Raw genomic sequence first — 144,179 nt, forward strand, 5'->3', positions numbered from 1 at the left:
GATTTTGAATCAGCAAAATAATGACAGACATGAGGAAGGCTAAATGATACCAAAGTTTTATAAACTGTATGAAAGCAAGACAGAACTGTATTCCAATTTAAAGATCCCTGAATCCTTTACCAAGTCCTGGATAGCTGTCATCTGACAATTACAAAGAAAACAGACCAGTCTTGGACTTGTGGTAACATTATAGTAATGGAACTAACCAGGCTGAATCAAAGGGGCCTCCACTCCCTTAAAAAGGGGCCTCAACTAACTTGTGGCACCTGATTTGTGTAATTTATGGCACACTGCCTGTTTCATATACAAATTTAATTTCTATATCCCAGAGGTATTTGTTTGACTTTTTTCTTTTATTGCAACCATGCAATGCTTCTCACCCTGTTTTCTTTATTCAGTAGCTTTATTAGTCACTGGGCTGAGACCTGGCAGATGAAATTTAATGTAGACAAATGTAACGTAGTCCATGCAGGGAGCAGAAATATAAAGTACAGATATTTTATGGGCTTCACTTAAATAAAGGTAGCTGATTATGAGAAAGACCTCGGTGTGTATGTTGATGCTTCCATGTCTCACTCTCGCCAGTGTGGGGAAGCAATTAAAAAGGCCAATAGGATGTTGGGTTACATCTCTAGGTGTGTGGAGTTTAAGTCAAGGGAGGTGATGCTACGATTAAAAAGGACATTGCTGCCTTAGAAAGGGTTCATCATAGGGCTACAAGAATGATTCCTGGTCTTAGAGGACTATCTTATGAGGAGAGGTTAACTCAGCTGAATCTGTTCAGCCTCGAGCAAATCAGTGTGTAGTTAAAGTATGGAATAGTTTTATAGTATTATAGTGTAGTGCAAAAAAAAAACCCATTATTTCCTTTAAATCAGAGCTAGATAAGGTTTCAACAGCTCTGAGCTATTAGTTGAGTTCCACCTAATGAGCTTGATGGGCCAAATGGCCTCCTCTGATTTGTAAATTTCTTATGCTCTTATGTAGTAGAGCCTTTAGTTTAAAGAATGTCTTTGGTCAATTTCCAATCTGTATTATGACAAATTTGCGGATGACTACGTTGCCTAGAATTAATCATTGTCCTCCTGTTACAGACATACATATGAGGTGATTAAGGTGTGGATTGATTCTGATAATGTATGGACTGATCATCCTGAGATTCAGATACGTCGTCCATGATTCACCTATAATATTATTGTTTTAAGGTTAAACTGCATAAACATGTTTTTTCCCCTCTCTGATCACTTATATAACTTGTTTTTCACAAATGACTGTTTTCAGAGTATCTTTATCTTATGTGAAAGAATCCTTGTTCTTATGTGAAAGAATTCTTGTTCTAGGATGCTTACCCTATTCCAGGACGCTTACCATGTTTCCCCAGGGTTTTGGAAGGGCTTGCTAAAGACATGGAAAGGTGTTGATCAATATGTTTTGTACGCCACTGGTCAGTGTATGAGACACCAGCCTTAACTTCATGGGAAGGGAAAGCACTGCTCAAGGATATTTGTTTAATTATTTTGGGATCTGTACCTAGTTAGTCAGTGTCTGTAGAATGCTTACATACTCCCATCCTTAGGAGGAGGGGATACATTGATTATAGAAACTTTCCAATTGAAACTGCAGGCAGCATTGCTCGGACAAAATTGGAAATTTGAGAATGCATTGCCTGGGGAGGGGGGTGAGCCTGGCCAGCTCGTCCCCTGCCCACATGTAATGCCCAAAATTTTGTATAAAGGAAAGGGGAGATCTCAGTGTTGCTTGGAGTTCAGCCGTGGGATAGAGCGCGCATCGCCGGGCACTTTCTCTGGACTTACATGTTGGTCTCTTGCCAGGACTGAAAAGGGCTCCCCAGTCTAAGAGTGAAGGTAGGTGATGATGGCACATCCAAGTGTGAATAACATTACCACAGAACCTAAGTGTGCCTGTTTGTTCCTTCAAGAGCCCTATACCCCCCTCACATCATCTTAAAACGCAATCCCTCTTCAAGTTCAAAGATAGTTGCCAGGCTAGTGCCTACTTGGAAATATGGTCTTCATGAAGTCTCTTCTTACTACTGAAACAACATTGGAGCCATTGTGAAAATGTGCAGGTACATCAGGTCTTCTGATTAAAGTTGCCCAAACTTCTCCAAGGGTTTTGTTCCCTACGATTTAACACCAGTTTAATCTTGTAGTTTACTCCCTCAGGCAGCAACAATGTGGGGTTAAAGGAATCTGGCAGCTGTGATGCTTGATTGATACCTTATTGTGTCAGTAAAGCATAGGTAACTCCATGAACACGATCACATATCATTCAAGTGTCACATCTGTCTGGGCCATACAGCACTACAATCAACAGTGATTTAAGCATCTGAGAGTGTGTTCTGTGCCTCTCTAGGGCCAGGACAGAGAAAGCTAAAGCTTTTGCCATATGCCATTAGTTATGGCTGAACAACTTTGCTGACATTTTATATTGTGTACTGCAATAAATCTCAGTTATATGTACACTGTGGGCTGTGGCTGCAGATTTAGCAAAAAAGGATGGTATAGTATAGAGTCATGTGATATGTCTGAGAAGCAGATTTCTGATGCAGTTTAGGTAACCACGACAATTCACATACACAGAGACACACACACAGGTTTGTAATTATGTCTTTGTGGGGACTTTCTTCATTTCTGTAGGAAAATTCATCACAACATGACAACCTTAACCCCTATCCAGTGCTATCCTTAACTATAAGTAACCAAACAAAATACAAGACTTTTGGCCTTTTTGACTTTTTTTATTTCATTCACAGATGTTTGTGGGGACCTGAAAAATGGTCCCTACAATATCAAAACAGGTTTTATTACATTGTGAGGGACATTTGGCCTAATCCACACACATGCACACACACACACACACACACACACACACACACACACACATTAAGAGACCACTCTATATTTTTAAACAAATGTGCATTTTAAAATCCTGGTTTAATCGTGATTCCGGTGGCAGAAGGTTATGCTGAACAGCTTGTTGCGTTCATGTTCAAAATTTCGAAGACAGCAGTACCCAAAAATAAGGTGATGCAGGAAACACTGGGAATGATTAGAAATCAGCCAGGTAAAGGGTGTAAGTGACATTCAAATGCCAGAAATGACCGTTAATTTATCCAACAGTTACTCATTAATCATAGGATGATATCAAGTGACCTTCAAAAGGAATGGGAAGCATTAAGTGCAGGTATGAAGTGCACAGCTAGGACAGTTCATATCAGGCTCCTAGAAACAGGACTGAAGCCCCATAAAGCAAAGAAGAGACCTTTCATTAATGAGAAAGGGGACTGAACCAGGCTGCAGTTTGCAAAAAAGAAAAAAATAAATAAAATTAAAAAAAAAAAAAATATATATATATATATATATATATATATATATATAAGCACAGACGCACACCCATAATTGAGAAATGAGTGAAATAAAAAATCGTGCTACGGTCCCTTAGTTTTTTTCATGCCTGTATATGGAGTGTTAATAATCCATTGGATAAGGTATAAGGTTGTTTATTTACAAAATTAAGTGCTAGTCCAGGTGTGTGGCTGTGCTGCAGAAATAACAGGCTCTCGGCACTGATGTACCCAGTATTAGTAGCTCCCATGGGCATGGACTTGTACAGAGGTGCAGATAATGCTGTTTTATATTATAAAACTGTCTTTCTATTAGCTCATTCCTAAGGGGCAGACAACTTCAAAAGTAGATATTACCTAAGCATTTATTACCTTAAGGGAAACTCAAACACACATTGTCCTGGATTGCAGCCCACTCCCAGCTAAACCTTATCTACTTTTTCCGTTAATTAAGCTGCTGTCCTTTGAGCATTCATGCTTTTAAAATTCTGCATGATTGATAGGAAATGATGGGATTGATGAGAAGAAATTAAGTCAAAAATGAATGAACAGCGCTCACCAGTTTCCTGCTTTGCATTGCCATTATTCACACTTCTGTCATAGATGTAATAGAGCCCTTTGTTCCAGTGGAGGTAGGGAACCCAAAGTAAATATTTAGCAGTATTCCTAGGAAGCCATGTTGCCATTTTAATAATTTTTTTGGCAGATGTCTAAATCAATTGTATTGTCATATATCATATGGACAACACAAAACAAGCTTAGTATTTTGTTTTTTTTCCATCTATATACAGAGAACATAATACAAGAAAGCATCGTTATTTCAAACAGCACAGATAACATTAACATTCAGATACCATTTCTTTTCTTAAAGTACACCCATTTGCATTTGTCTTTATTTTTACATTAATAATATTTTCTTACACTTCTGGCATGGGCAGTTATTTTCTTTTAGGTAACTGGTATGGGAAAACATATTTAACCACATTTTGATTTTGCTGCTAACCAGACAACATATTGTCAGGCTTCACAGATTTTTATTTGTAATTGTGCAAGTGAGATTACACAAGAACATTGATATATATAGTAGCTACCTTTGTAATCACATAAAGAACATATATTGTTATGTACATATTGTGATGAGATTCTGAACGTACTTAAGTACTTAAATAAAATAAATGAAGACGTGTGGGTGATTCCATTTTTATAAAAATCTATGAATGCACTAAAAGAAACTGAAGATGCCAAAAATTGTATTTTCTTTGGGTACTTATGTTAAAGTTAAAGCTTGGTAGGGGTGCAGGTTGTCAGATTAGGCTTATGCCCATAGCAATGAAAGGAAATTGCCCACAAAAATATGAATTAAGGTCCGTATGTGTGTGCATGTCTATCTGTGTCTCAACAGTCTACACTTCATTCTTTGGAATAAGTTTTTGTTTGTGTCCTTTCAAAGTAATTTTTTAAACACCGGCTAAACGTTTAGAATACATTTTCATTTGTAATTTTCCCTTTTGTCCATTATCCGTCCTTGCAAGCCAATTATTACATAGTAATCAATTTTGTACACTTAGCAACAACATCTCATGAATTTTATAATATCAGTCTACATGCGAGGCTCTACAGTATTTGCAGCTGCACTGGACAAGCAGATAAGGGCCTCTCAACTGTCAAAAATGTCAAAAATTACATGCAGAAAGTAAGGTTGAGATTAGATACTACAGTAATTTCAGTTAATTGTAGTTTCTTTATAAGCAAATTTCTTAGCTGTTCTGCATGCTATGGATTTAGGAGCACTGAAATGTACTCTAACATGGAATATTCTTTTAATGTGTTATAGCACCAACTTCATTTTGTGTTTTTCCTGCCCTTGGGATGCCCTAAATATTTTCATATGAAGCAACCATTTTGTAAGACCAAGATTTCAGTTTTTCCAGATCTGCACTGAATAATAAAGAACAGATGATACAGCATCATTTCCATTACCACTGGCTTTAGCACAGCCAGGACTGGAAGGAAATTAAAAGATAAGCTTGCTGGCTATTACCGAACTGCCTCAGATTCAGTAGGTCCTGCTGTTAGCCATTGGTCAATTTATCTCTGCTGGAAAATAACTTGGGTGATGAATTGGGTCCTCATATGGGCTTTTATTTATTTGGTTGTGTGTCTGTGTCTGTGTGTGTATACTTAAATGCTTTATATATGTACATGTCTGTTTGTGCTTTTGCATATATATTTGCATAAGTGCATATCTATGTCTGTAGGTATGTGCACATACATGAGCGTGTGTTTGCATGTCTGTATTCATCAAAAGAGGCATTCTTCATCAAATTAAACCAATATATGTATATTACAATATTTCCGATAATCCTAGAAATTGTGCTGCAGCATCTCTGGGCATTAGCTTCTCTGTCTGGAAATGGGATCATATTAAAAATATTGGGCTGTTTTGAAAACATTTAGCAGATGGGTCTTAGATGAAGGCACTGGGTCTTACGAGTTACAGAGTAACTCAAAAACAGATGTTTTCATGAATGAATGGATCAACTATGAAAAATTAATACAGAGCGCACATAAAAAGATAAAGCCAGAGGGCAGTGTTAATATGATTATGTCTTTCATATTGCTGATTCCTCTTTCCAGTTGCATGTGCTCTGCCGCACCCATCCCCTTACTCACTACTAACCAGTGAATACAACACAGAGGTGCTGTTTTAAGAGGATGAGAATATATTGTCTCTTGAAAGCCACTATTGACCATTTAAATAATGATACCTCAACCTCAAATTGAATATTTCTAACTGCACCTTATAATATATGTTTTGTTGCATAAGCACATACTAATGTATGTGGGTATATGTACATACATAAGAGTAGGCTTATAACCACAGTAATGTAAGGACATAAAACTTATAGGTCCTGCAGGCCCCAACTCTGACCAGCCTGCATCAGTCTATTTCAGAGCTCCACGAAAATGATCCGCTGGCCCAGGCAAGACTGGACTCCACTCACCAGACCACCCCTTTTAAGGAAGTCAAAGGCCTCCTGAGAGACTGGATAGGAATAACTGGAGCAACACAGAAAAAGCAAGACCTTTCACCCCCAGAGTGACTGGAGTGCCACAGTCAATCCACAGCAACAACAGCTCTCAGTCTCCAGACACAGACACCTTTTCCACTATAAACAGGATAACTCACCACACCTTTGGGAAATTATATAGGTCGAGGGACCCGAATAATCAGAGGCTGACATTGTCTTAAATGGTGACGATTTCCGTACCTTTAAGACAAACCCTGTGGAACGAGCCCACGGAACCCCCTTGCGGCCGAGGCGAATCTGGCGGACTCCTTCGTCAGGGGTAAACTAGAGTTGGTAATCTAAAGGAGAGTCCCGAAGTAATCCGAACAACATAAACGTCATGACTACAATACACTGAAATAAAATCTTTAATAAAATGGAGTCAGATATGTGCATAAAACAATATTTTGTATATTAAAAAGGGTAAGTAATTCCCAGGAGCGCTTGGAAGGACCAACACACATTCACAGCCTTCGGCTGCGCCATTGGATTCCACCATTGGGCCAGTGGGCGGCTCCCTACAGTAACTAAACAGTTTTGGTGCCAGTCCTTCCTGTAATGACTATAGCACCCAACAGCACCCCCAAAGAACATGTTTCTTTTTTATTTTTTGAAATGTCTGTAAAAACTGTAAGATAAAGAATATCATATTTTTATACCATTTTCTCATGATAATGGAATAATTTTCATGTGATCTTGAGGGTATGTGTTTAAAAAGGACCGTACACTCTATTGAGTTACATTTAAGAAATTTAAGAAATAAAGTTAACCTTTGGTCCTTTAACATCATAGCCATTATTGTATTTTTATGCTGCTTCTATTGATTTATTTACATTATAAAGGTTTCAGGAAAGCCATTTGGTACTGTTTTTTTCCATCTTGTTTTTTTACTCTCACACATAAGTGCACATGTTACCATCTTTATGAAATTCTTCCTTACATTGAATTTCAAAATTTTTATTTACAATTTTTTTAATTTATACTTAGCAAATATATTCTTTTAACTGTCTTTATGAAATGATATATTGGCCTTTGGGGTTAAGGTTTGCTGTTTTTATATGTGTACGATGCTGCAAATAGTCTAGCTCCCTATAGCACCTGCAACATTAAATTATGGATGCCACCACTGAACCAAAGCAGCAGGATTTATATTAGTGGGGCCAATTAGAATTTATTAGGCGTAAGAACCAAATTTGTGGGGGAAACCAAATCCTTGGAAATTAGGAGGCAGAAGGGAATGAGGGACACCGCAACATTTACTACTACTAGAAGCTTGGAGAATGTACAAGATTCTTCTGGTTGTACATCAAATGCAACTTATAAATTACAGAAAAACAGTTTTCTCTGGCCTATTGGGTTTCGGCAGGTTCTAAAATGTAACAGTTATGGTGAGTAGTTTATTCACAAGAGCTATTTTAATTGCAGGTTATGTACTCCTATATAACTAGAAGAGATGCTGACATAATAGCATTGTATTCCCCAGACTGCCCTGTCACCTTCTTCACCCATGTAATCTATACTTCTACAAATGCTGGATGGATCAACTATAAATATGAAAGCCAATAAATGTGTTTTTACTTGAATATTCTGAGACCTAGTTTCCAATTTGATTCCAATTGTCTTTCCCCACCAATGAGATGGATACTGCCTTTCTTTGTGAATGTCTTAATGTGTATATTTTAAAATGTCATATATATTATTGTTTTTTACATATCTCATTATTTATATTCTATTTGTTTCTCATTTGCGGGATCAATATTTTCCGTGATATAGCAAAAATAACCTTAACAGAATCACTAATGGTAACTTCCAATCAGGCATCTCCATGTGGGCCCCCCTCATGCTCCCAAAACAGCTCTGACCTGTGAAGACATGGATTCCACAAGCCCTCTGAAGGTATCCTGTGGTATCTGGCACCAAGATATTAGCAGAAGATCCTTGCGAGATGGGGCCTCCTTGGATTGAATTTGTTCGTCCAGTACATCTATCTGATTGGATTGAGATTTGGAGAATTTGGAGGCCAGGTAAACACCTTTTTCTTGTTCCTCAAACCATTCCCAAGCATTTTGAGTATGACAATGTGCATCCCCCTGCTGAAAGATGCTATTGCCATTGGGGAATACCGTTGCCACGATGGGGTGAACTTGGTCTGCAACAATGTTTAGGTAGGTGGTATGTGTCAAAGTTACATCCACATGCATGCCAGGACCTAAGGATTTCCAGCACAACATGGCCCAGAGCATCATACTGCCTCCTTCGGCTTGTCTTCTTCCATTTGTGCATCCCAATGTCATCTCTTCCCCAGGTAAACGATGCAGAAAAGACCACCTTCTGCCATTGCCCCATGCTCCGGTTCTGATTCTCATGTGCTTATTGTACAGTACACACTTTCGTCGGTTGACTGGGGGACGCGGCGAAGTCCTGCAAGAAGAGGCCTGCTTCGTCACCTGAGCCCTTGCCAGTGTATACCTCGCCTCACCGGACTCTGTAACTGTGCTCACCATGAGGCTACTGGCGGCCGGCCAGACCCCCACCTAGCCATCGCCACCTGGTGGCTATTGGCAGCTCTGAAATATTTTGTTTGCTTTTGTGTGTTTTTTTAATAGATTTTCTAATTAGTTTCTATATATTTTAACATGGGGCTGCATGGTGGTGCAGTGGTTAACACTGTTGCCTCACACTTCTGTGACCCAGGTTTGAGTCTCCGCCTTGATCACATGTGTGTGGAGTTTGCATATTCTCCCCATGCTGTCATGGGGTTTCCTCCGGGTACTCCGGTTTCCCCCCACAGTCCAAAAACATGCTGAGGCTGATTGGACTTGCTAAATTGCCCGCAGGAGTGCACGTGTGTATGAATGGTGTGTGAGTGTGCCCTGCGATGGGCTGGCCCCCCATCCTGCCTTGTGCCCATTGCTACCAGGATAGGCTCCAGACCCCCCGCAACCCAGTAGGATAAGCGGTTTGGAAAACAGATGGATGGATGGATATTTTTACATTTGCATATGTCTGGTGTGACAATAATATATTTCACCATTGAAATATGTTGATGTTCAATAGATTTTCCTGTTACTGACAGTCTGTGCTTTTATCATGCAGAAGCTGGGGAGGAATGAACAGAGTACTACTTAAAGTTTGTTCGTTAATTCTGGAATAACAAAGGGTTTCTGGAAATGCACAGAGACCTCATTTGTTCTTTACTTACACTGTTTGTTATCTTGTTCATTATTTGCTGAGATCGATTGCTTTCTAGAAACACACTGCTGTACAATACTATTAGAATTTCTGTGTTCACAATATCAGGTCCCTTCTGTAGCTGCTGTTTCCTCGTTTTGTGGCTACATAAGGCTGCTGCTTTTTGAGTTATTGTCTTTATGGGTTCAAGTGTCAAAATTATCCTTTTTTTAAGCTATAATTATGTGGCACTGCTTCAGTTTTGAGGTGATCTGTCTCAAAATTTACCCAGTTTTAATTCCTCACTCATAAAATAACTGTGTGGTGCTGGACCGGTCCAGTTAGTACAATAATCATGTTTTCACAGTGTATAGATAGATGGATGAATACACACACTACACCTTGACAATGGCTCCATCCTCAAAGGGTTAAGATTTTTTTACATTATAAGTTTGATCAACCAATTTGCACCATTCAGTGACATTAATCTGAAGTACATTTTCTTGTTGTTATGCCCTGATTGTGCCACACCCCCTCATTTACCTCATGTGGAATCCTCCTGGTTACCAGCTGTACCTAGTCTTGCTAGTTAAGAACATGAGAATATATGAAATTTACAAACGAAAGGCCCATCAGGCTTGTTTGGGGAGAACTTAACTAATAGCTCAGAGTTGTTAAAATCCCTACGTTGAACCCTGTCCAAGGCAGCAATGTCCTTTTTAAGGTATGGTGACCAAATGTGTATTTAAGTGCTTTTTTGTGAGTCTTTGCCTAGTCCGGTCATTAGCATCTAAACGTAGTAAGCTTTTCTGTGTTCCTGAGTGTGTTGACCCTAATAGATCCTGTATTTTACCTATACTTCTGGAATCCAGCGCCTGTTTCCCTGCCCTGCCCCGTTGTCACATGACACTTGTTACGTAGTCCGAATGGTAATTGTACATGAGAATGTTACCGACTGAGACATTTTTCAGAATTTATAAACAAAAAGTTACTTTCTAACTAAATTTCTAATTATATCTGTTGGGTACTGTTGATGCTGGGAAATAGTATTCCCATTCTAGACAATTTTTGAATTTCTGAATCATCTTTAACATTGAAATATTTATACTAGTTTTAGTAGTGCTTGAAGGGTAAAACATTTATGTAATTTTTCTTTCATTCTCTTGTTGTGCAGGATAATGAAATCATACTTGATGATAATGTAATTGACCTCAAGCCAATTCAACATAATTAAAGGCATAATTAAAGGTGTAAAGTAAGCTTGAATTCTTTGGTAAACAATTAGGTCTGATTTTGATTGTATAATAAAGCTCATTTTTGCCACTTATAAAGGGTAGTAACTCATTAATAATAATAAAAAAAACTGTTAACTTGTGTACTGTATAATCTAATAATGATTTACAAAATGTTACAACCTAATTCATAACCTGATTAGACATTATTCATACACCCCCATAAAAGATTCACAACCCCGAAATACCAATTTTGCTGACTAAAATCCTTACCCTCAAGTTGACAAATCAGAGGTCATTCCATACTCACCAGAAATTTATGAAGACCTCCGCTGAAAAGCTGACGTGTACCAGTCTGGAAAGCATTACACAGGCACTTCTGAGGTACTCACAAATATGGACTTGTAGGTAACATGATGTAGATTCTGTTTTGATGCCTCAGAGCCTGGTTGACTGGTCTTCATTGAAGGACCCGTGATTTATGCACAAAAACAAACATTTTTGAATGTCAAGCAACCATTTCAGTATATTTATAATTATTCTCTAGTCTCAAATTTGACTCACTGTTGGTTGCTCTGCCCCAATGAGTGCAACAGACTGTTTGTCAGTTGTTTTCTCCAATTTCAAGTAGAGTCGCTAATTATCTGAGACTTTAAAGAATTTTCTTATTAAGTGGGTTTCTGAGTGGAGTAAATAATTAAACAGAGAAATGAGTGGGCTCTGGGAGGATTCTTACAATTATACATCCCACCAGCAGTGACAAATTCAAATTGAGAAGGTTCCACCTACACTAAGGGAGAAGAGGGAAGATCATTTTGTGCATCTGGATTAACTGTCCTCCATTTGTTCTTTAAATTAAATTATGTTCTCTGAATTATGAACCTGGTGGTGGATACCAGTGGTAAAGGGAGCTGTTAAGCTGAAGAAGCAGGTCATCTGAGCTTGGTTTTCATGTAGGACTCCGGAAGCAGCGGATAGGTAATGGCAAGCTAAGCGGGAAGTGGCTGTGACAGTTGCTGAAGCAAAAACTCACATGTGGGGCAAGTTTGGTGTGGTATTTTACTTATTTTCAGTCGGCTTCGAAAAGGTTCCGGCAATGGTGACTCGGGGGAAGCAGCGCTTCACCAATGCTATTTATGGCATTTTTTGACCTTGACTGGGGATACAGTTGGGTGGTGGAAAGAATATTTTGAGGATCCCCTAAATCCAACTGATATGCCTTCCTCGGAGGAAGCAGAGCTGGAAGACTCAGAGGAGGACTTACTCATCTCTGGGGCTGAGGTCAATGAAGTAGTCAAAAAAACACTTACATGGTAAGGCACTGGGTGTGGATGAGATTTGCCCTGAGTTCTTGAAAGCTCTTGATGTTGTTGGGCTGTCTTGGCTGGCACGCCTCTTCAAAACTGCATGTACATCTGGGGCATTGTCTTTGGATTGGTAGACTGTGGTGGTGGAGGCCAGAGGATGCGTTCCAACTTCAGGGGATAATTCTGCTCAGCCTCCCTGGGAAGGTCTGTACTGTTGTACTGGAGTGGAGAGTCCATCTATTGGTCAAACCTCAGATCAAATGTGGATTCCATCCTGGTCGTAGAACATTGAACCATCTCTTCACCCTCACAAGAATGCTGGAGGGTTCTTGGCAGTCTTCATGTGTTTTGTGGACCTAGAAAAGGCATACAACTGTGTCCTTTGGGGCTTCCTGTGAGGGGTTCTCCAGGAGTATGGGGTATGGGGTCCATTGGTGTGGGCCATCAGGTCCCTGTGCAAATGGAGTTAGAGTTTAATTTGCATTGCCAGCAGTAAGCCAGACTCATTCCTGGTGGGTGTTAGACTCTGCCAGGGCTGCCCTTTGTCAGCAATTCTGGACTTTTATGGATAGAATTTGTAGGTGTAGCTAAGAGGCAGAGGGTGTCCAGTTTGGGGGCCTCAGGATCGCATCTTTGCTTTTTAGGGATGATGTGGTCCAGTTGGTGAAATCACACTGTGACATGCAGCATGGAAGAGGGTGGATTGCCCTCTCCTGGTGGCTGATGAGTTGCTGCCTCAAGCAGAGGAGTTTAAGTACCTCAGGGATTAGTTCATGAGTGAGGGGAAAGGGAGTGGGGGATTGACAGACAGATTGGTGCAGTATCGGCAGTAATGAGGACACTGTACCATTCTACTTTAGTGAAAAGGGAGCTGAGCCAGAAGGCAAAATTCTCACTTTACCAGTTGATCAACGGTCTGACCCTCACCTATGGTCCTGAGGATTGTGTAGTGACCAAAAGAGTGAGATCATGAATACAAGTGCAATGATGCTACCCAGATGACTCACTCTCATCATGAAATATTTATTGGTTCATTACAAAAGAAAACATCTGAAAGAATATATGTTAAACAAATTTAAGTCAAGCTGAAACCATTTTTTATTTCTAATAAGCCGATTTTAGCAGCCATTGACATAAATAGTGTAAACATCCATCTAAAAACCACATCGCAACTTCACCAGGGAGTCTGGACTGGACGCTAGTACTGAAAGGCTTCAAATATTCTGATTGGAATATTAAAAAGATTGCAATTTAAAAGCTGTCCTTTTGTTTAACTACAGTTCCTGAAAGTCTGAGTAAAATAATTCCAAAGTTTCACATCCCAGAGAGTGTAAACTATTGCTGGTTGTTGAGTTACTGTTGAATCTGTTTTTCATACAATAAATTCTCATGTGTGCATGTCATGGTCTCAGATGCTAAGATACTGTGCTCAGACCTCCCTGCGGATTGTTATTTTACCATTTTATCACCATGCAGAGAAATGGTAAGATAGGCACAGTGATTCTGTTTTGATTTTTTTTTTTTTTTAAAGAATATGTGATCTATGCTGGAAGTCCTCTGGCATATTTTTCCAGTTCCCTTATTTTGTTTTTGATGGAAAAGTTTGCATCTACCCCAACCTTTATGAATAGCCATCTACTGAGAAATATCATAAACAGTGAGTCTACGTACGTAATTATCATTTCATAACCATTATCAGTGGTGTTGTGTTCATTGTCAGAGAATCATATTGGGACACTGGTTCCCCTGGTTCTCTGAAATGCCAACAGGAGGCATGTCATTGTAATTGTTGAAGACAGTACTTCCCCTATGAGTGTAGAATTGATGCTTGTTTCATATTCCCAGTGGGACCATATGAACAGTGATGACGGGCAGCAGAGATCATCTATCAGAAAGGCAAATTACAGACCTCTGCCTCACATCAACGGAATGTCAAATTATAACACCCTTCAGCTCTGCAGGATAGCCCATGCTTGATCAAACCTATAATGTAAATTAAGCTATAAAATTCATATCTAAATGATATAAAAACATTTACCAAAGTCCATAATAGGTTTTTATTTTTTTTTCTGTGTTTGGAGTCATTGAAACTTTCTGTAATGGCACAGAAAACTGAGAATCTCTTTTCTAAGCTCCTCTGCACAAATGAGTATGGCTCATGAACAACTAAGGAAATTCATAATGTACTTTATGCTACAATGAAAAGGTTAGGTGTTGACTATGCTCTTTGTATCATTATATCATGACCTTTTAAAAACTGAGCTCACTTCTCCAGATAAATGTTACATTGCTGTTAACCTCCATCAATACAAAACGAGCAAAAAAGCAGAATTCATAGTTGAAATGCATGAAAAAACTATATACCTCACTATATATAATATTTCCTTCATCCATCTTCTAGCCTCTTGTAGGGAATAGCCTCAAGTGTGATTAGCATACTCACCATGTGTACTGTTTACTTTTGGATAACCGAAGCCTCTGAACATGAATGCGTGTAGGTCCTTCCAAGTACACCTGGAGAACCCTAGAATCACTTACATTTTAAAGTAAAATCTAAGCAAATCTGACTCCAATTTAATTAAAGACTTATTTAGAATCTTTTAGTCTTTCCTTACTAATGCTTCGCTTTCATTCGTCCCAGGTCCAGCCGGGCCCAGCAATTGAAATAATGCATCAGTGGCTCAGTTGGTATTTACCATAACTCAGCTTGAGCAGTCAGAGTTGACAAGCCCCTAGTAGGAAACCTTGACAGCTCTGCTCATTGCTTATTGTTGTTGGTTTGCTTTTTTTGGATTGGTATTACTGTGTATGATTTGGTTAAGATCATTCTGTAAGAACATAAGAAATTTACAAACGAGAGGAGGCCATTCGGCCCATCAAGCTCGTTTGGGTAGAGCATAAAAAATAGCTCAGAGTTGTTAAAATCTTATCTAGCTCTGATTTAAAGGAACCCAGGGTTTCAACTTGCACTACACTAGCAGGTAGACAGTTCCATACTCCATCTACTGTACATGCTGTGTAAAGAAATGCTTCCTCAAATTCATTTTAAAATGTTCTCCTGCTAATTTACACTTATGGCCACGAGTGCAAGTATTTAAACTAATATTGAAATAACCATTTGGCTGAACAGCATCCCGACCTATTAGAATCTTATACACCTGAATCATGTCCTCCCATAGGTTCCTTTGCTCGAGGCTAAACAGCTGACCTCTCCTCATAAGACATTCCTCTAAGTTCAGGAATCATTCTTATTGCCTTGGAAGAAACTTTTATTGTCATCCTTAGTCTCCAATGCAATCTTTCTTTCTATATTACTCTTGGAGTACCTAATGTTATTTTTTAACTTGACCTGTAGACTTAGATACTCCTGCTTTATTTTGAAATCAATAGTTATTTTCCATTTGTGTAACAGAGCCCTTTTCCTCCTGACTTCTTAATTTCCTTAGTAAACCACCTTGGTCATAGTTTCCTAGATTTAGTTTTGCTGAAAACAGGTATGAAGTCCTCTTCAACTTACAACAATGAGCTTTTAAAAAAATCCTATGCCTCTTCAACCATTTTGCTATCTAACTCCATCCAGTTTACAGTTTCTAGTTCATACCATGAAAGTTAGCCTTCCTAACATTGTATACTTTTGTTTTGTACTTTACTTTTCGGACATTAAAATTGACCTCAAATTTAACCATGTTATGATCACTAGTCATGTCGTCAGACTTCTGGCCACATGTCTTGGACATTCGGGTGAAGAGAGGGGCGGAGCTGTCAACTGATCACTACCTGGTGGTGGGTTGGCTCTGCTGGTGGGGGAGGAAGCCGGCCAGGCCTGGCAGGCCCAATCGTATAGTGAGGGTCTGCTGGGAATGTCTGGCGGAATCCCCTGTCAGGAGGAATTTCAACTCCTACCTCCGGCAGAACTTCTCCCATATCCCGGGGGAGGCGGGGGACATTGAGTTCGAATTGGGCCATGTTCCGTGCCTCCATTGTGGAGGCAGCTGACCGGAGCTGCAGCCATAAGGTGGTCGGTGCCTGTCGTGGCGGCAATCCCCGAACCCACTGGTGGACACTGGTGGTGAGGGATGCCTTCAAGCTGAAGAAGGAGTCCTATCGGGCCTTTTTAGCCTGTGGGACTCCGGAGGCAGCTGATAGGTACCGGCAGGCCAAGTGGGATGCGGCTTTGGCGGTTGCTGAGGCAAAAACTCGGGTGTGGGAGGAGTTTGGCAAGGCCATGGCAAACGACTTCCGGATGGCTTCAAGGAGATTCTGGTCCACCATCCGGCAGCTCACGGCGGGAAAGTCCTGCAATATCAACACTGTTTATGGTGGGGATGGTGCACTGCTGACCTCAACTCGGAACATTTTGGGTAGGTGGAAGGAATACTTCGAAGACCTCCTCAATCCCACTGACACGCCTTCCAATGTGGAAGCAGAGGGTGGGGACTTGGGGGTGGACTCACCTACCTCTGGGGCGGAGGTCGCTGAGGTGGTTAAAAAGCTCCTCGGTGGCCGGGCCCCAGGGGTGGAAGAGATTCGCCCGGAGTTCCTCAAGGCTCTGGATGTTGCAGGACTGTCCTGGTTGACACGCATCTGCGGCATCGGGGGCAGTGCCTCTGGACTGGCAAACCGGGGTGGTGGTCCCCCTCTTTAAGAAAGGGGACCAGAAGGTGTGCTCTAACTATAGGGGGATCACACTCCTCAGCCTCCCTGGTAAGGTCTATTCAGGGGTCCTGGAGAAGAGGGTCTGCCGGATTGTCGAACCTCGGATTCAGGAGGAGCAGTGTGGTTTTCACCCTGGCTGTGGAACAGTGGACCAGCTCTATACTCTCAGCAGGGTTTTGGAGGGTTCATGGGAGTTTGCCCAACCAGTCTACATGTGTTTTGTGGACTTGGAGAAGGCATTCGACTGTGTCCCTCAGGGGGTCCTGTGGGGGTTGCTCCGGGAGTATGGGGTGCCGGGCTTCCTTTTAAGGGCGGTTCAGTCCCTGTATGACCAGTGCCAGAGCCTGGTCGGCATGGGCGGCAATAAGTCTGACTCGTTTCCGGTGAGGGTTGGACTCTGTCAGGACTGCCCTGTGTCACTGATTCTGTTCATAGTTTTTATGGACAGAATTTCTAGGTGCAGCCAGAGCGTTGAGGGTGTCCGGTTTGGTGACCTCAGGATTAGGTCTCTGCTTTTTGCAGATGATGTGGTTCTGTTGGCTTCATCGGACCATGACCTTCAACTCTCACTGGTACAATTTGCAGCCGAGTGTGAAGAGGCTTGGATGAGAATCAGCACCTCCAAATCAGAGACCATGGTTCTCAGCCAAAAAAGTGTAGAATGCTCTCTCCGGGTTGGGGATGGGGTCCTCCCCCAAGTGGAGGAGTTTAAGTATCTCTGGGTCTTGTTCACGAGTGGGGGAACGATGGAACAGGAGATCGACAGGCGGATCGGTGCGGCGTCAGCAGTGATGCGGGCACTGCATCGGTCTGTCATGGTGAAGAGAGAGCTGAGCCAAAAGGGGAAGCTCTCGATTTACCAGTCAATCTATGTTCCTACCCTCACCTATGTTCATGAGCTATGAGTAGTGACCGAAAGTACGAGATGCACTTCTGGACACCATCACCGATTGCCCGACCTAAGCCCAGCTCACCGACTCTGATTTCTGCCTCTGCCCTCTGAGCTACTTCGCTGATCACCTGTCTCCCTGTGTTGAGTCTTCCTTTCCCGTCTCCGGGTCCGCAGAGTTTATTAGGAAGCCAAATTCCATGCTGGTTATTTCCTTAAGGCTTATTCTACAATAAAACCGCTTACCTGAACTCAGTCTGTGTCAGCGTCCATCCTGTGTATCTGTCACAGGAGAGAGTATGTAACAGTGCACGTCTGGCATCCAATTAACTGGTTGAGTGGTGATGGCATAGTCAAATTCTATGCTGTCCTTTAACTTTAAATGCAGTAGCTGACCGTTTCTTCTCATGAAACAGAGCAATACTTAATCTCCCTTGTAGAATGAATGGCTTGAATTTTCTCTGCTGTTATAACTACTAGAGGAGGTTACTTTGATGAATTAAAGATTACATCTGAACATGCTATAAATTTATTTGTTAACAAAGGATATTGAGTGTATATTTAGTAAATGTTAAGTTAGTATCATACAAATGTAGAAAATCTTGGTTTGTGAAAAACTTTTGACTGGTAGTGTAGCCTGCTACATATCTGACGGGCATCTGTGATGCATTGGCGACTCTGTTGGGTCACGTCTTTGAACAGTTCAATCATTGTGATTGAGCGTCAATTTGCCATCACTGACCAAAGACCAATTTGTCTCCAATCTAGGTTTTTTTGGGAGATCTCCAAAAACTGTCAGTGAGCAATAAATCGCACCTAAAATTGTGTAATGTGAACTTACCTTAAATGAAAGTTACTTGTGGTGAGTATGCTAATTACCTTGTGGAGAGTTCTGGCTACAAAATATCCCACAACTGTCTCATTTGCCCTTCCTTAAATATCAAACTAAGCAATGGGGTGTCTTTGAAGATGGTGATACACCACTCTCTGACCAGATGTTATAGTTATTGTTTTACTTTAATTGTGATATCTTTGCGATCTCCTCCAGGGTATACTGGTATTTCATTGGACATATAAGTCCTCAAATCAATGGTCAGTCGAATTTTAATGGTGGGGTCATTAAGGTCTTTTATTCACTGACAGGCAGAACCTTCCAACAAGGCAAGATCTCTCTAATTCTCTAGATCTTCATAATATGCTGCATAGTATGATGCATTGGTTTAATACTGAGACCATTATATCAGTCACACTGAGCCCATTCAGAAGAGACCAAGTATGAGTATGTACATTTATTACATTAACATCAGACAATGCTTTGCCCATTTTGGCTTGCTTTGTAAACATTTGGGACCTGGAACAGGATCACTGGAGGAGGAAGGTAGGGGAAGAGGGCAGGATGTGTTTATGATCAGTGAGTCTGCCTGTGGGTTCTTTCTCGTTCATTAAGGGTTGACATAACATTGCTGATAAGTTGGTTTGAAGGCCTTTCCCTGACCTTATTTTAGCCAAGTTGATGGTATCCCCCTGAGTGAAACTCAATACGGGCCCAAAGAAGTCCAGGGTCACAGAGACCTATGTGACCAGCAGTCTTGGAGCCTATCCCAGGCAGCTTAGGGCAAAACCTAGATGAGATACCAGTCCTTCACAGTTCACAGACATACAAATGTATTCAGTATGGCAATTTAGAATTGTCAGTTAGCCTAACTCCATGTGTTTGGGCTGTGAGAATAAACCCACAAGACCAAATGAGAACATGCAAACACCGTACACAGAGCAGAAGTGAAATTCATCCTTTAACCCTGGAGGTATGAGGCAACAGCAATTAAAATACCTCTGCCATGAATCAGTTTTAATTAAATACTGCCAGTGGAACAACTTTGAATTATAGGTACTGTAAATGCCTGCACAGTTACTTGTGAACAATCACACACAAACACACACATGCACACACAATAACCTAAAACAATTGCATCTGAACTTTTTAATTCAGACAGGGGAGGCCAAAGAGCTCCTCGACCTTGAGAAATGTCCAATATTTCTCAGTCTTTCCCTTTTTTCTCTTGTCATTTACTTTAACATTTAGCCTGGAGGTATCTGGCTTGCGTGAAAACATTATGTGCTGTGCAAAATAAAATATCCAATTGAGTGTTCTGTGTAATTTTCAGAGCATTCAAAGCTGAAAAAAACACCTGTAACTTAACCAACAAAAAGTAAGACCTGCATGTTATGTATGTCTCCCACGTTTCTTTCTTTCTTTCTCTGATGGCTGCATCTTGAATCTTTTGAGAATAATTCTGCGGTCACAAAAAACATCTCCCCTGATCCACAGGAAACTGCACCACTTTGCCTGAACTAAGGCTGTATTTTATCAGCAAACAGAAGGGGCATGTTGACGTCTCATAATAACATTCCTGACATTTATTTTCCTGCAAAATCTATGATCAGTTAAACCTTTTTAACTGATTAGGTGGTCTTTTAAATTGAATTTCTGCTCATGAGGTGCAAGTAAATCCTTTTTCCATTAAAACTGCTCATTTATCACTGCACTCTGGCACTCTGAGAAATTTAGTTCTCACTATCTCCTTGGAAATCATCTAAGTGCCTAGTATAAAGGCAACATTACCAGACTCCAGATGCCTGGCCTATACAACCTTTGTAATAATAATTTTAACTATATTAATAGTTTACTAATAGTTTACTAATGACTAATTTTTCCTATGTCTTTAAAAAAGGTTTAAAATTGAGTATTTCAGGTGTGATGGTTTGTTTGTTATATTTGTACGAAAATTTTGGAGTGTTGCTTTAATAAATTAATCTCTTTCTAGCACTTTATACCTTTGAAAAGATGCATTCAGATGCAGGACATGAAGTGCCTATCCATTATATTAGGCACTGAACAATATTAACATTATATGGAGGTTCTTGCTTGGAACATAACTCAAGTATGGATTCTGCATATAATCAAACTGCAAGCATGTCCGGTGGCTTCCTACGCCTTTCTCTCGTGATAGTATGTCACCATCTACCAACATCAAATCCCCATTCCCAACATGAAGCCATTTTTAGTTCATAATATAGATATATCTTTTATTAGAAATGAGACACATTCATGTTGTGCTCTGAAACTGTACATTAACAAAGAGTTGAAACCAACAAAATAAAGGAGACAAAACAAAAGTCTATTTCAGAGAAGACTGGGGCCTGAGGCTGGGTTGGGGGGAAAGTGGCTAAGGTACAGACAATGATATTAAAACACACACCATTACATTAGTTACAGAACACTATTATAGTCCAGTAACCCAACAAAGTGGGGGGTGGGCAAAACAAGAACAAAAGAAACATGAAAATCCTAAAGCACAGTAGAAAGATATGTATAGGCTAAAATTCATTCTTTGTTATTCTGTTTAAATAATTACAGTACTGTACAGCAGGACTCTCTCTATAAAGAGCTTTGTGCTTTCTCTGAGTGCAACCAAAAAAAATTGAATTACTGTCACAGTTTCTGCAGTTTCAAATGTATATATTTATAAATGTTCATTTTAACAAATAAGTATTTATATATACTTTTTCAAACATTTAGTCCTTTAAATCTTTTTCCTGTGATCCAACCCTCTCACAGGGCACTCCACATCTGTGTACATGTGAGGCAGCTGCAAATGCCTGCCAGCACTGCGCCGCTGTGAGGGCCACCATCACTGCACCCACTGTAGGGGGCCCTGCAGAGGGTGGCCGGTGCAGCAACTGCTGCTGCGTAGCAGTCTTGCTGAGGCAGTGGTCCATTTTTCCTCTCATTCCACAGGACAGTGCATCAGGCTCTTTGCATGGACAGCTAACATGCTCGCTGGGGTGAGTTGGCAGGAGCGGCACATTTTCCCAGTCCACCTGCTCTTGTCCACTGTCTGGCCTGAATGATAGTTTTGAGCTTAAATTGCTTGATTGTTAGAATTTTAGTATTACTAGTTCACATATTTCTAAGAGACCAAAAGGTGGAACTGGTGTATCAGTAAAGATGAGGAGAGGGTGCAAATTTGTCTTGTTATAATAATTTTAAAGATAATATGATACAAAACAGTGAAACAGTAACAATTAGGGGCATTGATTTTTTTCATCGTAATAATGACTGATGAAATCCACTGTAATTGACTGCAGACTGCTTATTATACCCTATATTCTTTATAGTCTTCAGCTGACTCATTACATTAAGCAGAAAAAATAACAGTATGTGAATCAAGAAGAATGAAAAAGAAGAATAATGGAAGCAGACCAGAGTTTAGTTTTCCCCCCATACGGGGGGATGGAGGTGGGGGGTCCCTCTGTGTCTCACCTGCCTGACCACAACCAACCAATGAAAGAGATGTTGCAAGGGAATCCTACTCGTGACAGAATGCTGAAGTCTTTCTCTACAGAAACACATGGAACCTGTATGTTTCTTTCTTGGCGTCAGTTCATACTCCTTTCCATAGCTTTTTCATAGAAAAAAAAGTCACTTTTCGATGTTCTGTCCTTTTGTCAGTATAAGGAAAAGGCGATTCTGGTATCAAAGTAAAAAAAAAATATATATAAATAAATAAAGAAAGGATAAGTAATTTCCCCTCTTTCTAAAAATGGAGTTGAGGGTCCTCTGCATCCTGTAATTATCTTTCTTTTGGTCCTCTCTCCCCTGTAAGTCTGTTAGTTTCAACCTCAAATGAAATGAAGAGAAGATGGGACTCTACTGGATGTTGTCAAGCTCTGGTCAGACTTCTGTCTGCAGATCGATGATCTCCTGGCCCACCAGAGGTATGGTGGCACTGGCCTTTTCCCACTCCACACTCTTCAGCTCTAATGGAGAGGCCTGCACAGGCTCCAGGTCCTTGCGCACCCAAGAGGGGGGAGAGTGTGTCTTGCGAATTCCCTCCCAGGCCCGTTTGCTGGGGGTCTGCTGTTTGTCCTGTGTATAGGAGTGGTCGCAGTGTCAGGTTAAGCATGTGTCCAAATAGATGTAAAAATACATACAAAAAAGCAGCTGAAGACAATGTGATTTTCACTGCCACATTTTCAGGAGACATTTCATGGGGCATTAATTACATCCTGTAATTGCATACACACATTTCCAAAATTTAAAAATAAACAGCTAGAGATAATGACAAGTAGCACACAATGCAGAAACACATTAAAGAGCATTACATAATAAAGAATGGAGGAGGAACACTATTTAGACACTCACACTGAGATTGGTTTTGTCACTGCCGCCAGAGGAAACACTCCATCGCTTACCAGGCTGCAGGGAAAACAGCAAGTCAGTGTCACTGATTGCATAATCGTTACATTTTTATTTCATTTTATGTGACTGAGAATATTTAGTCTCACTGATGGATTGCTCTTTTAGTGTGAGAGTAGAAATGTAATCCTGACTGACAAGCATAAAATGCATATTATTCGTTTTACAAATTAATTAGATACTTAACCTGTTCGCAGAGAATTCAAAACTGATTTTAAATTCTAATCTGATAACAAATCTACAATAAATATGTTACACTACACTAAAATAAAATGTTTTACCCTACAGAAAAAATATGTCTCTGTTTCCATAAATTAGCAGTTTTTAAAAAAACTGTACTTCCATGGCTGTCGTCAGTGTGTGTGTAGCTGTCTAGATGAGCAGAGAGTCTCACCTTTCCATCAATGGGTGGGGATTCTCGGTCTTTCTCAGCATGTTGCAGCTTCCGATTTAGGTCCTGAAACATGTCTTGATGTCGTTTCCGTGTGTGCATGATCTTCTACGTGTGAAAGAAAATAATTATAACACACAACGATATTCTTAAGTCACATGTAACAGTATACAAACAGCCACTACAGTATGTCTTTACTTTTCTGAGTGTTATTCATCCATCTGTTTTCCACCTGCTGATCTAATACAGAACTGCAGTAGACCTAGAGCCAAACCCCAGGAATGATGTGGGGGGAACACTCTGAACTGGATGCCAGTCCATTGAAGAACACTCGGAGACACAATCACATGGGCAATTTAGATTCTTCACTTGCCTTAACTGGACTTGATCCACTAAGCCACTGTGCCATCTGTTAGTGTCACATGACTAGGAAATTGACTAAATTCATAAGCATGGATTTTGGAGGGCATACAGACATGTGCACAAAGGACAAAATATATTACCTCAAAGTCTAGTTCAGCGTAGCGTGATTTCCGTCTCTGCAAAGGAACAGATAAGGCCTTCAGAGTGTGCTATTGTGGGCGAGTTCAAGCCCACATGGCACAAGGTCTTGGCCAAGAGTGAGAGACACCACTCAGTGAAAAACACTCTGCTAAAGAAAGACTCTTCTGCTAAACTTTAATACGCTTGAAACTATTTAAAATACTTTATCAAAATAAATGGTTTAATACCCAGTTCTCACAAAATACTACAAATACCATTAATTTTCAATGGGCCGTGCTCCTAACATATAAGTAGCATAAAGACAAAAGTTAAACAAATGATATATTTTCCCGATTCAGAATTAAATAAATGTACAGAAAAAATATCTAGAATTTACTTCAGATGAGTTAGAACACTTTTTAGTAATTTTAAAATGAAAACTCCATTGTGATTGTGAATACTGTAACTCTTCTTGCATTACTGCATAGCATTTAGCAAAGAGTTTTCCAGAATAAATCTCCCTGCTTTTTAGATGTCAGCACAGCTGTTTGGATGATGCCGCCCCCACTTCCCATCTCCCTCAAAGAGAAACATCAAGCGCTGGGGTGGCGCCTGCTGTGACCTTGAGAGATAGTGGGGGAGGAGATGGAGGAGCATAAAGCATGGTGGTGGGTGGACAGCAAATCAATTTTCACCAAACACAGGCCAGTTCTTAGTGCCACGGAGGACGCCATGTAGCATACGCAGCATGCTTTCTCTTTGTGTTTTATGCACATGATTACAGAGATGCCACCCATTTCTTGCAAACCCAACTCTCCTGCCGAAGCTGTCGTTAAGTCTAATACCCTATCGCCATTGTAATAAAAAGATAATTTGCACTGTCAGGCTGCAGGTCCCTCACTCTCACACAAATTACCCTGGCAGTGGTCCACTGCGCCAATCATATGCAGTTGGAAGTAACTGAATGTACTTCATATGGTCAGTGTTACTTCTGTTAGCAAAGCTTAAACAAAAACCCAGGTGACACACAGTATGTGGTACTCATCCTTGTGGTGAAAGACACACCCATGGTAGCTGGTAAACCTTTAAAATTAAATCAATCCAGCACCAGGATACAACATATTAATGATTAACGCAAAGCATTTAATAATATACCTCATTCTTATAAGGTAAAAAAAATCTAAAAGAACACTGATTGGTTAGATAAAATAATAGTAACAAAGGCAAAGATGTCAAGCTGACATATCAAGACAGTATGAGACGACAATAACTATAAAAAAACATGAGGTTTCATTATCCTGCATTTTAAAATGAATGTGGGGCCCTGACACATTTTCCTGAGTAAAATTTAGCTTGTAATTTCTCTCTTAATTGTTGTTGATTTACTTCATTAATCAACAAAACGGAAATATACAAACCCCAAAGAGAAGAATAAGATATGAATGAATGACACAGAAACCCCCCTCCTGCTAACTCAGATACCTCATGGAGCGTCTCACCTCCAAGGAGCTCATGGAGAGTGTTGACACAGTCTCACTCTTGGACATCATACCGGAGTTCCCTGAGTCACCAGCCTCACCAAGGCTGTTAGTCATCTGTGACTCACTGGAGATGTTCTGTGCATTTTGTGCAGGTGCCTCCTTCTCAGAGCAGGATACACTGACATGGTCAGCAGGCAGGGCCTTGAGGCTGAAGCCCGGTGCCGGCTCTGCAGCAGGGTTGCTCAGGTGGATGAGTCGGGTCTGGGGCAGTTGCTCGATATTGATGTTATATTTTCCAGGGTCCTCTTTGGGCTTGACCCGCAATGTGGATGTGTTATTGGGCAGCAGCACATAGCTGCTGTTTTCGGGGGCTGCGGGAGCTTCAGCAGGCCCACGAGTCAGGTCTGCATCCATCTGCTTGAAGAGCTCCCCATCACAGATGTAGATGGACTTAGCGCCAGGCAACTCCCGGGCACCAGTGCCTTTGTCTCTCTTCAGAGTGAGTGTGTGACTGGCGTAGTCAGCCACATTCTGTAGATGCACCTTAGCCATGCTGGCGGGCAGAGTATTGAAGTTCGAACCCTTCTGAAGTGTGAGCTGTTGGGGTACTGTTTTCTCATCACCCTGTAGAGAAGGCCGCTTCAGAGTACCTGGTGAAATGATGATTAGATCGAGAGATCAGCTTGGAGATGAAACAATACAACAATGTTGGTAATGCTCATCTAATCCATACTCCTCCCACACTCACCAACCTCACCAACAATTTCTAGTATTGGATAGATCAACTGGAAATGTGAAAGTTTTTACCTGAATTCAATTCAATTTATTTTATATAGCACCTTTCACAACAGAGTTGCCCTCAGGCACTTTACATGGGCGTGTTGTGATACATTACAGCATCATTAAGACAGAATGCATTAGTCCTAGTTGTAACTCTGAAACTACACCTAGTTATTTATTGCACTTTCCACTTACATTCAAATTTGCAGAATCTTTCTGCACCAACCAGGTGGTTACCTGTATATTCTGTTGTATATAAATCAAATCAAATCAAATCAAAATATGCCCTAATGTCCATGGGCCCTATTTTCCAGTTGAACAAAGCACGACACAAAGTGGTTTTGCTAGTTTTGTACCAGGGCATTGTTCTTTTTCACGGCATGCACATGTCATCAAAACAGCGAATGATTTTGTGCCCACTTTCCACTCATAGGAGTAGTGTTTTTTATATGAGGTGTGGCCGGGCGCATTGTCAGCATGTTACTATTTTAAGGCAGCAAAAAGACATTGTAGGAAATTTATTTGCTAAACTCATTTTAATAACACGTCTCCCAATCCAACTTAGTCTTATTCTGTTAGACCTGACAATTGTCCAATAAAAGCTTTAACTAATTCTATGGCAGAAACTTGGTGTTATAGTTATCTACTTCTAAATATTGCGGAGGGTGAAAACCAATATATGTACAAGCAATCCTACTACAATGTGTGATATCACACCGCTAATCTGTTCTAACACTACTGATATGTTAGTATCCAAGCTCAGAATCACATTTATATTTGCGTGGTTTTCAGTCAGAGAGAAAAACACTACGTTGACTACAATGCCATATAGTCCAAGGGAGAAACAATACTGAAAGCAAAAACACCTATTCAAGTAAATGATAGTGGACATCTGGAATTTAGAATAAAAAACACGGCATGATTCGCCGACCAGCTGCCAATAAATTTATTATCGTATATTTAAAAAATAATCTCAAGCCCCACAGTTTGAGAATCAATGACTTGTTCACTGTTCGAGGTAAGTTCCCAAAAATGATCCATGGAATATGTTTTGAGGGTAAATGGCTATGTTTTAAAGATGGAGGCTGCTCTCTGCTGCTCTCTGTCTTGCAGTTCTAAATTTGGGTAAATTGAGGGTCTTGCATGGGGAAGATATGAACGCAGATCCATATATTTTTGTAAAGTGGGGAAAAAGATCCATCAAAGATCAAATATAGTACTTATCGTAATAATCACAAATAGAGTTATCATGTTCACAAGGTTAAACCTAAGTTATTGCAATCAATTATGAGTTACGCTTTTTTCTGTTATCACTATATTTTCTACGCCCGGTCTCAAACAACTGGTCTCAAAATTTGACCACTTCCAAGTTCTCACCCCTAAAATGTGTCCGCAAAGTATACCTGTCACGATTACTAAGTAAACTTTAGACTGATTTTCATATACTAGATAATGTTGAAAAGGATCCATCATTAAAACTGCAAAGCTGAACTAAGTTTTGTTTTGTATGATGGAGTAAAACTGTTTTAGCGCAAATTATTGCAAACTTGCAAAGTGTTGATTTGAAGACTTTTTGAATTATCATTTCAACAGGATAAATTGTCAAAACTGTCTTTTTCCCTTTCACTCTGTGATGTTGCTTAAGTTTCGGGGAGATCTGTCTCAAAATCTATTCACTTTCAGTTCCTCAGCCATACAATGCTTGTGAAAAGTTTGAGGAGAGATCTTCAAATAGTTATTGTTGAGTTATCATCCTAACAAAAAAAGCATCTGCGGCAGTGGAGTGCGAAGTCTGGGGAATACAATTAATTGTACAGTTTAAATCTTGTATATCATACATTCCTTGATCTACTACATAGAAGTGAGGAAAGGGAGATTTTATGAAAGAAGAAATGCAAAAATGGTCCAACATTTATCTGTCAGTTATTTTTAAAATTAAAATGCAATGTATTACAGTTATTCTGATATAATATTGGCATGACAAGGACCGCCAGGACTTCTGCTATTTTCAGACAGAAAAATGAGCAGAATTATTTTACAATACTGACTGATGCTATATTATATACCTTCAAACAAAATCATGTTGAAAAGCCGATACATCCTCTTCCAGCAGCTGATAAGATATGTCTACGTTTTGGCATTGTGATATCATGCCTGAGATGATAATCAAAATCTTTTCCTAAAGGATATCAAAGATCATGTCTGCTCGCAGAAAAAAATGACTTAATTAAATTCAGTGTGAAGCTTTGAGTCTCAAAAACTGTGAATGGAGCTGCGTTTATTTACATTAGAGCATTACAGCATAAGATCACATTTTTGGTCTTGTAAAAATAAATTGTGTTATACTCTAATTCACCACACTTACTCCTCCATGTCTAAACAATGTATTTAGGTGAACCATTCTGGTATTATTTTGTAAATAACACCAGAATAGATAGATAGATAACTCCATAACTTAATAAATAACAAAAATGTTTTTAAAAACCGTTAGGAGGGTCCTTTGCCCATAGCTGACATAATTAATAATAATTAAGTTAATTTACTGAACTCTGTAACCACATCCCACTACAGTATATGAATTAGATCCTCCTACTCTGATTTCGAATCACTATGTACATTCACAAACAAGCACACCCACACACATATAGGCAAAGCACCTGGCTGCAAGGCCTACCTGATCTGCAGGCCATGTCAACATCTTTCTCAAAGTCAGTCTGAGAATGGGAACAGCAACAGCAAAATGTGTAAATCACACTGGGATCATTACATAGTTATTTGACTACGTAACACTCAGAGACAAACGGGTGGCATTACCATGAGCTGTGCATGGCCATTCTGGAAGGAGCCCCCAGAATCACCATTTCCATCCTCCTGACGGTCTACTACTCTGCATTTAACCGCCTCCTGAACCTGTAACATAACAGTCATCAGTATTCTTTAAAAGCTCTTCTGCCTCATGCCAAATGGGCTGATTACCATTTAATGTGAGGATCATGTACTTCGCAAACTAGTATGCACACTAATAAACATGTTCTGTTTAGGTACATCTCCTTATGCTGTACCTCTCTACGAAGGATACAGTGGACCATGACAATGACGAAACCCTCCAGGGAGTCGAAGACTGCAAAGAGAATCTGAAAAAGGGCAGAGCGGCGGTCGGTGATGGCCAGCACAGCTGACATCCAGGTGAGGGCAAGCAAGGGCAAGACCACACACGAGCTCCACAGCGATGCCCTACAGGACAAAAGGGGAGGAAGCACATGAGTCAGAGCTGGTGTTAGATGAAGTCATTCCAAACAAAGAGGGCAAGATTACACTGCCACCACAGCCTACATTAAATGTGACTGTCACTGTTCATTGCAATGCCTACAAAAAATTATTGGTAATTCTGCACATGAACTACATTTTCATAATGCCTTTATAATGCATTCACAGAAGATTCAGTGTCCCTTCATAATGCTTTCATAGAGCATTCATTAGGGGCATATAAATAAACCATAACACCCAAACATACCTTAACAACTTTTATATACATTGATAACAAACATTATACAATATCTTATTATGTTATTATCATATAATATTTGTTATTAAGGTATATTAAAGCTCTTGAGGTTTGATAGGATGTTATGTATACTTACATACAATTTATGAATGATCTATGAATGCATTATGAAGGTGCACTGCATATTATGAAAGTTAATGTTAAGTGTTAACCACTAATCTTTATTTTTATTTATTTATTTTCATTTTAACATTGAATTTATCATTATAAGAATTTGCATCTAAGAGGTAAAAAGGAGCTTATATTTTAAGCTTGATTAGTAGTAGACATCTAATTAACATTCCAACACTAATTGAGTCTCCAGCAGAGTATACTTGCCCTTTCTGCTGACAGCAATTATACACAGGATTATAAATATGCACATTTATAATTCACATTTACAAGTATGCATGTATATAAGCATGTCACATATCAATCAAATAATGCAAAAAACAAAATGAGAACAGAAGCAACAGGGGGAAGAGGAGTGAGGGTGATAGATTAGAGGTGAGTGAGGAAGGTCTGAGGAGGCAAAGATAGTGACTGAGGCCTCCTACCCTGATCTGGAAGTTTCTACAGGGAAACAATTGGTAAAAAGGCCTTCTCTCTGATTTTCACTCATCGAGGTAAAAGCAGAGAAAGGTTGGGGTTTCCAAGCTTTATTCTGTGCAAACGCTCACACTCGTAAGTATACTGTAACTGCCGACAAAGACACTTTTAAATGACTCTCCTAACACATTAGCAGACAATAACACAAAACAAACTCAATTTCTATATTATACATATTGGTGCAATGCACTAAGGAAACAGTACTCCCTTATACTAAATCCCTCCAAAAAGGCACAGTAATGACCTAGAAAAAATGCAGGCACCTTTCTGTCTACCGACTTTGAGGATAAATCAAAGTACATATAAATCACTGTTAATCCTTTACGTCTTACTCAAGAAGTAACCATTGCGGCATGAAATATGGATGAATAATGCCTATCATTAATAAAACCAAATCCTCCTTCCATAGCCCCAATGAAAGTAAAATGGAGAAACATCGCATTTTTTAGTAACCAAATGAACAATTTTAAAATTTGAAAATTTAGCCTCGTGGGGAATGCGCTGAATCTCCGAAAGTCCCCTTTTTATTGTTTGCAGACCTCACTTAGTTTTCTTGCTCTTTATCATTTCCTCTGTCACACATTAGGCTACATTCAAACAGCATGTGGCTTGAAATTCACAACAGCATTTCAGCACTCCTATCCGTGCTTGTGCTCTGTTAAACACCATCCTTCTACCTGCATGAATTTAGTCTTTATGTGCTATTAGCTACAAATTTTCCAGTTTATAAAATACCAAAATGTGTTAAACATTCCAACAATTTCTGCATCTCCTATAAAAAATTGCAATAAAACAATTTACTGCCTCTAAATTTATTTTTTTCAATAACAAACGGTATGTAGGAGGATAATTATTCTGTTTGTGTGTTGAGGTAATAGTCTTTCACAAAGGAGACCAAATAGTACTAAATGAAACCCATTCCATTTACAGGAGTAATAAATTAGCAGTAACTGCTGGCCATCCAACGCTAATCCTAAAAGAACAAGGTTTTATGGTGCTGAGCTAAGAGGTATTACATTAGCAAGCATTTAATGGCTCTATGCCATGCTGCTTTGTCACATGGAGGCTGTGTGTAAGGTCGAGAAGCTATGAAGGTTAAACTAATGACAGGAAAATTCAAACTTGATGAATTTTTTTTGTTTTGAGCCAATGTAATTAGCCATTACCAACAGCAGGCAGGTACTACTGTACACTACATATATGAAAGCACAATATTAGTACATTTTACAGACCAGGCCACCCAGGGTTCTATGGAGTAGTGGGGTAATACATGCACCACTCTCTGGAATAGTACCCCTTTCTAACAAAGGGTCTACATGCTAACAAGGGGTACCTCATGCTAACAAAGAGTCCCCAAGCTAACAAAGGGTGCTGATGATTTTAGAGATATAAGGATGTGGTGGAGAGTAAATATAATTTTTGGTACTTTCTCTGTCAGGAATCTTGTGTCTTTCCATGTACATTATGTCAGTGTGTCCTTGGTCTACTCTGAGGTCTCCACCCAGTTGGACTTTCCCAAAACACTTCCCCAAGAAGCCATCCAGGACGCATCCTACATAGATGCCCAAACCAACTCAACTGACTCCTTTTCATGCAGAGGAGCAGCAGCTCTATTTTGAGCCCCTCCCGAATGTCTGAATCTCTAAGGCTTAACCCAGACACCCTGCAGAAGATAACTCATATCTACTGCGTATCTACAATCTCATTCTTTCATCAAAATCAGCACTCTCTTTACCATGACAGGATGCACTGATCTGTGCCCCAGTGCAAGCTGCAGGTCACAGAGTGATAATGCCACCTGGACCACTTCATCCGCAAAAAGCAAAGATGCGATCCTGAGGCCCCCAAACTGGATCCCCTTCCGCCCACTGGTTACGCCTAGAAATTCTGTTAAAAAAAGTTGTGAACAGAATTCGTGCCAAAGGGCAGCCCTGGCGGAGTCCAACACCTACCATGAACGAGTCTACTGGCAATGCAAACCAAAGTCTCGCTCCATTTATACAGGGACCTGATGGCCCACAACAGCAGACCCCCTCACCCCATATTCCTGAAGCAACCCCCACAGGACCCCTTGAAAGACATGATCACATGCCTTTTCCAAGTTCACAAAACACATGTAGACTGGTTGTGAAAGCTCCAACAAACCCTCCAATATCCTTCTGAGGGTGAAACACTGGTCCAGCATTCCACGGCCAGGATGGAATCAACCTCTGTTCCTTCTGGATACGAGGTTCTATCAACGGATGGACCCTCCTTTGTACTACCCTGACATAGACCTTCCTGGGGAGGCTGAGGAGTGCGATCCCCCTGAAGTAGGATCACATCCTCTGGTCCCCTTTCTTAAAGATTGGCACCATTACCCCAGTCTGCCAATCCAAAGGTCTCCAACCTCCACGGAATGTTGAAGAGGCGTGTCACTTAAGACAGCCCAACAACATCAAGATCTTTGAAGAACTCAGGGCAAATTTCATTCAAACCCAGAGCCTTACCACGCAAGACCTTTTTTGAGTGCTTCAGTCCCTGTATGGGTAAGTCCTCCTCTGAGTCTTCCAGATCTACTTCCTCTAAGAAAGGCGTATCAGTATGATTCAGGAGATCCTCAAAATACTCTTTCCACCACCGAACTATAACCTTATTTGAGGTCAATAGGTCTCCATGGGTAAAGCCTTGCTTCTCCCTCCTAAGTCGCCTGACAGTTTGTCTTTTTGAAGCCAGCCAAATGTCTTTCCACATGACCTCACCAAACTCCTCCCACACCCAACTTTTTACTTCAGTAACTGCCAAGGCCTACTAGTACGAGTCAGATGTTTCCAGAGTACCACAAGCTAACCAAGCTTGGAAGGCCTCATTCAATAGTGTGACAGCTCCCTTTACCACTAGTGTCCAGCACCGTGTTTGGGGATTTCCACTGCGACAGGCACCAGCAACCTTATGGCCACAGTTCCGCACAGCTGCTTTTGCAATGGAGTCCTGGCACATTGCCCATTCAGGCTAAATGTCCCCTCGCTCCTTCGGGATACAGGAGAAATTCTGCCGGAGGTGCGAGTTGAAGATTTATTGGACAGAAAACTCTGCCAGATGCTCCCAGCACAACCTCACTATAGGTTTCGGTCTGTCACTTCTGTATGGCTGCCACCATCTGATCCAACTCACCACCTGGTGGTGATCAGTTGAGAGCTCAGCTCCTCTCTTTGTTCTAGTGTCCAAAACATGGAGGCAGATCCAACGATACGATTACAAAATCGATCATCAAACTGCAGCCTAGAGTGCTCTGGTGCCAGGTGCACTTAGGAACTCCCTTATGTTTCAACATGGTGTTCATTGTGGTTTAGCACAGAAATCCAATAATAGAGCATCGCCCAGATTCTTATTGGGCAGGCCATTTCTCCCAATTATATCCTTCCAGGTTTCACTGTCGCTACCCATGAGAGCGTTAAAGCAACAGAACTAGGGAGTGCCCAGAGGGGACACCTTAAAGGCATCCTGTCCAAGGTCAGAACCTGTCCCCCAAGATGAAGTTAAAGGGATGTATTCCTCCACCTCCTGCACCAGCTCAGGCTCCTTTCCCACTAGAGAGGTCACATTCCATGTAACTATTGTCAGATTTGGTTACTGAAGATCAGTCAGCCGAGGCTTCTGCCTTCGAATGGCACCAAATTTACACTGCACCTGACCCTCACAGTACCTTCCGCAGGTGATGGGCCCACAGGAGGGTGGACCCATGTAACACTCTCGGGCTATGCCAGGCCGGGCCCATGGGTAGCGACCTGGCCACCAGGTGCTTGCCCATGAGCTACCTCTCCAGGCCTGGCTCCAGGGAAGGGCCCCAGTCTTCTCAGTCTGGGCGGTGTCACAACTCCCTCTAATGTACTTGTCATGGGGGTCTATGTGAATCACTTAGTTTGACTGCTCACCTAGGACCAATTTCTCTTGGGAAACCCTTCCAGGGGCAATTGCCGCCTAACAACACACAGTAGCTCCTCTCAGATCTAGATCACAGAGCCACACAACAGACCCCTCCACCACAATAAGGTGGTGATTAACTGGGTGTTGTGTGTGTGTGTGTGAGAGAGAGAGAGAGTATGCATGTTTATGCGTGTGTGTATATATATTTATATTTGTTCTTTATTTAGCAAAATTTGTAAGTAGTGCACAGGTGACCACTTAAAACAGCCATCCATTTTCTATAATCCTTTTTCCAATGCAGGACTGCAGTTTAAGCCCAGAAAACACTCTGAACAGCGTGTCAATCCATAAGTGCACTAAGGGTAGCTTAGAGACACCTGCCAAAATGTTGGTAGGAAATCCATTCAAATACAGTAAGAATATGCAAACTCCACCCACACAAAACTACAGAGGGAATCATACCCAGAGCCCAGGCAGTAAGAGACAACACTGCTACCCACAGAGTAAACACAACACCCCATGCAAACACATCATCAGCAACAGAGATGTCTTCATTCTGTTCTTCATTATATGCTTTCTCAGTCCCCCTTCTGCTGTTTCTCTGTCTAATCATCAAGGAGTGACTATAATTAAGTGCTTAATTTAAATGTCAAGAACAACAGAAAGAAGTATAGAAACAGTACAATTAACTCATTTTTAGGTCATGCATTTCTTGAAAAATTTTGGTACTGTAGTGGTCAACACTCAATAAAAAATAGCAGTCTGAGAGCTCTGAAAGACATTAAATTACTAAATATAGCCCAGAACCAGTAGGAGTATAGGATATTCAAAATACTGCATAAGTATCAAATCTTTATGCTACATTGTATGCTCATAGGGCACCTTAGCAGCCATTTCAATGCTGAACCTCATATTAATGCCAACCTGTCCTAGGAAGTACATGCAACCCCATGAATGAACCTTTCCCAGGAAGTACATGCAACCCCATGAATGAACCTATCCCTGGAAGCACAGGCAACCCCTTAAATGAAACTCTCCCAGGATGCACAGGCGACCCCTGAATGAAACTATCCCAGGAAGCACAGTCGACCCCTGTGAACCTATCCTGGGAAGCACAGGCGACCCCCTGAATGAACCTATCCCGGGAAGCACAGGCGACCCCCTGAATGAACCTATCCCAGGAAGCACAGGGGACCCCTGAATGAACCTATCCCAGGAAGCACAGGCGACCCCTGAATGAACCTATCCCAGGAAACACAGGGAACCCCCTGAATGAACCTATCCCAGGAAGCACAGGCAACCCCCTGAATGAACCTATCCCAGGAAGCACAGGCAACCCCCTGAATGATCCTATCCCAGGAAGCACAGGCGACCCCTGAATGAACCTATCCTGGGAAGCACAGGCGACCCCCTGAATGAACCTATCCCGGGAAGCACAGGCAACCCCCTGAATGAACCTATCCCAGGAAGCACAGGCGACCCCTGAATGAACCTATCCTGGGAAGCACAGGCGACCCCCTGAATGAACCTATCCCAGGAAGCACAGGCAACCCCCTGAATGAACCTATCCCAGGAAGCACAGGTGACCCCTGAATGAACCTATCCTGGGAAGCACAGGCGACCCCCTGAATGAACCTATCCCAGGAAGCACAGGCGACCCCTGAATGAACCTATCCCAGGAAGCACAGGCGACTCCCTGAATGAACCTATCCCAGGAAGCACAGGCGACCCCCTGAATGAACCTATCCTAGGAAACACAAGGAGCCTTCCTACCGTAAGAGATAAATAATTATTCTCAGCTTGCCTTGCAAGAATAAGAGGAAGATAAGGGGACAAAATCAAACAGAGGTGTAGGAGAAAAGAGAAGAGAGGGTACAACAAGAAAGGAAACAGAACCAGAGGAAATAATTAGTGGGACTAACATGGCGTTACTGGTAGCTGTGGTGGACACATCAGCCGACGAGATTACTCCGCACTTGGCACATTTGAGCGTCATACTGTACAGAGGGACTGTCACCTGACTGCGGAAGTCAAATCAACACACTGAAACACACACACAAACTACGAGCCACTAGACACAACAGCTGCAGTATCCCCTTCCACTGTACCTTCTCTTGAGACAGGGAGATTGTTAATGGGGTGGGTGGGCATGGGGTATTGCTGATAGCACTGTTTTATGATTACCCAAATTCCTCCTTGTTTCAATTGACAAAGCTCAGATTATAAACAAACAGGCAGGCAGGTACATACCATAAATAAATTAACCAGACTGCATGTTTTTGCACTGTGAGCCTATCCCAGCCAGTACCGGAGGTGTAACGAAGTGCAAGTAGGTTTTCCTGAGTAATATTCTACTTGAGTATTTTAAGTAGTTACAACTTTTACTTTCACATTTTTGAGTCAGATAACGACATTACTCCGAGACATTCTGCATGACTATTGTATGCAGAACACTTGAGTAGGGCTACATGATTTTGGATATTTTTTTTCACTCAAAATTGAGATTGAGATTTTCTCTAATGATTTCTGAGCAATATATTTTTCTTTCTTTCTTTCTTTCTTTCTTTCTTTCTTTCTTTCTTTCTTTCTTTCTTTCTTTCTTTCTTTCTTATTTTACATTGCACATTATCTTCATGAAGATCGAAAAACAATATATTGTGATGCACAATACAATGGTAACCATACCAAAATTCTCGACCAATATTTAAACTTTATCAATATTCAATGTTAGCTGCACTAGCTATTACTGAAATAATGGAGGTGATCCCATTTCCCGTAGTGGAGAACACAGGTTTTCATCGGCTCATTCACCACTTATATGAGGTCTCAAAATTCCACAAAATATTTATAATTCATTATTAAATTTGGCCGGTATATTTATCTTTTGTTTACTACAGAATAAAAGTTCAGCAAGTTCCAAAACTTTTTCCGAATAAAAGGAAAATTTGTGACTTGGTTTTCCTTATTGTGATGCACTGTAACTGTTAGTGCCATATTCAAACCTGTCTGGAGTCATGTTAATCAGATACGGTGCTCATTGCAAGAACAATAGATTTGAATGTATATTACTTTTTATTCCTAAATGCTTTTAAATCCCCATAGTTTTTCCTTTTACTTATGTATCATTTCACTGCAAAACTTTTACTTTTGCTATCATTTTGGTGTGGTATCTGTACTCTTATGTAAGTATGAAAATTTTGAAACTTTTTCTACCATTGACCAGTACAGGGCAAAAGGCTGGGATACCCCGCAGATGCAATGTCAGTCTATCGCAGGGCACATGCGCAATCATAATTTATGGGCAATTTAGAGACAGATTACATGGACTGCATGCCTTTGGACTATAGGAGAAAAGCAGAGCTCTAAAGGAAGCCTGCATAACACAGGGAGAGCATGCTGGCTGCTGGCAAAGAGAGCAGAGGCAAATTTCAAACCCCCGACACTGCAAGCCACTGACCAGCTGTCATCAGAACCATCCTCATCCTACACAGGTAAAAAACACACAAGCACAGTTCTTATATTCCTATCAATGTAGCGACTTTCCTCTCATTTCTACAAGCATAACCATAATCCTAACTATGACAACCTTACCCCCTACCCAGCCTTAACGTTAATCATAAGAAAGCAAACAAAATACTAGACTCGTGATTTTTTTTTTTTAAATATAAAATTGTAGTTTATATTGTGAGGAGCTGAAAAATGTCCCCACAAGCAAAACAGTAACATGTTTTACCACATTATGGGGACCTTTGGTGGCCACAATGTAGTAAACTCACTCTCTCTCTCTCTCTCTCTCTCTCTCTCTCACACACACACACACACGCATAGGTTTGTAATTATATTTTTGTGGGGACTTCATATCTATGGGAAAAACTCTAATCCCAACATGATGACTGTAACACCTACTCAGCCCTAACCTTAACCGTAGGGTTCATGTTCTAGAACACAGGACAGAGGGACGTCAGTCGCAAAGAGATACTAGGCCAAAATATAACGAAATATGAGACTTTTGGAATTTCCACTTTTTTGATTGCATTCACAGATGTTTGTGGGGACCTGAAAAATGGTCCCCACAACATCAAAATAATAGGTTTTATCATTGTGGGGGACATTTGGTCCCCACATTGTAATATAAACCTAATCCACACACACACAAACACACACAGATCTGGAAAAAATGTATGTGTATGGATGTATATATGTGTGTGTATGTATTTTTATATGCGTATATAAAGCATTATAAGTAAGCGTTTCTCTGCTAGGTCTGAATGCTGCTTCTCTATATGTGTCCCAGTTTTCGGGGTAATATCAGCCTCATTCTGCTGCCCATTCATCAGTACATAGTTACTAATCATTCCAATAATCCTGATAAAGTACTGTGTGTCAGTATACGTGTGTGTCTATCTGTGTTGGCCAGGGGTGTATACCGAGACACCCTGAATGAGTGATTTAGAATGATGGGAGATACAATGAGCCACCTAAAGAAAATGAAATATGGCAGTTCTTCCTCCTTATTTTCATTTGATAGCTACAAAGGGTCCCTCATTAATTCACAGATACCTGATCCTGTATGCTGAGCACATAGAGCATTCTATACAATGTTGGCCAGATACTGCAGAGCCTATGTAAAGGTTTGCTCCTTAAGAGTTTCGCAATGGTCGTTTAAGATTTAACAAAACATTTCAAGCACTGGAAAAGTAGAAATTTGAAAAGCATAATGGGATGCAAAGATGTGCTTAGTTCAGTGTTACACTTCAATGTAATTACTCTGCAGTCTCTGGTGTTGCACATGCCCGTTGCATGTATTAGAAAAAAAAAACATACTACTGCTTCTCTCATAGTGGCCAAATGTCTGAAAAAGTCACATCACCATACAGAAAGAAGAAATCTCTAAATGGGGAACCACACACGGTATATACTATAGACTGCTAGCCAATGGTGTGTGTTCATTCAAGGATTTCTTTTCGATTTATATATTACAATTAATAAGCAGCATATAGACATTAATATGAACATGCACTTAATGTTCTGTGAATGCATAATAGATGCATTTTGAATGTGCACTTAATGTAACTTTTTACCATTGTTTGTTATTAATATAAATAGTTGTCATGCCTTATTCATTGGAATTGTTATGAATGCAATGCTTTAAGACAATAAGATATTAATCTTATATGAATGCATTATAAATGCATTATGAAGGTGCACTGAATGTTCTATGAATTCATTCTGGAGCTGCATTTAATGTAAATCGTCACCAATACGGTGATGATTTTCTCAGTGCTTCAGATTACAGTCAGCCCCATTAGTGTCCTTTTCTTTCACCAGACTCTCCCCAAAATGTTCGCATCAATAAATCTATTTCAATACTTCCCATTCCTTGCAGTGGTTGAGTGAACACTACAATTGACCCACTGTGGCTACTTATGGATGTATTCTCTTTTAAGCGGTGGCAATTTTCTCCTCTTAATTAGAGGCCCAAATACACAGATGGGGGCTTTATTATACTGTTAAATAAATACCCCCACTCCATTTTCAGTATAATAACGAAGATAAGCAGTAGATTCTCCCTATAGACTTTCTTGTGGATCCTAAAATCCTGTCCAATGAGACAGTAACCTTATGAGTATTATAGTGCAGACTTGTCATTTTCAAGCTAATTTTGTTATTGTGTGATGTCTACTGACTATATTTCCTGACACAAATGTCATACATGGGTAGGGTCATTATTTGTGAAAACAAAAAGTATTTCAAAAAGAGTAATAAAAATTATAAACATTAACAGTATAATTAAACATAATTTCTGAAATAATTTTCCACAGCCGATTTATACTTATCAGAAAACAAGCAATAAAATCGGCTCATCCATTAAAGACACTGCTTATTTCTTAATCTTATGCAGCCTACATTAAGCTTAAATGAAATATGAGTGCAAAATGAGCAAGACAACTTCTGCTGGCCTGTATCTCATATGCATGCAATTTTGTTTTTTTTTCACATATCTGCCTTTTGGTTCTGCGCACACAAATGAGTAGACAGGTCATCACACAACTACTGCAAAATGAAAAGACCATCGTTGAGTGTAGAAAAACAGCAAGGCTGAATAAGCCTTACAAGTGTCATTAAAATTCAAGTAAAGCTAATCGTTAATTATTTGGGCAATATAGTTGTCTTCTCCATGGTTCTGATTTATATTCAGTTTAAAAGTCCTGATACTACTATTAGTTAGGGGAGAATTTATGATTTAAATCATTTTGAAGTTGTGTCACTATGACCAGTAAGAAGTGTCACTTATACTGGAGCAGGGAGATAATGGGAGGAACTTGGGCTTGTCCAATCCAGTTAAAGGGGCTCAGCCCCCACATACTGGGACCCTTGAACGATAGAGATTGTCGAGTGGATAAAGGGGATGCTGCAGACCTCCAACATAATGCTTCAGACAACATAGTTGGTAAGTAAGAGGAAGCACTGAGTGCTGAACATGTTGTTTACAGAAAACGACAGCAGAACAATATGATCTCATAATAACACTAATGCAAGAATGCCAGTCTGCAGGTGAAAGGGGCAAGAAAGTCAGGAAGAGAAAACATTTCCCAAAATTTATAACCAAAACTCAGGAGTGTTACACTTAGTAGTAACTAGAAATTATGGTTTTACCATGATTAAATGCAAACGTTCTCTTGAAAAATGTTGCTAATACGGTGCTGATAGATTTCAAAATGGCTGTCAATTTCGCTTCACGTTGTTCCTAGCCCCTTTCAACTAATAATACAAAAACTAAACAAAAGTCTAAAATAAAAACTGGTTTAAGAATTCACTTAGAATGAATAACAATTGCATCCATGGAAATGTGAAGCTTCGGCAGTACACAGAAACAGCATACACAGTAGAACATCAGCTGTGTAGCGTGAATGCAAATGAAGAACATGATGTAATGATGTGGCGTGCCTGGCTGGAACAATAAGCAGTGATCATTCTAACCTCGCCTGCATCTGTGTCTCTCTCAGATCCCAGCCCTCCCCCTGAATCCTGTCCTGCTCTTCGTAAAGCTTAGTTAATACTCTCGCTGTTGTATGAATGAAAAATGATCAGTTTAAAAGCCAATCCATATAAAGAAATATGGATATAGACCTAAGTTATACATATATATATATTTATATATATATATATATATATATATATATATATATATATATATTATATACTATATATATGTTGGGCCGAATGGCCTCCTCTCGTTGGTAAATACATACTGTACATGTAGTAAAGCCATGTAAAAGTATTATAAATAAATCTATCCAACATCAATAAAAAATATGTGAGGGAAAATAAAACTGCTTTGCTAAGTTAAATAAGCCAAGATGTCTCTGCCAAAATAATGAAGCAATGTCTATGTCGATGAATCCACCAATGGATGTATCTATTGATGCGGCATACCCTGCCCGCTCCTTCAGTTTCATATCAGTGATGCCATCTTTGGACACAAGTTTGTTAAAAACCAGAATCCCAATAACCATGTTAACCTGTTAAAGAGAAGAACAATAGTTTGAAGAAACAGGAAAAAACACAGATATAAATTTGTGCCTGTGATAGTTTTCCATGCTCTGTCACTTCTCAGACCAAACAATGTGGTGCAAAAAATTTTCTCATAACACAAGAAATTACTGGTATGTAATGACCTGCAGTTTACTTATAGTTTGTCTGGTGATGATTTAAGGGATGCCAAAATGGCATGTGCTCAGACACAGTATCTGCAGAGGTATTTTGACATGTATGTTACACACAGTAAGTCAGAGCAACAAGCACTATCAAATTATCAAATCAGGGCAGGTCTATACCTCAAAGACACTACCTTATCTTCTGCCAGTTTTTAAAACTAGAAAATTGGTATAAAATGAAGTAAAGAAAAAAATACCAGGACTACAGCAGCTGCTGGTCCCACAAACGCATAGAGGAGCCCTCCTTCCAGAGAAAGCCAGCAGCTGTGATAAACAGAGAGAAAACAGGGAAAAGCAGAACAGGTATTTGTAATTGTACCTTTTAAGATACAGAAATGGACATCCCAAAGGTTCAAACAGCATTAGTGTACCATGTATGGTATATAAATGTTCCTCAGAGTCAATTTCTGTACCTCAAAAGGTATAATTACCTACAACTTAGGGTACAATTGGCAGACCCTTGAGGGTACAGCCCCAGTGACAAGCAAAGGTACAAATTTTTACCCTTTTTTTCTGATAGTGTATTTTACTTCTGAGATTCTTTTCTTAGAGTCACAGAGGTTGGCAAAAATAGTTCAGGTTTGACACTTACTAGTTGAGTGTGCCATATCCCTTGGCCTTAGTGAAGCCCACAGACACAGCAACTACCAAAGCAGGCAAACCTGTGGATGGGGGAGATATCAACACTAGGGCTGGCAGCAAAACTAAGCAAAGGGAGAGTAGGAGGGGGGAGACTTGCTCAATTTAAAAAAAAAAAACAAAAGCAAAAAAGTTACGCAAGACAGCCAAGAAGAGAGGCAAGATCTGTCCAGAAAGAACACAGGTTTGTGCCTAGATCCAAGCAGGCATATGAAATAGATGAAGGGTGAGCTCAGCACTAAAGAGTGTGGAAGAAAGAAAGTTGGAAGAATCGCAAGGAGAATCACTCACCCCAGCCCAAGCACAGGAAACGCTTCCGGATTATTCTGTTTCGAAGACGTCCCATAACGGCCATGTAGGACTGCCATGCCTCTGTGAGCACCCAGCAGAAGGAGGACAGGAAGAAGAAGTGAAGAAAGGCAGCAACCAGTGTGCAGACCACCTGAGAGACGAAGAGAGAGAGTTAAGGAAAGGAGACAGCTAGAGGTTCAATTGCCAGCACTCAGGAATGGGAAGAGGGACGATGGGATTTGGAAAGAGCTAACTGCACGGCAGGGGTGTACCTTGTTCCGTGTTTGGGTCTGCCCAATCAGAATGAGGGCATTGGAGGAGATGATGGAGAGGCAGAAGTTGATCAGGATGACGGAGCGCTCAGAACGGATGTACCTGCAGGAGGAGGAGAATGCTATGTGGCACGAGCTATTCAACTTAAACTGAAGAAATGTTTGCTAAGTTAGTAGCTTCTGTATGGGTATAATTGCATTTATTTGTACTAAAGTAACTATCATAACTGTGCATCAAAAATAAGCAATGGAAAATGCCAGTAAAACCACTTCAAAAACCTAAACTGCCTCTCCATGTTTCTCAAAGGATAAACTAAAATGAAATACCACTTCCCTGTTGTATGAGTAAACATTGGCATGCAGCACTGTACTTACTATCTATATACAGTGGAGCAGTCTATAAGTCTATGAAGATTGTCACAGCCACCATTTCCTGGGTATCTCTTTTATTGACCTAGTGTAGGTTTTGCTGTCATTTTGAGTATTAATGTCACCCACTGCAGACTATCACGCCTCTATTGTCATTTGTCTTTTACCTCCAGACGGAAACATAAATGATGATTAGAAGCAGCAACGTCAGAGAGGAAACCCCACAGCCCACAATGAGCGTCACAGAGGGCACTAGCGTCTTGTCCATGTTCTGAAACACAGGACAAGGGGACGTCAGTTGCAAAAAAATACAAGACCAAGCATATATACACAAGCACAATATCCCGCAGTGTATAATAAAGTCACAATTACAAAAATAAATGCAATACAGAAGAAAAGTGAGTGGTATGTCAGTCTGTGCTTAACCTCAGATTCCCACAGTTAAATTACACCATTCTAATTATATTCCCCTCTCCATCCTGGACACACCTCTCCATCCTGAAGCAGTTCTTAGTTGGTTGTCATGGTGAGGTATTAAAACGGATAGAGCAGCAGGGCATCTGCCTGCAGCTCTAATTACCAATTAAAAATGCTTGCCTGCAATAACATGTTGTATGGATATATGTGCAATCACATGTTTGCATTACAGTTGGCAATACATTCATGAATAACCATTTTATGTGCATGTGTCTGTGCCACTGTTATTTGCTACTGGCATGTGCGTGCCTGTTATTATGTTAGCTGAGTGTGGATGATGATTACAATTGCAGGTGATCTTAAATTCTGTACCATGTCGGTCAAGCAGTACACCCCAACCCACTATCAGCCCCATCCATTCCAGGCAATCGGACAGATATTAACCATTCCTGCTGTCATGAAAAGTGGCTGCCCAGCAGGAGGCAGAAGGGGTGCCATCCTGTAGAGTCACTAGAGGGTGCAATGGGTAGGGGGGTACAAAAGGAGTAATGGTGACTTCACCATTAATGACAGGTTCCTTGCAGTGCCCTGCCCACCCATGCAGAGAAGATAATTGGCAAAAGTTTATAGTCTGTCTAGCACAGGTTTAATGCTTGTAATGGCCAACTTAATTAAATGCTTTTCATTAATATGAAATGCAATGAGTCCCTTTAAAACAAGGAAAATACCCAGAAGATGCATATTCCTCGCAGTTATTTTCCAGGAAAACTAGATGCTAGTACATGCTGCCCATACTGAAGTAAGGCTACGCTATGCTGGATATCCAACACTAATAAAAAGCTACCTATCACTACAAAGGGACCAAAAGTATTGAACATTCAGCAATACAGATTGAAATATGTATTAGTTCCTCATTTTAGTATCCCTGCACCTTCTAATAATTCCCTCCGGCCTGCCTGCACTTCTGTCTCTCCCTCCTTCCCTACTGCTGCACCATTGTCCATCGTGCCATCAGAAGCAGCCCCAGCACCTGCCTGCCAGCACCTGCCTGCCATCACCTGCCTGCCAGCACCTGCCTGCCAGCACCTGCCTGCCATCACCTGCCTGCCAGCACCTGCCTGCCATCACCTGCCTGCCAGCACCTGCCTGCCAGCACCTGCCTGCCAGCACCTGCTTGCCATCACCTGTCTGCCAGCACCTGTCTGCCATCACCTGCCTGCCAGCACCTGCCTGCCAGCACCTGCCTGCCAGCACCTGCTTGCCATCACCTGTCTGCCATCACCTGCTTGCCATCACCTGCTTGCCATCACCTGTCTGCCATCACCTGCTTGCCATCACCTGCCTGCCAGCACCTGCCTGCCAGCACCTGCCTGCCATCACCTGCCTGCCAGCACCTGCCTGCCATCACCTGCCTGCCCTCCACATTGAGACTCAAATCATAAAATTTGGACAGTGTAATTTAGGATTTTAGCCATTTTGTTCATTTGACTTCCTCTGCCAGCCCCTGGAGGTTGGGCTTCCCCTTTGAGTCTGGTTCCTCCCAAGGTTTCTTCTTTGTGTTGCCACTGTCACCCATGGCTTGCTCACTGGGGGCTTTGGGCAGGGATAATGTAAAGCATTTTGATACAACTTATTTTTGTGAAAATGCACCATACAAATATAATTCAATTTTGAATTTAACTGAATAATAATTATCGTGGTCAGTAACTGAACGCTATAGAGCCTATCCCAGGCAACATATTGCACAAGGCTGGTACACTGGTCCATTGCAGGTCACGCACACACACACAATCATACTTTAATGACAATTCAGAGACACTGATGAGCTTAAATGAATGCCTTGGACTGCAAGAAGAAATAGACCTACCCACTGGGCCACCATACCACTAAATTGATCGCCAAACTTTCTGCTTTTAAGAGGAATATTTTAATCCTCCCCAAAGCAACCAATGTCATTCTTTTCATCCATCTCCCAGCTGATTGCCTCAGCCCACAGTTCTTACCTCTGCACTTCTGTATGACTATATCTCTTCTAAACAAAATCGTTTCTAATTTGATTAAATTGCAGCTATTATGTTTCCAATTTGTCATGGCTTTATGTAAATACAAAAATACACATCACACTAACCCACAGTGTAACCTATAGACAAACTGTCATTTTTGGAATTATCTCATGTTACTAGCCAGTTTGGGAATTAACTCAGGCTGGTCTGCAAGTAATATCTCCGACATGAAATAATTAGATACTTTTCCTGTTTTAACAGTTTTACCGTTGTGGCCAAAAGGTTTGAGAATGACTCAAGTACTGGTTTTCACAAAGTCTGCTGCCTCGGTTTTTATGATGGCAATTTGCATTTACTGCAGAATGAAGTGTGATCAGGAGAATTTCAATTCTTTGCCATTAAAATGAGCTTAATCCCAAAAAAACAATTTCTGCTGCGTTTCAGCCCTACCACAAAAGGTCCTGCTGACATCATTTCAGTGATTCTCTTGTTAATGCAGGTGAGAACGTTGACGAGGACAAGGCTGGAGATCAGTCTGTTATGCCGATTGAGTTAGAATAGCAGAGTGGATGCTTTAATAGGAGGCTGGTGCTTAAAATCATTGTTCTTTCTCAGGTAACCATGGTTACCTTAAAGAAAACACGTGCAGATATCATTGCGTTGCACAAAAAGAGCTTCATAAGCAAGGATATTGCTGCTAGACTGCACCTAAATCAACTATTTATTGGATCATCAAGAACTTCAAGGACAGTTGTTGTGAAGAAGGCTTCATGCTGCCCAAGAAAGTGCAGTAAGTGCCAGGACTGTCTCCTAAAGTTGATTCAGCTGCAGGATCAGGGCACCACCAGTACACACCTTGCTCAGGAATGGCAGCAGGCAGGTGTGAGTGCATCTGCACACACAGTGAGGTGAAGACTTTTGGAGGATGGCCTGGTGTCAAGAAGGGCAACAAAGAAGCCATTTCTCCTCAAGGGAAACATCAAGGACAGACTGCTATTCTGCAAAAGGGACAGGGATCGGACTGCTGAGGACTGGGGTAAAGTCATTTTCTCTGATGAATCCCCTTTCTGATCGTTTGGGGAAAGAAACAAAGATTGTCCGGAGAAGAAAAGCTGAGTGCTGCCATCAGTCCTGTGTCATGCCAACAGCGTGGGGTTGCTTCTCAGCCAAGGGAGTGAGCTCACTCACAATTTTGCCTAAGAACACAGCCATGAATAAAGAATGTGACCAAAACATCCCCCGAAAGCAACTTTCCCCAATTCTCCAAAAACAGTTTGGTGACAAACAATTTCTTTTCCAACATGATGGAGCACCGTGCCATAAGGCAAAAGTGATAACTAAGTGGCTTGGGGAACAAAACGTCAACATTTTGGGTCCATGGGCAGTAAACTCACCAGACCTTAATTATATTGAGAACTTCTTGTCAAGACTCATGAGGCGGGTGGATAAATAAAAACCCACAAATTCTGACAAACTTCAAGCATTGATTATGCAAGAATTAGCTGCCATCAGTCAGAATTTGGCCCAGAAGTTGATTGCCAGAATTGCAGAGGTCTTGAAAAAGTAGGGCCAACACTGCAAATATTGACTCTTTGCATAAACTTAATGTAATTCTCAATAAAAGAGACATTGAGACATCGTTTTGACACATGAAATGCTTGTAATTATACTACAATATACCACAGAAACACTGTAAACGCTGAAGCAGTAAACGCTGTAAAAACTAATACTTGTATCTTTCTCAAAACTTTTGGTCAAGATTGTACTTATATTCAATCATCTAGATGCCTTTGTCCAAAACAGTATACAAATGTTGTAGATAATATACATTGCAAGTATGCAGCTGTCAGGGTCCCAAGCTCAGTAAAGGTGATGCTAAGGTGAACTTCCAGGCAATGACCAGATACAAGTGATTCTAGGGAACAAATTAGGTTTGTAAACCAATGGATGTCTATAAATAAAATCTCATGAACAGGACTTATTTTGCTGATTCTGTTTTGGTGTGGGGTCATTTCGTCATGTTAGGCCTTGGCACTGTTGGAGTCTGAATATCTATCATGAGGCCTGCTTGCCTGTGCCAAGATCCAACACACAGGAGCCTCCAGTCTGTTTGGTTTGGGATGAGGAGCATGGATTGGAGCGAACGCCCCCTGCCCACCCCTCTATTTTTGCCTTTCTACATATAAGCACCATAGAACAAGATTGCACTGCTACACGAGTCAGGGTATCCAACGCACTCCCTGGAGCACAGTCTGGTCCCCAGAGAATCAGCACTCATTGTGAGCTCAGCAGTGTAAGGATGTCTTTGCCTGTGCTTTTTGACAGATTCTGATGAGTAATTCTTACCAAAAACCTTATCTCTGGTAAGTGGAAAACAGCACCATGCTGAAGCTTATTGAAGATTCATTATTCTCATTTTTTTTCCACCCAAGCTAAGTCGCTTGTCAGTTATGCCACGAAAATCGCGGTTTGCTGGCAACTGGAAGCCTGTCTAACAAAGCTGTACCTTTGGGACTGCCTGAGCAGACCAGATAAGCATTCATCTGTCCTTGAGTGTCCAGACAGGAGAGGGGCCAGGAAGATACTGGCTGATCCACTGTGAAGAGGGCGGAGCCAAGACAGGAAGCTGAAGGTCAGCTGTGTCCATCTGTGCCTCCTCAGCAGTGTTTTAATACTTCATAGCGTGGAGCCTACATGTGAAATGACTGCAGTTTTTTTTTCTTTTCTTTTCTTTCTTTGGCAAAGTGGTATTAAATAAGTCCACACAGCGTGCCAAAAAACACTATTTGTAGCGTGGTGAGAGAGATAGGGTGAGGGAGGGTAAGTGAGAACATTTTGCTGTGCACCCAGGCAGCCTCCTCTAAACTGACCAGCCTCTTTGTTATTCTGTGGTTGTGCAAGACTAGCTACAGACAGTGATGTTGCCGGATGGGAAATTTACAAGCAAATTGGCATGAGTTACTGAAGGTATATGTGCTGTTGTGGCTTCCTGCTCCTCAGGAACATTCATAAAGGTTCTCAAGGGACCGAATGGGATTCTTTTATAAGCCCGGGGAAAAGTGAATTAGTCACACAAATATGTGCCAAGTAGTCTGAGGAGGAGATAAAGTGTTGCATAAAAACAGAACGAAAACCCAGAAAAAGCCAGAAACATTCAGATGATGTTGCCCGGAATGACTATAGGGTCCATGCGTCCATGTTCACTGTGGGGAGACGGTATTCTGGGACACTACCGTCCAGTGAATAGGGTGTTTGTTTCATAGCATACATTCAGTCTGTTTTAATGTATATAAATTCATCCTGCACTGGACTCCCCTTCCCTCCCTGCCTCCCTGTCTTGTAGGAGGAAAGCAATTTTCACCACCAAATGCATGGCAACTAGCAAACTTAAAGCAACATATATACACTGAAAAATTTTCAAGGCATGATTAGTATCTGATTCTCAACATCTTGCATTGAACTGCTTTCTTCCCCACTTCCCCAACACACACATAACACATGTTGGCATAGCTATCTAAATGGGGACCTTCAATTCATTCCTTTGGGAAAACCCCTAATCCCAATCATGACACACTTAACCTTTAGCCAACCCTAATCTTAACCATAAGTTACCAAACAAAATACAAGCCTTTTGGAATTTTTACTTTTTTGATTGCATTCACAGATCTTTTTGGGGACCTGAAAAATGATCCCCACAACATAAAAAACAGTTTTTTTTATTTATTACATTAGGACATTTGGTCCTCACAATGTAATATAAACCAAATCCACACACACACACACACACACACACACATACATTTATTTCAGCTGGTTGTGTTTGCTGCAGCACACACACACACACACACACAATCAAAAACATAAATATACAAAACATGGGTAAATTGCTTCTCTTTTGAGAGCTAAATCAAAGAAAAGAAGCTTATAGGAACATTTAATTTCTGCTAATGTTTTATCGTTGTTGGTCTACAGGCCACACAAAAGGTCTGTTTCAGCTTCTTCCGCAGCTTCTACAGCTCCAGGCTAGCCACTGTTGCCAGGGCAACTGATGAGCAAAATGCTTTATAGGGAGTTTCCGGGCTAAGAATAACTAATCTCTCTGAAGGAAATTTTAAACACCTTAAAAATCTGAAACCTATCACAGTTGAAACCATTACATGTTTCATTACAACTTAATTTCAAATGATCAATTTGTATTCATTAAATCGAATATTGTGCACCTCAAAGCACAATAATAGGATCTGAAAGTTTGATGCATTTCGTATCTGCAACATTTAAGAGACGTCTAATTTCTTTTTTTCAAAACGTCAAGAACCGAATTATTTCAGCATTGCACACGTGTAAAACCTTGCTTTGTGTGTGTTTCTATTCACGTAAATGAATACTATAACATAATATGTTTTATATATATATATATATATTTATATATATATATAATGTGTTAATATTTTAATATTATACTAATTATTATGGTTTTAAAACACCCCGTCGGCATTCGAGGATTTAATTTATACAATATATCAAACGGAGACGGAGTATGCTTACTAGAAAACACAAATTCGGTTAATACTTCTCTATTTCCACAAAAAACCGATAAAATAAATTTATAAAACAAACAAAAAATAATAATAGCAACTGTCCGCATTAGCAAGCGCAACGTTGCTTGGCTGCAGTAGATGAAACACGAAACGATGTTCCGCTATTTTCACGATCACACAATCCCCCGGCACAGTAATCGAGGTACCTCACTGCATGGCCGTACAGCGAGAGAGAGAGAGGAGGGAGCGTCACACGGATCTGTTGATACGGAATGACAATGACGTTTTTCTATGCTTTTTACATTACCATCACGAAAAATAAACATTTCGGATGCGTTTAGTCGTAGGAACAGAAACATGCAAGTGGTCGACTTACCATGTCGGGACGTGCTAAAATGGCGAAGGTGGAGAGCCTGTCACATATACATTTTGTTCTGAACGAATCGACGGGCACTGCTTTACAGCCTCGTGCAGACCAGGATCCAAGCAATGAAAATCTGCGAGGGGGAGAGAGAGGACAGCGGGATGTTAAAAAATAAAGAAAATTCCCTTCTTTCGATTGTACGCTGCATATGAGACAGCTCGTAAAAAAAGATGAAAACAGTGATGCGGGGAACCAGTGGCAGCACGCACTACAGGTTTCTACATGGCCAGGTGCTACAGAGTGCAATAGAAATGTGCAGTCAAAATTGCCCGTTTATTTTTTGCAGCGACAAAACAACTATAATAATCCATCTATCCATCGTTTTGTCATTTATCCTGCTCAAAGTCATAGGAAATGGCAGAAAATTATTATAGTATTATCATAACGGTTATTATTATTATTATTATTATTATTATTAGTAGTAGTAGTAGTAGTAGTAGTAGTATCATCATCAAGAACAATAATTATTATTACTGATCAAACTTATTGTTCAAACATGTCACCTGATTTTGTTAGATACTCCTAATAAAAAATCCCATCTTTTGTTCATACAGTAGCAACCTATAGAGGTTTATATTACATATGGTAAACAACAAGCTTTTTTAAAAACAAACATATGAGAAATCTCTCCAACATCGAACATGAATAACTGTTATAAAAAAAATGTCACATTAGCAAACCAAACCATGCAAAAGAATATAAAATACATGCAGGCCCAGACTTCTTTACATAGAACCTGTTGTGTTAAATAAGCAATGCTTGTGTGCATGAATGTCTTGACTATTAGTTTCTCCTTTCCATATGACTATTTATCTCACTATACTGTGATTCACAGCAATCGGAAAAAGGACTGATAGTAAAATCCTTCTGTGTGCCTTTTTACTGTTCTTAGTGTCCGTCAATTTTAAGATGGTTGAAGTAATGTAGATATATTGATGTCTTTGGGAAATCTGTCTGCTAAGTATCAAGTGATGCTTCACACTTGGTACCTTGGTATTATATTTGTAATTGTGCTGGATTCGGGCAAGCTGAGAGATGCTAAGGATACTGACCATATTGTGGCTGAGAGCACATAAGCAAAGATAGTATCTTTACTAAGTGTAATCCATTCATTGTCATAATGCAGTGAAACAAAATGCAGTATTCACATATTCCAATTTGTTCTCCCATACAGACACAGGTAAGGACAAAGACATTTATCCAATGCCTCTGGAGCTCTTGAGGTCTCCTTCAAGAGCCCAGCAGTGATAAAATTACTCTACCATCCATGCAATTCAAACCAGCATCCTTCCAGACACCAGCACAGATTTCTAACCCATAGAAACAATGTTGCACATTTAAAAAATAATTTTCTGTAGTTTTTAGTGTTACTTTAAACAACATGTAGTGTGTTGTCATACAAGGTATTAAACTGAGATAAATTCGACTATTGTATATATACTTCTAAACATTTAACATATAATATTGAAATATTAAGAAATATACAATATTCACATGTTCAAATATGAAATAATCAAAGATTATTTTTAGGCATGGAATGGGAATATATAGAAATGGATATATTATGGATAACTATTGATTGATAATGTCGATCTTAGCCTATCCTAGGAAACAGAGGACATAAGGCAGGGTGCAAACTGTAACCTGAATTATCTGTCTTTGAATAATCTGTGGAAACCTTTGTAAACCTTGGAAGAACATGCAATTACTGCATGGACTGGATGCAAGGCATCTGAGGCACAAAGACTCCCTGCTAAGTCAACATGCTGTCTTTCAAATGATTTGTTTTGAAACTATTTTATTCTCAAGAATCTATCTACTGTGCAAAAAGGTGACTAAGGTGGAGAGCACATAGATATATAGTGAAGTTAGAATTATGAAGACATGCTTTTAAATATTCACCCTTGCTTGTGCTACCTTGCCATTTAACAACAAAAAAAATCAATTGAAGTTACAATATGATACCTCCCCGCATATGGGAAATATTCATAAGCCAGTAGCATTGCAACCTAACACAGGATATCATGCAACCTTACTGCAGCGTCTGTGGTCATCAACTATAATAAGCAGAAGCAGCTTATCATTGCATTGATTACTGCATTCTAGGCTCAGATTTCCAAGGTTAGCACAGTGCTGTGCTGACTCTGATATCACACTCAACATGCCAGAGATCCTGACTGCGAGAAGGTCAGCTCCATCCTTGGCAGCTGGTGCAGAGGATGTGGCTCATGAGAGTGGCTAGCATGCTATGTGTAAAGCCTTGCTCATAAAAAAAATCAATGAAATTCACACGGGGCTGCACAGGGGAACATGGAAAGTTGGTGGGCAAAACAACTAAGGGGAAAGTCAAGTCTCAGGGATTACAGAATAATTCACAAAGACCTCTGAGAGCCACCATTTATGGCCAATTAATACTGGGAATGATGTTATTACAGGAACAGTAGTTCTCATGAGAACCTCTACTATAAAACATGCACATGACCAAGATGCAAGTGAGGGGAAGTAAAGGTAGATTCCCCGCAATACTAATACACTAGTTCTTATGCTCAGTCAATTCTTAGTGATATCTTCTGATGCCCCCTTCAGTGTATGTGACAGTGCTAAATCACTGCATCCCACTTTCAGTCTACTACAGAGACACAGCTATGCTGAAGTGTAGTATGAAGCTTCATTCAAAACATAGACTACAGTATCGTAAATTGTATAACATATCTAATGGAAAACAAAGGACTAGGAGCCTAAATTTCATGGATATGAGTAACCAACATATAATATAATTAATCACCCCCCCCCCCACCACCTTCTAGCTAGAAGAAAATTCCTTCAAGGCACACACACAAATTAATTCATTCAATGACAACATACGGATTATCACTGCTGTTGGATCTTTTAGGCAGAAATCCTCTAAAAATAAAAGTCCGCCAACCCCACAGAACAGCTGTCAACAAGAAACAAAGCCATAGCGGATGCACAGGCTGTGTCTTTCAAATCATTGCTTCTTCTCTCGATATTAGCTCATTAATCATACCTTCTGTTCATGATGAAATTTAATTTTTCTAAGAACATAACGTGCCCCCTAAACACAGTATACACTTAAATTCGATTTTCTCTCTCTCGTTCTATCATCTCTCTTTTTCACCTTCTTTCTGGACCAAACTTTCTAATTCAGGGTGGGGGGGGATGCAATTCACATCTCATCTCTGTAACAGAAGTGTACGCATCTATCTAAATGCAAATGTTGTACTTGCCTGTAAGAAGAGGGAATGAGGTAGCTGTGGGCAGAACATCACTTTTCTGCTGTCTGGGTGTGTGTTTTGTTTTAAAAATAGGGTACACAACAGTTTTAATGAAAGGGCTCAGGACATGGGGAGTCAGTTCCATTAGGATGGCTCACATGGAAGGTATTTTCTTTAATTTCATTCAGTGGTAAACAAATGATTTTTTTTGCACATACAGTCACTCTTCAGTGAACTCTGCTAATCAAGGTGAATCCGAAAGCTAAACTCTTGCAGTGAGTACAAGGGATAATGAAGTAATGATTGTCAGCGTGCTATATATATATATATATATATATATATATATATATATATACTGTATATATATATATATATATATATATATATATATATATATATATATAGATAGATAGATAGATAGATAGATAGATAGATAGATAGATAGATCTTTTTTTTGCAGTGTTTACACCAGTGCTTTTGACACAGCTAAACAGCATAATAGATAATAATTATAGAGACAACAATAATTCCATAATATAAAGATAAACATATAAGAAAACAATAAATATGACAACTGCATAAAAGAATCATTAGCCACTTTATAATTGTACTACTTGATGTGATCATGAACACATGTCCTTCACATCAAAGGTATCTCGCAACCACAAAGGGCACCAACACACTACTGAATATTTTTCCTCCTGAAAAAACAATTTACTTGCAATCAACACATTTACAGTGATCCTAAACAGGAACTAAATGCAACTACAAATGTTCAACAGGATTTAAGTTGTTAAATCAGAGCAAGAATGCCTCTTACATGTCACTCTCATCCCAGGAAATGCAGGTCTGGTTTGTGGTATTCTGTGCAGGAGAAAGAGAGAGAAGTAAAACAGCACTGAATTGGTGCTAACAGGTATTTTGATTGGCTGAGATTTTTGGGTTTGCAAAATATATCAGATGAGCAGAGGGGTACATTAATCCACAGGCTTAGCTGGGTTGGAGCCCAGGGACCATTGCTGAAAAGGACCCCCAACTAATTTTTGACTAATCAGATGCTACCCATCCCGTTTTGAACCAATACAAGAAACAAGACAGGTAAGGGGGCATCACCCACTCAGATGGACGATTCTAGTGACGATTAAGGCAAAATGTTTATTTTATTTATTTATTTATCATTTTAAAATACTAATACATAATTCAGCCCAGCACGATTTGCTAACACTAAAGTCGCGTTCTAGCATACATTTTCAGATCCTCCCAAAACCGCTTGATCGTTTGTCAGGGTGAGCGCAAGCTAAGTGATTTGCGTTGCGTTGTGTGGTGGACATTCTTTCCCACAGTATTTCAAAAAGGTAGCTTGCTTTATGTAGGTATACTTTGCTGCTCAGAGATCTGTTATTATTCAGTGGTGTGTGGATGGTATGTGTTTCCTGAGGTTTGTTGATCTGTTAGTGTGTGCGCATGGTAACAATGCAGTTGTCACACAATCGTGAAGCTGCAAGCATTGTGCATAATTTTTTGGCTTAAGTCACCGCCTCCGCCATTTAAATTGCATCCCATGAATTTGTCCCATATTTTTACGGATGAAATACAGTTTAATCCTAAACATTTTTAGATTTTATACTTTATTCAATGTATTTCAACCAAAGTACAAATTTAAAAAGACTTACAGCAACCTATTTATTACCCTTAATGCAGTAAAAACCCTTAATGCCTTTTAGTAACAGCTAAGACATAGTATGTTATGTCACAACAGCTTCTGTAGAGTCCCCAGATAACACACGCAGAGCACAAGCTAACATTCAAAAGTTTGACTCTCTTGTGTTTGACTCGACAGTATGGCAAGCATAGCAGAGGGATACTCACGTTGTAGAGGTGGAAGAATTCAATCTCAACAGGGGCTGACAGAGAGCTAGGCGTGGGCTTGATGGTCACTGAGATAACCTTTGAGTTAAGCACCGAATTATTTCTACAAGCAGAGAAAACACATATAATCTAATGGTTAGGAAAGAAGCGTGGCTAAAAAAGCCTGAACATAAGTCATGTGACAGATCCCATCTGAAGACTGTTAAACACTCAGCCCACAGATTTTCACTGCTTCTGCATGCAGTTTGGCAATGTAAAGCTGTCCTCAGGTCAGCCATATACAATGTTCATCACCAACATTTTTTCACATTATTATTTACTACATTATTATTGCTTACCATACAAATGCATCAAAAGAAGACTGTGATAAGCACATTTCCAATAAAAATGCAAAACACATTGTACAGTATGTAGTGGAGGCAGAAAAAGCTGTTCGCATCTGATGCATGTTCCTGTTTAACAATGCATGTGTATACTAATTGCGTCTTCAATATTTTGTATCTGGTACCATACCATAATGATTACTATGCATAATCTTGGAAGTTTACCAACTGAACCACCGAAGAATGCTCACAAATTGTCTGCGTAAAAACATCTGGGCCTGCAAATCTTGCTTCTGGTGCTTCTGTGCATGCTGCATTGTGCAATTTCATACTGTGGCAAGGACATATTGCAAAACGGGAATCGGCCAAAAATCTCTGGCAGCAATAAGAGAGAAGCCGATACCTGCTGAGAGAGGGGTGAAAAGCCAGGTCTTACCTCTGCAGGGACAGGATGCTACCCAAGTTCCTGTAGAGAACGATTCCAGTAACAAAGGATGATGAGTCGTCTGCATCTACAAACAACACATAAATCTGAATATTCTGAAAGCACCCAGAGATGCACACAGACAATTATCCTGTGTATTTTGAAAAAGAAAGACCAGCGGAAGCTAGGGGAAAATATGGGAAAATGGCAAAAGAATACGCAAAATAGGAAGAGAGAGCGAAAGGTGCTTGCAGGAGGCTGCTGGCACATTGCCTTCCGGATTGGATGGTGGTGCTTCCTAAATGCCCCAATCAGGGCTGTAATGGAGAGAAAATGCAGGTCAGTCTGTCTCCCTGAGCCTCTCCGATGAGTAAGGCGGCTTGACCCATCATGCTCTGCACATGGCCTAGTTAGCACTGAGCCAGCCATGGATATTTATAAAAGACCTACAAAGACATTGAGTGACTTTTGTCCTACACACTGGTCTCCCCGATTCCCTGCCTTGCTAATTTTTCACATATTTCAGGAGTATGGTACGTTAATGCTTTGAAAGACCTCTTTCTTCATTAAGAAATACTTTTAGTGAATCATAGCTCAAGTGGAGGTAGGCAGCATTATATATTTTTGGTGGCATATTGAGTTGGTTGAAGAACATATTTTTGTTCCTCTTAATTTACTCCAAAGCTCTGTTAATCCCAAAAAGAAAAAAATCTCCAACTTATACCCCCCCCCCCCCCTCCATTTTAAAATCGCGTATATCTTTAAAAACCCCAAGTTTGAGTATATGAGGCATGTGCGACTGGTGAACAATGACACAGATGGAAGGAGAGGCCATTTTAGTTTGACAGGAGCCAGCACTGTCTGAGTGCTGCAGATGGCAAACAAAGAGGATGGCTGGGGGCTGCCTAATATGGATGCCATGGAAACAGTGTGTCTCAGAGGAGCTCAAATTAATCTTGATTGCTGCTGATTGATTCCAGTTGACTCCTGATTGAGCAAGATGGTTTCATTAGTATGGTCACTGAGGAGACAGCTATCTTAACGGTTTTACAAGGACCTTCCCAAAAATTCTCGAGGGTGAACAAAATGCTGCCAATTTTAAGTATAACCTAATGTGTATATGTTATGAAAAAGAAACAATAATAGAATAAACAATTATTTTGTATTTATATGTGTATATGTACATATATGAAAATACATGCACACATACACTCAAGTTTGTAATTATGTCTTTCTGGGGGCTTTTCATGCATTTCTATGGAGAAAACTCAAATCTAAATATGATGACTTAACCATAAGTAACGAAACAAAATACGAGATTTTTAGCTTTTTGAAATCATTCGCTAATCTTTGTGGGGACCTGAGACATGGTCCCCACAACATCAAACATAACATAACAGGTGTGGTTCCCACAATGTAATATAGATATAATCGACACACACACACACACGCACACACACACACACACACACACACAAAGAAAATATGTTTACTTTTTTGATTGCATTCACAAATCTATCTGGACCTGAAAAATGGTTGCTTGGTCCCTACAATGTAATATGGACCTAATCCACACACACACACTAATACACACACACACATAAATACACCAATGAGCCAAAACATTGTAACCTCCTGCCCCTCATGAAGCAAATATTGTTAAATATTTTGTATCAAAGTCTGGGATATATTTCACATTAAGCTCACATTCACTACTCATGTTGAATGCAGAAGAGGCTATGACGAGAGACAAATCATTATGGCCAGAGGACTTGGTCAGAACATCTCCAAAACTGCAAGGCTTGAGGGGGGCTCACAGTCAGCCATGGTGAGTACCTACTGAGAGTGACCCAAGAAGGGGAAAAATTAAGAAGTTTGGATGATGATCACAGGAGTGATGTGTGAAACCACAGAGAGTACCTGTAAAGGACAGTCATGTGTAATAAATAAGACATGAAATCAACGTAAAAATAGACTGGAAAAGGGTCCAGGAAAGAAGACAGATGTGGCACAAAACAGGAAATCGGGGGGGGGGGGCGGTTGACATGTTAATCAGAGAGCATGAATGGCACGTATAAGAGAGACAAACCCTTACCTTGCTGACCTACTGGCAGGATGTTTCGGGAGATGGTGACCTTGTTATCTGGTCTAGCCCAGTCTACCAATCTCTGCAAGTTCGTCATGGGAAAAATGATGTCTGAGGTTCCAGCCACAGGGCGCCGGTGAATGCTCAGCACTGCAGAAAAGTACAGACAGCTATCCATCACTTGGTCAGGTAAAGCATGGGCGTTAGATTTTGAAGAGAGGCCTTCTGCTCTACCCTTAACTGCAGTCTTAAGTTTGAATTGTTTCAGTAAAAACGTGAGCGTGATTTGTTATGGCTGCCATCATGGGAAATCCGACATGACTTCTTAACTCAAAGAATAAATTAATTTGCATACATTTATAATAACAGTGTTACACATACGCATGAGGCAGTGTGCCTGAAAAGGAATCCTACTGACTTAGCAAGACGTGGGTCATGGACAAGTGTGCCATCATTATTACAGTAACCCCAACATATTCCTGCATTTAACATTCGCGATTTTGGTTATTTGCGATCTGGCCATGAACGATTAAACAGCTGGAGCTTGATGAAAGATTGCAGAAACTCACAGACAACAATGTAAATTTCAGTGATACATAATATTTGTTAGTGAAAGTATGTAGTATATCTTTAATATTAAAAGTCTTGCGTTAGGTATGCACATTTTTATCATGGTGACCAGCCTCACTCACGTATTAGTGACTCTGGAATGTCATGTTTCGTGCAGAAACTTTTCAGTGCCATTAATTTTGTATTTTTAATAACAAACCCAAAACCTCCCAGTGAGTGTAGTAGTACCTTAGTACATACCGGGGAATAATTTAGCTGATTTTTATATTGTATAAAAAGGTCTTGATCACAAGTACAGTACTGTTTCTTTAGAAATTTGTTAAAAATGACATTTTTATGCTATTGTTGAGGCTAAGAAACTGTAAGAGTTTGCAGTTAGGGGTGCCCAGGTATTATTCACAAATTTTCACATTTGCAGGGATCTTCTGCTTCTAACCCTCACAAAGGTGAAGAGGTGACTCTACCAATAAAATCTCTGCTAAACCAAGACAGGCCTTTTTAGTAGCTGGTAAAAACACAAAATATACATTTCAAACATTTTCTGTATGCTTAAACGAAAAGATGGAGTGTAATGAAATAATACTGCTAATGAATACTAATTTTAGTGCAACATGACTCACTTGCATTGCTATCATGCTGTGAGACAACAAGAAATGATTATAATCCTGAATGTGCTGCTAAATTTCAGCTATTATTGCAAATAATATGTGTGCAAATGAAAAAGTTATACAACAAAATTAAGAACCTACCCAGGTTTTCTGTGACCTCATATGAATCTTGCAGATTGGTTCGCAAACCAATCACATCTACGAAGTCCTCAACCAGCCGGAATAGCTCTCTGATATTGGGGCCCAGCTGGAAACAGTGTTTAATAAGTGTAAGTAATACTTGAATATCCGGAAATAACACATTGTCTATAGTTCATATTTAGCAAGAAGAATTCTGTCAGTAACATATCCACACACAATTTGGCATTTGGTTTCACACACTTAGGCAGAGTGACATATTCCATGTGCGTCAATGAGCCAGCAATGTGCGCAACTAAAGCGACACTGGAGGTGGACCTTCAGCATTATGCATGGCCACATGGTGGTGGGAAACCAGGACAAGGCCTGCGCACTGCCAGCTGCACATAGCTTGCTTCTCTCTCATCGCCTTTCATTTTGGTGCTACCCCCATCCAACCACACAATTTACATCTTTTTTGCACATATTTTAGTGAACAGTGATATCTAGTCAGATAGCTGTATCTGTCTTTTTTTCTCTGGTTATGGTCAAATCTTAAATTTTCTGAGAAAACAAAGAAAACTAAATAAATAAAGAGGTTCCATGAAGTTTCCATCTATTTTCCAACTTCTTACCCAGGATAAGCCCATAGGGGAAGCTGGAGACTATGTCAAACAACATATGTCACAAAGACACCCCTGTTGACTCCATCTAACAAAAGCCAGGCTACACCATTGCAGACATATTCACACACTGGTGTACACCCTGGATGGGTACACACATTCACACACTGGGTTACACCATAGATGGACACACACATTCACACACTGGGTTACACCATAGATGGACACACACATTGACATACTGGGCTGTACCATAGACAGGCACACACATTCACACACTGATGTATAACCAGGATGGGCACACCCAATCACATACTGGGCTACAACCTGGGTGGGCACAAACATTAACACACTTCGATACAGCATGGATGGGCACATACATTCACACACTGGGCTACATGAGGATGGGCACAAAGGTTCAAACCATCCATAATTGCTCTGCTTTAAAAATGTGCCCCCTGATCCACTTAGCATGATACGTCACACACTGAACAAGATAACAGGGAAGAATAATGTCACCCATCCATTTTCTGAAACTGCTTCCCCCCTTCAGGGTCACAGGGGGTCTGGAGCCTATCCCAGAGGCTACAGGTGCAAGGCAGGAAACAACCCAGGATGGGGCACCAATCCATTGCAGGGTACACTCACATGCATACCTACAGTATGGGTAGTTTAGCAACTCCAATTAGGGGGAAAACTAGAGTAGCTAGAGGAAACTCCACAACAACATGAGGAGAACATGCAAACGCACATGGAACCCTGGCAGAGACTCGAACCCAGGTCCCAGAAGAGTGAGACGACAGTGCAAGGCACTGCACCACAATACCACCCTGGAAGAGTAATGGCTGGAGTGATCAAAAACACCACCAGGCAAAGGTGACACACGCTGCCTTTGTGTCCCTGCTGAGCTGCATCAAGCTCTTTGACATCAAACACAATGCTCAAGTGTGCCTGATGGTATTGGGCAGTTCATTACACAGAGTTATGAACCTCATTGTCTGTGCACAGTAAGAGCAGACTGTCAGTATAGATCTCTGAGGTTTCTGTGAAAGAGACGAAGACAGATTTACTGTGGATTGTGGAAAAATCTCGTCTCTGCCCTTGGTTTTGTGTGCAAATTGCATCCCAGGTGTGGAATATAATTATAAGGCTCACCCCATTCACTTTTCATTGTATATCACTGTGCTTATATTTCTGATGAACTTGGAAAAATGCTAAAAAATGAAATGAGAGGTTAAGAGCAACAATCGCCAAGGAGACTCACCAGCTGTGCCTCCACCCATCTATCACTGTTCTCATCCATCAGCAGGTTGCTGACTGACTGGACAAAGTTCTACAGAACAATGGCAGAGATACACATGCAGTCACTGAGATTAACAGCCACCACTTCAAGAGAAAAGGTAAAAGAAAACATCGGATGCTGAGTGTGAGAGCTTGGGGATGTGCTTTTAGGGAATATCTGTGTACAGCAACAGAGTATATATGAGGCTTGGGCACATTTTCTATGTAAGAAACATGCACAGAGGTTCTGAAATAGAAAATTAGTAGTAAAAAAATCCAGCTTGCCTAATGAAATTCATTGCCAGATGCACAAAAATACATCTGTGTCAGACCTGGCCAGCCCACCTGCACATCTACAGCCTTGGGACTGTAGTAGGACCTCCTGAAAATCTCAGTCATGTTTCTTAGGATGTCCACAATAGCCAGCAGGTCCCCACTGTAACTCGTCCCATCATTGGATATGGTCTTCAGCTTAGCAAGGACATCTGAAGCTCCATCACCAACCAGTCCACGTTGGGCTTTTATGAGATGCTCACGTGTCTAAAATTAATTATTTTCGAACATTAATTTCTCTTTTTCACACAATGCACACTGTTTTCTTTACAGAGCACTAGGCCAAACCCCCAGAGCAGTCAAGAAGAACATCTTCTGTAAACTAAGCTCTTAAAAATTCTCATATTGGGATCTACTTATTTTTTTTAAAGGACATGTCCATTCCTATTTGTTTAAGCATAATAAAATGAATTGTGTATTTTGACACTCATTACCAGGACTTTGTAAAACTGGTTGGAAGCAGGTTTTATGTACTACTGGGCACAAAAATAGGCCAAACCCAAAATTGCAAAACATAAAGATTTTAAAGGTCTCAACAGTAAGTAATTGATCAGGACATTAGCTAGAATCAAATAAATAGATAAAATAAATAAAGTCACTTAGCTTTTCCCTTTGATTTCCTTTAATTTTTAAGTCTTGCACACGGTTTTTTACAGAATGAAGACTGAATGTTGTTCCACTCGATGTTAATGGCTTCACACAGTTTATGAGTAGCTCAAAATCATTTGCTTCTTAATTTGTGTTTAATCTGAGACCAAATATTCTGTATAGGATTGAAATCTGGCCTCAATTTTAGGTTTCTCCTCTTTTTTTGCCCAGGAGTGTACATACGAGTAGCGTACCATCATCTGTATATGCAGGTAATCATTGGAAATGCACTTGATGTAAGTCGGATTCTCCCAGTAGGCGATGCCCTCCTTGTCCAAGGTGCACCGACGCAGTATGAGCCCTGTTCATGTACATTCCTGATTAATATCACAGCCATTCAATATCTGTAGTGCTCAGCATTAGGTCTAATTTCAAGTGGTAACAGGCTAACAGAAGCATAGTCTGACCAGAGGCGGTGGGAGGGCAGCGTATTGCTGCAGTGTCACCAGCAGGGGTCCTCTTCCACACCACATTAGAGAAGTTCTCCTCATCACAGATCTCGTGAGGCTCTGTAATTATGAATACACTGTCACAAATCAGATGTGCAATTTTCTAAATGGACAAAACATGTAAACGCACACCCATGCACTTCCTCCCACATGGACTCCAACAAGACGCAGACACATTGGTGATGAAATATTCGAAATATTCCTGCTGTTCAAAATCAAATCAGCTGGCACGGCTCACTGGATCATTACTGTTCATTCTCACAGAAGCTCACAGAGGCCGCACTCATGCACATGGCAACATACAAAAGTGTAAATGCGTTGTGTTGTTCCTGTAGCGCCTCCTCTTCAGTGCACCCACTCTCTCAGTCGTTGGCAGCTTCCCACACAAAAACACAACATACTCTGGCTGTCACACCACCTTCTCCTTCTTGCAGCCCATAAATGAGCTCCCTGACAGTGGTCGGTCTTGTACCGAAATGTCTGTGCCCATGTCAGCACTGCTTGATGTCAGGCATACTGTATATCCAGCTTCAGGAAGCAGGCAGATCAATCAGATAACAAGGCAGATACAAAGGCTGAACAGACAAGCAGTGAGGGACAGGGGAGGCAGGGGTGGAGGGACCCACCCGGACAGCGCTTCTCATTACATTCCCGTAGCTCCTCACGGTCCCCAGGGCATGGCTCCCCTCCATAGAAGGGTCCATAGCAGGCCCTCTGCCTCTTCTGACTTCCACCTCCGCAGGTCTTGCCGCAGCTGCCCCATGCGGTCCACACCTGCCACTTCCCATCCACTGCACATATCAAAACATCACAATCGTGAATCGATTAAACGATGGCAAAGTTGAAGGAAAACGGCATCCTAAAAGTATGATCTGCTCCTGCCGATTAGCTCCAGACAAGGAGAGGGGAGAGGAAGGTGAACTTACCGGGACAGTCCCTCAGGAAGCATGACTGCGTTTCCAGCCATTCACCCCTGCATTCAGAACCCCCATAGGAGGGTCCGTTACATTCACGGGTGCGCTGCATGGTGCCATTGGCACAGGAGGCAGAACATGAGCTCCAGTCCGACCAGTCACTCCAGACACCATCCACTAGAGGGCAGCAGGGTGGGAAGATGTTGGAGAAGACAGGATTATAGCCACTCTCTGTTTGTTCCTTTGAAAAATGAACATCTATCTATCTATCTATCTATCTATCTATCTATCTATCTATCTATCTATCTATCTATCTATCTATCCGTCTGTCTGTCTGTCTGTCTGTCTAATTAATTCAGCAAAGCAAAAAGGCCATTTTATTCCAGGATGTTCCATTAACATTTGTTTTCCATTAGTTAACCATGATAACTGTACTGTCTACTGGATGAAAAAAAAAGTTAAAAGACAAAACAAGACAACTTTCAATCACCCATCCAAAATCTCAGAAAAACTGCCGATACATCAGACCATTAGCAGGCCACTGGCTGTGACCTGCAGTCTTTTTATCATAATCTGCTAAGATTTTATAATGAATTACTTAATGAAGAAAATGATAGAAGACCCAGTATAAATTGGGAAAAAATATTCAATTTGACCAACACACCATCTTAATAATTACTTTGAGTTCCTGGATTTTCAGTGATCACTATATGTTAAGATTTGATTTTCCTCCTGGATACTTAGCTTGCTAAATGCTGAAGGTCAAAGAGGAATAAAATATCTTTAGAACTTCAGTATTTGACTTTCTTTCTGGAAAGTGCTTCTTCAGGTGGGAGTACTTGTGTTTGTATGAATGTCATTTTCTCACCTTCCACCCTGCGCCCATCTGCCACCACAGACCCTCCCACTGTGCCTTTTATATAAAATCCCCTTGGCTGTGATATCCTGTTCTTTTCAGTGTAAAGGCCCTGCACTGTCAGCTTGGTCTAATGTGACTATGAATGATGCCTGGTGTGTGCATTGTCAAACAAGCAACAAAACAAATAAGCTTAGGTTAATTGCCGAGTCCTTTAGAGCGCTCCATTCATTTCCTTCCAGTTCCAGCTCATTAGGTAAGCCTTTTCTTTGCTCACTGGTAACCCCTACTAGTTTTTCATTTCTTTTTTTTTCCCACCAGGAATTATATACGATTTCATTCAGAGTCACTATTAACTTTAGAAATGCGATACAAGCCCACATTTTGACGCTAATGTCTCTTTTCCGTAATTTTTCTAAGATTTTTTTTTTCAAGAACTTAACCATTTACTTTACCATAGCATTTAATCAAATATCATTAACTATGTATGATAACAAACACATTAAGAAATAAAATCGCCTGGAGTGTTTGTGTGGAATTCTAGCATGTTCTCCATGAGTATGAGTGGGGTTCTTTACGGTACTTCATTGTCCTCCCACAGTACAAAGACACGTGGTCACATGAATTCATTTCTGTGAGTATTTCTGTTATTATGCATGAATTATGCACTCTCTGATGGACGAGCATTAACTCTTTGGGTGTTACTTGCTAAATATTTGTCCATTTTATAATTTGTGCCTGTGAACCCCAAAAATCTCTGGCATACAGCATAATACATGTTTTTATTAGCTGATCAAATAAAGCATTCTGTTGATCTGGTTTTTATTAATTTGATTTGTAGTAGTGTACTGTTTTAGTGGAAAAGCAATTTTATTTTTCCTTGTGACATATTAAGATTTTTATCAAGTCAAGACTTTGTGTCATACTGATGGAATATTTTTACTGTACAATGAATAGATCCATACAGCTTCTGACCACTCATCCTGCTCAGGGTCACAGGGGGGAGCCTGTCCACGAGGCTGGGGTATAGTCTGAATGGGATGCCAGTCCATCACAGGGCACATGCACACACACAATGCACAGATGTCAGCTACCCTAACCACAGGTCATTGGACTGGGAGGACACCAGAGAAGCTGGAGGAAATTCTCATTTTATAGGAAAATGTGCACGTTCCGCCACCCGGAGAAGAGGTAGCATTCAAACCCTGGAGGTGACCATAATAATCACTGAGCCACAAAGGACAATGTGGCATAAAAACAATGCAGAATACACAGAAAGAAACAGTGACAAGGGGACTACTGTGACATTTTTGCAATGCAGACTAGAAAGCAGCTCACCTGGGCAGACAGCAATGTTGCAAAATTTCGTCTGCTTGTCAGGGCCTATGCAGGGGTCCCCACCAAACTGTGGCAGGTTGCATGTGCGTGTTCGGTCCCTGTATCCACGGCCACAGGTGGATGAGCACAAGCTCCATGGGGACCACTCGTCCCAAGTGCCGTGCACTGCAATGACACAGAAAGGGCCTGATTAAAAAAAACACCAAACTATAATACAGCACATTCATGATCCTATATGTGATTTCATGCAGCTAGATAGATTCTTCTAACAATGTATTGGATGACTTTAAAAACTCCAAATAAAACAATCTATGATGTAACAAGGAACGAGGAGGCTTGACCCTCCCACTCCTACTTCTGCAGAGAAAGCTGCTCTGGCACTCACATGCACGCCCCGCAAGAAATCACAAGATTCCTATCCCTTAACATCTTCACTATCCTTCATAGACACATAACTGAACACCATGTAGAAATGGTCTGAAAAACAGCCTATCCCATTACAGGAAAAAAATTTTCAGGCAGGTGTGATCTGTAGAGGGGGCCGAATGTTCGGAGCTGGGCAGAGGCTCTTACCGGGACAGACAGCGGAGTTGTTGCAGGGCCGCTGTTCCCGGAGTGGGCCACTGCACTGCGTGCTATATGAGGACGAGACGCAGAAGCGCGTACGGCTCTGCCAGCCCTCACCACATGTGGCTGAGCACACGCTCCAGGGGGACCACTCCTCCCCTGCTGAGTCCACTGTGGGGGGGGGAAGAAACAAGAAGTAGGATCACATGCAGCTATGGCTGCTGTTGGGAGAATGGGAGATACTAGTGGGACAGGACAATAGCGTGGCTGTGGAGGACTCACATCCTGATTTTACCGGAGCACAAACATTTTTCTGCCTTGAACTTGATCTTTCATTTCTGATATGAATTTGGCAAATTCCTCATTTGTAACATAATACCAAAAACCAATTAAAGCCCTCCAATCAATGCCTTGTTTTGCAACACCATCTCGAGCAGCCATATAGGAGTTGTAGGGTATACACAGTACTCAGACATATTATCAAGGTCTCCAAGAGTATTAGGGGTGTGATGGCACACAAAATTCATGGTTCAGTACAAACCTCAGTTTTGGGTTCATGGTTCGGTGCAATTTTGGTACAGCAGGGAAAACAGAATTTGTTTTCAAATTGTTCATTATTAAAAGTGCAAACACATACACAATTAGGAGCAGTTGTAAATCAAGAGCAATGCATCAGTCAATGTGTGTGAATAACAAAACCTATGAGACGCTTATTTGCACATAAAATATGCATAACAAATCATATTATATACATAATACATATAGAATAAATGTGTGCATACACCCCGCTCCCAACACACACATACATACATATATATATATATATATATATATATATATATATATATATATATATATGTGTGTGTGTGAATGCTGTCCACAAGGTTTGGGAGTGTGTTTATTTGAATTTTTGACCATTCTTCCAGGAGAGCATTTGTGAGGTCAGGCACTGATGTTGGACGAGAAGACCTGGGTCACAGTCTCCGCTCTAATTCATCCCAAAGGCGTTCTATCAGGTTGAGGTCAAACCTTTGTGCAGGCCAGTTAAGTTCCTCCACTGCAGACTAGCTCATCTATGTCCTTATGGACCTTGCTTTGCGCACTGGTGCACAGTCATTGCTTTGTGCACAGTCATGTTGGAATAGGAAGGGACCATCCTCAAATTGTTCCCACAAAGTTGGGAGCATGAAATTGTCCAAAATGGCTTTGAATGCTGCAACATTAAGAGTTCCTTTCTCTGGAACTAAGGGGCCAAGCCTAACCCCTGAAAAACAAGCCCCCAACCAAATCCCCTCTCCACCAAACTTTACACTTGGCACAACGCAGTCAGGCAAGTACCGTCCATCTGGCAACCACCAAACCCAGACTCCTCCATCGGACTGACAGAGAAGCATGATTCTTCACCCCAGAGCACATGTCTCCACTGCTCTAGAATCCAGTGGCAGCATGCTTCTCACCACTGTATCCGTCACTTTGCATTGCACTTGGTGATGTAAGGCTTGAGCTAATGTGAAGGCCACATGAAGTTTGGAGGTCTGTAGCTATTGACTCTGCAGACAGTTGGGGTCTTCTGAACAATGTTATCTGAGTGTTATCTATATATATATATATCACAGTCTGTCTGTACTAAGTATGGTGATGGAGGCATATTTGTAGCAATAAACATCCTTACAGTCATAATTATGTTTTTGGCCCCATCGGAATGTCCCTTAAAAGCCATGGGGAGACTAATTTGGAGTGCCTGTTTATGCCTTGCTCTGGTTGTACACATATTCATAAGATATTATCTCAAATAGGTTAGTGTGTATTGGATCTGTTTCCAGCAAGATACCTGACTTCATATCCCTCTCCAGAGTTAATGTAATTTATTGGGTAAATAAAATGCTTACAAACTGCCAATTATGATTGATTGTAATCAAAATAAGCCATAACCAACTCACAGTCACAATTAGCATGATGTTTTCCGTGTTGAAGAGTTGTAAACTTATCCATTTATTTCATTGTGCATACTGAACTGATAACGATGTAGGTGCATCACTCTTCTTTTTAAATTTAAAATAATTGCAGAGACGCAAGTATATTTTCTGATTTCCAATATCATGCAAAATGAAATCATCTGCTTCACTGATCGAATGTAAAATGTGTTAATCCATAATCAGTCTAAGGGGAATCCAGCCACAGTTTTGAGACCTTAGACTGCGCAACCTCATACATCACAATATTACCCTTTATAAGATACACCAGATGATTAAAAAACAAATGGAAAATATGCCTACAAAAGATATACCTGAGTAAATATTAGCTCAAGAATTATTACTAGCTAGTGTATATTTTTGTGTGAAATCAGTCACCCCAGTGTGATATATATAAAAAAAGACACCTGGACACATCGACATATTTTTGTGCAGATAGGACTGAATTCCATTCTACTGAAACAACAAACATTAGAACAATAAGATAAAAGTTAAACATAAGATTTGGCTTAAAAAAATCTCAGTCTCCCTTTTGAGACTGATATGTGGAATCTCAAACATCATCTTACCTGATTGAGGAGCTAGAAGTCCATAGCGAGGTTTGTCAGCATCGTCCCGGCGACGGCTATCAATAGAACGAAGGGACTGGCTCCGGGAGGTGTAGCGTACTTTGCCTGCGGTTTAGGGTGAGCCCGGAAGTTAGCAAGAATGCTGTGATGGCCTTACCTCCCCCACATCATGCTCTCACTGAGGGTATCTGTAGGCCATCCTGCATTTTTGCATACATTTATCTTGTTCATAAAACAGAAAAGAAACACAAGGCAACAGAAATCATGGAGCCCTTGGACTGATCCAGTCTATAAAAGCATATGAACATGCATTATTTATTAAGCATTAACACTTCATACATTTACCTTCTGATAAAGGTTTAACCATAAACAAAACACTGGAGGAGTATAATAATGTCCATGAAAACTTGAATGAAGCTTTATAGCCTCCAGTTTACAGTTTACGAACAACCGAGACACCAGTGAGCCATTTCCTACCTAAAACCCTGGCCCATGTGCAGCACGTACAGGATGCTAGAATGTTGATCAAACAAGAAATAAAAAAGCACATAACATCTGCAGACTGCCTCTGGCTACAGGATTTTTTCTTTCAATCTGATTTTGATAAGACAGCTGAGAAGGAACTATGTAGCGTTAAAAAGAAAAATAAAGCAAAAATGAAGATAAAGGCACTCACCAATGCAGGGCTGTGGGTTACAGGGCCGGCCCTCCTCAACCACACCCTCACAGAGGTGGGGCTGGTCTGGGGATGCATGGCATGTCCGACTCCTTGTCTGAACCCCGCCCCCGCAGTCACTGCTACACTCTCCCCAGTGGCTCCACCAGCTCCACCCACCTGGAATACAAACCCACACATTCATGCTGTCCATTCTGAGAAAGGATGGGCCATTTAAAATAGTACATTTAACATCTCACACCATTATCAAAACACCACAGGTAATGGCACTTGGACTCTTAAAGCCTATTCAGGCTTTAAATCAGAATTATTGCTTTTGTATTTTAACACATGCACCTTATGCGTTTTACTGCATGTTCAGTTATATGGGTCACAAGAAGTTCATGAGTGAGATTAACTAGTGCTGCAGGGTGATTTCTACAAAGCTGAATACCAATACCCATTTGCTTGTGCTTGAACGGGTTAGAAGAATTGTTTTTACTGGAATGATTGAACTTGTCAACAAAAGACTACTATTTAGAACATTCAAAGCTGTTATAGATGCATCCAGTCCTAAAATAGCATTGTGTAGCATTCACATGAATATCAAATCCCAGGAGTGACTAAGATATTATCCAAGAGGGAAGGGAAAGAACATCCTTAAAAAATGGTGGTATTAGATTTAATTTGTCCCAAGAGGTTAGAAAAATGTGATTAGCAATGCCACAGGACAATATGATCCTGCTATTTTTGGTTTCTCATATGCTACATATGTTTTTGGAACCGATCCACACCTGCAGACAGTTTCTTAAGACCATAACTCTAAAAGTAATTGAGAGACCTTTTTCAAACTTTTCTGCAGACGCAGAGGGTGACGAACTGGAACTGATTAAATTTTGAGATAGATCACCCTAAAACTGAAGCAGTTCCGCATAGGGATAGAAATGGGCAGTGTCAGACATTTGAACCCGTGAACGAGATAACTCAAGAAGTATTTCATGGATCTTTTTCAAATATTGCAAAAGCATTGTATGGGTGATGAACTGGAACTGTGCTTGACCTTCTGAACATAACTCTGATGTAATTACTCTATTCTGGTAGCCAAATTCATTGTGGTGAATTCAGCTAAATTTATTGTGGGAGCTTTTAATATGTGTGTGTAGGGTAGGCTTAGGTGGTATAATGGTAATATTTTCATTAGGATGCAGTATGCTACCCCTCGAATGGAATGCGCAATAATAATTATATGCTTATTTACAAAGATAAAATTCTGATATAACAGCTTTCTCTTTGTTTGCTCATGTTTAGTTTTCACAAGTTTGGGATCTGATGCATTATACAAATTTTATATACACTCTAGTGTGACTGTGAAGGAGTTGTTCAGCTTGTAATCAAACATAACATTAAAACCACCAACATGAGAAATGAATAACATTTATTATGTCCTAGGAAGGCCAACCTGTGAACCAGCATTGGGGTCAAGTGTGCCCAAGGCTCACTGATGCACATGGGGAACATAGGCTAGCCTGCCTGGTCTGATTCCACAGGAGAAAAACTGCTGAAAAAGTTAATGTTGGCCATGACAGAACACACAGTGGATTGCAGCTTGCTTCGCGTCCTTCTTATCCAGCTTGCTGAGTATGGGGCTGTAAAGTTACAGACTGGTCAGAGAGCCCATGCTGACCCCTGTTCACTACAATAGGCACGTGAGCATCAGAACTGGACCATGGAGCAATGGAAGAAGGTGACCTGGTCTGATGAGTCACGTTTTGTGCTACATCATGTCGATGACACCGGGTGCATATATGTTGTTTACCAGAGGAAGAGATGGCACCAGAATGCACTATGGGAAAAAGGTAAGTTGGGCGGAACAGTGTGATGCTCTGGTAGATATTCTGCTGGGAAACTTTGGGTCCTGGTATTCATGTGGATGAAGCTTTGACTCGTACTGCCTACCTCAACACTGTTTAGATTAAGTACTCCCTTTCATGGAGTTCCCTGATGGCAATGGCCTCTTTCAGCAGGATAATGTGCACTGCCACACTACAAAAATTGTTCAGGAATGGTTTGAAGAACATAAAAAACAGTTGACTTGGTCTCAAAATTCCACACCACTTACAGTACCGGACTTAAAGGACCAGCTGCTATCATCTTAGTACCAGACACCACACACCACTTTCAGAAATCATGTGGATACCATACCTCAAAGGGTCATAGCTGTTCTGGTAACACAAGGTGGACATACACAAAATTAGGCAGGTGGTTTTAATGTCATAGCTGATTGATGTATGTGCACGATCAAAAAAACATCTACATAGCAGCACCATTTGATCCCAGAAAATCACAGTGTGGTCTGTATGTATCTGTATGAGATGGTAGTCAGACAGTTATACCTGCAGAGCCCTGGAGGGGCCACGGAGAGTTTTTTTTGTATTATTTTAGTTGCATGATTCCTAAACCATGCATGTAATTTAGTGTAACCTTCTGGAGTTGACGGCACAGCAATAGTGACATGAGTTAGGTTTTTCTTATTTTTTTATCCAACTGAATGTTGCAACTGCACTATTTAGTCATCTTCATGTAGCCAAGACTTTGGTGATCAGATATCTCGGATCAAAACAAACTTTCACCATTGCTTATTATGTACTTTTATAATGTTTCTGCAAGTCTTCCAAACTGCATTTTGCAATGTCTGTACTTTGATGTCAAATTACAAACTTCATATAAATCTGACATATTTACAAAGAACATTAAAATAAAGATGAGTATAATGCTAAACAAATATAGAAGAAATAATTATTTGCCATGAATTAAGTTTATGATATTGAATGAAATGTGTGACCATGCCCCAGTCAGTGAAAGTGTGTTCTCTACCCCTAGATCTCAGAAGGTTAATGTGCCCACAAAATACTAAATTGAGCTCACAAAATCTAAAGAAAACAAGCCCATTTACTGGAAGGAGGAAGTCTTTGAACTGCAGTGAATCTGAACATAGTTTTTAACAATTCTGTAAAAAAAATATTCCTGAATTTTATTTACAAATAAGTAAATAAAACTACCTTATACTTAAATATGTAATGATAACAAAATGACCACAAAGAGTAGTTTTTGTCCATTAATAAAGTAAAATAATAAATAATAAATAAAATAAGAATGGATTTATGTATTATTACACGAATCTGACTGGAAAAAAAATACTACAATAAAATAGATAGTATTCTCATACTTCACTCTAGCTTCTGCCCTTGAGTCCACTTTAGGCAAGAACACAAATAACGAATACTATGAAGTACATCATTTGGAAAAAAAAATTGTCCTTGACCCTACAATGTCATGAGCTGGAGTGAAAACATGTCGTGAAGGCATGAGTAGGGAGACCAGGTGTCAGGAAACAAGGGATTTGTTATGACCTGCGCGTCCAGTCCTCGTGTGTGCCACACCCCCTTGATAATCCACGTGTGCCCAGCTGTTTCCTGTTGAATTTGCCTTTGTCTTGTGTATATCAGTCTGTGTTTGAGTTCCCCAGATCGGTCATTAATGTTTGTGACGTTGTCCACCGTGTCCTTGTACCTGTGCCTACAATAAACCCCGTTTGCTGGACTTCGCGGTTCCGTGATCTGCTTCACCGCTTGCTGCTCAGGCGCCTGGAGAGTGGACGTAACAGAATAACCAATCTCCAGGAAGACACACCTCCACTGGTTGAAAGCCAACGCATCGGCCTGCTCAGGGAGGTGATTTACTGGCTCAGCCGCCTCCGCTCCGCCCGAGGTCCCACCTCTGCCCACTTCTCCACTCGAGGTCCTTCTGCCTCCGCCTGCAGCTCCTGCAGCTACCTCTGTGACTCCGGCTCCTGTGTCTATTGCCCCAATGGCTCCTGTCCCGGTGCCCATGACTCTGGTCCATGTCCCCGAGAAGGTCCCGGCCTTTTCGACCATCGCTCCTTCCTCCTTGGGGAATCCAGCGTGTCGGTGGACGTTGCCCTGGCCTGCTGTGGCTACGCCGTCGCCTGCTGCAGCTCCCCCTCCCTCTCCCTCCTTACCTTTGCCAGTGTCCCCAATGGCTCCCTTGTAACCTCCCCTAGTGCCCCCTCTGGCTCCCTCCTCGTCCCCTTCACCTTTCCCTCGCCCTACCTCCTTGGCCCCTCCAAGGTCCCCTCCTACTCCGGCCTCCCGGTCGCCTGCGGCCCCTCTGGCTGCCACCCTGTAGCTCCCTCGGGCTCCCCTTTGTCCCCCGTCCTTTCTGCTTTGTTTCTCTGTCTCTGCTCCTGGTCCTGGTGTTCCTTCCGTCTCTGCTCCTTGTCCCCCTGTATTCCCTCCATTCACTCCTGCCCCTTTCGTTCTGCCTGTTTCCTCCGTGCCTCCTTTTCTCATCTTTCTGTCCGCATTTCCCATCCTTTGTCAGGTGTTGTCTTGGCTTTTGCCCCTGTGCCTGTTCTGTGTGTCTGTTTTGTTCCCAATCCCTTGTTGATGGTTTTGCTCTTGTTTTCCATGTCCTGTGCTCCTGGTCTTATCCTGTCCGCTGTTCCTCTTGGGGCACGCCTAGCGTGCGTGACTTTGGGGGGGGGGGGTTCTGTTATGACCTGTGCGTCCAGTCCTCATGTGTGCCACGTCCCCCTGATCATCCACGTGTGCTTCCCCGATTGTGCCCAGCAATTTCTTGTTGATTTCGGCTTTGTCTTGTGTATATCAGTCTGCGTCTGAGTCAGTTCCCCAGATCGGTCATTAATGTCTGTGATGTTGTCCTTGTACCTGTGCCTACAATAAACCCCATTTGCTGGACTTCTGTGGTTCCGTGATCTGCTTCCCCGCTCGCTGCTCGTGCGCCTGGAGAGTGGACGTAACAGGATTCACTGTGGAAAACAATAAAGCTAGGTACACAGACAGCCTTCAGACTTTACCAGACTAAACAACGTTAATGACAGGACTAGGGAAACAAACACAAATGCAGACTGAAATACACAGGATCAATTGTAAGTAACAGGAAAAAGCTAGTGACATTGGGATTTCACACGAGGTTAACGAGGGGGCATGGCACACAGGAGGATCGAACAAGCAGGGCGTGACATAACCCTCCCTCCCACCCCCAAAGGCGCACACACCGGGTATGCCTAAGGGGAGCAATGGGACAAGACCGGGGACACGGGACCTGGAAAACAAAAACAAGACCATTAATGGGGTACCGGGAACAGGACGGATACACAGAACAGGCACAAAGTTAAAAACCAAAACAACAATTGACAAATCACAGGAAAAGCAGATAGGCAGAGGGGCACCAAAAAAGGAAACACAGGGGGAACACCAACCGGAGGAACAAAGGGACCAGGAGTGAACAATGGAGAAGCAGAGGGACAAGGAGCAGATAAAGGGGGAACAGAACCAAGAGGCAGGAAGGCAAAGGACGGGGGGAAATGGGGAGCCCGAGGGGACCCTACCGGGTGAGAAGCGGAAGCCATAGGGGCTACAGGTGACCAAAAGGACGGAGCCAAAGGGATCCTTGGCGACCACAATGTAGGAGTGTAAGGGGACACCGAAGGGAGTGAGGGGGAAGATGGTGGACTCGATGAAGGAGGCGAGGAGGGAGCAGAAGGGGACACCAGAGGAAGCAAGAAGGGAGTGGAAGCCGCGGCAGGCGAGGGTGCAGTCCCAGCCGGCAATCGACAAGCCGGAGCAGGGCGACCCGCAGGTGATCGAGGAGTCAGAGCTGGGAGACCTGCAGGCGATTGACGAGGCTCCAGAGGCAAGGCCGAAGGCGACCAACGAGGCATCGAAGAGGGACTCATAGGCGACCGCCAAGCAGGAGCCCGGGGAACCGCAGGCAACCATCAAGCCACAGCCAGAGAGACCAAAGGCAAGCCAGGGGGCTGGGCGGGTGGAACACGGCCCCGGCGCAGGTGTCCCCATCCACTGTGGCAGACCGAGAGATGGATCAACAATGCTGGGGCAGTGGTTGGGGTGATCCCCCAGAGGGAGTCACTGGAGAAGTCAGGATAATCCCAGAGAGGTCCCATTCGAGCTCCGCCTCCGCATCCACTAAGGGAGTAGGAGCGATGGCTCAGGGTCAGGGTCATGGGGTCTGGGTCCGGAGTAGCAGGATCAGGAACCACGGGAGCAGGAGCACGAACCACAGGGACTGAAGCCGGAAACACAGGCACTGGAGCAGGAACTGGCGGGGGGCGGAGCCAGTGGGTCAGGAACCTCGGGGGCCGGACCTGGTGTTTGTGCCATAGCAGGGGTTGTTGCCTTCTTTGGGAACTTGGGGATCCTCGGGATTGCATCCTCCATTGCTCTGGCCCCAGTTAAGGTCAGATGCGGTCCCGGAAAGGGGCGTGCTGCTGATGTTCGCAGCCATGGGCAATCCTCCAGGGTAGCGGCAGCGCAAACATCACTTCTTCTTCTTATGGCTAGCTGTTGTCGGCGGAGGTTGGGGCATTTTGGGGAGGTCCGGCGGCGGATTGGGGCACATCCTTCTGTTGTGAGTTACCAGCCGGGTCCTCAACTCCGCCACTCTCCTTAACAGCTGTCTAAGATTATCGTACAGCTCTCCAGTGAGATGCACGTCTTCCCAGACTTCAGGCTGTGTGAGCCAGTACGTCACCTCATCAACCAGGCCGAAGTAACGATCCTCGGTCAGGGGGGTAACTTTGTTTCCTGGAAGAGTCCTGTCATTCTGTCATGAGCTGGAGTGAAGGCACGTCACGAAGGCAGGAGAAGGGAGACCAGGTATCGGGAAACAAGGGATTTATTGTGGAAAACAATAAAGCGAGGTACACATACAGACTTCAGACTTTACCAGACTAAATGACGTTAATGACAGGACTGGGGAAAGACTAACAGGGAAGCACTTAAATACACAGGACTTAAAGGAAATAAAAGGAAACAGCTGGTGACATCAGGATTTCACACTAGGTTAAGGAAGTTGCGTGGCTCACGAGAGGATCGAACAAGCAGGGCATGACATACAGGGCTCCGTATATACTATTGGTGTGTGTTACGGTTCTTGTCACGTTACAGAAAATTTTGGTCATGGTTCAAATAAGAAATAAATAGAATATTAATATTTAGACATTTAAACAAAATAAATTACATTTAGGACCTGAATATTTAAACATTCACATAGACATACAGCGAACTATCTTATTTGTGGGGAAGGTTTGTGCAAATTGGCATGTAAGGGGAATGTGCAATAACTGAATAGGTGTACTTTCAGACTTATATACTGTACAACTAGAACTCAACACATTTGTGTAATAGTACATTTATTGACTCATATTTCAAGATCCGAAATGTACTTCTAGATAGTAAGAGGAGTACAGATTAGATGGGGAGTACAGGGCTGTTCGAGGAATACAGTCAGCCCTTGCTTAACGAACGTCTATATTAACGAACAACGCACTTAACAAACATTTTTGAACAGTATTGAACAACGAACACAAACGCGGTTAGCGAACCGTCGGCCAGTCATTCAATGGCTGGGTGAGAGACTGAGCGCCATCTGCGAGCGCTTTCTGGGTGGACTAACTGAACGCTCCACTCTATAGCCTCATAAACGATACCCACGCTTTGTTTTGTTCACATTTTCTCGGACAAAGACCCGAAGTATTTGGAGGGGATTCCTGTCCATTCCAGCAAGCCCCTGATGTCAACTTTATTATGCAAAGTAAAATAATAGTTTTTTTTAATATATATTTTATTGTTTATCGTTTTTAAACAAACCTTTCGTGCATTATTTACCAATAAAAGTGGGTTTTTATACTAGACCTGGAACGGATTATTTCATTTCCCATTATTCCTTATGGGAATAATTAATTTGATTAACGAACATTTTGATTAACGTACAGAATTTGGAACAGATTATGTTTGTTATCCAAGGGGCTACTGTACACTGGTTTCATTCTGACAGAATCCTTTTTAGTGTTCTATGTATTTGTATGCAAAAATGTGAAACTGGACTCCTTCTAGAGCTGGTCTTTTTAGAAGTATTCCATTAGGTGACACAATGCTTGAGCAGTGGCAATAAGTTTGTTGGAAGTTGTTGTGTAAAACCTGCTCCAAAACCGGTTACACATTCACTGGAAGCTCAGCCTAGTCGCACTAAAGCCTAGTCCACTCTGTGACAGCATGTTTGTCTGTAATGTTATATTTGCCTTACTTAAACATTGTTTTGAATAAAAGTTTCAGTAAATGTAAGTAACTCTGGGTCAATACATCCGTGGTCATCAGTTTACCACCAATTTCCATGTGTTTGTCCCTTTATCTTAAGGAAGTCTGATCTCTGATCTGGAAAACCATGCCATGTAACCTTAAGGAAAACACATTTAGGGTCACTATATTTTATGTTGTGTATTGTTTCTTTTGATGACTCAAAAAAGGCATTTCTGTTGATGTGCCGTGAAATTGCTTTTGCCAGCCTGCAACACAACATTTTTGAGACAAAATTATTGTGATCCACTGGTGTCCTGTCTCTGCCGCATCTTACATTTTCCAGGGCTGCCTCCAGATCAGGATGGATTTAAATGGATAGCATATTAATGAAAAAGGACTGATGAGTGGGCATTACAATGAACTGACTAGTAGAGATCTGGCTTTCTCTGATAATAACTGTACCACCCTATTCGAAATTATAATAGAAATGCATGTAGGTGGCTGCAAGTCTAACCTAACATGGGTTCAGGATAACCATGCCATTCCACCTGAAACATTTCAGTACCCATAGCATAATTTTAACAAATGTATCCTCTGTAAAGGAGCAGAGTGAGAAAAAAAAATGTTTAATGAGTGCCTTGAAAAATTCAATTTGGAGATAACATTCTTTTCTGAGTGAAAAATGAAACAAGAGGATTAGCTGTTTTTCCACTCAGTGATCACGCTTTATGTAAAAAGGAAATATAAAGAAAGTAGAAGAATAATCTATTGTTTTCCCTCTCTCCCAAGGACATTTCACAATTCTTTCAGTGGTTTAAGATAGGGTTTTTTTCTAGCCTTGGTGGGTGATTTTTCAGTCTGTGACTGGACGTGATTATCATCCCTTCCACATCCAAAATCCCGTTACTCATCTTTCACCTTCCTTTCTCTGCTCTTTTCTCCTCTTTTTTTATTTTTCTTTTTCTTTCTTTCTTTCTTTCTTTTTTCTTTCTTTCTTTCAGTATCATTCAGTCTTTTCCATTTCTTTCTCTCTTGCCTTATTCCTCACTGACCCTCAATGTAAAACATACATTAGTTCTGCCCTATTTACAGTTTAATAGCCATGAACAACATGGACCCCCCCCCTCCACTTTTCAGATTTAAACCCATTTTACACACCATCTCCAGGGAAGAGTGATATCATTTCCCCATTGAGAGTCATGCTGACAAGGAGCCATTGAACTATTTCAAACAAAAGATGGCTAAGATTAGAATCACAAGCCATGGAGGTGGTCTTCAGACATCCAAGCATTTATCACACCCCAGATTTTGTCCTTAAAACAAAAATGTGTTTGTAGTAGCTAAATTCACATTACAGTAAATAGGCAGCCAGAGTGGTGCAGGTTTCAGCATATTTGCTGAACCCAAAGCTTGTACCCTCTCAGACCCTGTCACCTGCTGTACTCTAGCCACTCCGCATATCACTGAAAGTCACCTTAGCTTCCTTCAAGAAGGCTGTAACGAGGCCCTGTTTGTGATGGCGGGCATATCACCTTTCAGCCATACCAAGGACGCTATCGACAGGCCACAGGCCTGCCGAGTCACCCCGTCGGAATCGATGGCGTGTCCGTAACTTGAGCCCCCCCCCCCCCCCGGCTCCATCAGGAGATGGACTGTCAGTGCTGCCCCCCAAGCTAAACCCCCACCTCCCTCATTATTCCTTCTCCACTCCACAGCTTGGCTGGCACCAGACTTTCATTACCCCACCTAATAGCCGTACTGTTTAATTAACAGATAAGGGGATGCAGGGAGAGGTGGGGTGACCGACCCCCCCCGATACGGCCTCTCTACTGCTTCCCCATCGTTCCTCTCTATTCACTGAGATACATCGCACCCTGTTGCCCTAGACAAACAAAATCATCAAATAAGCTTCTATGAGAATTCCCATAGCGCACAAAACACAAGGAATACAAAGCAAATTACATTGGACATAAAATAATTATGCTGTCTTTTTAATCTCAAAGTTCTGTTAATTTGTATGGTTTCAAATTTCACTTGTTTTCCAAAATTTTAATTTAATTGTCTTCTTTTTCCAAAGCTCACTGAAATTGAATATATTATTCAGAAGACTATGGGAAAGCACTGATATACACCTGTGAGGTTAGAATTCCCTATTCAATGGATAGTGAATGTGTAAAATTGAATAAAGTATTTACATATATGTAGGGCCGTTTATGATGTCTTTGTTGTTGTTTTGTTGTTAAACTCCCCCATCTATCAATCCAGTACCTGTGTTTCTCAGCACCCAGTATGTCTGCATGGGCCGAAATCACATAATGATCATGCAGACCGTGGGCTGCAGAGAGATCAAGTGCAGTTATTCATTAATTGTTTCATTAATATAAGGATAGAAGTCAGTTGTTTCTGTAACGATACAGTGCCAACATGATGTCTCTCAGTGACACTGCTAATTCGTGTACTCTGTTCTTTGCTGTCCTGCATCCTACTCCTGCTCAGACAGTCTAGCACAGTTGCCGTGGCCTCTGCTCTTCTTTGCTGCCATACCACAAGTGCTTACTTTACCAATTCTTTCCCCATTTCATGTGCATTGGAAACAAATTTGCAATAAAACATGGGAATCAACAGTCGAGTCTGGGAGGGTGTAGAGTGGGAGATACAGTATGCAGAGGTTTTCAGAGTGGAAGAAGAGGGAGAGGCAGCCAGAAAAACTACCAAAGAAACCTCTTCATCATATGGTTAGTGCTGCCACCTAGAGGGCAGATACAACAGATCGCCCACTGAGATCTCTCTTCATACTTCCTGTAGAATGTAGGTTTTATTTCTTTATCAGATGCTATACAATATTAGTTTTTCTCGTAATACCCTAATTATTCCTTCATATTTTTGTTGCAGGTTCATAAGGATTTGACTCCTCTAAGGGCACCGTGCGGATGGGACAACAAGATGATGCTGACAAATGCCAGCAGTCACATGGGGATCTTTCTCCTTTTGTTCTTCTTCCATATTTTGCATCATTTCTCTCCCTTCTTCAAGTCAAACTCATTTTTCAATTTGTACTTCCTTTTCTCTATTCCACATTCTATCACAGTGTTATCCCGATTCTCCTCTTTACCTCTTTTCAAGACTGTACATCCTCTCTTTACTAGAAATATGTCCCGTACTCCTCCTCTTCAGTCAGTACCCTTTCTTCCCCTTCCTCTGTCACTGTTGATCCCTCTCTCTCTCTCTATTTGTCATACTATACCCTTCTGCCCCCACCCCATTGCCAAAGTCACTTCGCGGGGCCTTGAGCAAGTGCCTCCCATTACCCAAAGCTAACAGAACTAATCCACTGCTTGCCAGGTGTTAGATAACAGTCAATATTCTGCTCTGGATAAATATTTAAACAGCTGGGTGCACATGATCATGTCACATTGATTGATTTGCCTCCCTTGGGGAATGAATGCAGGGCACGAGGACTCTCATAACGTCACACAGCTAGCTGCTACTGCGGCATGGGGCAGAGTACTCCTTCAAAGGCCTTAAAATTACTTAGCACATCTAGTACACAAAAGGGGGGCGAATGACAGGACAGGACAGGACAACATGACAGGAGGCTTTTCAGTCCATGATGTTTTCAACTGCTACAAAATGCCAGGTTATGTTTATTTATTCTTCTGGTGAAGCAGGCTAATGCACCTGACAGTTTAGTTTCAAAGATGGATGTCCTTTTCAGGAGATATTTAAAACTCTGAAAGAGTCCAACAGCACATTCACACCTTTCTGCACACATATGTAGCCAACTATCCTAAATGTACTGTAGATACACAGGATTTTGACTGCTATACTGTAGATCAAATATTTTTATATTCTTTTACAAATCGAGCAGTGCATTTGTGTATGAATGGTGTGTGAGTGTGCCCTGCAATGGGTTGGCACCCCGTTCTGGGTTGTTCCCCGCCTTGTGCCCATAGCTTCTGGGATAGGCTTGTGCCCCCCCCCCCCCCCCTATGACCCTGTATAGGACAAGTGGTTTCAGAAAATGGATGGATGGACAAATGGAGCAGACGGTAAATGGCAGAACTGCCTGCGGCACGACTGCAGTGTGTGAACGGTGCCACCGTGGCAATATGGGAGCGCGAGTGATTCTGGGCTCTCTCAGATGGAACACAGTCCCACCCATTCAGCATTCAAAGTATGTGTGTACATTGTTAGATCAATCAGAGAGAATGCGTTATTGAGGCAAATAAATTTTTCTTTATCTTCGTTAATTTGTCTTACTAATGCCACAGGTCACTTAAAAACACATATGAAATATTTGTAATTGAGTTTGCAGCATGATTTTGTAGGCAAGTGAATTGTTATGGGACTGATTTTCTGCCAGCCCACCCATGCTATGACTTTTGTCTCTGGAACTGAAAAGGTGATCTCATAATGTGGTCAATCGCGGCTCGGGTGTCCATGAAAGTTTTATAGGATGTGTAGGTTGTTTATTCACTAGCACCCAGTATGCACAGTGCAAAGATGTTCCTATGGTGAACTTCTATCCATCACTTGCCTTTTCAGTAAAACTGCTCCAGCCACTGCAGTAAGCCTTCCAGTTCCAATCCAGCTCTTTAAACAACAGAATGTGTGTCTTTGGTTCTGTGTGAGACCTCTAAAATTTCCCAGTAAATATTCCGAACAGCCAGTAAATTTGAAAAAAAAAAAAAAAAAAAACTGTAAAAACGAATATGGCAGCATTTTTTATTTCTTAGCCATCATATCTGAAGAAAAGGACAGAATTCCTTTCCTTTGTATGTCTTTAGCCACAGAGGTAATGCTGAAAAGGGCATACCATGAAAAGTATAAAATTTATATCAAGACCTTTAGATGCAGCTTGAATAAGAGGCGTTACAAATAAGGAAATGCCAGTTTTTGAACAGCATGAGGTCTATACTTGCATGGCAGAAGGCAGGACGTGAATATGGCCATTAAAGAACAGCTGCGTGGCTTTCCCAATGGTTGCATCCTATGTCCAAAAAATGTTCTAAAACATTTGGTTTGTTGGATATACCTGAGTGCCAATTTTATTCTCTGGGTTTACATATTTAGTAATCAAACCCACTTTTGAATAGTAATGGTAAAATACTGTACATTATATACACTCTATATTGTAGTGTAGTATGGCTACTGTGTATGATTCCCCACCTGATCAAACAGATGGACTGCATCATTCCACAAAGCGTTACCAAAATAGGGAGGAGTTCACACTGCAGCAAATAGCTAAAAACAAGGAACTGATGTCCTATTCTGCAAAAGCTGCAAATGTGTGGTGAGCTACTTGAAGAAGGATAACAATGAGAGAAGCTCGTTTCTCATTCCTACGAGTCTTTATCACTGAAAATTAATTCACTCCCACCCATCTCAAACTCTGAATGGCCTTTTTATCGCCTATAAAGTAAGAACTATAAAATTGTTTAATTAAAACATGAATTTTTAATCATCCTTCCAGGAGATGCATGGAGATAGAGAGGCAACAGCTAATACTGGGAGATACAGGGCTAGTACATGAATTCTAGCTTTTTATATTTCATTGAACTAAAGGTCCCTGGTGCTTTGGTGCTGCAGGCATGCCACTGTAAAAAGGTGGGACTTGGAGGTGGGTTTAAATGGAAAAATAACAAACATATTAGCAAGGACACAACCTGTACAAATGTAGAAAGTTCTCCTCATAGGCATATGCTGATTGCTGCTGCTTATGAAGCTAAGCATGACATGTTTAATTGACAGTTATCGTCTCTGCAACTGGAGGAACTGTGCGGGATGTGGTGTAAAATATGCTGTAGGAAGAAAGCAATACAGATTTAGTGCCTTTTTCCTACTGTTGTGAAACTGGTGACATGGCAGCTCTATGTCACCCAGACATACCTGTTCAGCAGAGAAAGGGCATGAGTACATCTGTATGTATGTGTGTGTGCGTGTGTGTGTGTGTGTGTGTGTGTGTGTGTGTGTGTAAATCAGGGACCAAATGTCCTCCACAATGTAATAAAAACCTGTTTTTCTGATGTTGTGGGGACTGTTTTTCAGGTCCCCACAAAGATCTGTCAAATGCAAATCTGTCATATGGTTAAGGTTAGGGCTGGGTAGGGGTTAAGGTCGTTATGTTGGTATTAGGGTTTTCCCCATAGAAGTGGTTGGAGAGTCCCCAAACCTGTGTGTGTATGTGCGTGTGTGTGTGTGCGTGTGTGTGTGTGTGTGTGCTTGTGGGTAGTATTGTTCATACATTTAATTTATTTTGCAATGAATTCGCTTCTGTATAACCCCTTAGCTTAGCAGCATCTAAGCTGGGCCTTGTTGTCCTTCCCTTGCTTCAGAAGGCCTCAATGGGAAATGAAACACAACATCCATTCATCTCATTCACTGACATCTTTTTGCGAAAAAAAACTGCTTCGTCACACTGCCCACTCTCGCCGTCTCTTCCTCCTTCAGCTCCTCCATCTTCTCCTTCACCTTCCCCACCCACCTATCTGTCACTATTCCTCTCTTTCCAGTTCTCTCCTTCACTGTCTTTGTCTTTCCGGCCAGCCGTAATCACTCCTTCCCCTGCTCCCCTCTCTTGCCACCTCGCTCGTCATGCTCTCGCTTCCCGTGTAATTTAGCACCCTCTTCTGAATCCCCTTTGATACATTCACCCTCTGAAACAGGATACTGGGCAGCCCAGATCCCCTCCTCCAATATGTGATCCATTTCCTCTGGATATAGGTGAACGGCAAGGTACAATGAGGGAAACGCAAAATGCAGTGGTGATCTGTCACAACTTATGCTGTGGAAAACTTAAATGAAAAAATTAGTCATTTAATTTAATGTCCATATTTCAGAGGTAATTTTACTTTGATAAAACTGCATAAAACTCTTTTCTGATTAGTTTAATTTGTGATGGATTCTTTCACATCCTCATCACGTTATACATTTGCTTATTTCCTTTTTTCACCTTTTTTACATTTTTGCTTTTTTAGTATGTTTTGATTCAAGGTATAGTACACATAAATGAGGATCAAAGAGCAGGGTGAAGCAGCATCCCTGGTGCAGCTGGTGTTAGGGGCCATGCTCAAGGACCCAACGAGGTGCCAGACTCAGGATTTGAACGAACAGCCTCCCAATTACGTATACAGTTCTAACCCTCAACGACCCATATTGTAGTGGTCAAACCATCAGATGACAAAATGCTGATAAAAATCAATAGCTTTTGCAGTAGCTTTTCTAGCAGTTGATCACAGTGAGCTCACAGCAGCAGCATCGGGCAACAAGGCAACGGAACAATGTAAATGGGATGCGATTTGCTAAAATCATGTAGTGGTGTAGTTGAACGGCAGCAAAAAGTTGCCACTCCAAATTTAACAAGGCAATTAACCTCATACGCTGTAAGGTATATGTTACTTTAGATAAATAACTCACATAAAATGGAGTTTGGTAAATACCATCAATTGTCTTTAGATAATCAGTTAGTTATTTAGCTCTCTGTAACACACAATGTGTGTTAGAATGCATGAGGGAGTGTGAAGAAATGGGCAAGTAATTGTGCATGCTCACCCACAATCTCGGCGTCGCGAAGCACGTCCCTCACGCTGGAGATGCAGTTTTCCAGGTACATGTCACCTTGGAAGCAGCCATTGGAGTTCTGTGGAATGCCTGCTTCTCCGCATTGACAAGGAGTCTGCATGATTCCACAGGGCCGGCCAGGGGTGCTGGATGCCAGGCAATCTTCCAGCCACTGGCACAGCATCTGGCAGGCAGGCATACTGGGGTTGCGGTTGCCCATTACCAGATACTCTGTCTTGAATTCGGCATCCACAATGTCCCTGCCATCCTGCAGCATGACCTTGCGCATCTGCAGAAACTGCTTGGCAGACTGAAGAAAGGCAACAGGCACTGAGGTGTCACACAGCTTTACCACCTCGTCAAAGCTCTCCATGCCAAGGTAGGTACGTGTGCTTTCCATAAAGGAGTCAAACTGGTAGGTGCGAAACTGGTGGGGTGCACATTTACCCCTGGGGGGCTTGGTGACCTTGATGAATATGGTGTAGCGCCGCGGGTCTGGATTCTGCAGGGTCCAGGAGCATGAAGAGGTGGGGAAGACAGCAGACGAGGAAAAGAAGCCAAAGAAGCGACCCTGTACTAGTGTTGTGCAGGTGTCCGAAGCAGGACCCGATGGTACTGCTGAGGTCAGGCTAAGGAGCAGCAGGACGCCGTTCAAGTGACTCAGCATATTCATGACCAGGGTTATGAAGCAAGCAAATGAGAGGAATGTTAGTTGGTTCACTTTTTCTTGTGTACCCGGACGGCTTCCTCTGTTGATCCAGTGTTGAACTTCGTCTCAAGGTAGAAAAAAATCTTTACTGAAACACACCACTAGCCATTTCTGCGTGTTAAATGACCTTAGCATTCAGTGGAATCTGTAGGACCAGAGATATCTGTAGGAGCAGAAAAAAGCAAAAACAGTGACATGGAGGATAAAAATCAAACAAATTTTCCAATAAATATTTGAAAACACCAAATGAGAGTTTAATTCAACCTGTTTAACTGCAAATATTGTGCATCCACAAAAACTAGGTTGAAAAAGAGAATATTCCATTTAATATTGTTATTTAAATTATTGAAACCAAAGAGGACTTGAACTGCCCCTATGAGATAGAAAACTTTATTCAACATATGCAAATATTATTATTTTTTACAAATAAGACTGTAATTATTCCAAATATAAAACATTATATAAATATTATCTCCTGTAGCAATTAATAATACTAACTCCTGTCACACTGATCAATACCTTACATAGCCATTAATTACTGAGATAAAAGCAATAAGTAATTTCCATTAATTAAGCAGCATTCCAAAGAAATCATCATTTTCCCTTTGCCTGTTAAAATTCAAGTTATCCTCTTAACAGAGATGAAATTGAAATGCAATTTCCTGTTTGCAGTTTGACAGCAGCAGGCTCACAAAAGCATCAGGCTTCTAATAAGAAAAATAAAAGCACAAATAAAGAACATACTCTCCCTTCCCCATCAACAACCCATCATCTCTCAGATATTTTCATCATACACATGAAACCTTCTGCTGACAGTGATGATCACTGGATTTCATTGCACATCCGTCTATTGAGCTTGCTTATCTTGATTTATTATGGAAAGAGAAATTTTAAAGGAAGCCAGATATTTCTAGACATCAGTCAGTTTAATCAAAACACTTTAAATTGCTATATTTTCACTCTTGAGTTCGACCAGAAATAAAACAAAGCCCACCATGCTTAATCCATCTCTCAATCGATCCAGTCGTCCTTCATACGGCTTATTCAATATAGAGTCACTGAGCCAAGGAAGCAGACAGCATGCAACAGGGAACACTTTGGATAGGACACATGGAAGCGCACACATTCACACACAGACGCAATTTAAAGACAGCATTCATTCTGTAATGGCTATGGGGTCCCCAACTATTTATCCCTGAGGGCCAAATTCCATCAACAATGCAAAACCATGGTCCACTGCATGTAAAAAAAAAACATGCCAATCTGGAGATGATAAAGTTTGCTGACTGGGAGTGAGGAGAGAATCCATTGTACAGTCCTGCTTCAACCATATTTCAATTCAGATGCAGACTGGTGTCTGCCAGTTAGTGAACACTGGGCTATGGGGAGTAACCAGTGTACCAAGAGGAAACCAGCAAAAAAAAGGAGTACATGCAAACTTGGCACATGCACACAGCCACAATGCTACCCAATGACCCACCATGCTGTTCGCAAAGACATTCAATGACATGCGTGCTGACTGTGGGGCGGGTGTTAAATATGCAAGCAGTAAGTAAGGAAATATAAAGAATATCTCACACCAATGGGCAATAGTTGCTAATAGTTCTCTCAAAACTGAAAATGTGACTAGCTTTGATGACAATGACAATGTCACACTATCATCACAACACAACCAGAATGTGTAGCATACGATTAATTACACAATTAACTGTTGTTCCTAGCAAGACAGTGATTGTTATGTAAAGTCATTTTTAAACTAGTGTATCTATGTGTGTGTGCATGCATGTGTTTGGCTTATTTGAAGTGAGGATGCAAGATGTATTTTCACAGCTTAGTGGGACAACTTAGTAATGCAGTGTGCACCATCTGCTGTTAACATACACAGATGATGGCATTGATGCACATTGACAAGTTTATGGCACAAGAGAGCACAGTGTTACACTGGCAAAGATGTTTATATTGTTTGAAACACTTCTTTTGTGACTCTGTTTAGTGATTTTTTGCTATCTTGAATACCCCCTCCTTCTTGGTGATCAAGTTTTCAAAAGAATCATGTCTATAACCTGGGGAAAATATTTAGAATGTCTATATGGGGAGCATTGTAGGGTCTAGAATGTGATCACAAAACAGGACCCTAATAAGGGCTCTAAAAATGCTACAAACATTCTAACTCCTTGATCCAAAGCCCAACTTCCTACTCCTCTGAGGATCTGACTAACTTTCGTTAACTTAAGCCATTAATTAAGCCATTCATTTATCATAAAGAAACAATGTGATAAATCACATGTAATTATAATGTATTTTTTGCACACCTGGACTTTTCTAGAGCTGTCAAAAAGAGGTTAGATCAACATGTTCCCCATTATGCAGTAGTCCGTACTGCATAAAAACGAAAAACCATTCATATCTCATAAGCTGCACCACAAATTAAACTCTGGTTGTGTAAGCACAACGTAGTAAATTTCAACATTAATTAAGCACTCAGGGATAAGAGAGAAAAAATGGGCTTTATTTGACCTAATACACAATACCAGTCAACCTGGTACAATGAAGCCTTCCTGCTGGCATCTTTATAGTTCTTGCTGGAAAAAATTTGGCTATTCAAAGTTGCCTGAGCAAAAAGGAAGAAACCATTCTACTTCCATCCATCTATTTTCTGTACCTGCTTGATGTATGCAGGGTCCAGAGTCTGTCTCAGAAGCTATGGGCACAAGGCAGGAAATTGCCCAGGATGGGGCACCAGCCCATCCACATATAATATTTTATTACCTTAAATTTTTCCAATGTATTAGACATTAATAAAACTTCTGAATAAAATAATGATTATGACAAACAATAAGGCAGGATTATTTGAACAGTTAGTTGAAATGAATGGATTTTAGGAATTTTCACTGGGCTGGGATTTCAAATTCAAGGTCAGTAATAGTCATAGTGGACTGTTTTTGTCTTTATTGTACACTCTTGTATACTCTTGCTGTTACTAATTTAAAGCATATTTGATACATGAAGGATATGTACCCTAAATATTGTCTTAAGTATGCTGGCACCCCATTCAATATCTAAAAACATCCTTCAGCTGTCTCTGTATTCATGATGTACCACTGCCTATTGGACATTATTGCTTTGTTATATTCCAATAGAGACTGAGAATGACCTTAGTAGATACATTTACTTAATGATGCAAATATTGGCTCTAACTTATGAACGTATTTACAGTGATTCAGCTCAGGGCTTTTCAGTAAATAAGTATAACTCTATAAGTATAAAATAAGTATAATTCTTTCACTTCAATGGGACAACCTGTAACAAAGCAACATATTGAGTAAGAGCATCTAATGACATGAAATATTACTCTAGAAGAGGTGATATAAAAAAATAAATTGAATTATAGTCTTAAAAAATTTAAACAATAGGAAAATGAGAATTTTTGAAAATGAACATTGCTTGATAAAATACATCATTGTATTATTTAATATTGGTATTTTAACTTGTTCTACTTTCTTACTTCTTACTGTCCTGGAGCAACTGTAACCACATATTTAAGTATTCTGAATCTGAATCACACTGCAGAAACAAACACAATTCCAACCAATCATTTGGCAATCTTTTAAGAACATTCAACTTACAAAAGCACAGCAAGGTTGATTGAGTGAGTGGAGCACCGTTTAGGTAATACATGTGAGCCAAGGAAGAGTACTTAGTCAGAGGAAACTTCTGTGTCAGTGTTGGCGAAGAAAGTGGCAGCTCAGCAGCCAAATTGTAGATAAACAAGGTAAAAAAGACATAATTGGTGTGGCAGTACATTGGCAATTCAAAGTCTTGTGCTGTGTATTATAAACTCTGCAGAAAAATTGTACCAACTAAAATAGGAAATATTGTGAACTTATTTCACCACTTGAAGCATTACCATCTAGTAGAACATATAGAATGCAAGTACTTCAGTCATAGACACCTGCAATTAGGGTTTCCACTTTCAATTTGAAGAAATATTGAAGCCCATCCCCCACCCCTGGTAAGATAAGAGGTTTGATAAATACTAATAACGTCCAGTATTGGTTCAAAATTGAGCATGGAACATCATGTCAAGCCCAAGCAGCGAGACAGTCAGAGAAAAAAAACTTAGCAACAGATTGTACTGTTGGCAGTTTCTTACACCCTATAAAATAAAAACTATAAAAGATGATACAAAATACATATACAAATATACAAATAAAATGTACAAAAATACATTTTAAACTAAACAAAAAATAGGCCTGTAAATATTACTTCCACGTGCTAACTGAAATAAAATAAAAACAAATGTCAAATACATTACCATTTTACATAGGTCTACTATTTAGATAAGGTAATGGTTTGTTTATTTGTCCTTCTTGTTGGAAATAATTCAGGGAAATGTAATACTGTATATTGCCTTTAGATAATAGCTGGAACATTTTTGCCCATTTTGAGTACACAATGTGCTCTGTGCATGCATGGTGGATTCTGCAGAACTCTGGAGGGGCCATGGACTTTTTCTTTTTGTCCGCATAATGTACTATCTTGTGTAGTTTTTGTCCCAATTCCCTTCCCATTAAACAGATTCAGAACATAAAAATGACTAAATATTGAATATACTGCATGAAATCAAATTATAATGAATAAATACAAAAATACACTTTTTTTTGCTGTAGGTTGCAGTGTTACAGTTCTTTTTTTTAGTTTTTATTTTAATATTCAAATTTCATTTGAAATCCAATTTACTCTTAGTTATTTTTCAGTGTGGTTGTATTACTTTGTATTTTAAAGATACAATTTAGTTTTCATGTATTAGTACAAATACTTAGTAATAACTCAGTTACTACTGAAGTACAAATCATGAATAAATCATGAAAAAATATAGTTACTAGTTGAGTAGATGCTTTGATTCATTAGTTCATTAATGAACAAACATGAGATCAGTATTTCACTTCTGTTATTCATTACTTGTTCCTTCAGCAGTTCCTTAGTAGTTCCTTCAGTAGTTCGTACGTAGTACAGAATTAACAGATATAATAAATATAGCAACTGCTTGGGATAAAATTTGCATCATGATTCATTAATGATGAACAAATACTGCATGAGATCAGTGTTGCGTTGTTCATGACTTGTTCCTTCAGTAGTTCAGAAAGGCTTACAAAATTAACAGATATGGTAACAAATATAGAAACTGCTTAAAACATGTCACTCATTCATTAATGATGAATTTACATGAGATCAATATGTAGCTAATATTTTATGTATTTAAATTAATACATAAGTAAAAGCATAATACGGGATTATTTGTGTTACTCAAATATCTTAGTTTCTAGGAATAGACTCAAAGTTGTACAGCTATTTTATGGGTCTTATTTTTATAGAATCCTATGGAGCCCTGGATTGGTCACAGATACTTTTTTTCCCCATAGGCATGATGTACTGAATTGTGCTCACAATATAGTTTAAAGTGCCCGTGAAATGCTAAATTGAGGTCACAAAATTCCTAAAATGTGCTGAAGATTTACTTTTTTTGTAATCTCAGTTTGCTCTCAAATTAATTAAGTTATACTAATGGTTTGCCTGTTTGTATTATTGCTTAAACAAAAAAATACTGTGGGTTGCTCAAATCTTTGTAATGATGCATAATAGGTCTCCTATTCCAACCTTTCTGCTAAAGCTGGCAATTGTCCAAACAAATTTTCAACCAATTCTGTGGTAGACATTAGGGGTTATGGTCATTTAATTCTAAATATGCATGGTAATACTCAATAAATATATACATCTTTGAGCCCAAGTCTTTATAAATAATGCATGATATGTCTCATAGTACTGGGTAATTTGAACGAAAATATATGCTTAACATTATTTAAAATTTAAACAATAAGAAAATACTATATTTAGATAAAATGTTGATAATGAATATTGCTTGATAAAACATATCACAGTAGTTTTTTTTTAATAAGAAAGGGTATATCAAGGTCAATTAGATTAGCGTAAAACCACACAAAGAACATGCAGTCTCTCTCCACACACAGAGTTAGGGCAGAGACTTGAACCCAAGTCTCAAAGATGTAAGACAACAGTGTTAACCAATGCACCACCATGCCAACCAGGAAGTTTGTTTTCAATTTCAAAACCAAATCATATGTTACTGTTTATGATTGGATTACATCCAGAAACCCTATTTGGACACAGACACGCTCTCCAGAGTAAGGTGTGGGCTGAACAGGCATTCATATGAGTTTTAATAAAACATCTTTGCCACTTCTCTTTGCTGAAAAGATTATATCTTTGGTGGACTAGATGAAGGGTGATCTGGGTGGGGATATAAAAATCCATTTCTGGCTGTGAAAGGAAGCTAAGAAATGTGAAAGCATCAGACTGTAGACAACATCAGGGGATAAATTCAGTCTGTGATTCCATCAGCCAACTAAGTTTTGGGAAATTCATCATAGCACCAGGTGTCAGTCTATCTGCAAATCTGTTACTTCGACGCAAGCATGTATGAACTCACTGCTGCCATCACAGGGTATGTACACACTGGTTAATACACAACAGAAACTGGAGAAAATGTGCACAACAGGGGAAGAACATGCCAAATTGCACACAAATAAAATGGAGGTAGGGCTCAAACCCCCAGCAGCGGAGGTATGATGCGGCAGGGCTGCCCATAAAGTCACAATGTCACCTTTGGTATATGAGCCCTTGTTAATCAGAGACTCCGTCCTTGACAAGGACCAATTGGACAAATTACTATTTCCTCCAAAATCTGATCTTTAATTCTCATTCCTAATTTATGAATCTTATATTTAAAACCAAAGACTCTCTCATCTCTCCATCTCTCCATCTTTCAATCACAAAGTCTAAACCAGGGCTGCCCAACCCAGCTCCTAAAGATGTACCATGCTGCAGTGCTTAGGTCCAGCCATAATTTAACACACCTGATAGAGGTAATCAGGCCCTTCAGTAGCATCTCAGAATCAGAGCGGCTATGTAGAAGCTAAGCTGGCTTTAATACTGAAATACTACTGAAAGGTTGATAATCAGGTGTATTAAATTATGGCTGCACCTAAGTTCTTCAGGGTGGTACATCTCCAGAAGCAAGCAACATATCTGTCTATCTCGGGGTATGTATGCAACGGGCAATTTAGAGGCATTAATTTGCATAACCCTAACAGGCTTTTGGGTTTTAGGAGGAAGTCTGTTGACCTCAAACAGGTACACAGGTTCACATGGCAAGGGCATGATCCACTATACCACACTCGCAACTATGATATTTTTTTATTGTAATCTATAATATATTTTAATGTACACTCTCCTATGGAGTTTGCTCCATAAACTGTTGACATTGTAAGATATGAAAATCCCAGGTTGCTTATGAGATGCCGGGACACCAGATCCGGCACCAACAATCCCAACATAATCAGTAAGATCACATGTGTTGCCCATTGCAAAATCAAATATTTTGTGAACTTCCTGACCCTGTCTGCATGCAAGTTATGCCACATAATTCTTTGTTTATAAGAACAGGCTGTTCTTTAGCTCATTTTGGAATGCTGCCATACACATCCTCAACTGGTGGGATGTTGAAGTATTCTTGAAACAGGAAAGACTCAAGTTCTTTTAAGGATAGAAGGTTCAAGATATATAAAAAGACATTTTCATTGAGTAAATACCTCATATTGTGAAATATGGTGAAATAATGGAATAGCTTTATACCTAACTGATATGACAAGGCCAATACTTCTAGCAAACAGTACAGAGGCAAGCATAAGCGCGGAGGCACACCTAGAAGTAGAAAAGATAAGGATGCACACAGTCATGGGGGCATGCAGTGGAAGGATGCAGGAAGAGGCACAGCAGGGATTTGTGTAGAATGCAAAGTGGGAGTGGTGAGTCATATGGAAATAATAGCCTTTCACAAATAATGCTCACAGCCCTTTCCCTTGGCCCCTGTATGTGGACAATATCTCTAGATAGATTGTTTATTGTGTACAATGTGCACTTTTTGATTGTAGTTATTGTCCCTTTTTGAATGATTGGTTCATTATCTTCCCATTCGTCTCACATACCATTAACACCTCAAAAAGCAAAAAAAAAATCATTTTAAATCCATACTTTCCACGTATCTGTCTGGAGAATTACTTGCAAGGTTATGGCGTTACTGTATAGCTTGGATGTGTCCAGCAAAAAAATTAAAGTAAAGCAAGATTTTTAATGCAATGTAAAACTGTTCATTTGCTGAAACATTTGTGAATGGCCCATTGTTCATGATACAGCTCGTTTCAATAGCGGGTTGCTGTTAGAGAAGGACTCCTGTCTTTCTTTTAGTAAGTTAATCTCCCACTAAAACATGGTGCACTTATCACTTACAATTAGGTTTAAATGTTGCATATAATGAGCCTTTTCTTCCTGCACTGGTTCCATATAAAGGTCCTTGTCAGCATTCCAACTGCATAGAGATTATCAATTTCACGGTCAGGGGGATGTGTGACTTTAATATTTCTCCGCAGATTGGAGTCGAGCATTATTATGCTAGACTGGATGAAGAGAAGATAGAGGATAAGATGGAGAGAGATGACCCCACAAATCAGCCGCTGATATTTCCCGCACATGTTCTTCATAATGTTCTAATGAGGAAGTATTTGATATAAATAAAGACTAAGCCATCTGTCAAAAGATGGAGTCACAATAATGATAATAAATTGTTACACCCCAGAGATAAGCTTCCAGTCTATAACATAGTGTATGTTTGCCAAGTGCCCACTGCTGGTCCAGTCCCATTATAGCGAAATGCAAATGGTTAAAAGAGTAAGCAACACCTGTGGTTGTTGATCTGAATGGGGGCAGGTCTAAAATTCTAGTAGAGAACAATGAAAAAGTAAATACTAGAGAGAAGCTGGGCTTCATAAGTGGATGGCTTATGAGTGCCAGTGGAGAGTAAGTCACGAAACAGGCACACTGTCACCGGCACACACACACAAATCCAAACAATGACAGAACTTCTCAACCAAAACAGAGCCCTGCTGTGAGACTTCCCTTGTCTCTCAGAGTATGTATGTCCAGCCGAAGCACTCACAGCTGGATGCATTTATTGTGCTAAGCTTAGGAGACACTATGAATTCATTTTTGTTCTCTGTGCTACACTTGCCTTCTCCAAACCAGACTTCAAATTGCAGCATTCTCAGACAAAGCACTTAGACACTGTGGAGTCAGAAGCTATTCACTGCCTTAGTCAAAGTGAAAATAATATATAAAAAGAAAATGGTTTCTAAGGCATAGGCAAATCCGCAATTAACAGTTTCACTAGCTGCTCAGTTTTTTTAGTCTCAGAAAGAGGCTGACAGTGGTTCTGCTATGGGACCTCTAATCTGTAGCAACACAACACAGTGCGGGCTGTGCTCTTCTTCAGTGGCACCCACAGAGCGGGGCTGCACGTGAACAATAATGATCTTTTCATCCAGGGTTGGAATGGGAGTTTCTGGCTGACACACAGGAGACCTGAAAGGATGTAAGAAGGCTGAAAACCCATCTGAGAGCTGGAGTCTTGGCCACAGAAAACACAAATTTAAATGAGCTTTCTCCCAGAAGGACAGTACCTCCTGCAATTGAAGGAATCCATTGAGGTTCTCAATTTTCGTTACTATACAGCAGAAACAGCTGCTGTCAGTTTTCCTTGATGCTAGTGAATGAATGACAATTGGCCCAGAGTTCTCATTGTTTTTCATCCATTCTAAAGCTTCAATTTTTTTCTGTGTTGTATAAGAAGAGGCTGATCACTGCAGTCATAGTACCAGTCACAGGTTTGTTTTAAAATAACAGTTTGAGTAGCTATTTTTAATTCTGCCTTCCACCAGCAGTGTTGTATATTAATGGAGTATATGTAATTATGGATTACATAAACTGATTACAAAAATTTGAGTAAATTATGATTAGTTTCTCGGTTTAAGGATTACTATTTTAAAAGATATTTTTATTAGGCCAATACAAACATGAATTAATTTAGCAATTACGTATCCCTGTAAAAAGTAATTGTGTAAAGATCATAATAATGTTAACTTAACCGTTTGGATGGGATGGAGGAGGGAAGGGTATATTACATGCAATATCTTAAGATGCTTGTGAGAGCGGAAGGCTGGATGGAGATGTCTGCATTTAACCACTGGATGTACAGGCATCATTTTACGTTCAAGGAAGCTCAATGGAAAAACATAACGACATAACAGTGCAACATAATCTTTGTTTTTTGAAAGTCAAAATGTATTCTACGTTTAAAAAAACATTTGAAGGCATGTTTTCCATGACATGTGGGTGTTAACTAGATATCTGAGTTCTGTCAGTTGTGTCTAACTGGCTACTGCCTAGCTAGATAGTTGGTTAGAAGTTGCATAGTGGGCCACATTTTAGCTAGCTAGCTAATGTTAGCTATTTATCATCATATACTACTGGGCAATATGGAAATATATTTTAGCGATTTTTTCTTTTCATTTTAGTCGATATCTATATCAGAATATAATTGTATAGTTATTGTTTCTTTACTTAAATGCTACATTTTTGGTTAAAATTCCTTTAGGATACCCCTTACACAGATTCATAACATAAAAAGACAACAAACTGCATGAACTGCAAAATGAAATATAATTTAAAAAACAATAAATCATACAAAAACACAAAAAATACGGTTTGCTTCTGGGTTTTTTCTGACGGCTTCGTCACATGTTCCAGGGGACCTGATTAATAGTAGAGTTGCCATCCGTCCCATATTGAAAAATGAAATGCTGTGTGCTGTTATGAACCAATGTGGAATGTGATTTTTCTCTTATTTCTTCAGACTGAAATTGGAAACCCTAAGCAATTGCATGTTCTATTGAAGGGCAGTGCCTCAGGAGGTGAAATAATTTTGTTCTGGTTGCAGCATTAGTTTGCACAAGTGTTTGGCTGGATTTACAGCAAACAGCAAAAGTCTGTGATGTCTAACCCAGTCCACCCCCTGATCGACCCATCAGCCGTATGGCTGCTAGTTTCCAAACTTGTAGATGATGTAAGAAAACAATGTAAAGTACAAAAGTTTGACTTCATTTTATATATACATAAGTTTACAACCATTAAAAAGGCAGTATCGGGTCATAAAGCCACTTAAGTAAAAATATTAATGAAATTGGTTAACATTTCAATATTGCCATTAGGGCAACTATGCACTTCTTGTTTGTTTACATAAATAACATAAAACACATTGCACAAATTATGCTGATCTTGGTAAGGGTCTAAAGATCAAAATCTGTCATAGGTCTTTAGTCTAAAAAAAAAGCTAAAATACTCAAAAACTGGGCTTGTAAATATGGCGTTCGTGACATCATCAGTTTTGACCCCTAGATTTCAGTACATAAATCGCATCTACACACGATTCACAGAACTTATCATGTAGCTCTCTGCCTTCTTAATGAAATGAGCCTGCATATGGGCTTATATGTTCGGTTTTCACTGAATGGCAAGGTTTTCCAGCCACCTCGTGACACAGGTACTACTGACCGTCCATTCTGATGAGCCTCTTAACCACCCAATAATGTGCTGCACCTTGAAACAGGAAGAAACAAATAGCCCAGAAAAAGATGAGTTCAAGGACACATCCCAAATACTACCTTGTTTTAAAGCTATACTACAAAACAGCTTCATGACACTGGTCACTCTCAAGGCCAGGATGGATGACTCAGCAGGAGGGGGTGCCAGGAATGACTTTTAAATCTTAGGATAAAAAGTGAGGAATGGAATAAAGCACTGGTAAGGCACTTTTTTACAGTTTTATGTGCCTTTTAAAGATTGTATAACTTGGATGTACTGTGGGAAAGCTGACCGAATGCCTTGGTCGCTGAACTAGTCGAGACAAGATTTATACTGATTTTTGCCAGTGTTAAGAGCTTTAAAATAATGAGTTTGACCAGGGGCAACAATTTCCAAAATGCTTATATTGCCAAGGGAAACCCATGTCAATATGTTTGTCGGCATGAGTTTGTGTACAATTTGAGTTTATTTATCCATGTAAGTAAATGTTCTGGAAACTGATTTGTATTTGGTTAGCATCTTGTGATTGTGATTTAAACTATACCATGTTTTGACATGTTTTTAAAGTTTTAAGTGTTTTGTTTTTGGGATGGTTGGATCATATTGTGCTATTTTCAAATATGGAGTTCGGGCTAAAGGGCTACATTGCCGCACCAATGCCGCACCAATGCCGCACCAATGCCGCACCAATGCCACACCAATGCCACACCACCGAAGTGTTTTGACCCTGTTTATCCACAATATCTCCTTTTTTAAAATTATAGTTGCCGAGCTGTTGCCTTCTTCTTGACACCCGAAGTTTGCTCTGAGGGATGCTCATCTCTTCCATGACATTACCAAAACAGTATCATAAGGAGAGTACCTTTAACTCAGCCAGCTTTATCGTGTGTTTTTTTTTTTATGTGCGTTGCCCGATCTTTAAAGACTATCATATGACTATATGGAATTACATTTGTTTCTGCGATGTGATATGTACTATCTAGCAATGCCCCTTATAGACAGTATATGGAAGTTTCTAATTTTTGTCATCACATGTCAATGTCAATATATAGCTCAGCTCTACTGTGAAACCAATAACAGCAATTAGCTCTGGTCAGTGTATAGGAGTAATCCAATTTATCATTAGATTACATTACACATTTCAAGTAATTTAAAGGATTACGTTGTTGATTACATTTTCAGTCCACACTGCTGCCTCTTTTCTGATGTAATACACCCACCACTGTCCACCAAAAGGTTTTCTCTTGCAGAATGCCACAAAAATAGTGAAAAATATAGTCATATGGCTCATTTTGACTGTGTCTATAAAAGGTATCTGTAATGAATTTATTACCCAGACCTAAAGGTTAGTGACTTTATAGACATGCTGGAATAAAATGGGTAAAATCGTTAAATCATTATGGAAGAGACACTGAACTATTTGGGACTGCATACTACAAGTATAGCTGCTCATATAGCAGCCCCTACTGCAAGCACATGCTTTGTCTCTTTAAAGCAATGTCCTGGCAATGTTGCTATGATGTTGGAGCAAGCTGGCAATGGTGCAGGTGCACTTGTCTGTTAGTCGAGCCTAGACCTCACAGATGGCAGCTGAAGCAGATCATTCCCACCTGCTGGGTTTGGTAAGATGAATGTTTTTCCTCATAAGAGAGACACCAGGGCGGACCAGGGAATGAGCCCGATTTGTTCCAGAAGATCCCAGGTTCTCATTATTGTCTCCAGTGCAGCATTTGCTGTGGAGCATTCTGTGAGGCAGCTGCAAGAGGACAAAGTCCTCGTTCTCACAATTGATAGTAGGTGTCACTGACCAGTAAAGAACCTCTACTGGGATTCAGGCGAAGGAGGCACAGAATGAGAGTTCCTGTTGTATTTTGTGATAATGAGGTTGCTGCATGAAATCACAAACTTAGAAAATTGCGTAAAGTACTGTAATATGTTAAGCAGAGTGTATCATGCAGGTTGGTGAGTGGATAAAGAGGTATCCATCGATGTGGATTTTCTCTTTGCACATAGTCTGTGTGCTTCTTTCGAATAATTAAAGCTGCAGTATTAATATGAGTGTATCTATGAAAAGATATTAAAGTATTTGTGCCCGTGTAGAGTGTGAAGTTATATATTGCATACATTCATCCATCTTATAACAGCATTTACAGGTTTTATCCTGTTTTTCTAAATTTCCTCCCTTACAAAATCCAAACTAGTGAAGCTGGCTATCTGTACTAATAACTCTCTGCCCACTGTCACAGCCTATCCTACTTATATACCGAGGTTTGAAAACCTGTCTATCAATATATTGTAATACCTTCAGGTATTGTGTGTTCCATGTTATTCTGTTAGGTTCTGTACTTATGAGGGTGTGGTTATGGAATTGCGTGGGACGTGAGGGCAGGAGGTTCGGAAAAACTGGAGGAAGTGAGTCAGTTTTAGGTCGGCGTGGAGATTATGATTATTTTGTTCCGTTGAACTAGTGTGTGTGGATAAAGCCACAGCCGCTTACTGTTAATAAATTCACGTTCTGCAGCAACCATCGGAGATCTTATTTCCTTTAATCTGGTCATTACAATATGTTTTGCAATCTATTGCATCTATCTATTGCTCCAGTGCTAACTTGCACTAGTCATTCATTGTAAGCTCAGCCTAGCTACACTCATACCTAGTTGGTTCATATTACTTTATATGAAAGTGTCTGCTAAATATATATATGTAATGTATATGTAATTAAGAAAATATATGTTTTCAAAAGTGAAAGAAGGTATATTTGTGCACATTGTTATGTGTCAAATAGAAAGCCACAATGGGCTATGTAAAGCCAAAATCATCAGCAAGGGCTAGCAGTCAGTTAAAGAATGAGATTTACCTGATCTAGTGTAACAGACTAAGATCCATTGTAAGAGCAATGCAAGGGTGAAATCACTGTTGACCTGCTGTTACTAATGCACTCTCTCATCACCTTAGGCAACAGTCAGTTTAGGAAGCTTACTAGGTGAGCTCAGAGGATCAGGGAATGGCACAACAGGATCGGCATGCCAGATCAGTGATGGGCAATTGATGACAAGCTGGTAGCTGCTGCACCTCATCCATCAAGTTGTCCTCCAGAGAAAAGACAGGAGAGGAGCATACAGTACAAAAGGAATGGCGAAAGGGTGAAAGGACGAAAAGGAGCAATAAGAAAAATACATGAAGATTAGACCCAGACAAGAAGAAAAATGGGAGAAAAAAATCAGAATGCTCTAAGTCAAGACTGGGAATATGCAAGAAGGGTCATAAGAAAACAAGCAGGAGTTAGGGCAGCCGAGGCATGCAGATGGAAATTAAATTGTTTGTTTGCTCTTCCACTTTGGTTCTCTTTTATTTAATAAGTAACTTTGCAGAAGGCATCTGCTAAATTACATGCGTGAGGGCCCAAGGGAGTAAATACAGCGCCTGCCGAAACCTTTGGCCCCTCCACGCGATAAATATTGATGGAGTATGGCATGTAAACGTGGTTGGGCAAGGTTGGACAACCAACATTGCCATGGATGGAACTGGCTAGCAAGAAACAGGAGTTTGACTGACTTAGGTAATACATCAGCAGAGATATTTTCACCTTCCTGGACCACAATGCGTCAGTTTTAATCCCTGACCACCCCCAGAGTATTCTGACACTTTAGCGGTTGTCCCGTCAGAAATACCATTATTATGAAACCCCCTAGAGAAATGCCAGACCTTGCAATATTCACAATAACACCTCCCAACATATTTATTTCCAAAGATCTTGCTCCTAAAAACAAGCAAATGTGCATAGTAAACAAAAATATCTGGCTGCAGTGAAGTAGAGCAGTTGTTTTTTTTTTTATGAGCTTAATGGGATGTAAGATGGGAGGACTAGCTGTCACATGACTTTACCTCACCAGTGCTTTCAAAAAGTTGATGGTGAAAAGCTGCAGAGGGAGTCGTTATGGAAACAGATGTTCTCTCTCTCTGCTGCTTAATAGACAAAAAGTTTTAACAAAGATAGATTGCTTGCAGTTGAACTTTCCATATTTTCTGCAGTGTATCTGGGGGACAACTCTACCGGAACGCTTCATATAATGATTTAAGTAATTTATATGAAATTTTGATAAACACTTCATATGCATGTGTGAAAATACTGTGCAATCAAAAGAAATGTTTTTCTTTCCTATAAGCTAACGATATTCATGGAGCACATTTGTCTACTAATTTCAGGGCAGTGTGCCTCTGCAGGTTAGGACTGTGTGCTTGTGATCACAAGGTTGATCATTCAATCGTTGGTCATTGGCTAAGTGGTGTCATCATTGGCAGAGATGGGCAGTACTTCAATTAAATGTTTTTAAAATACATATATAATTACTTTTGAGTATTTTTTATTTTCTGGATGGAAAATATCATGAAATTTGTAACAAAATACTTTGAGAGACTGAATTTTATATATTTCAAATATTAAAAATACAATTTATTTATTTTCTGTCATTTTAAGAAGCTTCATCAACAGCTGTACAGATTTTTAAATGTTTGTCTTATATGGAACTTAATTAGCAATAAATCAGGCTAGCTACTTTTGTTCCTAAGGACAAAATAAATTTCTATCAGTTTCACATAGTTATTTTTATAGCCACTGAACTTGAGTAAAAGGGAGAACTGACTAGTGAACTTGACGTTGCATATTATAGTCACATGTATGGTTCCATTTTTTTTTTTGAGCATATTTAAAAAAGAGTTTCTTTGTTCGGCACCCTACTGTAAGACAAAGTGGGAAATTCACACATTATGATAATTAATTTCAGAAAGCCTTGCATATGCATTCGGACACACTGGCACACTTGTCAGCCACCACCACTAATTCTGTGCGAAAAACAAATTGGTTTTTGTCAATTTTCTTTTGACACCCAAAGTATCCTTTTAGGCAGAACAAGAAATAAATCTGATGATTTAGTGAAAGACATGTCATAGCAGTCAAAAACTAATAATTCCAAGAAGACTTATTTCTCAAAAATTGGCTGAAAACTTAAAAAATGTTATGCCCCCACCCCTTTTTTATTATTATACATTTGTGGAGTTCTGTCTGTGCTGTGCAGGTAGTTTGTTTCCTGTTCAGTCCAGAGACATGCAATTAGGTCAGCTGGCATCGTTAAATTCATTGTAGTGTGTGTGTCATGTAACATGCATCATTCAGGGGGGTAAGAAAGACAAGAAAATTGCAGTGACAGCCAAGGACAGTCCTAGTGTGCTGCAGTGACAATCTAGGAATGGCCCACTGTGTTGCAGTGACAGTCAAGGACAAACCTACCATGTCGCAGTGACAGCCAAGGACAGGCCCACAGCATTGCAATGACAGCCAAGGACATGCCCACGGTGTGGAAGTGAAAGCCAAGGTCAGGCCCATTATGCGGTAGTGCAAGCCAAGGACAGGTCCACAGTATTGCAGTGAAGGTCAAGGACAGGCCCACCATGTGGCAGTCAGAGCCAAGGACAGGCTCACCATATTGCAGTGAAAACCGAAGACAAGCCCACCATATTGCAGTGCCAGTCGAGCAGGTTCACCATGTTGCAGTGACAGCCAAGGACAGGCCTACTATGCTGGAAGGTTGTCGTGGGGGTGCAAGACATGCTTGATTGAGTGAACTGGCAAAAACGACAAATGATTGATTAATAATTGAAATGTGAAAGTGCTGTAATTGTTTCTATAAGAACATTTGTAGCAGTCCTTCATTCATTTTGTTCAGAGTGCTTTCATAATAAATATAAGGTGTTGAAAATCAGCTACTGAAAATACCAGTGTCATGGAAAAAGTGAGGGAATTTTTTTTGATAACTCTGCTGGACGTCAGTGGTAGCTGGCTATTAGAGTTTTGTCTGTAATGGTGATTTTCTTACTTTGACAACATGCAATGCCTATCATGCCAGCCTCAGGCAGAATATCCATTCAACCAGGCCCCACCGATTCATGCTCCACCTCCCCTGAATACTAAACACACTTGAGATGCATCACCCTGGTTAACTGGAATGGATTTAAAGCAGTTGGTCTCACTGAATTCCTTGTGAGATAGCTGGTGTCCCTCATACTAAGTGTTTGTTCACTATGTTCACTATGTATTTTTCATGTGTGACTCCTACTTTCCTAGTTCTTTCTCTCTTAGTCTTGGGATTCAGTTTTGGTTTTTGGCCCTTATGTCCCTGTATCGACTTTCTGCCTATGGTGGGACTATGGATTTGGATCACCTGGTTTTTGGACAACGTCTCTGGAAATATACTTTTGGCCCCACATTTCCCTGTTCTCTCACTACGATGACTGCACTCCACCTGTGCTGCTAGTAGGGAAGTGTAATGAGATGATAAAATTTCATGTTGGGTTCATGTTCATGTTCATGTTGACTGCTAAAAAAAACACATTATCTTACTATTATCAAATTATTTTGACTTCTTTTCATATTGTAGCATTGTGTTAAAATGTTTTTTCAGTTGAATTCAACTAAATTTGCATATTTTTTTTTTACTGTATTAAACATCAAATTATTTCTGTTCATTGCTGAATGTATAATATAATAAAAGGGAAGAAAGCGCAAGGAGCAATTTCTCCTTATTTGAAATCTGCTTACCAATTTGAGAGAAGCCTGCTAAAATAAACGCAGGGGGTAAATGTTTGTTGAATAAAGACCTCCATTTGTCAAACAACACAAGCACCGCATGAGAGCTTTCGTTCCCATAGACAAAGAAACATTTCGATTCTGTAGTTTCCTACCTTCTTCTCTCCTTTTTGCATCTCCATACCACCTTTATATGATGACAAGACTTCATTAAGCCACAGAAGAAGACTTACTTAGAATCTAATTAGGTAAGGCAAAAGATAAACATATTCTCAATAGACATTGTTGATTTGCTGGAGTTCCCATGATGCAATGCAAACGCAGGCCTGTGCCCGTGAAATTACAGTTTTGCTGCATAAACCTTTCCTTCCTTGTTGACAGTTGTCAGTGTTGCTACATTTTGGTCTTAGTTTAACCACCACGACCAGTATGATTCATTTCATTTTCTCACATTATTTTCTTCATTTTTCATATTCATGTGTAAAGATCTGTAAAGCAAAGGATAATTTATTTCATAATTCTTGTGAATATCACAGGATATAGTTTCTCAGCCCTTAACAATAAAAAATACACTGAACAGAAATATCTTTCCTTTTTATCTTATGTATGGCTCCTCCTGAAACAAGTAGAAATAATACACTATAGAAGTCAATGAGCAATTTCCATTATTTATTGAGGAGTCGAAGACTTGTGGTGAGTCTCATGTATTCAGCCCAAATGGTTGACGTTGGAGTGATGAGATTTTGGGCTATTGGGCAGGTAGTAAGTACCAGACAGTCCAATAGGTTATGAGTCACGGTGTAGAGTAAATCAGAGAGGGTGAGTCACAGCATTGGCTGAATCATTGAGTGGTTTGTTATCAGTATAAAGCTCTCTGTCTCTTGTTCTTTCAGATTGTGTGTTTTCAAGTGTTTAAACACAGTGGCATTGTGACAAAGGACAAACGGCAGCTTAATGACAGAAGGGGGGTGGTTGAGCAGGGTGGTGAGACATTTTAATTCTTGCATAACCCTTAATGTACATGTTCAGCAATATCCTTTTATTTAGACTGCCGTGTAAAATTCTTACAGAAAAGCCAAATATACAAACAAGTATCATTACCATTGGCAAATAATTGCCAATACAGTTACTCCCGAGGTGAAAAGGCAGACCTACAATTGGCCATGCTCAATGCATCCAAAAAATTGGTAGACACATCTGATTGTATTAGCAACTGATTATTTTAACTAAAAATGGAAATATATATTTATGTATAAGCACCTATAAAGATACTACTGGTTATTCGAAAACCAAGTGCACAAACTACTGTATGGGGGCTGTCTGATATGTAAGTAATTGTGTGTAGGTTCTGGAAGGGTCAGGGTACTGCAAGCTCAACAACTTACATGCATGACCATGAATGCAGAAGGAACTAATGCAGAATGATAATAACAGGTTAACAGGACAGAAAGGTAAGGAGCACACAGTGGTTGATTGTGTGAACTCCTATGACCCAAGCCGTGAGTTTCTGTGATTTAAATCAGTATTTCCAGGTGTTTCTGTTGAGGCCTTTTTGTAAATTTTCTACCATTATAAATGGGGCAAACGAACAAAGCTCTAAAATCTGTTTAGTGAAAACAATCTAGACCTTAGTGAATGATAATATTACTTATCTTTTGTTCAACCAGCATTTACCATAATTTCATAAAATTAATTGTATTGCCATAATCTAAATACGGAAAAATTAGTCTGAAAATGGATGACTGGATGGATATATGGAGGGATGGATGTAAGTTTACCTATTGAATTCACATTGATTGAACAGGATTTATATTCATAATTTAAAATGTTTTGATAGTGATGTATGACCATTTTATAACCCCTTTTCCGAAAACATTGCGTGAAATGTAAAGACAAAATGCAATTATTTGCAAATCATATAAACCCATATTTAATTGAAAATAGAACAAAGACAACATATAAAATATTGAAACGGAGAAGTTTTATTGTTTTATGAGAAATATATTCTCAATTTGAATTTAATTCCAGCAGCACATTTAAAAAATGTTGGGACAGGGGCAACAAAAGACTGGAAAAGTTCTACAATGCTAAAAGGAAACACTTGGTTGAATATCTCGCAACTAATTAGGTTAACTGGCAATAAGTCAGTAAGATGATTAGGTATAAGAAGATCCTCTCAGACAGTGAATATGGGGAGAGGTTCACCACTCTGTGAAAGACTGTGTGGACAAATACTGCAGCAATTTAAGAATAATGTTCCTCGACAAAATATTGTAAAGAGCTTGTGAATTTCACCATCTAAGGTAGACAAAATCATTAAAAGATTCAGAGAATCCAGAAAAATCTCTGTACGCAAGGGACAAGGCTGAAAACCAATAATGGTGGTGGCACTGCATTTAAAACAGACACAGTTGTATAGTGTAAATCACCGCATGTACTCAGGAACACTTCTGAAAACCATTGTCTGTGAACACAGTACATCGCTCCATCCACAGATGCAGGATAAAACTCTACCGTGCGAAGAAAGAACCATATCTAATCATGATCCAGAAATCATCTTCGGACTTTTTTGATCCCAAGCTCATTTAAGATGGACTGAGGCAAAACGGGAAACTGTCATACGGTCTTATGAATTAAAATTTCAAATTCTTTTTGGAAATCATGAGCACAGCATCTTCCAAGCTAAAGAGGAGAGGGACCACCTAGCTTGTTATTAGTGGACAGTTCAAAAGCCAGCATCCGTGATGGTATGGGGGTGCATTAGTGTCCATGGCTTGGGTAGCTTGCACATGTGGGAAGGCACCATTAATGATGAACAATGCACAATATACAGGTTTTGGAGCAACACCTCCAGACAAAGCCTTTTCCAGAGAAGGCCTTGTATATTTCTGCATGACAATGCCAACCTGCATCCTGGGTGCATTACAAAAGCATGGACACATAGTACAAGAGTCTGGGTGCTAGGGTGGCCTGCGTGCAGTCCAGATCCGTCACCCATTGGAAACATTTGCCACATCATGAAGCAAAAACTTTGAGAGAACCTGAAGTGTTGAGCAGTTGAAGTCCTACATTAGGCAAGAATGGGAGAATATTTGAATTTCAAAAACCCAGGAACTGGTCTCCTTAGTGGTAAACATGCCCCAGTCTCGACGTTTTGTAAATGTGTTGCTGGCATCAAATTGAAATAGCGCATATATTTCTCATTAACACAATAAAACTTCTGTTTCAATATTTGAGATGTTGTCTTTGTTCTAGTTTCAGTTACATATGGGTTAATATGACTTTCAAATCATTGTATTCTTTTTTTATTTACATTTTAAACAGCCTCCTAACTTTTCTGGAAATGGGGCTGCAGTTACAACGTTAGATTTACTAGCCATAATGGAACACGGTACTGTCCAAAAGTCTTAGAGCGCCACAGAATATTATGCTTAAATTTTGGTTATGGCGACGTGAAACTATGACTTTATGTTTATCAAAGTGTGTCAGTTTAGCCTTTTCCAAACTACTCCCCAAGCCACTCCAGTATTTGCAGTATTCAATATACCAACATTTTGTTGAACTTTACCACTCATCAGATCTTGTTTGACTAATCAATACCTCATAAGGTTAATTAACTAATCAGTTTAATTCATTATGTAGGCTGTTTGTGAAAGTTAACAAAACCTTAAAATAGCTGAGGTGCCCCAGAGGGGTAGTTTATGGACCAAATTTGTGTTTTCTAGCTATTCAACAAGATATTTCTGGAGAAGAAAATATGTCCTCATAAAAAAAATAAGAGAATGTGCTATTAATCAAGGGTGTTGACTTAGGTATGTCCCTACCAATATTGTGGGAGCACCATGTATGTTTGGGGGGTGTACGGACTGATTTGGTCCCTACTAAAGCTGAAACCAACCCTACACCCTAGCTATCAATAAATAAACAAACAAACATGCAGACATATAAATAAGGATGAAATGCTTTACAGCTAGACGTTAAAATACAGCTCTTAAAATACAGAGTCTCCTGTCCTTTATACACCTACAGAAACAGAGCAGCAAGTCTTCTTTCTATATAACACGATTGCGCCGCAGCGTTTCCCCGGCCATGTGCGGAAGAATATCTCTCTCGCAATTCCCGCAATGGAAATTTAAGCGTCCGCAGACTCCCCCTACCGGAAGAGCATGGTAACTCTCGTTTGACACTTAACTGAACCGAAAACAACAAAGGTACGCCTTTGTGGGGACAGGACTTACTTAAAATAAAAGAAAATCAAACTCATACTATGTACTAATACGAAAGTATGAGGATGCCCAGGAAATTACACAATAATATGTTTTATTGGCATGTAATCATACGAGTTATGCTACTTTAAATAACATGCAAATAAAAAGAAAGCTCGCTTTTTAAAATTTATGTTCCCTCACAGTAATTGTACCGTACTATTTTCCCCAATTTATTATTATTATTATCATTATTATATTTTCGTTAAGGTAATCTTATTAATTAACATGGGTGCTAATAAACATATTTTTCATATTCTGGTCTCTTCATATAGCTTTTATACCGACTCGGTTCGGTTTAGCCTTCTAGGACTGCAACGTTGTCTTTAGACTTCGTCACATAAGAGTGGATGTAGATTGTCTGACACAAATATACACCGTCTGCTACAGATACGCGCACAACTTAACATTTCTAGTCGAACGTTTAAAACCTTTAATGTAACTGATTTCATCGTGAATTTCACCAATTCAAGCCTAACTTCACTGTCGCGGCATGTCAGTCTGAAGGGAAATGCAGGTTCTTTAGACCATATATATACTGCTAGCAGTTCAGTGTTTCATCCAACTCCGACACGTTGTCCAAGACCACATCTGTTATCGTCCGCATATTCATATCCATACACAACAAAATCTTCGTGGGTTTCAGTTCCACTTTTGGGTTAAACCACGTGTAGAACATTTAATGTAAACACAAACATTACTCTAAATTAGGCTACGATGTATCATCCTTAGTTGACTCGAGCTATATGTCATTACCCACACTGCGATACTTGTTCGGGTAAAGAGCTTCAAAAGTACTGTATACATATGAATGAGTAGCTTATACAAAAACCTCTTTTAAACACCATTTCAACCAAATGCTAAGAATTGGTGGTGGTATGATTAAATGTTATTACACGTTTATTGAAAGCAGAATATTGTGGAATTTTCTGAGAGGCAAATGAATATTTAAATAACGGACACTGAGTTTATAGTCATTTAAAGTTCATCTGAAATCTATTCGCATTCGTGAATTAAAAGAAAAAATAAATTCTGATGGGAAAAAAAGTTGAACAAGCCAAAAATGATAAACAGTCGGGCGACGACGCAATAAGGCATCCACCTCCGCGATGTCCCTCAGCGACATCGGATGGTTTACGAAAAAGACGTAGAGAAAGAACTAATGACAAAATAAGAAATGCATAGGCTACACCCCTATTCTGAAATTTTACTTGAATGCATAACTAAACAATTGTACCTGTACGATGGAGGTATGTCCCAGACATGAGAACATTCATGTTCTATTATGACCGTAATTCACGCTTTATAAATATCTGTTGGTCGTTTGTATTTAGTTACACAATTTCCATATTAATATTGTCCTCGTATTTAATGTTTTTTCGTACTTTTAGAATATATTTTAGTGGTGCTGTGACGTTGTGTACCAGCCCCATTACACTGCGCTTCCGAGACCCCGGATTTATCGCAAGACACCAGCGACAATCAGCGACGGACAATGACGAAAATTTCACTACTTTATGTGTGTGTGTGTATATATAATACTTGAGATTTCCTATTGTTCATCATTCGTATAAGCTCTTATAATCATACAACGTATATGTACACACTAAGACCTTTTGCTTTGAAACAACTTTGACGTGATGCGTATTGCACTCATTTCCTTAGACACCTTGCACAACAAATTGGTTCCAAATCACTTACGTTTCCGAAACAGACCAATCCTTACTGGAGTTAGACTACATCTCTTTGATAAACCTATACACCTATTTCCATTCAAAGACATAACACGTATTATTGAGCATGATATTTGTAATGATATATATGTAAAATAAAAAACGTTTCTACCAACTTAACCATAGGAAATTGATTAAAAAAATTAAATCACAACGACTTGCATGCCGGATATAGAAATATATATATGTGTGTAATTACCTTGAGAAACTTGGACGATCCATATAGTTTCTGTCCTCGGTTTCCATCCAAATAATGTCGTAACAGTCCATCAAAAATTCCACAGGCTTTATTTTAATAAGTTGAATGTATTACTGTCACAAGCACAACCTAGCATTATAACGATGCCTACAGATGGAATATTTTTGATTGACGTGCAAAAAGTAAAATAACAAAATAAATAACCGATAAAACGTACTTCAAATGTCTAATTCCAAGTTTAAAGAGCATTCGTCAAAATACAGAAAAAATATTTAGATTCCAAACTAGCGTTCGTATAGTCTTCAGGCTGTTTATTTTTTTTAACAAACGTCTTAATTTTAGATCCAGCAGCTTCAGCGGCTATGTCGCCTAATTATCTCCAGCAGTTCTGAGTATAATCGAAAAGACGCCGATGCTCGTTTGAAGCTTCAGTAAAGCGAGGAATCTGGGGATGAAGCTTTATCGCTTTAACTGATCCTTTAGCGCACTTTTTTGGGGATAGTTCTAGTCCTGGTGTATCTTCGCACGGGAACTGGATTCAGTCTTGCCCAGGGGTCTGTCACAAAAGCCTATATCCAGCACTCCCTCCCCACAAGTGAGTCGGAGCAGTGCGTGGGTCACACACTAAAGTGAATGAGACACAGTGGAGCGGGCGGAGCGGTGTGTGTTTGTGAAGAGAGAGAGGGAGGAAGGGAGGTGGAGAGAGGAAACAGCAGACAGCGAGAGACCGTGGTAAGTGCAGAGGTACAGAGACGCACTCTTTCGCAGGCAACCGGAAAGGAGAAGCTTGGTGGATCAATTAATGTTCTCTTATTCTCTATTGAGAGGAAGATGTAAAGCCAGAAAGGCGAATGAGATTTTTTTTGTAGACTTAATTACATAAAGTAAATTATATTTGTATAAAATTGCTAATGTTCTCTGCCGCTTTGCGTTTTTTTATTATTTGCACGTTCTGGAAATGGAATTTGTTTCTCATGGATGAATTGACCTTACTGGGCGCTAACTAAAGCTTTATTAGAGAGCTTTTGCTGGTGACAACCGGGTGCGTATTCATTATCAAAGATAACACTATATTACTTTGTGACTGCTGTACCCAGGCAGACCTATAGCCCTCCCCAAGAGAAAATAAATTATCTGCCATTGTTTGTAGATTAATACATTTCCTGACGCATAATCATTTGACACATACAGTTTTTTTCTATATAAACATTAACTTCGTATAAATGCTGCCATAAATTCAACATGAAATAAACTGTCCTTTAAGTCACAGGATAAATGATGTATTTAATGTTTTAATTAAATGCAATCAGTTTCGAAAAGGACGTAATTAAAATTATTTGACATAGTATTAACAAGGCGAACAATACCCAATGATATCTCAGAAAAAAATAACACTGAACTATGACGCAGCAATTAAACAATTTTAGGGCGGCGTAGAGCAGAATTATTAAAAAGAGGTAAATGGAAGAACCGACTGAGTTGGGAAATTTTTGCTGTTTTTTGTGCGGTTTAAAGATAGAAATGTCCGAAACGACGAGGTAACGCCGTCGTTTGATAACCACAAAATAATAATAATAAATGACAAAATCAATGTTACAATTTATAAAAATAATCTACCTGCACTTACCTCATACCTTTTTTAGCATGTATGTTTAGCTGACGGTTTTATCAAGTTACATATGGTATAATTCAGGACTATAGACAATGTATTCTGAAAGAAATTTTAATTCAAACATTTAATCAGTTATATCTTCAAGGGAAAGCCCTTGTTCTATTACAGTTGTCTACTCCCCCAAATTAATTGTTTCATCAGACAAACATCTGCTCCTAAAATTGTTCTGTAGTTTCACAAATACAAACAAAAAATACCACATCTCCCTCCAACACTCATGCCTGCATGCAAAAACACCTGAACTACAACCTCTACCATAGGAGGTCATCAAAGCGTTTTTTTGTTTGTTTAGTTTTTCTTTGTTCCCCCCAGTTGAGCCCAGTAAGTTAACATCAGCTGCATTATTATTATTATTATTATTATTATTATTATTATTATTATTATTATTATTAGTTCTCTTCGCCATGGAATTACTCAATTTGGAGAATTCTCAACCCCAGGACTGAAGGTTCTCTGGCCAGGGGAAAGCAGGGGACTGTACACAGCCAGCTATTCAGTGCTCCACTAATGTTATTTCCATAGTTAGTGTCATTTCGGGTCTCAGGAACCAATTAAAATCTGCAATACAGCAAGTTGAAAACCAGGGACCATTGCCTCCCTCACCATGCCTCTGCAGATGGAGTAATCTGCTTTGTGAGTGAAAGGCCAAGAACTGAGCTGACAGCATAAGGAAATGAGGAGGAATCAGAGTCACTGGCAGGCTGTGGCGGTCTTATTTCCTGGACATCAGCCTTTTTTATTCTGTCAAACAGGTTTGCATACTAATATACTCATGGATATTTAACAAGACGCTTTAATGCACTCCTTTGGTTTTATTACTGTGTTGTATTTGCTTGATGTATATGAAGAAGTGTTTGAACCTCTTGTAAATGCCATTTTGACCTACAAATGTTTTCTAAATTTCTTGATAAATTATTTCTTACTAGGATTGTGCCAGGATTTATGCAAGGAAAATGCTAGTATTTCCTGATCATCTTTCATTTAGCCTTTTTTGTCATGGCATGAAAAAATGCACTGCAGTTGTTCAACGATAAATTGCCAGAGTATGGTGCTTGAGTATGACAGGACCTTGTGAAAGGAGGCCTCACTGCATGTGAACTGGCAATCATGTATCATTAACTGCATTTCCTGCATCACTGTTTCCATCACTGACCCTAAAGTACTTCACCTTCTCGTTTTCCTGCATGGGCCCTTCAAACCCACAAGCTCTTTTGTCTGCATTGTAAGTTATGTAATTTTTGTGATAAACGGAATATACAGAAAAATAAGTCTATAAAAATTAAAACATAACCCTTTATGTAACAGTCTGTACAAAAGTTACTATTAAAAATATTTACATAGTCATTATTTAGAGCTACTTAAAGCATGATTATAGCTTTGTAAGTTTGTCTAGAGACATCTGTGTCTGTGTGTCTAAACAAGCTTACAAACACACACACAAATATTATTAGGATGTCTTATCAGCACTTTATTACAATTATTATTTGGCTACATGATTTTCCTTGCTCCTGCTTGATCCACTTGAGAAAAGCATTTTATTTCTTTCAGGCATTAATTTCGGTGAAAGGATTTTTGATAGTGATAATTATTGTTCATTTTCTGTATCTTCCTCTTTTACTTTTACAAGTTACTGAGCCAATAAAGTACAGCTGAGGGAATGTGTATCTTAATTAAACTCAGACGCAGCAGTTCTTTTTTTTTTGTCAGTGTTGCCTTTGCAAGCAGGATCTGAAAACAGCTAATTGGATTAGCCATGGCAACAGTGGTTTCTCTAAGCTTGCTGACAGGGGCTGCGGACTGAGGGGTGTGGAGACAAAAAGCAAAAGAGAAAGGCTTACAAGAGGCAATCTGAAGAAAGCTGTCCGTAATGTAAAATGGCTGCACGGTGAGGGACAGTCGGGGATTGAAGCAACTGTTTCAGGGTTAAAAGTGTATGAAAATGGAGGTTGTGATGGCAAATTCTGCCAAAATTTGGGGTTTTCTTGATTCATGGAAAAATTAAAATGAAAAAAAGTGAATAGTGATTATCTTAACTTGCATTAAAAATTAGTCCGAATAAGAGAAGGAAGTAAATGTCATAAGATACGAAAGTCATATAACAGCGTCATCAGATGTAGAGGACAGATTGGGGAACAACAAAATGCAGACACACATCACCTAAAGGAACATCCAGTTTCTGTTTAGCAAAATAAAACTGCATTACTACAGAAAGCGTGTTTTTTTTTGGTTCTCACAAGGATGAATTAGCAGCAAATAGTTTAACAAATACAATAGGGCTTAAATTTAATCTGGTGAGTTTTAATCCAAAAAATGTTTTGAGGTTTGATAATACTGAAAATAAAATAAGTGATCTGACAGATCTTTCATTAAGACTAATCTTATTAATAAGTAATTTTGTGGTGTTTTGAGGAGTAAAATTGTTTTTATTGTTGTTGTTAATAATAATAATTTCTCCTAGTGATTGACTGTAATGAATCCCTGAGATGGACTGACAGCCCATCCTCGTGACCCTATTGTGTCCTTCCTGGTACAGACTTCGGACCCACAGTGATCCTACACTGGATTAGTGGATTTTATGGAATACAGATGAAGAGCCTCATTTCAGACGGAAACTGCCTCTTTCACAAAATGAAATAAAAATACAGCACAGCAGCAAATTCACCTTCTTTTGGAAAACTGTGTTTTTTTTTTATCAAAATATACCATTTAAATTACCTGAACAGCGCTTTCAATTCACATACCTGTACTGCTATGAAGAAATTACTGAATCCTCTCTAGATCATATTCTACCAATTAATAACATGCTGGACTTGAATTTCCTGAAAGGTAGGAATAATAATTGAACACCTCGCCGATTGAAAACTACTTTTCCCCTGCATCAGACTACAGAAGTAGGTCTGTAATTATTTCACCTTTTGAAAGCAACTACAAGCAGTTTCTTCAAAAACGCAAAGATATTAAAAGACACACATTTAAGTTCAGGGATACAGTTTTCTATTTAATTGACTCCCACACTCACGTTTTGCATAATAGTGATTATAACATTTAATGTTGAACCAAAATACTGTCATTAAAAGACACATAACTTTGTTCTATCATTTCCTTGAAGTCTTCCAAAATTTTCATTTCACATTGAAAATTTCTAAAATGAAAGTAAAGCAATTTCTATTCATAAGAGTTGAATGTGCAAGGCTTGCAAGGACTTATATTTGGTATGCCAATTCGTTCTCAGTCTTTAAATCTCGACTGAAGACCTGTTACTTCAGTTTAGCTTACCTGCAATCTAACACACTATGACTGGGTGCTGGTGGCTGTCGGTGCTGTTGTACATGTCATCTTTATCTACTATGCTTGCCCATTTACGTGTCAATGCATGTTCTGACCATCCATGCTCCCTGCCTTCTCACATGTCTGGATGGTGCCTGGGGTCAGCACCATCTGAGCTGGAGTCCTGGTTCACTCCCATGAAGGGGTTACATCGCAAATGGGACCTATGAACTGTATCATTGTGGGTGCTGCCTTCAGTGCCACCCTACACAGGCCGGCGTGGAGAACAGACTTATTGATGAATTTTGCTCACCCTACTCAGGTCAAGGTGGGTAACGGACTCATTGATGGACTTTGTCTTGATCCTTAATCACAGTTTATACCTAGGTTATACAAGCAAGTCCAATCTTTTCTGTTTTCAGTAATGCTAGTATCCCCAGGGGGGGCTTGAGCAGCCAGTTGACCTTGGACCCCCCTCCTTACTTCAGCATTTTCCTCTCCTCCGTTATCATCTGGCTTTCTTTATTTAATTTCTTTCCTTCCTTTTTCCCGTTCTGTATTACTCTCTCTAACGATGTTTAATATATCACAACAAATCCATGTAACACGCTTTGGGATTCTGTTGTGAAAAGCACTATATAAAAATACATTGAATTGAATTGAACTTATTAGTCTCCTTGAAGCAATAGAGGTCATTTATCCCCTCAAATCATTCCAGATGTATATCACTTAATCTATTGTACTTTCATTTTACCCAGATGCATGAGAGAAAGGCATCTCTGAGCAACCTTTTGTGTATTTTTACCCTCAGATTTTTTTATGGAAATATATTTTTTTCAAACATTCACATAACACATAATACAGTACAAGCTAGTGGACCATCTCCCGACCTGATGCAGCTCCATCATGTGCTGGGGCCTCGACTCCTCATCAGTCCCGGGCTCTGGTGGTTTCCTGAACACCATCTGCACTTACATTCAGATCTCCCACCCAAAAAGGAGCATATCTTGGATGAACCCAGTACATTCCTGCATGGAAAAGCAGTTTCCCACAGGACAAAGGACAAATGGTGGTTCCAGTATTTCTGGTGCTTAGTTATTTTGGTCTCCAGGGTCCCCAACTCTTCTTCTTCCCATTACTCTGGGGTGCAGGGGGTGGAGCATGTCTTTCATTCTCAGGTGGTAACAGAGCTCCTCCATCACAGTTACGTCAAAGTTCTTCCCCTAGTCACCGTGCGGCTCTTTTGAGGCCCCAAAACAGGAGGACATATTTTCGGTTGTCATTGCAAACCCCTTGTGCAATTTTGTTCATGACTGTGAGGACACTGTAGTAGCCGTCCTTGGTGACCAGGAGCAGATCGCAGTATCATCACAGGCCCCAGCTAGGTGGAATTGATGTGGTGCCCTGGCATGTTAGCTGGGTGCCTTCTTGGCAGTGCAAGTGTCCCAGCATTGGACATGTAGTGTGATATTGCGATGGGAGCTGTCATGCCTGCAGTACCTCTATTGCTCTTGCCACCTTACCCTCGGGATCCTGAAAGTTTAGCAGCCAGGTGAGAGAGGTGTGGTTGATTTAGATACTGATGAAGTGCCATATAGGAAGATACAGATAAGGTGGAGAATTTTCAGAACTGCCAGTAAATCCTACTTCATAAAGCAATAGTTGCGTTGTATTTTTCCACTGTTTAACAGGTGGTTGTATTATGCTATTACCATCATGACCTTGGAAAACACTTTGCTAATCCCACATTTATGGCATATCCAAAATGCAGAAGGCCTTTGGGACAGGGAGAGCAAGCATCGAAGAACTTGCAATTTCCGAAACGTGGTGTCACAATCCCTTGTCCAGTGGAACTTAGTCCTTTTGTCTTTAAGACAGCCGCTATACAATGGAGAGATGCTGGCAATGGAAGTAAGAGAAAGGTACTGTAAGGCTGTTAGGGTAGTATAGCCCCTGACAAATTGTCAACAGGGCTAAAGAAGCTTTGTATCTCTGATATGGTCTGTGGCATTGGCCAGTCCCTCATTGTTACCACCTTCCCTCAGTCTGTGGAGATCACTACATGCTGCAGGAATTGCACTCATCTCTGAAGGATCTCGTATTTGGCAGGCTTGCACTTGAGACCGGTCTTCCAGATCACTGCAAAGACCTTATGGAGGCTGCTGAATTTTGCAGCATGTGTCAGGAGGCCATTCAGGTATGTAATGTGCTGGCTACATGGTACCCTGGCGAGCACTCACTCCATCAGCTTCTCTAAGGTGGCAGAAGTACTGCACAGCCCAAAGGGTGTGTATGAGCTGATAATTCCATAGCCCTTCCTGCAATGATCACTCTCCTTTTTGGCTTTGTCTCGTAAAGCATGACATACAGAAAACTGAAAGAAGTGGAGATATATAATGCATATTTCATACTTCGTATCAATAAGCTGTTGCACATTTTTGATGATTTGGTATGATTTTTTGCCTCTCCCCTCACGGACCTCCCTCTATTGTTGACTCATGCTACAGTATGTGGTATATTTAGCCATTAAAGCAGTATTCTGTGATACTTATGGAAAGTGGATGGATGGCTGGACAGTTTTTTTTTATTATTTATCTATGTATACAACCTGAAATAGCTATGAAACAGATTTGTAATGGAAATTTACACAAAGCGAATGCTAAGGCGATTCTGACAGACCTGCTAGCAGAACTTACCACATAGTAAATCATGATGTTCACTGTGTGAACAGTAAATAAGCGTCTATGCGTTTATATCACTGGCACTTTCCAAACCCAGCAATGCCTTCATTCAGCTGACTCTTCCGCAGCGGAAAACGGAAGCGGGCTGGAACTACGCTGTAACTAGTCTGTCTTCATGCTATGGCTCAGGTGAAGCCCAGTTCCTATACAGCAGTGGAAAAGCACCATAAAATACCATTACAAATAAAAATGGAAGAAAAATTAACCATGATGAAAACCCCAACTAACACAGGTCCACAAGAATAATATTAAATTGTAATCCTGGTTGAGGCTAACCATTAGCCAACTTTAAACTTGTGACAATAAAGTGAAGGGTTAACAGCAACCACCTACTCAGCCCATTAAGTCACATATCGGCCTGGGGAACAGAAGACACCTGGAGCCAAGGACAGTGCGGTGACCAGCGATATCTGCTGACTAACAGTGGCACTGACATAATGAAAGGAGGGCTAATCCTGACAATTACACTGTACTCCATTGGTTGCTACTTTCAATTTCAATTAAACCAATATTTAGCTTCCATCCAGGCCCTTCCCCTTTCCTGGAATTCAGTCATTAAAGAAATACAAGTAAAACTCAAGGAAGGCTGTCGATAAGGATACAATTGTATTCGCCAAACAGCACACTCACCCACCTGTACAATTTCTAGAAATAACGGAAAGAAACTGGAAATATGAAAGCCAGTAAATATGTTTTTGCCTGAATGCTGTCCTGAGTTGTGACATGCAACTCTGAAACTAAACCTATCCTTTTCAGGGTTGATTCTCCCAGCAGGCACTTAAGTCAAAAAGTTAGACGTGCTTGAGTTAAGTATATTCTTTCCTTATCAGTGTTGATATACTGTGCAGAACACGGACCGGGGAAGCAGACAAAGAGCCGGGGAGATGAACAAAACGAGGTTTATTGCGGGCTAACACTCCAAAAACACGTCATAACACTACAATGACCAAACTGGGGAAACAAACCAAAACGTGGACTAAATACATTGAACTAATGACAGCAACAGAAAACAGCTGGTAAACACGGGGAATTCACACAAGGTTAATGAGACGGTGTGACACACAGAAGGATCGGAGGACGAGCAGGATGAGACAGAACCCCCCCAAGGCACACAAACCGGGCGCATCTCAGGGGAGGACGAGTCCAGGGACACCCAAGGACCTGTGAAGACAAAACATAAAATAAATAAATTAATATCAACGGGGCACCACAGAGAACAGCACAGACAAACAAAACAGGCACAAGGAAACCAACTACAAACCACGGAGAACACGGACAAACATAGGAGCACCAATGACGAAAACCCAGGACTTGGGAAAATGAAAGGGGACCACGGAGGGACAACACCAGCGGACAAACTCACTGGAGGCACAAAGGGACCAGATAAAACACAGGGATGAGGAGCAAGCTCAGGGGGCAAAGGGAGTTGGTAAAGGGTGGGGGGAAATGGAGGGAACCCTGGCGGGTGAGAAGTGAAAGTCACAGGGGCAGCAGGTGACCACGAGGCTGGAGCCAAAGGGACCCTTGGTGAGCACAAGGAAGGAGCAGGAGGGAATGTCGAAGGGGGAGGGACTGGCAGAGAGCGAGGAGGAAGGTGAAGGGGACACTGGCGAAGGGGAGGAGAAAACAGTAGCAGTGGCAGGCAAAGGCGTAGCCACAGCCAGCCAAGGTATAATTGACCAATGAGTTGGAGCCGGGGGACCTGCAATTGACCTACATTGTGGAGGTGGGACTACAGCCGACCAAGGAGGTGCCACAGGTGGAACCGAAGGATCCCCGAGCCGAAGCCAGGGGGACCGAAGGCAAGCCAGGGGGCAGGGTGGGTGGGGGATCCAACCCAACTGCAGGTGTCCCCTCTTTCCAGGAGACTGAGAGGTGGGGACCAGGCCGGGAACTTCCATGCTGAGATGGTGGTGGAGGAGTCAAAGGGGAGGTCAGGGTGATCCCAGAGGGGTCCCATTCGAGCTCCTCCTCTACAAGGGGATGAGGAGCGATGGTTTGACACGAGGACCTCCTCAGAGACCTGGGGCACGAGAGCAGAGTCTGGAGGATCAGGGACATCCATGGGGATGGGATCGGGGGGCAAAGGAGGACCTGGAACCACAGGGGCAGAGGAAGACCTGGAACCACAGGGGCTGCTGCAGCAACTACCGGGACAGGAACTTCAGGGGGTTCTGTGGGAACTGCCAGCGCAGGAACCTTGGGGGGGCAGCAGCACAGGAACCTCAGGAGGGAGCAGCGCTGGAACAACGGGGGGGGCGGAGCATCAGCCAGAAACCACAGGATTTGCAGCTGGGGTTTGTACCTTAGCAGCAGGCACTGCCCGGTTAAGGAGCTTGGGGACCCATGGAATGGTGTCCTCAAGTGACCTTGCCCCTTTAAGGGCCAGGTGCATTCCCAGAAGTGGGCAAGCTGCTGATGCTGGCAGCAAAGTGGCAGTAATGCGGGCTTCAGGCGTCCGCTCCAGTGAAGCGGCGGCGGTGACATCTGGAGCGAACAACACTGGGGTGAGAATCAAGAGGGGCTCCTCCCAACAAGAAGCAAGGTAGGCAGCGGAGACCGAGACGGCCCCTAAGGAGACCTCCAGCGTCTCCCATCTTTGGTTCTTATGCTTTTTGTTTCAACTTGCTGCTCTCGCCGGAGTTGAGGGCTCCTCAGGCAGCTCTGACAAGAGACTAAAAGGTAAGCCACAGCCGGTGGCTTCTTGTTGCATGTTAGCCTCCGCTTCTCAGTCGCTGCAGGATTTTTTGCACCTCCGCCGTGAGGTGCGTGTCTTCGGACAGGGTTGTCTCTTCAAGCCCATCCCACATCCAGAAAGCGATGGCTCGCAGCATGGGGTCACCCCTGACATAAGGCTGGTCTAGCCAGTAACCCAGCTTGTCCACTAGACTGCGGTATTCTGCCGGCGTCTGGTCATTCTGTTATGCTGTACAGAGCTCGGACCGGGGAAGCAGACGAAGAGAGCCGTGGATACAAACAAAACAGGGTTCATTGCAGGCTAACATACTCCAAGAACACTACAATGACCAGCCTGGGGAAATAAACCGAAACGCGGACTAAATACATTGAACTAATGACAGCAACAGAAAACAGCTGGTAAACACAGGGTTAACAAATTGGTAACAATTCACATGAGGTTAATGAGAGGGTGTGGCACACAGAAGGATCGGATGAGTGGGTTTTCACATGCACCGCGCTTAACCTAAATGGATGTTGTGGCTGTGCAAGACGTATGATTAATTAATCAAGCAAGAAAAGGAGATTACACCCTCAAAGATTTTGGCAACAAGCAAAAAATGGAACATGGAGTATTTCATTTATATTTTTAACTTAATTGAAATCCACAGAAACCCCTTTTATTTTGAAAATGAAAGCATGATGGTAGCCTAATATGCTTATATTTTGTCATTCTTAGGAACATGAGAATCCTTCAACAAAATTAAAATAATGCAATTTATAGCTCTAAATTGATGATCGTTCAACCATTTTCCATAGATAGACACTACTGCTGCAGTTTCAAGATCAATTAACACAAAACTAGATTAAATGTTTCTTAATTATTTCGGCTTCACTGCAAATAACCCACAATAGACATTCAACTACCATAAAACATGTAAGTTCATCTGTTCAATTGTTTTGTATTGTCAATTGTTTTACTTCACAATGAATTAACTGCAACAGAGGCATAATCAACATCTTAGACAATAATATATGAGTTTGTCGTCAAACTAATTTAAAAAAATTATAGAAAATTAATACATTATGGTAGCGAGTTTGTGAGAACAACCTGTATTTGAATGAACCCATATACTTTGAATTTTTCCCCTCTTCATTCAGAACGACATGGGGAGAACATGAAAAACACATGTGACCCAGGCATCCCAATAATGATTAAATCAGTACACAGATATTGCAAAGCTATTCACACTCGAACGTGCCATCATCACCCACCGTCACTCTTAGAGTGGGGAGCCTGTTTCAGTTGATTGAGGAGATCAACACGTGAGTCCCGAGAAAGTGCCGGGTGATGCACGCTCTGTCCCATGGCCAAGCTCCAACCAACAGTAAGATCTCCCAATTCCTTTATACTAATTTTTGGGCATTACGTGTGGGCAGGGGACGAGCTAGCATTTGGGTTGTGTGAATATCAGATTTGCTGCCCCGATGTTGAATAAACTGTACTGCTCTGATAGCACAAGTTGATAGACCTCCTAGTAGAAACTTGCAATAGCTAAGCCATGAGGTAACAAGTACCTAGGCACTGAGCTGCATACTTAGACAGAAAAAGTTTTATCTACTTGATGATATCCAGGGTAAATCTGAGAGATCGGGAAACCACTGTTATATGCTCAACAAAGGACAGCTGGTTATCCATCATTAACTTTATGTTCCTGGCACACCTTGATGGAGCCAGTGTGGATTATCCATGCTGAACAGTGATGTCCTGATAGATGGTAGGGCAGGCAGGGAAGACAAGAAACTCAGTCTTGGAAAGATTAAGCTGGAAGCGATGATCCCTAATCCAGGTAATGGGTGCCACCTTGGAGAAAAGTGCCAGAATTGTCGCTAGTTAGAGTGGTGCATAGTGGAGGAGTAGGAGGGTTAACCATTTGATCACTTGTGCAATCTCTTCAGTCGATCAGTCCTCTAAGCATTACTCTAAATAGGGAGTTGCAGCGAAAAGCTGCATGCCTAATGGCCCTTTCTGGATAAAATTAGCCATCCCTGTGCTAATACAATATTTGCAGTCTGAGAATTCTCCTATTGCTCACTACAGACAGTTGCCGACTTGGTTGATCTAATATACAATCATACCGTACTTATGACCAGAGACCCACACAACAATTACATTTCAAACTACATTTTCAGGCCACTTCACATTATATGTCATCATATAGCTAAATTATTCCTTATTAGATATTAAAGATTATTATACTGAACAAAAATATAAACGCAACACTCTTGTTTCTGCTCCCATTTTTCATGAGATGGACTTAAAGATCTACAATTCATTCCAGATACACAATATTACCATTTCTCTCAAACATTTCTCACAAATCAGTCTAAATGTGTGATAGTGAGCACTTCTGCTTTGCTGAGATAATCCATCCCACCTCACAGGTGTGCCACATCAAGATGCTGATCTGACATCATGGGTAGTGCACAGGTGTACCTTATACTGCCCACAATAAAAGGCCACCCTGGAATGTGCAGTTTTTTGCTTTATTGGGGGTCTGGGGACTCAGAACCGGTCAGTATCTGGTGTGACCACCATTTGCCTCATGCAATGCAACACATCTTCTTCGCATAGAGTTTATCAGATTGTCAATTGTGGCCTGTGGAATGTTGGTCCACTCCTCTTCAATGGCTGTGCGAAGTTGTTGGATATTAGTGGGAACTGGTACACGCTGTCGTATACGCCGGTCAAGCACATCCCAAACATGCTCAACGGGTGACATGTCCGGTGAGTATGCTGGCCATGCAAGAACTGGGACATTTTCAGCTTCCAAGAACTGTGTACAGATCCTTGCAACATGGGGCCGTGCATTATCTGTCTGAGTGGCTGGTCTCAGACGATCTTGGAGGTGAACCTGCTGGATGTGGAGGTCCTGGGCTGGTGTGGTTACACGTGGTCTGCGGTTGTGAGGCCGGTTGGATGTACTGCCATATTCTCTGAAACGCCTTTGGAGACGGCTTATGGTTGAGAAATGAACATTCAATGCACGAGCAACAGATCTGGTTGACATTCCTGCTGTCCGCATGCCAATTGCACGCTCCCTCAATGCTTGTGGCATCTGTGGCATTTTGCTGTGAGACAAAACTGCACATTCCAGGGTGGCCTTTTATTGTGGGCAGTATAAGGTACACCTGTGCACTACCCATGATGTCAGATCAGCATCTTGATGTGGCACACCTGTGAGGTGGGATGGATTATCTCAGCAAAGCAGAAGTGCTCACTATCACACATTTAGACTGATTTGTGAGAAATGTTTGAGAGAAATGGTAATATTGTGTATCTGGAATGAATTGTAGATCTTTAAGTCCATCTCATGAAAAATGGGAGCAAAAACAAAAGTGTTGCGTTTATATTTTTGTTCAGTGTAAATTTCTATTCTAAATTTCTATATTAGAGGTTGTAGGAACATTGCATAGGTTATTCAATTCAATTCAATTTTATTTATAAATATGTGTGTTGCATATCCTCTGTGACGAATGTGAGTTGGACATCTAAGAGCAGACAACAGGGATATATTGGAAATACATTCTAAAATGCCTGATACCTCTGTGGGTAAAGATGTCATCTTTTGCCCCCACTCAGTGGAATTTTGGCAACGCCATCTTCTCTGCCGCCACCTCCAGTAAGTTCCAGCATCAGCCAGTGATGGAGCAGTCCATCCTGATGAGCTTCTTCCAGCAACTGGCATTACCTAAACTGATGCTGCTTCCCTAGTACCTCTGTGTTATCTGCCAAGTCCATTCTGCTGTTCAGGTGAACTGCCAGGTACTTGTAGCCCTGCACCACCTCCACCTCCTCCCCCTGGATGGTGGCCAGTCTCAGGGGTTCCCTATTAAGCCAGATGTCCACCACCAGCTCCTTTGTTGTGCTGATGCTGAGCTCCAGGTTGTTCTCCTTGCACCTTAGGACAAAGTTGTCTACTAGTTCTCTGTACTCTGACTCATCTCCGGTGCTGATATATCCTACAATGGAGAAGTCATCAGAAAACATCTGCAATGCCAAGAGCTGGTGTTGTGCTGGAACTCCGATCTGTAGAGGGTAAATATACAGGGGGATAGCATGGTTCCCTGAGTTGCCCTAGTGTTGCCACCATCATCTCTGACACACAGTCCTGGAGTTTCACAAACTGCAATCTGTTATTTAGGTAGTCCATGATCCAGGAGACTGTGGGGATGTCAAACTGCATTGTGCTGAGCTTGAACTCCAGTCAGAGAGGCTGGATGGTGTTAAAGGCATTGGGACATTCACAGAACATGATCCTGGCTATGGTAAGGGCTTTGTCTAGGTGACAGTAGGCTCTATGGAGCAAATGGATCAGAGCATCATTCACACCTATGTGTGCTTGGTGGACAAACTGCAAGGGATCCGGGTGGTCAGATACCAGGGATTAGAGCTGTTTCAATACCAGCAAAGTAAAATGTGAACTTTTGGCACATAAACACCAAAGAAAACAAACAAACACACAGGAGTTACCGTGTCAGGCAGCCACTGAAGACATTGTAAGAAGTGATTTATAGATACAGACACAGATAAGTTACTCCTTTCCTTCCGAAAAATTATGTGATTGCATGTCACTCGTGATTATATAACAATAAATGTGTTATGATAATAAATTCAGTTTCGTTTAAGAATAAACAATGTTCTTTTTTCACAATCATAGATTAATTTGGAAGCAGAGTTTGATGTTCCAAATTTATTTATTTATTTTTGTCTACTACCTATGACCATTACCTTATTACCATAAACACATGAGGATTAACTGAAAGACTGCTAGTGACAGGCTTTGGTATTATCTCACCTTAACATATTATGAACCTGTGGAATTAATACTGGCTTTATTACTTACACGTCATCTATAGTCTGTGGTATTTATAAATAATTAATTAACTACTAGAATGGGAACACCTGATCTTGTTATTCCTTTTACCTTTTAAATTATTTTCATACAAGACAATGTAATTTTGGGCTTCTGTGTCTTATGCCACATGAGTAGTATGTTTTTTGTACAGTATACCTACAGCAACATCCATCCATTCCGTGTAGCTGCTTGTCCTACAGTATTTGGGGTTGGGGTGGGGGGATGTTGGGGCCTATCCGGGAGGGTGTGGGTACAAGGCAGAGAACAACCCACACATGCGCGCGCACACACACACACACACACACACACACACACACACAGGCTTGCAATTATATCTTTGTAGGCACTCTCCATTCATTTCTGTGGGGAAAACTCTAATCCTAACATGACACACTTAACCCCTACCCAGCCCTAACCTTAACCATAAGTAACCAAACAAAATAAAAGACTTTTGGCATTTTTACTTTTTTATTGCATTCACAGATCTTTGTGGGGACCTGAAAAATGGTCCCCACAACATCAAAATAATAGGTTTTTATTACATTGTGGGGAACATTTCGTCCCCACAATGTAATATAAACATAATCACACACATACACACACACACACACACACACACACACAGGTTTGTAATTATATTTTTGTGGGGACTCTCCATTCATTGTTATTCAGAAAACTCTAATCAGAACATGACAACCTTAAATCCTACCCAGCCCTAACGCTAAACGTAAGTAAGCAAACAAAATACGAGGCTTTTGGCATTTTTCGTTTTTTTTTATTTGCATTCACTGATCTTTGTATAGACCCCAAAAATGGTCCCCACAACATCAGTAAAGCACGTGTTTCTTACATTGTGGGGGAAATTTGGTCCCCCACAATATACTATAAACCTCATCCACCCATACACACACACACAAACACACACACGCACAAACCTATGGGCATCTTGGTAAATCCAATTCATCTTAACATGTTTTTGGGCTGTGGGGGGTAGGACATGGGGAGGACATGCAAACTCCACACACATGGAGCCACACCTATAGCAACAGTCTGCAAATGAATGGAAATCATGAATTCTGCACTTCTGCTATTGTGTCTTCATGCCATACAGTGTTTTATGAATTGTATGATTTGATTGTTATATTCAATATAGGGGCAAATGGGTTTGGGAGGACATAACTGTTCAGATTTTAAACATGTACATAGGATAGTGGGACTGCGGTCTTCACAGGATTCAAAGTCATATGATGACCTGTTTCTTATTACCAAAAAGACTTATTGCTGTTGTGTCTCGTTTCAGCATGTAATCCAAGTTTATAGGTTTGATAAGTGTGTATGAATTCCACGTGACCTTGAGGTTTCTACTTGTCTTGTTGTTCACTGCGTCTTTGCTTTTTTATTTGCAATTGCATGTAGCATAACCTGTCTCTGTCCTTCCCCATAGAAAAACTACTCTATTATCTATTATCCATTCCACCAGAAGGATTGCCGCAGCACGTAAATGGGTGCTGAATATGTGTTAGGAGCAGAGATCACATGCATGGCAGATATCCTTGCAGTGGGATGAAGGACTGGAAAGCAGGCATTTGGGCAAACAAAGTGGGTATTTTTTTAAGTCAAAAAGGAACAGAACTGTTCAGGGGTTGGAAGACAAAGGCACAAATCGAGGGGCCAAAACAGGAGAACTGGTACAGGGAAGAACATGGGCAGACAGGAGGAGTGATGTTAATGACTGCCTTGGGCTAACAAGACAAACAGGTTCTTAAATACAAGGGCTAATGAGAGGTGACAAGCACCAGGTATGCTCATCAGGGCCACATCAGGAAGGAGACAAGAAGGTCAAGTGTGCAGGAGGTGACATTGACCTGAAAACATAACATTTGCAATTGAAGATATAAAGTAGACTTTACACTAGCAAATGATATACAGACCGTCTTCAGTGTAGGTAAAACAAGCTTAAAAAGAATAGACAGAACATATAGATGTGACGTGCATAGACAAATTAAATATATGTGAAAGATGTCTCTCTGAATAACGTTATTTTTATTAGCCTCTTGTACAGCCAAGTGTGTAGTTATTAGAAGTTAATGGAGTGGCAGATGAAAGGATGGGTGGTCGCTGTGCCCCCCTGGGATATCCATGAAATGTTATTATACCCTGTGCCTATTCTATGTTTGTATCACTTTGTCTTTAACATTTTTTAGGCCACATATTAGCGGGTGTTCCAGAAATTCCTTCCTGTCTAGCCCCATTTTCCACTGCTCAGTCTCACCTGAATTTTGACCACCCCGCTTCCTCTTTAACTCTGTCAATCACAAATATAACAATGCCTCTTTCACCTGAGCCCTTGCTGAAATACTGATTGAAATGTACAGAAACATACTGGCCCACTATATCATGTCTTTCACAGAGGTGGAAGGCTCAGGTTCAGAAAGTACAAATGCAAACCAAGATTTTGTTTCAATCAACCAGTTGAGTATAAGGAGTCACATTCGCAGAGTACTCAGCTGTTTGGTTGAAACAAAATCTTACTCTGGATATGTACTTTCTGAGCCTGAACTTTCCACCTCTGGTCTTTTGCTTGGTTTCTTACAGTTTCTGTTCCCTGACTCTGATTGTGGTTTCCCCTGTATTTTGTGAATACCCTGGCTTTGATCCTGCAGCCTGACTTTTATATTGTGTTTTGTTTTTCTATTTAGAGACTTGTTTTCCTGGGTCCTGAATATAAATTTTAAAGTCCCAAAATATATTCCAAAATAGCTCCATGTTCTCAATAATTATGTAAAGCACTGTGTGTTTATTTTGCAAATGCAAAATGATTTTATAGCCACAATGGACAACAAACTCTATAAAACATCAAATTTGTTTTTACATTTTTTTTCCTTTTTTGCAAAAACTGCTTTGTCTGTAAAGTTATTGGTCCTTAGTGATTGAAATTTAAATCCATTTGGCAAAAAACTGGCCATGATATATCATTGTCTAGGCAAAGCATGCAAGAACATATCAAGAAAATACATTTAGGATTAAAACATTATATTAAAAAATGTATGATTTGCAAATAGAAGCCATGAATTTGTTTGGCTGTTTCAGCATATTTAATGAATAAGAAATCCTAACATACATTCTTTTTGTGATATACAATTAGAAGAAATCACAAGTTTTACTATATTAAAAAAATATTGGCTATTTTGCTTTTAAGTTCATTTAAGTCTTTTTCGTTTTTGCCAGTTTTTTATTTGGTAGTTTCTTATAATTTTTTCTTAATTGATAAGAACAACGGGCAAACAAGCACATGATCTACTTAAAATGCTAAGCTAAATCAGGCCCGCTTTTACGCTTTGTGCATGGTGCAGCACAGTGGACCCCATGCTGGCTGAGGCATTTTCCTTGTGCATGTTCCCATGGCACTCAAGTTTATGGAAGAAGGCAGCACCCTCCAACTGCCTTTGCCATTTTTTTCTGTGATAATCATTGTCTTTATGGAAATCATATGAATTAGGCAGCTAAAAAGTGAACATTCGGCTTGGGTTTGTATCTAATACAACATTACCACATTCAGTTTCAGTTTGGCTGATTCCAGACTGTGACCAGCTGTATTGAGCCACTCATTTCCACATTTAATTGCCACTGTGCCTTTGTTTGCATTTGTTTTTTGCAAGAATCTGGATGAACGCCTGCCCTTGCTGCCCTCCTTGGCTGCTAGTACCAAGAGCTGCTGGCATACATACAGTAATGACACAAAGACATCAACTGTGACACCTGAGTTTCATGTCGATGGGTGGAGGACATTGCAACTCAGTCTGAGCCAGGAGGCTGGGAGATGCTGTTATTCTCTGACAATATATTCCTGGGCCACAGATCACAAATGACACCTGGTCTCTTCACACTGATATAATGCTATGGACTGCTTGGTAGCATCTATATTTCCTGAAAAAGCTCAGCAAATTCAACATTCCAAGCATACTCACCAACTTCTACAGGTGTGCTATGGAAAGCATCCAGTCTTCTGCATTACTGCTGGTAGCTGGAGTATCTTAGCTTATATATGTTTCCCACCATGTGTGTTTCTTACAGTTCGATCTCTGACCACCTTGTGGTTTCCAGAAGTGGGAAGCCAAAAGTGATCCCACTGCCACCATTGAAGCGGGTGGTCTTCGACATAATACGGCAAGCCTGCTCCAGCCTGGCGGACCTCAAGGCGGCAAGAAAGCAGCAGCACTTCTTGGATGAGGATGAGTTGGCTTGTCTGCTGGTGCTGCAGGGGAGAAGGGCACTGGGCATGCCACTGCCTGGAAGCCTGCACCAGAGCTACCAGCAGATAAGCAGGAGATATTGCAGCGAAGAAGGCACCACCTTCGCCATTGAAGATGCACTGCACCTGCATACAGTTTTTCGGTGACCACAAGAGAAAATTCAATTTTATAAAATCTGTAACCGCAATCAAAAAACTAAAAATGCCAAAAATCTTGTATTTTGGAAAAAGTTTGGACTGAGTTGGAGTTTGGGTTGTCATGGTTGGTATTATGGTTTTGCTTATGGAAATGAACTGTATTCCTCACAAAAATATGAATTCAAATGTGTCTGTACGTGTATTTGTGTGTAAATAAATAAAGAGGACTTTACTAAACTGACATATGGCAAATAAATGGGTTTGGCATTGTTGGACAAAGGTATGTGTGTGTGTGTGTGTGTGTGTGTGTGTGTGTGTGTGAGCAGGTATACCTATCGTTATGGGGACACAATGTCCCCATAACCTGATAAAAATCCATTTTTTTCCCTTATGGGGACCGGTTTCCTGGTCCCCATAATGGAAAACTCTATTTTATAAAAATGAGTGACTGCTATCAAAAAACTAAAAATGCAAAAACTTTTGTATTTTGCTTGGTTACTTATGGTTATGGTTAGAGCTGGGTGGCGGTTAAGGTTGTCATAGATAGCGTTAGCATTTTTCCCATAGAAGTGAATTAGCGGGCCCCATAAGGATAGGTATACCCTATGTGTGTGTGTGTGTGTGTGTGTGTGTATGCACACACATCTCAATTAGAAAGTAACAACTGCAACATAATCTTGTAAAACTGAAAAAAATTAATTTAAAAACCCAAAGAATCAGCCATGTTGAGGATAGAAGACAAAGTCAACCAGAGGCAAACACCAAGACAGTGTTTTTTTTTTTGCTTGCTTTGATTCCATCCATTGATCCATCCATCTTGCAACTATGTATATGAGTCAGGGTCGCAGGACTTGCTTTGAATGGATTAGAAAAAGTCATGTCTCATAGATCACTTCTGGTAATAGTGGGTAAGATAGAAACAGTATGCAGAAACTGCACTAATGACTGACAAGTTAGTTAACAATATGCCAGAGAGGAGGCATAAATTACATTGACAGCATGTAGTATGCCAAAAACTGCACATAAATGAAACCACCAGGAAATGACTGGGCAGCACATTTTCATCTAGGCATGTTCCTGTTAGTAGCAAAGCATTACAAAGCATCTTGCAGCACCACTGTGCCTTTTCTGCCTATTAGGAGGAAATATGTATATATGAGTGGACCAAGCTGAAATTTACAAGAGGCTAAGTAACGATATTAACATAGGTGTACTCATGTTTAGTGCCCCATGGCAGAGATTTAAGCCAACGTATCTTTAATAAGAGAGCCCTTTAGGTGTTCCCTAAGTGATAGCTGGACACCTGTCAGACAAATGGGGGAGATTGGAGACCTGCAGAAACACAGATGTTTACAGATAAGGCATGAGCCTTTCTTCTCTATATTTAATTATTTATAATGTATTATGTTTAGTCGCACGTGATGGTTCCTGGTTGTCTCGAAATTAGACATGTCAGTAATTGTGTGTAAAAAAAACATTTAAAGACCCCACAGAGTGCAGGATGCAGATTGGAATTTTCTCCTGCACACCTCACTTGGACATTTTTTCCTTAACCTTACTTCACGCAGCATATTTATTAGATAACAGGTATATGTTTTTACTCTCAACTTACAAACACACACGCTCCTTATTAATTTCTGCCTGTGTAACAAACTCCCACAGAATGCACTCATCATTTTGCATGAGGTGACGATCACTATGGAACTGTTGGACTGGGCCCTGAATTATAAACCACATATCCATCCAATCAATGGGGAGATGGGATATTCTTTAGTAAACCAAACAAAAATAAAACAAGTTCTAGATCCAAAAAAGAGGAAAGGTGTTAAAATGCTACAGTTGGGAATATTTTAATGTGTTTTATACTTACATCACACTATTAACACTTTTATTCTCGTGTATGGGCCAATAGCTATGGGTATAACAATTAGGCTAACAAAGACATATATATGGGCCTCTTCCAGACAATTTTTCCTACAGTGAAGTTTAGAATATACCTTTTATATATTGTCTATATTATATATATTGAAAATTGTAGTTCACAAACAGGCAAAGGGATGAAAACCAGGTAGAGCAAACGAAGACAAACAAATCCAAGTCATGATCAAATTTCAATAGTTCAAATATGGGTAGAGAGTCATAAAGCCAGTGTAGGTCAAATAATCAAGCCTAAATCATTAGACAAAGAACAAGAGTGGGAAAGCCAGCAGGAGTCAAACACAGAAAGCAGATCACACAGCAAACACCCGCTAGACTGAGAAACACCAAAGGCTTCTCAAGGCGGTAATTGGTGTTTTTATATCGTGCCAATCAATCAAACTGATGAGCTACTGGTGTGCTTTATTATTCAGGGGAGGTGGAGCGGAAACCAGCTCGGCTTGGCTTTATGTGGGTGTGACAAAGCGTAAGTGAATCAAAGGATCCATTGATTAGCAAGGAGGAGGTTAAAGTTGTGGACTCCAGAATCTCTGTTATATAAGGTTTAAAAGGACAGGGCCCCATGGTTTTACTGAGCATGGTATGGCAGGCCTAATTTTTCAAAACCTTTTTTGGTGTCTTGGTACCAGGGTTGTAAGTCGAGGACTCGAATATGAGACATACGTCACTCAGACTTTCACTTAGACTTGATAGTGCCTTAAGTTGGACTTGACCTTGCATTCAGTTGTTTGCGAAACTATGATTTATAGTCCTGAATATATATCTATGGTCTCCATTACACATTAACTAGCCTACTACATGTGTCCAATGGCGGGAAATGAATTAAGATACAGATCGTGATTCTTCGAGGTGGCGAGTTTTAGATCACCACGAGAGAAAAAAAAAAAAAGATTTCTAAATGTTGTTTTAGTGCCCATTGCTTCAGGGATAGGCTCCGGACCCCCAGTGACCCAATAGGATAAGCGGTTTGGAAAATGGATGGATGAATGGATGTTGTTTTCAATGTAGCTTATTGTAATTATCTTGCTCACATACTATTAATATATTTTCCCAGTTGCACACTGCCCAGTTTTATTAAGGGACTGACATGTGTGAGTCTGGCATGCTGCTATCCGCAATGAATGAGTATGCGCAGAGACTTTTTCAGCACCGTCTCATTTTACATCCATATAAAATAAACAGGCTGACACCTAGCAATGACTATGGGCATCTACTTGGGTTTCCTCGTCAGAGTAACTTGCAGAGCCTGATTCTGCCTTGCTTAAGTCATATACACTTGGATGATTATCTCAAATGTTGGGTGTGTTTCCAGCAATATATCTGATTTCGGTATAGCAGAGCTATCAGACACTCTGGGTGTTATCAAGTACTCTCCACCGCAATTTGTTGGGAAATTAAATTATTCCCAAACTACTGATTATGCATGGGTCTTTGAGCTTTTCGGCACTGAGGAAATGATCCTATCCTATAGAGTGTTTAAGAACGGACGGCAGCATGTGTTGTCCATGTCATTTGGGGCTCTACAAATAATACTGAATTCATGTGATTTGGGCTATACAAATAAAACTGAAGTATGGTGGAGTATTGTGGTAATTTATATAAGTGGTATTTAATTGTTGATAGCCAATGTGCCTGTCCAGCTTTGTGTAAAGTGCATAACACTTTGCTAAGTAATTTTGGGTATTGTAAGGCAGGAGGGACTTATGCCGCAAGTATGATGGATTGATTACAAGAGGAACGTCAACACATCCTGCTAGTGGTGCTGTTTATGCAGAAAATGATGTGAGGTAAGTTTCACATTCTTTATAAACGAATCAGAAAACCCATTCTTCATTTTCAGATTTCAGTAGTAATACTGATTATAAGTAATCCTTTTAAAAGTAACTCTAGTCTGATTATGTTTCTTTAACTGTAATGGAATAGCTATTTACATAACGCCGTTACTTATTCTCTGTTACTCCCCAAGCCTGCTGAAAATTAGGTAACGGAAAAACACATTCAGTTTAAAAACGTTAATCTACCTGTTAATCTAAAAAAATAAACTATTAAAAATCATATGGAATCCAGAGGTGCAGGAAGATAGCCCCCTCCCCCCTCCAAAAAAAGAAAAAAAAACTTAATTAAAGTAATTAACAGTTTAATTATTTTACAGTAATTAAAGGTTTAATTTCTACAACACTAGCTGCAAAAGCCTGTAACTTACCCAAAACAATTAACTTATGTCTTAAAAGTAAATAATTCCACCAATGAATTAGTCAGTCACCAAAATGAAAAGTGCACTCAGCATTGTTTCAACCATAAGAGTCAAAATGCTTAGATATATTTTCAGTATGTCAGTGTAAAAATGCTCCTGAGCTCCACAATTCTGAAGGATAGTCCAATCCCATTTCTCATTGTCACTGACTAATCATTTTACTTAAGTAATCGTGTTACTTGCAAGAAAAAACACTCAACTTCTTCAGATCTCAAGACACGTTACAATAGCAAACGAAAAAGTCACACAGCACTGTAGCACAAAAACTGCAAATTGGCAATACAAGAACAACAAAAAGCAACAAAAACACAACAATGCTCTATTAGTGCAATTTATGGGATATATTTTAAAATAATTTTGAAAGCTTGGTTAACTTTTATATGTGGTGACTAACACAATGATCATATACTGTACATGTATAGTTTTGGGTGTAAAATGATTGCAATGCGAAAGTACTAGGGCTGGGACTTTAACTCGTTAATTTAGATTAATTAATTATGGAGAAAATAACGAATTACAAAAATTAACACATTTTACTCGCAATATTTTGTCCTTGCTAATGTGAGTGCGCAGTTTTTAGCTGCAATAAGAATCTGGGAAACAAATCAGTTTGAGATGTTTACTAAAAGAACTGTGAAACTCAACTGATAATACATATATTACAAGTCAAACAATACACAATAAATACTTTGCACTTACAAGTGATTAAATTAACTAGCGACTAGCGGGATGCTAATATAACATTGTAAATCCCATTGGTGCGCTAGAGCCAGATCGTGAACCACTTAACAGCTTATCAGGTAAGTATTTAAGGTAAGTAATAATACCATTTTAGATAGTAGACATAGCACTTTATCTTGAACTGCTAGTCTGTTTATTTTTGGCCAGGGATAATTGAGGGAGTTTTTGACTGAAGTGGGAATGTTTGGTTTTTCTGGTTTTTCATACACAATGTTTGAAAAATGGGAGCAGCTGTCAATCACATCGCATTTTTGGTCAAAATTTCCAGTCTTCTGAAAAGAGTTTGCTCTGTGTTTTCTGCACTCATCTATTGGTCTGTGTAGTAGACTGATGGGAAAATAAACAAGATTTTGAAGTTTAAGCTTATGTATATTGATTCATTCATCAACCAAACTTAATTTCTTATTTCTCGTGGCAAATATTGAAATGTGATCAAAATGTGATTAATTTTGAATTAATTAGATTATTTTTTTAATCAGGTCCCACCCCTAGAAAATACATAATCTTTTTTGACCAACAAGTCTAAAGGAATGGAAAATTGTGCCATATAATAATTGTAACAAACCATTTCCACATACATATTAAAGCATTGTGAAGCAATGAGATGTTCTGCTGTGCAGAAATGAAATGTGTGGGGATTACACTTGTTTTGCAAATATTAAGTGTCATTTGAGAAATGCTTCAAAGTGATCAAGAAAAACTGTATTACCAACTGTCATGTAGTACTGTTACAAATAATTCTTTGCTAGTTATATTTCTGATGAACACCAAATCGAAATAAAATCTAAATATAATCTCATATTTTATACATTACCTTTGTCTCTCTGTTTGTACATTTAGTTTTATATATAATGACTTAGACTCAGACATGGATTTGAGCACAGATGACTAGGACTTATACTTCAAGACACAGTTGACTCATACCTGGACTTGACCACTCATGACTTAAAAATTCAGCTTAATCCACACAACAAAATATTACCAGGCACAAAAATGACAGAATTTGCAGATAAAAAAGTGGCTGACAGGCATAGATAAACAGGAGGAGTTATTCGAAGCAGATGAAGCACAAGAGCAATAAGTAAAATATCAAAGCTGAATTTGCTTCTGCAGCCAAACACATTGTCATGATCCTCTTGTGTGACACGCCCCTCATTAACCTCGCATGCAATCCAGATTGTTCCCAGTTGTGTCTTGTTGTTTCATTCAGTCCTGTGTATTTAAGTCCACATCAGAGTCTGCATCCCCAGGTCTGTCATTGAAGTTTGTACCGTATTGTTCGTCGTTGCTTGTTCTACCAATAAATCCCGTGTTTTGGATTCCCGTTTCCTGACCCTGATTCCTAGCTTCTTGCTCTGACAACTGGTCATTACACACATTAACTTAGAAACCATTTCAAGGTTCTACCAAATTGATGTTTTCTGCAAGATAAGAATACTGTAGCATTTGTAAGGTGGATTTTTTAGGGCAAAATAAATTACAAAGATACATACAGAATGGGACAACATTTAAAAATGAATTTCTATATATACTGTAAAGCACTTCTTTACACAGTGTGTAGTTAGGGTATGGAATAGTCTTCCTGTTAGTGTAGTGCAAGCTAAAACCCTAGGTTCCTTTAAATCAGAGCTAGATAAGATTTTAACAACTCTGAGCTATTAGTTAAGTTCTCCCCAAACGAGCTTTTTGGGCTGAATGGCCTTCTCTTCTTTATAAATTTCTTATGTTCTTATGTAACAAAACACAAATCTGGAAGCTTTGAAGTTGAAGTTATATGTCACAGTAAACATGTACACAGTATTTTAGGTAGTTACGTTGGAAAGAAGGAGGACAATTCTACAATATGGGTTGTTCTGATGCTCCTGCTGGTCTGGCCACATATTTTCATCTACATCATGTCTGAAATTCTCCCTTGAAATACACTATTTTCTGTATGAAATACAGGAAAAAAATCTTCATAGCTGTCTCAGCCGCAAGTATCTGGTGGGATGTTATCACAGGCAGCATCCATTTTACCAAGCAAAGAAACATCGTTGTATGGCAGGTGACAAGCAATTTCTAATTTAATCACCCAATCCAACCTCAACTATTCTCCTCATGCTTCACCAATAAAGTATTCTTTCTGACAACTGAATTAACATTTTGCATGTGATGACTTATACCATGCACACATGTCTAAATGTTTTGCAGAGTAGACCTAAGCAAATGAGAGGTAGATATTTCATTTCGGCAACATGTCTAATACAACAGATTTTTGGGCTAATTCAAAGTGAATATGCCTAATCCAATAAGAACCAAAACTAAATAATTTCTGAATGAATAAAAACAATGACAAATGACATTCTCTTTTCTATTTACAGAAAAGCTGTAAATACATTTAAACATATCATGTATTTACTTGTTTCACACCCCCAGTTCATCAGCTACAGATACCCACTGTAAACCCACTCATATAATACAATGGGAGTCAAGCATAACAAACAAATTCTTCAATCTTCAGTATGATTCCTGAGGCATACAATGACATAACCCATTAGATTAGAGATTGCATTGCTCACAGTTTAATTTGTTAGTCTGGTAGCAAAGCTGTCCCAACTCTTTTAAGCTTCACCTGGGCTGGTATTGAAGGCCAGCTAATGCTGGACTACAGTTATTCTTGATTACTTTGGAGCATTTCTCAAATGACGATTAATATTGCATAACAGCTAGTGTAATCCCCACAGCACAATGTCACTCCTGCACAGCAGGGCATCATTTCTCATTGTTTCACAGAAATGTTCAAATGTTTTAATATATTATGAAAATGGTTTTGTACCATTTTCAACATATGGCACAATTTCCCATTGCTTTAGTTTTGTTGGTCAAAATAGATTATATTGGTTCCCACTGAAATAATTTTACACCAACAAGTTCAATATACTGTATGTGATCATCATGTTAGCCACCACATGCAAAGCAGTTAACCAAGCTCAAAAAGACTTAAAAATATATTCCATAAATTGCATTGTTATATTTTTGGTTCACACAGTACGTGTGTCATGACCGGCTTGGCCGATCCTCCTGTGTGCCACGACCCCTCATCTACCCTGTGTGGATTCCCTGTGTTTACTAATTGTTTTGCTTTATTTCCGATTAGTTCAGTGTATTTAAGTCCATGTAAGAATATGTTTACCTAGTCCTGTCATTAACATTACGTGTTTTTTGGAGTGTGTTACCCTGTGAATAAATCCCTTTGTTCGTATCCACGGCTTCCTTTGACTGCTTCCCTGTGCTAGACGTGACAACATGATTTTATTACCCTTTTGTTATTCTTGTATTGTTTTATATATTACACTGTGCTGTGTGACTTTTCTGTTTACAATTGTACAGTCTCTTGAGATCTGTAGATATTCCATGTGCATGTGAGTGCTTTCTCTTGCCAGTAAACTTTACATATTGTAATGTAGAACCTTCCAATGTTGAAAATAGTATCTCTGACATGAATAAGTATCATTTTGCTAAAGAAGAATGATCAGGCAGTGAAAGTGGGAACCAACTGTCATTCAGAATTTCAGAGCTCAGGAGCATACTGTACTTACACTGGCATTAAGTTACAGGCTGCAGGGTAAGTTACAGGCCTTTGCTGCTAAACCATAGTGTTGTACTATATGCATGAGCTGTTTTGAGAAATGCCCTTATAGTCTTTAGAATATTAAGTACGTTTCACAAAATGTGCCAAAGCAATCGAGAAAAACTGTAATATCTTCATATCTCTCTGTAAGAAGGAGGGGGTGTTCCTGGACATGACTGTGGTCAGTAGAGAAGCCCCTCTGTGAACCTGTAGTCAATTATTGTGTGAAAGATTAAATAATTTTCAGTAACAATTTATAGTAATGTTCAGCTATACCACATATATAAGTCTTTAGTTAAACATTAACTAGGTCTCTGCTTTTTGCGGATGATGTGGTTCTGTTGGCCTCATCGAGCCGTGACCTTCAGCTCTCACTGGAGCAGTTCGCAGCCGAGTGCGAAGCGGCTGGGATGAGAATCAGCACCTCCAAATCCGAGACCATGGTTCTCAGTCGGAAAAGGGTAGAGTGCTCTCTCCGGGTTGGGGATGGGGTCCTCCCCCAAGTGGAGGAGTTTAAGTATCTCGGGATCTTGTTCACGAGTGGGGGAACGATGGAGCGGGAGATCGACAGGCGGATCGGTGCGGCGTCAGCAGTCATGCGGGCGCTGCATCGGTCTGTCATGGTGAAGAGAGAGCTGAGCCAAAAGGCGAAGCTCTCGATTTACCAGTCGATCTACGTTCCTACCCTCACCTATGGTCATGAGCTTTGGGTAGTGACCGAAAGAACGAGATCGCGGGTACAAGCGGCCGAAATGAGTTTCCTCCGCAGGGTGGCTGGGCTCTCCCTTAGAGATAGGGTGAGGAGCTCAGTCATTCGGGAGGGACTCAGAGTAGAGCCGCTGCTCCTCCGCATCGAGAGGAGCCAGATGAGGTGGCTCGGGCATCTGATCAGGATGCCTCCGGGACGCCTCCCTGGGGAGGTATTCCGGGCATGTCCCACTGGGAGGAGGCCCCGGGGAAGACCCAGGACACGCTGGAGAGACTATGTCTCTCGGCTGGCCTGGGAACGCCTCGGGGTCCCCCCAGAGGAGCTAGACGAAGTAGCCGGGGAGAGGGAAGTCTGGGTCTCCCTGCTGAGGCTGCTGCCCCCGCGACCCGACTCCGGATTAAGCGGGAGATGATGGATGGATGGATGGATGGATAACTAATCATTTACAAGATCTCAATAAGACATTTAGAAGCCTGTAGTTAATGAACAAATCATTTACAAATTCTTAATAAAACATTTATAAGCATGTAGTTAAGGGTTTACTAATTATTTGTGAAGCCATAATAAACATTTATAAATGATTAAAAAGGGAAATGACATCATCATCATCATCCTAAAATCATTCCTAAATGATTACTAAGGCTGCAGTGAAGGATGAACGAATCATTCACAAATTCTTAAACAATTGTAATCATTTAGTATTGATTAAGTAGCAATGATTTGGTAACACTACAAATGTCATTTCTTTAAGAATCTATGAACACATTCATCAACATTATCGCCAGGTTTATGCATTATGAATGCTTTATGAAGCTCTCATCTATAATGCACTAAAGTTACCTTCAAAATGCAGTGTAAAGCATCCTTAATTCTTAAACTTATAGTTATCGTCCATTATGAAGGTATCTACCCCCTGATGCCAGTGTGTGATGTGATTGACCGTTGGAGGACTCTGGTCAGAGAGCACTGAATCCTTAGGCAGAGTTAAGTACTTTACTACGTAGCAGATTACAATCCCACATACAGTACAAGATGGAGCACTCAAGGAACAGGATTGCGACGTGGACTGAACTGAAGACAGAATTCTCTATAATAGACATAAACAGAATAAAGACATTGAGGCACATGGCTCTATTATAACAATACATTCCACACTGAAGCACAAATCACTATAATTAGAACTATACAGTATCTACACGAACAGCCTATATCCATTAACTTATACAAACATGAACAGACTCACCCATTCATTAGGATATCGGCTTAACTAACACTAAATGCAACCAACCGGGGAACGCAGCTGGGTTATATTTAATCACCAGGTGAACTTGTGACAAGCGCTTATAAAACTTTTTTAATTTCCGCTAACCCATATAAACATCACACAGGCATTCGACGTTAAATGCTTACATCAGCAGTAACTTCTGCTTCAGCTCGGCGCTGTAAGGAGAGAGATAGAAAAGATGGCAACCTCCGTTTTATCTGGCAACCTCCCGTTTTACCCAGCAGCCTCTAAACTAACATATGCTTAAATAAAAGCCCCATACGGAAACAATACAGAGTCCCAAATCGAAAGAATTCACAACAGCCACCCCCACATTTGAGCAACAAATTCGCAATCAGCGAATTCTTTCAGTGTGGTTCTCCAAGGCTGAAAAAAGGATTAGGTGCGCAACGGGCCTGGTGTACACTCTGCCCTTCGCCAGGACTTCAGCCGTTCTCACACAGATGTGTTGACTGGCTACTGCCTGGGTGACCTTACCTATGGGCCAATGAGTCCTGGGCTGTTGCAGATCGACGATTAGGACCACAGAGTTCTCAATCAGGTTAGCTGATTGATGGCCTATGCTACTTCTGGCGGGTCTGAAGTGTGGGCAGGTAGTTCCACGTAAACTGAACCCTGAACTGGTCTGCAAGGGTTTGACAGTGGCGCCATCACTGCTGCCCCATGACTGTCGGTGAATAAGCTACCTGAGGTAAAACAGCATCCCGCCACAGCATGAGAAGGATGTTAGGTGTGATGGGGTCAGGATCGGCCACGTCAGCTGATTCTGTACGTACCCTAAGGGTTTCGAGTTCATGATCCCCCCCACCTCCGTGAGGATGATCTTCTGGGATGGTCTGATGTCCTACAGCCACCTGAAGGGCGCTCTTCATAGACCGCACCTCTCTCTCATACACACCTCTGAAGTGTGGAGCGTTACGTGGGTTGAACTTCAACTGGATCTGATAGTCCTTCAGCTGTGTGTGCAGATGCGGTGCCATGACCACAAAAGCTTCACGCAACTCGTGCTCTGCTCCCCGGAAATTGGTACCACAGTCTGACAGTATCTCTTTCGGTTGTCCTCGCCGGGCTATGAAGCAACGAAAAGCAAGCAAGAACGCATCCGCATCCATGGAGCTAAGAAGCTCGACATGTACTGCTTGAGGCATTTGAAGATTATCCATCCTCCTGCCCATCCTGACCAGGTAAGGTCCAAAACAATCCACATCTGTCGAATAGAAGGGAGGACAGAGAAGTCTAAGATGCTCTGGATGCAGATCTGGCATCTGTGGAATCTTTGGCTGGGCTCTCCATCGCTGACAGGAAGGGAAGTTGTGCTGATGGTGTCTTACTGCCTGACGTCCCTGGAGGATCCAGTACTGCCATCTCATTTCTGCGTACACGTGCACTGTGCCTGGATGCAGGAGTCACTCGTCAAAGTCTTGGATGAGTATCTTTGTACAGTAGCTGGATGTTGCGGATGTAGGACAATGGGATGTATCTCTTCCGAGTTCTGCACCCTCCAAAGTCTTCCCCAGACTTGAATAACATCCGGCGAGGAATCCCATTCTGGGGCCAGACAGGCTAGTCAACTATGGCTTGGTAATGCTTTGTGCGCTCTGACAACTGCGACCTCTTCTGGAAAGCTCTGAGCTTGACATCTGCTTAGTACTAAAGCTTCCACTTCACGATAATCGATGGATTGACTGCCTGCAGTCTCGGTCGTAGCTCCTTGATATGCTTCTTGGGTAGCTTTCACCAATTCCTTCCATGAACTGCACTGGGTAGCATCAGGGATGATCCTGGTTGATTTAGTTGCGGGTAATCTGCAGAATGCAACGCCTTTGAGAACGGTTGTGTTGTCGGGAGGCGGACGCTTCGGTTTGCTTGGCCAGTGGTTGACAGTCTACCTGAGAAACGCGGCCCTTGGCTCCAACGGCTGGGTTCTGCCAGAGTAAGAAGGGACTTACCCCTCATTATATCGTCGGCAGGATTGTTCAGTGTATCAACATACCGCCAAGCATGTTTGTCAGTTAACTCCTGAATCTCTAACACACGAGAACCCACGAATACCTTGAACCTACAGGAGTCTAATTGGTGCCACTCCAAGACTGTGATGGAGTCAGACCACAATGTTGTCTGCGTGATGGTAAGACTCAGCTTGTGCTGTATGAGTTTTGCCAGCTTATCTCCGGCTAGTGCAGCACAAAGCTCTAGCTGTGGCATAGACTGCTGTCTCTTGGGGGCAACCTGAGACCAAGCCATCATGAATGAAGTATGGATGGTGCCAGCTGTATGCACCGTCAGATTGGCGACCACTCCGTATGCTTGTTCCGATGCATCACAGAACACATGGAGGTTGTAGTTGTGATTGCTATCAGAAGAGTCAGCGAGTAGCAGCAGGGTATTATTATCTTGTTGAGATTCCTCAGTTCGCTTTCCCACGTGGCCCATGCCTGTTGAAGGACTGCAGGTAAGTTGGTATCGTCCCAATATCACTTCTGGGACCACAAAACAAAGCACTTTAGCCCACGTCATGTAGGGCACAATGAACCCCAGGGGGTCGTACTGACTGGCAAGTACTTGATAGGCTGTTCTCATTGTTAATGCTGGGTTTTCAATGGGCTGGTGATGGTAATCTAGGGAGTCAGCTGCACAACTCTATCTTAAGCATAAGGTGGGCTCCATCGGGTCTGCTCGGTTCTGACAAAGCCACTGTTTTGTTGCTGGGGACCTCACTTCAGCCGGTAGATGGGCCACCACTGTCGACTGATTACTTGCCCATTGTCTGAGGTCGAATCCTCCTCCAGCCAGTAGAGCCCGCAGTTAATCCACTCTCTGCTTTGCAGCGGATATGCTGAGAAAGCTCTCAAGACAATTATCCACATAGAAGCTCCGTTGTACTGACTATGGAGTGTCAGGGAAATCTTCTTGGTGTTCACGAGTATGCTAATGCAGAGCAAAGATGGCACAGCAAGGACTGCTTGTAGTGCCAAAA

The 144,179-nt window shown here is 40.6% G+C and overlaps 1 protein-coding gene across 3 annotated transcripts; it reads right to left on the minus strand.

Annotated features, from left to right (window-relative positions):
• Positions 1-20,766: 20,766 nt before the first annotated feature.
• Positions 20,767-111,633, minus strand: adgrb1a (adhesion G protein-coupled receptor B1a). 3 transcript variants are annotated; one of them, XM_049026067.1, is made up of 33 exons: positions 111,001-111,633; positions 85,950-86,830; positions 70,279-70,437; positions 69,603-69,707; positions 67,067-67,231; positions 66,494-66,658; positions 64,312-64,476; positions 64,012-64,176; positions 63,344-63,445; positions 63,131-63,237; positions 62,301-62,495; positions 61,939-62,007; positions 60,076-60,181; positions 58,766-58,906; positions 56,683-56,758; positions 55,924-56,026; positions 54,875-54,918; positions 50,771-50,891; positions 43,604-43,707; positions 43,068-43,170; positions 42,796-42,946; positions 42,458-42,527; positions 42,063-42,129; positions 41,585-41,670; positions 36,070-36,168; positions 29,151-29,322; positions 28,903-28,998; positions 28,763-28,802; positions 25,327-25,958; positions 23,848-23,883; positions 23,348-23,452; positions 22,900-22,953; positions 20,767-22,623 (listed from the first exon to the last, which is right to left on the minus strand). In XM_049026067.1, exons 2-33 carry the CDS (start codon positions 86,629-86,631, stop codon positions 22,429-22,431), a joined length of 4,680 nt encoding a protein of 1,559 aa, XP_048882024.1. In that variant the 5' UTR covers positions 86,632-86,830; positions 111,001-111,633; the 3' UTR covers positions 20,767-22,428. The 3 variants fall into 3 exon arrangements, with proteins under 3 accessions (XP_048882024.1, XP_048882025.1, XP_048882027.1); XM_049026068.1 differs by lacking the exon at positions 111,001-111,633 and adding an exon at positions 103,700-103,773; XM_049026070.1 differs by lacking the exon at positions 36,070-36,168.
• Positions 111,634-144,179: the final 32,546 nt, after the last annotated feature.

Source organism: Brienomyrus brachyistius, chromosome 9, assembly GCF_023856365.1.
Source record: "Brienomyrus brachyistius isolate T26 chromosome 9, BBRACH_0.4, whole genome shotgun sequence".
NCBI lineage: Eukaryota > Metazoa > Chordata > Actinopteri > Osteoglossiformes > Mormyridae > Brienomyrus > Brienomyrus brachyistius.

Excerpts from the sequence above, each read along its gene's own strand:
- adgrb1a (XM_049026067.1), bottom strand. The coding sequence starts at position 86,631 with ATGAATATGCTGAGTCACTTGAACGGCGTCCTGCTGCTCCTTAGCCTG. Across the intron at positions 66,659-67,066 it reads CAACTCCGCTGTCTGTCCCG|TGCACGGCACTTGGGACGAG; the intron begins GTAAGAGCCTCT and ends GTGTCATTGCAG. Across the intron at positions 63,446-64,011 it reads TAATGAGAAGCGCTGTCCGG|AGCCTCACGAGATCTGTGAT; the intron begins GTGGGTCCCTCC and ends TCATAATTACAG.